Below are 132712 nucleotides of genomic sequence, written 5' to 3'. Positions count from 1 at the left end.
CATCTCCCTGATTTTAGTGACACTGTATCTGCACCCTCCTGTCCCCTTCACACACACACACACACACACACACACACACACACCCCACCCCACCCCATCTCTTTGGCCTATGCAGAAGCTCCTAGGTCTTTATTCCTGAAACACTGTCATTTCATTTATCTAGTAACCTCCCCTTCCACTTAATGGTACTGAGCCACCCTGGGTGTAGAGGTAAGCTAAAAGTATTTCTCCTAGGACTGCAGCCTCTTCTAGGAAGCCTGGAGAAGCAGGTCAGAAGGCCACCTCATGTACCACATGTCTAAATATTTAAGAGTTACAAATCACACCAGAAAATTATGTTCTATCCTCCTAGACTGACAAATATAATAACAGATTTGGTGGGGGGAAAGCAAGTCATACCAAATAATTGTGAATAGCATAAATGCACAATTAACTTCATTTTCCACCCCAGGCCATGATTTGGCAGTTGGTGCTGCTGGGCTGGAGCAGAGCAGGCAAAGGGGAAAGATTTCTCCCTGATTTGCTAGCCTGCCAGCCCTGGCTCCCTGCAGTCATTAGAGAGATCCACAGATTCCACATCCACTTCTTCTTCTTGGAGGGAGTGTAGGGGGTGGCTCTTTCACACCCACTTGATCTCTCTCCACCCCCCTGCACCTCCTCCATCTGAGCACAAGCTTCTCTTTACCCCACACAGTCTGAGTCAGGTGATCTTTGCCCACATACATGTCCAGCCTCCTACCCTACCAACATCACCCTATCAAGCATCTCAAAGGAAACTCAGGCTCAGATCTAGAAATCTTGGCCTCCTCAGGGTTCCCAGCCCATGGCCAGCCCTCTTTCCCCACCCTAGGCCCCCTCCCACACCTTGACAAGCTCTATGTCATCTCCACCTCCCCCAGGCAGCTGCTCCATCATCACACCTTGGACCCAAGTGTGAACACACACCCTGGCAGCACAGTCCAAAAGGGACCCAAGAGAGAACCCCATGGAGGCCCTGGAAGTGGGCTCACATGGGAATTCCATGATCTCTGGTAGCTGGGGGCATGCTCTAGAAAGGGGACCCACCAGTCTTATGGGGAGCATTGGAATGGGGTGCTCTTGCCTGGATCTAAGGGCTGTACTGACAGACTACCAGGCCCTATGTCCTTAGTTTCCTTCACACCTGTCTAGACCTTGCAACTAGGCATTCCACGCACCTCCTCTCCTCTGCCCATCTCTTTCATCCTTTCCACACTTTCCCAGGGCTGGGAGTAAATAAGATTTCTCCCCTTCGTTTGTGGCAGGGACTTTCTTCATTTTCTGAGTTCTCTCTACCATTGCCTTGACATGTTAACTGGAGGGGTTTTTTCTGTTTTTGTTTTTAATTTATTTATTTTTGGCTGCATTGGGTCTTCGTTGCTGTGCGTGGGCTTCTCATTGTGGTGGCTTCTCTTGTTGCGGAGCACAGGCTCTAGGCGCATGGGCTTCAGTAGCTGTGGCACACAGGCTCAGTAGTTGTGGCTCGTGGCCTCTAGAGTGCAGGCTTAGTAGTTGTGGCACACGGGCTTAGTTGCTCATCAGCATGTGGAATCCTCCCAGAGCAGGGCTGGAACCTGTGTCCCCTGCATTGGCAGGCAGATTCTTAACCACTGCCCCACCAGGGAAGTCCTTAAACTGCAGTTTAATTTATAAAATCCTTTCTCAAATGACAAAGGCTAGCTTTATGATTCTTACTTTGCTACAAACTCTAAAGCTGCTTATTCCCTCCCTTCCTCATTGCTGTAATATGCTAAACCTCTCAAGGTAAATGAGTGCCTCTGGTGGAACAAGAAATGCAAAGGCAAAAAAAATCAACAGTTTTTCAAAGTTACTATCCCTGCCTATTAAAGTATCATTTTAATAGAAGTAGGGCAGCTAAAATGAAGGAGGTGATGACACCACTGTGTACTGTTGGTTTCAAGGTACCACATATTAAAAAGGTCAGAAGTGGGAAGATCAGGCTTTCTAGGGGGGCAAGGAGAAATGGGCCATATTTATCATATTCAAATAGCTGAAGAGCCGTTCTGTGGAGTAAGGTTTAGATTCAGTGCCAACTCTAGAATTTCTGTTTAGTGGGGGCTTAGGGGGTGGCCATCTTAAGAAGGTGAGGCCTAGGGGACTTGCCTTGGAGTTGATTTGCATATCACCGAACTCTGTTTATTGTGTGATCATTTGAGCTGGCTTTAGAGCATGTGAGGATTAGGGGTTAATCTTAGCATATACCCCTCCTTAGTCACATTCTGGCTCCACCAGTAACTGGACTGCTCAAAACTTTAAACATGCACAACAAATAATATTTTTCGAATAGTGGAATTGATAAATGAATCCGTATGTGAGAAAGATAAAGGACTGCAACGTCAGAGCTGTGTGAAGCTGGAATGGAACCAGTAAGCTCCCTGCCCTGGAGAAGGTAAGCTCAGCTGGGAGCCAGGGAGGAAGCAGAGGACTGCAGGCTGGCAGTGCATAGCTAGACTCACTTTCAGTTGACAGTTTGGACAGGGAAGTGTCAAACAGGAAAACAGACACCATTATTTTAGAGCATTACCTCATTTCTCTAAAAGTCAGCATTCCTATTGCCTGTTCTTGAACAACCTGCATTTTCAGAGTAAACAAATCATCCTAGTTGATGAGGGAAAGTTCCAGTTTTCAGAAAAATTCTCAGTTTAAATGTAAAAGGAATGATGGCAGAAAAGAATTATTTTGAAAATGCTCATAGATTCTAGGCTAAAACCATCAGTGGATACTGAAACCATTAGGAGAAAAGGTGATGGAGAATGTTAAAATGGAAGGCTCGGGCTTCCCTGGTGGCACAGTGGTTGAGAGTCTGCCTGCCGATGCAGGGGACACGGGTTCGTGCCCCGGGCCGGGAAGATCCCACATGCCGCGGAGCGGTTGGGCCCGTGAGCCATGGCTGCTGAGCCTGCACGTCGGGAGCCTATGCTCCGCAACGGGAGAGGCCACAACAGTGAGAGGCTCGCGTACCGCAAAAAAAAAAAAAAAAAAAAGGAAGGCTCATGATGCCAGCACCTGAATCCACTAATCAACGCTGCTGTCTCTAAAAGGAGAACCATCAGTAAGAGCCTCCTGATTAATGCAGAGTGAGGTACACAGTACTAGCTACAAAGTATCCTTGCCAAAACCAGCAGAGACTGAAGCTAATCAATCTGCTAGAGCTAATGTCTAGATGTCACCAGTGAAATGGGAAAAGTAAAATGGCACCACGAGGAAGCATCCAACTGTGTCAGAGGTAGCACATCCTAAAGATAAATCTGGTTTCTTCAACAAGCCAATGGCATAAGGAAGTGGAAGGAGAGGGATAAGGTAGACTGTTCTAGATTAAAAGAAATGTAAGAGACATAGGAACACATGGACCTGACTTGGGCTTGGGTCCTAATTTAAGCAAACTAACTTTCAAAAGACATTTTTGAGAGGACTAGGGAAATTTGATATGAACTAAATATTTAGTGATATTAAATAATTATTTTAAATTTTGTTAGTTGTGATAATGGTTTGTGTTATACAAAATTTTTTTCTCATATTATAGAGATACATTCAGAATTTGGATTGACAAATTCAGAACTGCACTTTAAAAAGGTGAGACTCACCTCCAAAGCTTTTCATTCAGAAGGTTATGGTAGAGACAGGAATCTTTTTAAGTTCCACAGGTAATTCTGATGAGAAGCCAGGTTTAAGAATCACTATTAAATAACTCAAAAGGTCCATTCTAACATGGAGAGTAGATGAGCTTAAGGTGACTTCAGGTTGACAAATATATGTCTTTTAAATGGTAGTTGGGAGTAGGGTCTTTAGGAGGCAAAGTATATGTATGTACCTCCCCACGCGGCCCCGCCCCACGCGGCCCCGCCCCACGCGGCCCCGCCCCACCCTGCCCAACACCAGAAGTTCCTCAGTACTAAGAAGCCTGAAGATTTGGAAGAGAACAAAAGAGGTAAGGATCCCAGCAGCTCTTGGATTTTTCTCTGTCAGACCTAGCTCGATGCGGTTATGTCCAACACTGGAGAAGGAAGATGTTTTTATTGAAAACATTGAGGAAGTGGGGACTGGCTCAATGTTAATTACTACGTTGAAATATTTAGATTTTATCTCTAAATCCCTCCTAGATGAAACCTAAAAATGCAGGGAGAATTTCTAAGTGGAAGGCCTATTAATATGTAAGTAGACAAATGAGTTTCAGGAAGCACTACTTCTAAGTTTTTTTCAAACATTGTACTACCTTCTATGAGGAGAGGAAATACAGATTACAGAACATAGAGCTCCAAACCAAATTATTTCAGCTTTCATTTCTACAACAGGCATGTACCAGTATTACCTTAGTGTCTAAATGACTTCAGAGAGCTCACTCCAGTTCACTAAAATGAGATTTTAAGTCAGAGCAGGTTGCAAACTGGGTTATAACTTGTATGTTTAATACTCATAGTGTTTATGGAAGACACGATGCTTCTTCTCTGCTTATAAATATATAATACCATAATGAAAGTTATCCATTAAATGTTAATAGTCAGTATGGCATCTATCTGGAATATGCTTTTCCCCAGAGATCTGTCATAGTGTGTTTGGGGAAGAGAAGGTGGTAGGAAGGGCATCAATGAAGATGTTTCCCTGTGTTAAAAAGATATGTCTTTCCTTCCAGTTCATTTTTATTTTGTAATCTTACATCTCATTTCTATTATGTTTCACCGTTTTCTGAAGAGAGGGCAGAAACTGTCAACTGAGGACACAATTGAAAAAACTTCTGACTTTCGGGGAATTTATTTCAAAGGTTTAGTTCCTTAATAAATTACTCAGGCTCTGGGTAATTTAGCTTCAGGAGACCTGATGACTTTCATCTTTTCCCCTTAAACACACAGAACAAAAAGAGCTTCAAGACGAGGTGGCCCAGGAGGAAAGTGTTACTGCCCAAACCAGCAGACTAAAGGGTGCTGCAAGTGTCATCATGCTTTTCAACCACTGAGACATCTGTCTTCTCTTTTTTTTTAAAAGGTAAGCAGTTATATCAGAAAAACTTTAAACAGGACAAAAAGGGTACTGTTGATGAGGAACTCTCCTCCCACACCAACCCCCATTCTGCAGCCCTCTGCAGAGGCAACATGTGTGACCAGCTTCTATAAAAGGACCTGCACATGCAACCACATATGTGTGAATGTGTTTATATTCACATGCTTACATATGATGGTGACCTCAAGACCAATCAACTCAGCAGAAATTCAAGTTTTCATTTATTTTACGCAGCCTGGCATTTTCCTTTTCCAGATTTCTGTTACCGGTTATTAGGAAAAATGGCCAATTTAATCATCTCTGTTATAATTTGAGAAAGGACTAAGGAATGACTTAAAATAACTTATAAAAAATAAACGATTATATCTGGAAAGTCATAGAACAAGATTCTCATTTCTCATTTCCACCACTCCTTTGTTGCCCCTGCGTAGTGGAAACGTTGAGCTTGGTAGACCTGGGCTGCCACAGACACCACCACAGCCTGGATGAACTGAGTCCCCTGCAGAGGTGAACTAGAACCAAGATTTCAATCTCCTAATGCTTAATGCTTGAGGAGGGAAGGCTCTGGGCCACGCCTACAACCAATATCAGCTGCTTTGGGTAACGGGCTATTTGTTGCAGCACTGTGTTTTCTCCGTAGAAAACCAGATTGTGGTTCTTACAGTGCAGAGCTGCTTGTTTGGACTGGCTTGCCTTCTCCACCCTCCTCACATCATAGAACACAGAAAAGATGGTAGGGCACCCACAGTAAGCCCAGGAGGCAGCTTATGGGCACAATCCTAGAGGCTCTGTTGGCCCAGGTCCCACCCCAAACCCTTCCTCTCAAAGGATTAAAGGTGGCATATCTTAGCACACAGGTGATCCATTTCAGCTATTGGAATTGGCGAATATCTGCTACCTCAGTGAGGCCTGAAAACCACTTCATTGCAGCAGCAGCATCACCTGGCACTTGTTAGAAAAGGTAACGCTCGGACCCATAGAATCAGCATCTATTTTAATGAGCTCCCCAGTGAGTCTTGTGAACGTTAAAGTTAGAAGTGCTGTCCACGGGGTAACATGTATCTCCTTAGCATAATGCCGTGTCAGGCCCTGGAGACCTAAGCCCTACCTCCCTTTCCAGCCTCACCTTTGGTCATTCCCCTCTGCCCAACCCGTGATACCTGAAGGCACTCTGCTCTCTCTGTTCTTGACTTTGCTCAGACCGCCTCTCAGCCTAGAACGTCCTCTACCTGCCCTTCTGAACTCTTATCCTTCAACTGTCAACTTAAAAGTCCAATTTCACCTGCCCAGCTGAATTAGACAAAGCAAGACACTGGCCCATTATAGTCTTTCTCCCACCCTGTTGCTCCCTGGTTCTGCTTATGTGCTTCTGATAGAGAACTTTGCACGCTGGGCAGTAATTACCTGTTTACTGTCCCTTGTCTCAGGCAGACCGTGAGCGCTTGCTGTCAGCAGCTTTGGTTTATTCTTTTTTTTTTTTTTGAATTTCTAAGTTGTGACACAGCACATGGTAGGTGTGAAAGTCATGCTTATTGGAAAAATCAATCAGCGAATCTTGGCCATTTTTACTGGAAAGTAATTTTCCTAAAACAGTAGTGCATATTGTATGTATAAATCATTTCAAAATATTTCTGTTTTTATTCCTCTGATTTGTGGCCAGTTTCATGAAATGCAGGATAGCATGTAAACCCATTTCTTATCCCTCAGGCCAGATGTAAAATTATGTTCTATCTTTGCACAATTTAATATACTTTAAATGCAACGAAGTTATTGAAAAGAGAAATTAAATCATATCAAATAAGTTATAGATAAAAAACATCTTCTGATATGACTACTGTCTACTAAATCACTGTTCATTGCTTATTTTCCAAAAATGTAACACTAAAGACTGATCACTTTTTCCTTAAAAACACTAAAAAAAAAATCCTGACTCCTAGTTAGTCTGCATCCACTTTAAAAATCACATTCTTGTATTGTATCCTTTTTCTTCCCCAAGTATGGTGAACTTATGTCCACACACATCCTCAGCCAGCCTTTTCTACACACCATCTTAAATTTATTTATTTATTTATTTATTTATTTTTTGCGGTACGCGAGCCTCTCACTGTTGTGGCCTCTCCCGTTGTGGAGCACAGGCTCCGGATGCGCAGGCTCAGCGGCCATGGCTCACAGGCCCAGCCGCTCCGCGGCACGTACACACCATTTTTAAAATCCTCTTCTGGGTGTTAAGGTCATTTCACGGTGTTAGGAAGACTCATTAAAGGAAGATGTTATAAAAGACGAATTTCCCCCTGATGGCTGAAGAATCATTGGGGTAATTTACCAAGGAATTGCAGCCTGTGAGACCACACCAGCCGCTGAACAAAGCCAAGCATATAGAGTTTCTTTTCTCTTCTCTTCTGAGTTTAGGAAAATGAGTGTGAGGGGAAGGATGTTAACTCTCTCAGGATATGATGTGGGCATCGTCTTTGAGAGCAGGAACTTCTAGGACACCAGAGAGGACCTGGTGGTGACAGAGAAGACTCCAAGCAATGACAGAAGAGGACCCAACAGCTGGCTGCTCGCCATCTTCAGAAAACATGGAAAGGGAGCAAATAATTTCAAAAATATACAGAATAAAACTAGCAGAAACAACTGATTTGGAACCTCCAGTTTAGGAAATTGCTTCTTTAATTCAGACACTCACTATTAAAAAGAAAGAAAAAAATCTCTTGCATTTGCCAAATGGGCTTTGTACAGTGCCTCAGATCATGGCCTAGGGGACTGACGAGTTACCATGGCTCCTCACATCTCCCACAGGGAGGAAGTCGGCCCAGGAAGTGGTTCACAACCTACAGAAGAAATGCCTATGCCCCACTATCAAAGGGTATAAGAAAATAGCATTAATTTACGTTGTCCCGACTAGCTAATCAGTCACTAAAAGCACAAACAGAAAATTCAGGCTGTCACACTCTCTTAGGAATGCCAACATACCTCACAGTCCAGAAAATCCTGCACGGATCTCCCTTCATTTATACCTCACAGACACAGGAGGAAGCTGAGTAAATTGGACTGTAACTTTTTTTGCCTTTTTTCTTCTTTTTGCTATTTTGCTATTCATGTATAATCAAAGCCCTTTCATGTTCTCACAAGATCTGGGCCACTGAATGTAAGATTTATGCCCTGCCAGAAAATGGGCTTCAGTGTTGCAGTCCCACTCCTGCCACCAAGTGAACTTTCAGAAGAGCCTTTGGGACTGTAAGAAATCGGATGCAGCAGGGGCCCTAAGGAACCAAGAAACACATTTTCCCTAATCAGGGCTCACCTGCACTTCAGGCTGAGATTTTTCCTAGGGCTAAATAGCCACCTCATGTCTGGGGGAGACTTTCCTCCCAGCTCCCTCAACACTCTCCACATGTCTGCTTGGCACTTAGCTTCTTGTATTGCAAATAACTCTTGATGTATTTGTCTCTCCCCACTGCACCACAACATGGCCCTTGAGCAGGGAGCTGAATTTCATTCAGTTTAAAATTCCCAGTGCTAACAATACTAGTACGTGTTAGCTAACGTCGGTTGAATTGAATGGAATTGAATTCATCTAAGCCGGTTTCCCTGCCCAGCCTGCAGTGATACCAGGAAAGGTAAACAGGGCTCCACGCCCAGCTCTGCCCCCATCCTGGTGACCTTGAGCAAGCCATTGCATGTGCCGGATCTCATTACTCTATAACACGGGGATCATAAAATGTGCCATGTAGATTGGTACAAAAACAAAAACTAAGGTGTCTCTCTCTATAAACTGCCCAAAGCTCTTCAGAGGAGAGGAGGGGTGTTGGGTTCAGGGTTTCCATAAATGTGAGGACAGTATGTCAGCCAGCCCAGTAGAATTTTACATATACAATAGGACTTGACAACACTGCCCATGTTTGTTTTTTTAATAAACTTTATTTTAGAAGTTTTAGATTTACAGAAAAATTGCAAAGATAAATACAGAGAGTTCCCAAACACTCTGCACCCAGTTCCCCATATTATTAACATCTTACATTAGCAGGGTATATTTGCTACAATTAATTAACCAATATTAATGCATTCTTATCATTATTAACTCTATTCAGATTTCCTTAGGTTTTGCCTGGTGTCGTTTTTCTGTTCCAGGATCCTATCCAGGATACCACATTACATTTAGTTATCATGTCACCTCTTGGCTGTGACAGTTTTTCAGACTTTTCTTCATAACATTGACAGTTTTGAGGAGTACTGGTCAGGTATTTTGTAGAATGTTCTTCCTTTGGGATTTGTTTGATGTTTTTCTCATTATTAGACTGGGGTTATGGGTTTTGGGAGGAATATCACAGAAGTAAAGTACATTTTTATACTTTTCTGATTTTTAAAAATTCTGTGTCACTTCCTCCTTATCGCCCCCTGACTCTGCCCAAACACTGTTATTACATTGATAGTGCCAATTAGGATCAAGGAAATAGGCTCTGTTCTTGCGTGTGTTACAGGAAATACTTTTCCCCAACTGGGCATCACTAGCAGGAATGGACTCTTCAGAAAAAAATCTCCCTGGAGAAGTTGACTTGGAGCTGCAGACCAGAGGTTCTCATGGGCTTTTCATAGTGAGCTCAGATGAAGGGTCAACCAAAGGCAGTAAGCGCCCCCAGCACAGAAAACAGTACAATCCTGGTATTTGATCTGGTAGAAGCACTGCCTGAGAGAGTTTACCATCCTTTGTGAGTAAAGAGAGAGTGGAATACGGAATGACAAGTGATAAAAATATGGCCACAATCAAAGGCACTTGGTCAAAGAATCACACCTCTGCCCTCCTTCCGCAGGGACTGAAGCTTGGAGTGTAAAGACAGAAAGTGGAGAGTTTATGACTCCAAGACAGATACAAGGTGCTGGCTAAGAGCATGGGCTCTCTCCTGGCTCTGCCACTGCCTCTCCCGGTGATGCTGGGCAAGTCACTCCACTGTTTGTGGCTTAGGATGACCTTCTCTGAAGGGCGGATATAATACTACCTACCTTGTAGAGTTTCATGAGAATCAAATGGGATGGTAGGAGTAAGCGCTTACAATAGTGCTGACTCAGAGTGAGTGCCTTAGTACATATCAGCTGTTATCATTATTATATTAAGATTAGAGTGGAGCTAATCTGAGAGGCATTCTCAAGTTAAAACCCTAAGGCTCGGGCTTCCCTGGTGGTGCAGTGGTTAAGAATCCGCCTGCCAATGCAGGGGACATGGGTTCGAGCCCTGGTCTGGGAAGATCCCACATGCCACAGAGCAACTAAGCCCGTGCACCACAACTACTGAGCCAGCACTCTACAGCCCACGAGCCACAACTACTGAGCCCGCATGCCACAACTACTGAAGCCCGCGTGCCCAGAGCCTGTGCTCTGCAACAAGAGAATCCACCGCGATGAGAAGCCCGTGCACTGCAACGAAGAGTAGCTCCCGCTCGCCGCCACTAGAGAAAGCCCGCGCGTAGCAATGAAGACCCAACACAGCCAAAAATAATAAATAAATAAATTCTTTAAAAAAAAAAAAACCCTAAGGCTCAGAAGCTTTCTAAATAAACTAGCTGAAAAAAACGTCAGATTTCTGAAAAAGATTCAGGAAATCTCTCTTTTAAAAAAAAGCCTCACTTACAACCCACATGTACCTGCTGGCTGGTGGAGAAGGCAGACACTTAGTTTCAGTTTCTCCAGCATGGCTGAGTTATACTCCCTCATGTCTTCTCCCACACGATTTAAACTTGGAATCATGTTCAGAGAGCAGTTAACCACGGCTAAGTATGCTGCACAATCGAGGGCTATGAAATGGAATCCAGCCAACTGGCCCTCACTGGAACAGTGAACTTGGACTCTGGCCACTGAGACAGTCAGCTAATGACCTGCCAACACAAACAAGCTTCAACGTTCACCCTCATCTCAGAGCTCTGGTAAGGCTTAGGGGAACTCAGTTATGTGAAGGTGCTTGGTAATCTGTAAAGTGATTTTAATTGAGAAGCGTGCATTATCGTATTATCAGGGTTCTGTTCTGCTCTTTGCTCAGGTCTCCGTCCCTGAAGAATGGGGCAAGAAACAAATGCAGTGATTTCGTTTCTTCACACACCCTCTCCCTTCACATTTAAACTCCAGGTATGATATTATAGATGGTGCAAGTGAATAATAGTAACAGATGGGATTCATTGAGTGGTCAGTCTGCTCTGGTTACAATTCTAATCACTTTACATGTATTAATTCATTTAATCCTTATAACAACGCTCTATTATTGTGCCCATTTTTATAGATGAATAAATTGAAATACAGAGAAGTTAAATGAATAGCTAAAGGTCAAATAGCTATAATGTGGCTTTATCAGTTGGGACTAGATTTGGTTGCATGTAACAGAACTCAAATAACATGGTTTAAACAAGTTAGAGTTTTATTTTCTCTTGAGTGAAAGAAGGTGGGTGGTAGGTAGTCCAAGGCTAGAATGGAAGCCCCATGATTCCTAGAGACTTGGGCTCATCTCTTTCTCTTCTCTAGCCATCCTAGTGCATGACTTCTATCCTCAGGTTCTCCTCAGGAGTCCACGATGGGGATTGGAATGCCAGGCCTCAGAACTGTGTTTCAGTTAGAAGAGAAGGAAGGAGGGGGCAGAGGGCTTTCCCAGGAGCCCCACCTAACAACTTCCAGTGACATCTCATTGGCTACCCCTAGCTACAAAGAAGGCTGTGTTTTTGCTTGTTTTTTGTTTGTTCATTTGTTTGTTAAGTTGAGCACATTAATCAAGGTTTTGTAACAAAGAAGGGGGAGAAAATAAATTTTGGACTGAAGTGCCGTCAAATAGTTTTTCAGACTAGAACTGTGGTGCTGGTAGCAGGTGAAGACAAGGCTGTATTTCTGGTTTTATTTCCCACTTGCAGTAGTCATTTAGAAAAGACAAGGTGGTATATGCAATTTTTAAAAAGTTAGAACTTGATGAAGATTTCCAGCTTTTTCTTATCCACAATTTCGAGTTATAATTGATGAGACTCTGTAACTTCATAGTATTTAAATGGTCTTTTCAATATTTTACAATTAAAAGAAAGACAAAAGTGGTGTTTAGATGAAATAATTTTCTTCCTTATTTTTATTCTGAAATTTTAATCTGAAGGTTTTTTATCTACAAAACATTACTCTCTGGGCTTCCCTGGTGGCGCAGTGGTTGAGAGTCCGCCTGCTGATGCAGGGGACGCGGGTTCGTGCCCCGGTCCGGGAAGATCCCACATGCCGCGAAGCGGCTAGGCCCGTGAGCCATGGCCGCTGAGCCTGTGCATCCGGAGCCTGTGCTCCGCAAAGGGAGAGGCCACAACAGTGAGAGGCCCGCGTACCACAAAAAAAAAAAAAAAAACATTACTCTCAGATTTCCCTTTCAAAGAGTAAATGTCCATTATTAGAACTTTCACTTGTCTTTTAAGAAAAGAAGGGAAAAGAATATTTGAATCAGATTTTCAGGGGATTTCTTGAGTTATACATGATTATGGCTAAAACCTTTCTTTTGACTTCAGTTTCTCCATTTGTAAGGTAGATATGTTCATTCATTCATTGAATATATATTTGTGGGCTTAGTAGGTGTTGGATACTTTATATATGATAGTCATTTTTGTCTCATTGTTAACAAAATAATGGGGTAACGTAACAAATTATTTAGAGTTTGTTACTCAGTGAGTACTTTTACAGTTAAATAGAAAGTACTTCGTTTCGTACAGGTAAACCAAATTTGTAATATTGAAAAAAGAAATTTAAAACTCCTTCTGGAATCACCAGATAGAAAGATTTCAGCTAGGTACACATTACACGTAGTAAAACGCGTACTGTGAATCTTTACATGAAAGGATACTAGAAGATAAATATTAACAATTTTCCTTTTTAAGAGTAAACAATATACTATGAAATGCCAATGTGAAATACAGCGCTCCCCCCTAGCAAGCTGACGGAACTCTAAAATAGATATATTTGCAGCAAATATTCTTCTCATTTATATTAATGTAGCTATATTGCTACTTCTCTAGGGAAATACTTATAGTGTCACTGTGTTCCAGAAGTGATGTTAGAAAGAAAATCATAGTAGAATCCTCTATAATGGGAAGTGTCATAATAATGTTTCCCCTGATAGAATTCAAAATTGTGCATGTCTCAGTAAATGAAGAGATAGGAGTTCAGAGTCAGAGCGTGAGGCTGTGCCTGCGGTATTGTGGTTTAATTCTCAGTTTGTTACTGATTGTAATTACCTTCTGACACTGGCCACACCAGTCAAACTATGGAATTCCCCGTTTTCTTTTGCCAGAGTACATGGGCAGCAGTGTCTGTGGGGGAACCTTGGAGCTCCTGGGAGCTTCGGGACGTAGTTGAAGATACGTGGGCATTAGGAAAGGGCCCGCAAAAGTGGTTTGAGCCCTTAAAAGAGAGTATATCTGTTTCACATCACAAAAGACTCAGATCCCTCCATTTCAATTATGGATTCAAATAAGAAGCAGATTGAAGTAAAGCCGAGTCGTTGAGGAGAACTGAGCAAGAAGAGCCAGACTCTGAAGGAGATGTTCTGTGGGAAGGGAGTACATATCGTAGTTACAGAAAAGCAGCAGACAGGTTAATAAATACAATTCTCAGTGTGTTTTCCCGTTGTGCCATTAATCTTATTCAGAAAAAGGTGCTGTTTTAAAACTTTTAAGCATACACCATAGCTTCCCTCTGCCTTGGCTGGCCAGTTTGTAGGTGAAAATGTGGCTGCTTCTTGGCCAAAAGCTTGTCCTTCCTACTGCTCAAAGTCGACACTATTTTTATAGTACGATGCTTATAGAATCCCTTTCTTAGCATTTTCTTCTACTTTGCAAATTCCTTCCCAGATATTTCTCCCCTCTGTAATAGAACAGCAGTGCTCGAAGCCCTAGCAAATACTTAGATTAAGCAATAAGTCAGTGGCCAATATTGATGTTGTTAACATTTTTAACTTCAAATTAATGGAGATATGAGCTGTGTTCTTTGTTGAGGACCAGTGACACAAGAAGGAGATTTTAAAAATATGTCTTTGTGGCAAAATAAAACAAAGACACACTTTATCACTTTTGCCAGAGCCAATAAACTCTGCTATATGATAATCTTACACTAATTTCTTCCTCAGAATACACCCCCATCTCCTCACTCACTGCCGCCAAAACCAATACCAGATCTGAATATGAGGTCCTGAAAATGATCCCTTCTCCTTCCTCCTATATCGTTACTCCCCTAACTCTCACAAAACAAACAACCCTCTAAAATAAACAAGGAATTAGAGGAAGATGGTCGTGAGAACCAGCCCATTTATCTTATTCCCAACACTAATAAGTAACTTCCTTTATCCCTGGCTTATAACATCTCAAAGCAACAATGCACTCAGGATCCTTCAAGATGGTTAAAAAAACATCGATGCTGAGCTATGAGGCAGGAGGAATAATACAAAGTGGACCTTTGCCCCAGGAGGATGACTGAGGTCCTGCAAGGAGATTCTTTAGCCTCGCAAAGAGCAAACTTCTGTGGCAGTAACACAACCAGGCATCATGATAGAAGCAGATCAAAGAAACTAAAAACGGAGTATGTGGTTAAATTATTTATGATGATGATGCAGCTGTATTGATCAGAGGCAGTTTTCTCTCTTAACCCTCCCTTCCCCGTACCTATAGAAGGTGTCATCCGCCAAAGAATTATGCCCCAATGTGAGCAGGTTGGGGGATAGGGGTGGGGTTAGTGGTTAGGACCTTAGTTAAGAGAAACCTGGTTATCCAATATAGTTCTAGCATATCTAATGACAAACAAACCAATGATCTCTTTGCATATCTCATTTCCTAGGAAAGAAATGGTATATCATTTCACAGTGTACCTTGCAGGAAAAAAAGGTTCTGCCCTCCCTACCAAGATCATATTACCTCAGCATCAAAAAATCTAATACAAAATTGAAGCTTTCAAAACACAGCATGGTATTAAAAGGACATTTATATTTTAAGAATCTTGTTTATCTTGTTCACTGCTGAATCTGCACTGCCAGAACACTGCCAGGCACACAGTAGGCGGTCAGTCATATTTAATGAATGAATGAATGTTGTTGGTATACATATCAAGACTCAGGGAATGGACGTGGGATGCAGGCAGTGCAGTCTCTGCTCAGCAGCATGTCTTGTACGACCGCAGTCTCCTAAGATAGCCTGAGTTGGCCATCCTAGGCTTCCTCCTGGGCCAAGTCTTGCTTGCTAGAGAAATAATAGTGTCCTCCGAGGACGAATTTAGGATATGTGCACGCAGTTCCAACTTTGCAATTTGGGAAACTCTGAGACAAGAATTGATCCTCTGTCCTTAAACAAACCACCCCAAAGCAGTTTGCCCCCCTGTTTGGGCCGAAGATTGTCTGTGATAAACTTCTGAAGAAAAGAAACTGCTAGAAAGTACAATATCCTTTTCACCTCAAGGGAAAGGGGACTTAAAAAGAAAACTTTTCTTAATGTTGCTGAGGTAACCAGCATTTCATTTGGAGAAAAAAAAAATCCTTATTCTGATGCAGAGGAGAAAACAAATGTTGGTAGCTGACCAAGTTGGTTCATTCTAAGAAGAAATTTAAAGAATTTATCCCCAAAAATAAAAAAAATAAAATCTCAGGTAGCTGTGACTTAAAGAAAAAAAAAATGGAGATCTATTGCCCCACATTCTCAGGGTTAATACAGATCTATACTGAAAATAAACCATAGCATTTGTATGGTAAAAAAAAAAAAATTATCCCAAATGGGTGTTGAAAAGTCATGTAGGAAAGGTATATTGTGACATATCTCCATAACAGACAACTCTGGCTAATGTATTACTGCCTTTCTTCCTAACAGTTAACATTTTATGGAATTAAACCAAAAAGCATATTATGGAAAGGGAAGAAAATGTTAGGTAGATGTGCTTAGTTTTCTGGTGATATTTAAACTGATTGGAAAGTACCAGAAATAATCAAGTTCCAGCAAGAATCTAAAAATGGCATCAGGGCTTCCCTGGTGGCGCAGTGGTTGAGAGTCCGCCTGCCGATGCAGGGGACATGGGTTCGTGCCCTGGTCTGGGAAGATCCCACATGTCGCGGAGCGGCTGGGCCCGTGAGCCATGGCCACTGAGCCTGCACATCCGGAGCCGGTGCTCTGCAACGGGAGAGGCCACAACAATGAGAGGCCCGCGTACCGCAAAAAAATAATAATAATAAAAAATAAAAATGGCATCAATTTTGAATTTTGAACAAGATAGAAGATAGAGCCATGCAAAGGCTTCTGTCCCTCCCATTCCAAATTCGTGGAAATGACAGATCTTTTTTGTTTTTTTAAAAAATTCATAATAGTACTAGAAAACAGAAATGAATACGCTGGGCGGGCCAGAAATTATCATAAGGAATCCTGAAATATGCAAAGCAGATGGAATAATGTTAACAGAGAAAAGCTACTACCTAAAAATGGAAATGACTTCAAATGTGCTACTGACTCAGGGCAGATAAAGGGAACAGGAAGAATCCTAGGCCACCAGAAAGTGACCAGTTGGGACAAATGTGGACATTAAAGCAAAAATGCTGAAGAACATGTTGGTACATCAGATTGAGTAATGTATTAATAGATTTATGTATCATAACCAAGCAGGATTTATCCCAGAAGAGGTTCAACACTGGAAAAAAATTAATATAATTCACTCTATTACTAGATTAAAAATGAAAATCATACAGTCATATAAATAGATAAAAGAATTTGATAAATTTCAACATGTATATCTAATAAAAAATTCTTTTTAGCATAGTAGGAATAGAAAAAACCTTCTTAACCCAATAAAGGGTGTTATTAACTCCAAATCCTCAACCCCCAAGATCCTCAGCTACAAAGGTGAATTATTTGAATGGTTTCCATTAAAGTCAGAAATAAATCTAGAATGATTGTTTTCATTTCTGCTATCCAACATTATAATGAAAGTTATAACAAAATAAGAAAAAAAATCTCTAAATATTGGCAACAAATAAGAAAAATGACCTATGTGTATTCAGATAATTTTTTTTTAATTCCAGGAGAATCAACTAACAAACTATTAGAAATAGTAACAGAGCCCAACAATGTGACCAGAAACAAGATCAATAGACAAAATCTTCAGCCTTAGACTGAATGTATGTGTCCCCTCAAAACTTCTTATATTGAAATCCTAAACCCCAGTGTGATGGTATTAGAAGATAGGACCTTTGGTATTAGAAGATAGGACCTCAAGAATGAGATTAGTGGCATCTATGAAAGAGATATTTTTCTTTCACGAAAAATGTCATGGGTATTTTGATAGGGATTACATTAAGTCTGTAGATTGGTTTGGGTAGAATGGACATTTTAACAACATTAATCTTCCAATCCAAGAACATGGGATATCTTTCCATTTCTCTGTGTCATCTTCAATTTCCTTCATCAGTGTTTTATAGTTTTCAGAGTTTAGGTCTTTCATCTCCTTGGTTAAGTTTATTCCTAGGTATTTTATTCTTTTTGATGCTATTTTAAATGGGATTTTTTTCTTGCTTTCTCTTTCTGATAGTTCATTTTTAGTGTATAGAATAGCAATAGATTTCTGTATATCAGTTCTGTATCCTGCAGCTTTACTGAATTCCTTGATGAGCTCTAGTAGTTTTCTGGTGGGATCATGGTGTTTGATCCTTTTTATATATTGCTGAATTTGGTTTGCTAATATTTTGTTGAGAATTATTGCATCTCTATTCATCGGAGATATTGGCTTGTAAATTTTTTTTTGGTAGCATTTTTGTCTGGTTTTGCTATTGAGTAATGGTGGCCTTGTAGAATGAATTTAGGAGTGTTCCATCCTCTTTAATTTTTTGGAATAGTTTGAGAAGGATGGGCATTAGCTCTTCTTTATATGTTTGATAGAATTCCCCTATGAACTTGTCGGGTCCTGGCTTTTGTTTGCTGGGATTTTTTTTCTTAATTACAAATTCATTTTCACTACTAATGATCTGTCTGTTCAGATTGTCTATTTCTTTTTCTTTCTAATTCAGTCTCGGAACTGAATGTTTCTAGAAATGTGTTCATTTCATGTGTTTCTTCTAGGTTTTCCAGTTTTTGGACATACAGCTGTTTGTAGTATTCTCTCATAGTTCTTTGTATCTCTGTGATATCTGTTGTTATTTCTCCTCTTTCATTTCTTATTTTGTTTATTTGGATCCTCTCTTTTTCTTAATGAGCCTGGCTAAAGGTTTATTAATTTTGTTTATCCTTTCACAAAACCAGTTCTTGATTTCATTGGTCTTTTCAATTGTTTTTTTTGTTGTTGTTGTTCTCTATTTTATTTATTTCCTCTCTTATCTTTATTATTTCCTCCCTTCTGCTGACTTTGGACTTTGTTCTTCTTTTTGTAATTAGGTTAGGCTGTTTATTTGAGATTTTTGGTATTTCTTGAGGTAGGCCCGTGTCACTATAAACTTCCCTCTTAGAAGTGCTTTTACTGTATCCCATAGATTTTAGAAAATTGTGTTTCCATTTTCATTTGTCTTGGGGCATTTTCGGATTTCCTCTTTGATTTCTTCATTGTTCCATTGGTTTTTTTAGTAGCATGTTGTTTGGTCTCCAGGTGTTTGTGCTTTCTCCATTTTTCTCCCTGTAATTGATTTCTAGTTTAAGACTGTTGTGGTCTGAAAAAATGCTTGATATAATTTCTCTCACCTTAAATTTGTTGAGACTTGTTTTGTGACCTAGCATGTGATCCATCCTGGAGAATGTTCCATATGCACTTTGAAAGAATGTGTATTCTGCCGTTTGGGGATGGAATGTCTGATAGATATCTCTTAAGCCCAACTGTTCTATTGTATCAAGACCACTGTTTCCGTCTGGATGATCTGACCATTGATATAAGTGGGGTGTTAATAGTCCACTGTTATTGGATTATTGTCACTTTCTCCCTTTATGTCTGTTAATATTTGCTTTACATATTTAGGTGCTCCTGTACTAGGTGCATATATGTTAACAAGTGTAATATCCTCTTTTTGTATTGATCCCTAATGCCCTTCCTTTTCTTTTGTTATAAACTTTGTTTTAAAGTCTGGTATGAGTATTGCTACCCCTGCTTTCTTGTCATTTCCATTTGCATGAAATATCTTTTTCCATCCCCTCACTTTCAGTCTGTGTATGTATTTAGCTCTGAAGTAAGTCTCTTGCAAGCAGCATATAAATGGGTCTTGTTTTTTTATCCAATCAGCCACCTAATATCTTTTGATTGGAGCATTTAGTCCATTGATATTTAAAGTAATTATCGATAGCTACATACTTATTGCTGTTTTGTTACTTGCTTTCTGGTTGTTTCTGTATTTCTTCTCTTTTTCTTCTTTTAGTTTCTTCTTTTGTGTTTCAATGATTTTCTTCAGTGGTGTGCTGGTGTTCCTTTCTCTCTGTTTTTATGTATCTGTTGTAGGTTTTTGATTTGTGGTTACCATGAGGTTCATATATGTTGACCTATAACTATGTCTACTTGTTTCAAACAAGTAGTCCTTCATGTTCAAACATTCTAAAAGATCTACATTTTTTTACTCCCCTCCCCAACATTTTGTGTTTTTGATGTCATATTTAACAATTTCATGTTTATATTTTTAATAATTATTATAGTTATAGTTGATTTTATAATTTTTTTGGCTTTTAATTTTCATACTAGCTTATTTAAGTGGTTGATCTTCAGCCTTTACTATGTATTTGCCTTTCCTATAGAAGACCCTTTAAGACTTCTCTTAGAGTAGGTTTAGCATTGATGAACTCTTAGTTTTTGCTTGTCTGAGAAGTTCTTTATCTCTCCTTCAATTCTAATTAATAATCTTGCTGGGTAAGGTATCCTAGGTTGCAGATTTTTCCCTTTCAGTTCTTTGAATACATCATGCCACTCCCTTCTGGTCTGCAACGTTTCTGCCGAAAAATCAGCTGATAGCCTTTTGGAGTTTCCCTTGTATGTGATTCTTTCTTTTTCTCTTGCTGCCTTTAGAATTCTCTCTTTTCTTTTACTTTTGCCATTTTAATTATGATATGTCTTGGTGTGGGTCTGTTGAGTTCATCTAGTTTGGGACACTGTTTCCTATACCTGGATATTTTTTTCCTTCTTCAGGTTTGGGAAGTTTTCAGCCATAGTTTCGTCAAATACATTTTCAATTCCCTCCCTTTCTCTTCTCCTTCTGGGACCCCTATAATGCAATTGTTGGTACACTTGATGTTGTCCCAGGGACCTCTTAAACTGTTCTCATTTTTTTTATTTGTTTTTCCTTTTGGTGGTTGATTGGGTGATTTCCATTATTCTGTCTTCCAGATCACTTATGAGTTCTTCTGTATCACCTAGTCTGCTGTTAATTCCTTTTAGTATGTTTTTCATTTCAGTTACTGTATTCTTCAGCTCTGACCGATACTTCTTCATGTTTTCTAGTTCCTAGTTAAAATTCTCATTGTGTTCATCTATCCTTTTCCATACTTCAGTTAGCATTTTTATTCCTAATTCTTTGAATTCTTTGTCTGGTAAATTGTTTATTTCTGTTTCATTTTTTGTTTTTTCCCAGGGGTTTTCTCTTGCTCTTTCAATTGGGACAAACTCCTTTGTCTTCTCATTTTGTTTGACTTTGTCACTCTGAAATTGGGTGAGACAGTTACCTATTGTGGTCTTGAAGGAGTGTCCTTATGTGGGAGCATCCTCACTCAGTCTGTGTGTGCCCAGTGGCTTTGGTGGGGGGAGCTGAATCTCATGTGATCATGAGTCACATCTTTCCCCAGGGTGTGCTGGTAGCTATCACCATGGTAGGAGGTGAGGCTTGAGATGGAGCGGCTAGGGCTGGAGCCAGGTGTGAGCTAGGTCTTCCCGTCTTTTCTGTGACCATCATCACCCTATCAGGGGCGGGGTTGGTCCCAAGTTACTGGAACAGAAATCTTGAGAGTTGGGTCTGAGCTGGTTCTGTTCCCTTTAAGTGTGTGCTCTCGCCCCTCCCAGCACCAGTACCCTCACCCCAGAGGGAAGCAGTGCTGGAGCAAGAGGGGCTAGTGTGGGCACTTGGCATGAGTCAGGGTATGGCCTGTGGCAGTCTGGCTGGGGTCAGAGACCCAGACTGCTTCTGATATTCTGCCTATGTAAGCACCAGTAATGGCTGCCCCCACCCTGCTCAGACGTCACATCAGCCACATTTTTGTCTCACTGCAGAGCTCTCTCCTTGGGCCTTGGCAGACTTTGCCCTAGTCTAGAGCTGTGTCATGATGCAAGTGGCTGGAGCTATCACTCATCTCAGGCTGGGGTACATGCAGGGGCAGTGGTATGCCATCTCAATCCACTGTCTCTGCCCTGCTTCAAGAGCAAGTGTTCGTGCACTCTTCACAAGTGGAGTCCAGGCTTCCCACAGCCCTCCTGTTAGTGCCACCAGCCCTCCAACCAGGCAACGGGGCTTGTCTTTCCTGTGTTGGACCGCAGGGCCAAGGCGCCCAATATGTGGCTTGAAGCACTCACTCCCAGGGCAAGTCTCCACCTGTGTAATCTCCTTTTTCCTCTGAGACCTCTCCCAGGAGTGCAGGTCCCAACCTGATTCTTTCTCTTCCCTTTCTACCTGATTCTGTGTGTAGCTTTCTTACAGGCTTGGTTGTACAGCAGTCCTTCTGCCAGTCTCCAGTTAGTTTTCAGTGAGAATTGTTCCACATGTAGTTGTATTTTTGATGTGTTCGTGGGGGAAGGTGAGTTCCACATCCTCCTACTCTGCCATCTCGACCTCCTCCCTTTCATCACTGATTTGAAATATCACCTTTATTACTTAGTAAATCAACAGAAATCATGTAAAATCTAATCATAAGTTTTAATCTGGATTTTCTATTCTGTGTTATTGATCTACTCGTCTATTCTTATACCAGTTGTTCTAATTATTATGGCTTCATTTTTGTATTTGCTACAGCATTGTACTTTTATAAATTGTCTTGGCCAATCTTGTGCATTTCTCTCTTTTTTAAAAAAAATTATTTATTTACTTATTTTGGCTGCACCGGGTCTTAGTTGTGGCATGTGGGATCTTTGTTGTGGCATGTTTAGTTGTGGCATGTGGACTTCTTTGTTGTGGCATGCAAACTCTTAGTTGCAGCATGCATGTGGGATCTAGTTCCCTGACCACAGATCAAACCCAGGCCCCCTGCATTGGGAGTACAGAGTCGTACCCACTGGTCTTTTGAATTAATTTTAGAAGTAACTTGACATGTTTCTAGAAAATCCTGAAAGTAATTTTATTGTGATTATTTTGGATTTACAGATTAATTAAAAGACTGAAGAAACATTGCTAACACATTGTCTTACAAATATACTAAAGGAGGTCTTCAGAATGAAAGGAAATGACTACAGATAGCAGGAAATGATAGGTACCAGAAATGATAAACTGTGAATAAATAAATTGTGTACATATATTTTTTCCTCCTCTCAATTTCTTTAAAAACACAGCAATCTTGTCTTAGATTGTGTAAAGCAGTAATTATAAGAATGTATTCTTGGGTTTATAACATACATAGGTGTTATACATACATAATATGTATGGCAGTGGAGGGAGGAGAATTAGAACTACATTGTTAAGTTGCTGTATTTTACTGGTATTAAGTCAGTATTAACCCAAAGTAGATTGTGCTCAGTTAATATTTATATCATAATTCCTAGAGTAACTATTAAGAAGTAGTAATTTTGTTAAAATCAACAGAAGAATGAAATAGGTTCACTAAAAAAAGTTTAACACAAAAGAATATAGTAGAGGAGGAACAGAAGAAGAACAAAGACCTAAGACATGGAAAACCAACTTTACCTAGCTGATTCCTGGAACGCTGCACCCAACAGAAGAATACACATGCCTTTTAAGCATACATGGAATATTACCCAAAACAGATAATATTTTAGGAAACAATCAGTAAACTACAACTCAAGAGCCAGACACTTAATTTTTTAAAACCATCTTTAAGTGTGCAGTTCAGTGGCATTATTTACATTTGTAATGTTGTGCAACCATCACCATTAACTATACCCCAAATTTTTCATCATCCACAACATAATCTCTGTACCCATTAAACAGTAGCTCCCCATTCCCCTCTCCCTCCGGTCTGTCTAATCTACTTTCTGTCCCTATGAATTTGCCTATCCTAGACATTTTATATAAGTAAAATTATATAGTATTTGTCCTTCTGTGTCTAGCTTATTTCACTTAGCCTAATGTTTTCAAGGTCTATCCATATTGTACCATATATCAGAAGTTCATTCCATATTGTAGAAAAAAAATATTCCATTATATGTATATACTACATTTTGTTTATCCAATCATGTGTTGATCAACACTTGGGTTGTTTATATCTTTTGTTTATTATGAAAAATGCAGCAGTGAACACTTGTGTACAAACAAGTATCTCTTTGAGTCCCTGCTTCCAGTTCTTTTGAGTATCTACCTAGAAGTGGAATTGCTGGTAGTCTTATGTTTAACTTCTTCAGGTACCACTAAACTGTTTCGCACTGCATCATTTTATATTCCCATCAGCTATGTACAAGCCTTCCAATTTCTCCACATCATCACGAAGACTTATTTTCCATTTCTTTTAAATTATAAGCATCCCAGTAGGTATGAAGTGGTATTGAGTTGCATTTCCCTAATGACTAATGATGGTTGAGCACCTTTTCATGTGCTTATTCAGTTGCCTAGTTTTGGAAATAAATGTTTATTGGAACATAGCCTCACCCGCTTGTTTATCTATTGTTGACTGTGCTTTCATCAAAAAGACTGTATTGCTGCAAGTGTTAAATGTTTAACTAACATCTCACCCAGTAAGAGAAGGTTTGCTAACTCCCATGTTAGCCCATAAAAAAGCCTTGATATATTTTCAAAACATTGAAATAATTTTTAAAAATGGTATTTGTTTAAAACTGAATTAGATTAGAAATCAACAGGAAGAAATATGGGAAAACTAAATTATTTAGAAATTTGGAATAATTTGGAAATTATTTCTAGATAGCCTGTCACAAGGAAAAATTAGAAAATATTTCTAAATGAATAAAAACAAACCCACAATGTGTCAAAATTTATGGAATGTAGTTAAACCAATATTTAATGGTTAAAGATGGACTGTTTCTCTGCTACTATTGGAATGAGGCAAGGATGTCAACTCCTGTCACTTTTATTCAGTATTATAATGGAGGTTCTAACTAGAGTTATAAGGCAAGAAAAATAAAGGCATACAGACTGGAAAGGAAAAAGTAAAACTTTCTTTAATTAGGGATTAATGAATTTTACAACATTGCAAGATACAGTTTATTATGCAATTATTAGTTGCATTTCTCTGTACAAGCAATAAACAACCCAAAAATGAAATTAAGAAATCAAGTTCATTCACAATAATGATACTTAGCAATGCATTTAACAAAAGCAGTGCAATATATCTGAACACTATAGAGCACAACTAAAAGAAATTAGAGAAAATCTCAATAAATGGAGAGATATTCCAATGTTTTAGAACTGGATTATGAGATGATTGCATAACTCCATAATTTAATAAAAATTACTAAACTGTACACTTACAATTGGTGAATTTTATGGTAAGTAAATCATACCTCAATAAAGCTGTTAAAAATTTTGGTTTTTTAAATGACCTTTCTAGGTATAGGTGCTAGGATGCGTTTGTGTCAGAAAGCTACATTGTATGTTTCCACTTCTGAAATAAAGACTGTTGAAGTAAATATGAGGGTTTATTAAAATCAGGATATTTTTATATTACTAATTCTAGTCTCTAACTCTTAAACTGCTAAACATTCATCATCATAGATTTCAACTTCTAAATTTGTACAATTATTTATTTGTGTCCACAGCTAAGAAAAACTTGGAATGTGTATTTTTTGTGTTATTTGTTAAAACTGTTGTGTTATGTTGTTTACTATAAGGAGGAGAAAATAGGGTGTCATGGATGAAAATGAAGCCAAAAGCTGTGGCTCTCTATAGGTTAGTCATTTCAGGAATCCGCATGGCAATTAAGCAGTTATATTGAAAAGTTTTCTCCATTAGATGGAAACTGACAATTAGATTTCCCACAGCGAGGGACTCTTTAATATTGCTAGACTTCTCAGTGTGAAAAATTCACACATCACGTAATCCCTCTATTAAATATCTTTCTTTTAGGTGGGGAAGTTCCCTGTGAAGCAGCATCTGTCATGCTACTTTTATTATTTTTGAGAAATGTGAATTAACTTTTTTCTTAATTTTGGTTTCTATGGGGAATGAAGTTAGATATTAATCTGTATGATATTAATCTTATTTTGTTCTTTGAAGTAAGAGAAATAATAAAGCAAATTTTGTTTGGCACCTACTGACTGATCCTGTGTCTTTGAAGTCTGTACAGAGAATTTCAAGGGAAATGTAAATGCAGTCTTCATTTTGTATGCCTGTCATCTTTGAAAGGTTCTTAATGTTCCATAGTGCTATTCACTCAGTGACTAAATAAAGAGTGGTAAATACCACCAGGCATCTGAGTAAATGTTCAGTGTCCAACTTGTGGGCACCAATCTGGACTCTTATGGGCAGTTCCACTTCTTGCCACTACAGCAGCTGATTCTAAGACCCTTGCCCCCAGCCCCATCTTGGCCTTGGGTGGGAATCCAGGCAACTGTTAAGCATATTTTGCCTGGAGTATTTCCTAATAGCAAGTGATCGGGTGGACAGACCTTTTATAATAGCAACTTATTCAGGGAAAAGAGGAGCAGCTAGTGCTGCCAGATGGTAAAGGGATCCTTAGATTGGAGACATCAGCATTAAGAGGAGGAAGAGGTTAGAGACCATTTAGTTCAAAACCAGTCATTTTACAGAAGAGAAAATTGAAACTCAGCAAACTGGGACTTCCCTGGCGGGTTCAGTCCCTGGTCGGGGAACTGAGATCCCACATGCCGCGTGGTGCTGGCAAAAAAGTGAAAATAAAGAAGAAAGAAACTCAGGAAACTGAATGGACTTACCCCAGGGGTAGCAGAAACCAACAGTTTCCTACTCAATATCTCTTTCCTCTTCTTCCTCACTAATAAATCCTTGATTTTGTTTAGAGTGGCAATGTTCCCAGAGTAAAATAATCACCTTCCCAGCCTTCCTTGTAATTATGGGTGGACATATGTCCTTGTTCTCATACAGGAGATGTAAGTGGAGGTCATTGGATGGGGTTTTGGGGGTAAGCTTTTTAAGGGGGAACATTTGGCTTTTTTTGTTCCTTTGTCTCTCCCTTCCTCCTTCCTGCTTGTCATGCCTGACTTAAGACTAGTTTGGCTCTAACATCGTGATTTTTATTATGTGCCCAAATACTTTCTGGGTGTGAAAAACTCTCTTTTAAAGCAATACCTCTTTCTGGCAATCTGTCAAGTATTGCTAATATTGGGGAGGAATGCATTCATGGATGCTACAGACCTTGCTTGAATTCTGTTTAGTTTTCCTTATGGAAGCAAAGGGCATACACAGGGTTCTGGAGAACTTGAGAAGGACAAGAAGCTTCTAAACAAGAAGCATTATGATTTTGTCTTATCTCCTACTGAGCCCAACTGTGAACATCCAACACATTAACTTTTGCTGCTTGCTCTAAGAGGCGATCGGCACCAACTTAGAGAGAAAAGTAACACACTGAAGAAGGAGCAAAGTTCTAGTGGAAGAAGAGTCAAGGAGCAACATTATTGGAGCTTTATGTGCAGGAAAAAGAAGAAAGAAATCATTATATACTTTTGGATTTCTGGACCAGAGAAGAGAAATCAGAAAATGACCCAAAGAAAAGGCAAACAAGAAAAACCCCTAAGGGAAATGGTTTCATTCTTGCAGTAAATCGTATAGTTGGGTCTAATCTAATCATAGCTGGCATTTCTTTTCTTTTCTTCTTTCTCTCTCTTTTTTTTATTTAAAGAAAAGGTCATGACCTTATCACTTTCCTCCTTTTCAATAAAGATAAGAGACTGCCTATAGTGGAGGAATAGAGTAGTCCTGACTTTGTTCCGCCAAGTTTTCTTCTCAAGAGAAGCAAAGATAGTCAGGTATGAGCGAAGCAGGGAGAAGACTAAGAGGCCGTTTCAGCTGCAGCCTCCTAGGGGAGCTGCTATTTTTAAAAGAAGTATAAAATGTGAGAAACATGCACTGAATGTTTAACTCAATCAATGAAATAAATAATTGGAAAGTGAGTTAGTCGTAACTAGGAGTGAGAATGTCCAGGAATCTTGCTGGCAGGAATCTTTTTTTTTTTTAAATTAAAGGAAAGTTGAGTATCAAGAGGATATAGAGATACAATCGACCTTACACACTTAGAGTGTTTAAAATACAATCCTGGTATTTGTTCTCATCTCAGAAGCGCTGGCTTGGTCTTTGTTACCTATTGGATTTCAGGAAGGCTGACTTGAGATGCGGCGTTGCCGTTTCCTGGGCCCTCACTTATTTTTTTTCCGGCGCTGTCAGCCAGATCCTTTGTTGTGCCTGCTTTGCATTCATTCTCTCTGCCCTCGCACCTCCAGACAGTGGGGTGAGGATTTTTCCTGGTCCTTGCGTTGAGAACTCCAGACAGCCACCGTCTCAGCCATCGCATAAAGGACGGCTTTAACTATCCCGTGGGTGTCCGGGCTGGGGCGGCGCCACGCCGGGAGCAGACAAGCTTTTGTGTAGGTGTTTGTCTCCGCAGCCTTCCGACCCCTGGCAGGAGGCGCGGGCCGCGATCCCCGAGGAGGCGGGGCCTCCGCGCCCTGCTCCGCCCGGTGAGGATTTCACGGTCGCCACCGCCGCCGACGCCCTCGTTTGTTGCGTTACGTCGCCCTGCCCGGAGCTAAGAACGCCAGACGTGGCTGCCCAGTAGCCCTCTATGGCCTTCATCCCACCCAACCCCGCTTTTTGCTTTTTCCCCCCGCTTTCTCATTTTTCCTCGTTAACAGCACACAGGCGGGGCGCTTGGCAAAACTCAGACTAAAAACAGAGCAAGAGAGAGAAAAAGAACATATTCGATGCACCTGCCTGGTTCCTCCCGAGTTTGCGAAGGGTCGTAACCATGTCTGAGTCGGGGGACATAAGTGAATTTGGCTACATCATGGAATTGCTAGCCAGAGGCAAGGTAAGTGCCGGGGCGCGCGGAGCCGCGGACTGGGCCCCCACTCCAGGCACTACTCAGCCTGTGGCCCCCACTCCAGGCACTGCTCGGCTTGTGGCTGTAGTCGTCCCGGGCCCTTGAAGCCGCCGGGGAGGGCGGGGCTGGAGTCCCAGGTCAGCGCTCTCAGCCAGGGCGCCCCAGCAGCTGCAGAATGCAAAGTAGACGCTTTCTTTTCTTTTTTTTTTAATTGCGCGGCATTTCTGAAATGAGCCAAAAGGCACTTGGCCAGCTGGGCGACCGCGGGGGCTCTCGGGACGGCGAGGGTCAAGATCTCAGCCTGCGAAGATGGGGAGGAGGGTCGGGCATTGGCCAGGGGGCTCTCCTTGACGCACCCAGGGCTCCTAAGCGTGGTGACATCGAGTGGTTGACGTCGCCCGTCCAGGCGCGGAGCGCAGAGGGAGGGTCGGACCAGACGGTGGATAGGCGAGGAGGGTGGGATCGGGTTCAGCAAGCAGTCCGACCTTATGGCGGATAAATAGGAAAAGAACCCCCGTTCGCCAAGCCTTGGCGTTATCAGCACTCCTTCCAGGTCCTTGGCCGTTGTCCCAGGTCGGGAACATTTCAAACATCCTTCCTTTGGTGGGGAGGAAGAGATGTTAAGGCACCGGATTTCAGCCAGGCACCTGTCCCGGAGCCCTTTAGAAACCCAGGCTTGCGCTGTCGGTGACGCGTGGTGACCGCGCCCTCGGCCGGGCCGGGTGGCGCCGCGCCTAAGCTGAAAGCCTTGCGGGGAGGCGGGCCTCCGCGCTGCCTCAGAGAAAGTGCCTGGAGAGGCACCTAATTGGTTTACAGGCGGGAAGTGTCGGGAAATGCGAAGGCTGCGCGGTGCGCGGCCTGCCGGGATTCGCCTGTGGCTAGAAGGCGAGAAACGGCGTCTGCGTTTGTCTTCTGCACCTGGAGTTTCGAGAAAAGGTTGTGGCCCTGCGCACGGTCATCAGAAAGGATAAGGATGATCTGCAGCTCTGGTGCGAGCACCTGAAACATCAGTCTCATACCTCACTAACCCCAACTTTGTGGATGCTTCAGGCCAGACAGTCCCGCGGCTCCCGGGGCTGGGGAGCCGCTTAACGCCCTCCCAGACGAAAGCGTCCCGGGCGAACTGTGAGCCTCCCTGAATTCTCTCTCCTGTTCTGCAAACACGGAACACTCTTCCGAAACAGAATACTTATTAACATTTCGAAGGTAGAGGCTGTGCTTCGGGCCACCCCTATCATTTACACCCCGGACCAGAAGTACAAATGGAGGACCCTGGTTCTACTTTTCTTCGAATCCTGGGGCTCCATCCTACAACTCGAGGAGCCTCCTGCACATGCATAGGGACATCCTGACCAGCATCTCCAAGCTCCTTGTCGCCCCAAACAGCTTCCCCTTGGCCACCAGCACCCTGCCCCTCCCCGCCCCGTCTGGGATGCGTACTACAGCCCTCTCTACCCTCTGGAGGACCGACCCTGGGGAAAGAAGTCCAGGAGGAGGTGCTGGCCCTGAGCGAGAAGGCTTGCCGCAAGAGGGGCAGAAACTGGCCCTCTAAAGCACACAGCAGGACCCTGGTTGCCTAGGAACTCGGGGGGCGGGGGGCGGGGAGAAGGAAAGAGGACGCCTTCTGTTAATTGTAAAATAAATATACCACTCTTGATGGGATCGGAATAGGATGATGGAGAGGTGAGTTTAGGCCCGTGGTGCTCAGACATTCTTCAGAGTAAGCCAGAATTGTATTGGTTGGTTAATAATACTTTCCTTCAATAGCAGGCAACACTTGATATACGGAGAGAATAGTTTTGAGGTGGGACCAGGGATCTGCAAGTTGACATCCTAGGTGATTATGAAGCAGGCAGGTGAACTTCTCATGAATACTAAATGCGCGAGTAGGGCAGAACCATTAGTGAACCCTTAAAACTTCTTATAATTAAGTCAGGTGAACAAAAACAAACCTCTCAGAATTAGCATTGTGTTTCACAATATGCTCACTGTAATGAAAAAACAGAACCCAAATAACCTTCTGGCTTCATCCACTGAATTTCTCTGCCTCGCTCTCCAGTAGGCGGACCCTCTTCACTAGGTTTCAGTAATGGGCCTGTAGCAAAAGCAGGAGCCGGAGGTCAGCTGACTTCCAAAGTTAGAGAGGCAGGTATCCCTGTGAAATCTCTGGAGTTGGGAAGTAGCCTCTCACAGTGAGATCTTAGGACAGTTCCTCCCTCTGCCTTTTATTTGGCGGGGTGGGGCGTGAGGGGTCAGGAGTAGCCTCCTAACCATGACAATTCAAGCTTATTCTCTGCCCACTTTCCTCACAGCTCCGCCCCCTAACTCTATTTAAAACCCTGCTTATATATGTGATTATACAGGATTTGAACACCGAATACCTCGCTGAGTATTAGCCAAGGACTAGCAGACCTTTGACTTGCTTTATTTTCCTCTGAGAAGTTAGGTTCCACTTTGTAGCTCAAGTTGGTAAGGTGAAAAATAATGTGAAACTGATCTAATTATGCCAAGTTCATGGAGTTAAAAAAAAAAAAAAAGAGCAGAGGCTCTTGTCTTCCTAACCCCCTGCCCTTTCCTTCCCTTCCTTCAAAGTTGAGACCAGTGGGTTGACCATCATCCTAATTTCTTTCACTTGTCTCTGATGGCTTTAAAATTTTACAACGTTTAATACATGCTCATTGCAAAATATTCAAACTTTACAGAAAATTTTACGAGTAAAATGTGGAACTTCACTCCCACCTCCAATCCACTGCATCTCCCAGGGGCAGCAGTTTGCTGTGTGTCTATTTCAAATTAAATTAGCTTACTGTTGTGTTCTTGAATGTGGGAGGTGAGCCTTTCATCTTAGAGTAACATAAAACCCACATGACAAAGTTGATCATCTAGTTTTACTCTATTGTGATGATGACTTTAATATTTAAAGTACACAGTGATCTCTACCATTGTAGTCTTTCTGTTCATCAAACAATACCCTATGAGTATGGTTAATACCTATGATAATTCTCAAGAGGTTTAAAAATCAATGTAAATGGACTTGCTTATATTTCACTATCACAGAAATACAGAAATTTGTACCATTTCTGGAAGCTGCTTTCTGAGGTTTTGTGTTTTTGCTTTGTTTTGGTTTTTCTTTTGTAACTCATCTCTTTGGGCTAAAAGAGAGCTTTCCAACTCTGTGGTCAATATCTAGGATTACACAAAGCAGTATTTTCAAACTGTTTAGGTCTCTAGAAAGATTTACCTTATTAATTTTTTATCATCTTCATACACTTCTTTTCTTCACACTGTCACACACTTTTCTAGAATCATATAATGAAGATTTGATGACAAGGAACATAGAAGAATTTAAATTCAGTATGCTTCTTTATTTAGCATTTAAACATACTTATATTTATGTATTCACAGCCAGAAAGCACTTCTTGTGTCCCACAGTTCAATAATTACTGTTCAGGTACATCCAAGGAGTACAATAGTTTGAGCAAAATAAAGAGGCTTTGGAAAGCTTACATTTAATTTTAATCGAGAAACAGGTGATGATTCCATTACTTGGTGAATTATTACTTTTAACTTTGAATATCTTTGAGGCATAAAAGATTCAAGAACTTTTATAAACACAAAATTTGCTTTCAAGAAGATGCTTATACTCTGAAAGAATTACGTTTAGAAAATCCTCACATCTCGACTAATGTAAAGTCTTAAACATCTCCTGAGACCAAAACAAACATACCACCAAATGATCTGTTTCAGAAGGCTCAATAGATAGTTGCTCACACAACTGAATCTAAACTGGGTGATAATACTAAGGTTGTGCACACTGCAAAGTATCCTTTAAAATATTTTTTTATATCTTGGGGTTGGGTAAAGTGTGTGTGTTGTGGGGAGGAGGAAAGCTGAAGAGATTTAGATGATAGCAGGATAACTTGAACATAGCTAATTTTATAAATATCAGAATTTTCCTCTGATGTTTTTACTACATTACTCGAAAGATAATTTGGGGGGGAAAAACTGTCTCTGAAACTGCTTTGTCAAAGAATGTTTAAATCATATTTTCTATTAAATTGAAATTGCATGTTAGACACTCCTGTGGGCCTGAGTAGGGATGCTAGAGTGACACCCAGGTTTGAATCTTGGCTCTTGGTATCTAGCCATGTGACCTTGAGGGTATTACTTAATCTCCGAATAGAGGTGGAGAGGACTTGTGACTGTTACATGTCCCCTCTGAAGGGAATTATACCTATTTCACAGGGTTATTGCAAGGATTAAATGAATATTCTGTGCAAAGTTCCTAATACTGTTATTGGCACATAGTAGGCCTTCAGTAAGTAAAGCTATTACATCTAGCTACTTCGACAACAGGGTTGGGTCTTGAGACCCCTTATATGCAAACTATGATCATTAACAATGGGAGGTAGAGATGCCAGATAAAATACAGAATGTAGAGTTAAATTTGAATTTCAGTTAAACAACAGATTTTTTAATGTAAGTATATCCCATTCAATATTTGGGACATATACTAAACAAGTTCATTATGTATCTGAAATTCAAATTTAACAGGATGTCCTGTGTTTTTATTTGCTAAACCTAGCAACCCTAAGTGTAGGAATAATAAGATGTGGTCAAAGGGGACCTGCTAACAACCTCTGAATATTATCGAGATTGTTCACACCCCAAGTTGGCTAAGGGACCCCTTTGCCCACCAGTTATGCAGCCAATACACTCCTGCCTTTAATGGGGAAGTGTCTGCCAGAGCAGCACTGTACCTCTCATCAACTCTCAAATCGCTGGTCTGGTGCTACCAGTTAGCAGATAAATGCCTCCTGGATTTTCTCTTAAACAAACAAAAGCTTGAAATGGATGGGAAGATAAGGCTTACAAAACATCAAACATGAGTGTACGAAATGAGAGCATCCTAATCGTGTTAAACTGAGCGGTAAGACTCTAAGTGCTAGAGGAGCTCAGAGTAAAGGGAGCTGATCAATGAGAACTAGACTAATGAGGATGCAGGCTCTAGATTTGCACCTTGAAAGATGAGCTCGAGTTGGCTCGGCAAGGGAAATCCGAACTTCCTGGCTTGCTGGACTCCTCTCCCCTGAGGTTGTTCCCACAGAAACACTTTATGACAGGTAAGCTTGGCTTGTCAGATGCTTGGGTCAATAATTGGTAAATGTCATTTGTCATGCCTTCACCTGTAACCTCCCGATACCCAGCAGCTTAGACAGTGCATGTGGCAGTCCACTGTGAAACCCTGTGATTGACTTCATTAATTGACTTCATTGCCACCTTCTTTACTTCCCCTAAGTCCAGGGGCTCTCTTAATTGAAAACCCAGGTTGTTTCCACCAGGAGGCAAGGTTTAGAAGTATGCTGGCCATGGGACCTTGTTGCTTGTTCTTGTTCAGGATATACTAACAGAACGGTACCCTGGCTGTTTGACCTCTGACCAAACAGATTAAGAGCCTCACAGCACTGACTCAAATATGCACCAGGGTCATTAGGACCTGACTTGGCCAGGAATTTAAGCTCTTGTTGGGTATTAGGAGTCAGTGTGGAAAGAGAGCAAGTCAGTTTAGTGAATAGTGTAGAAACTAAAGGGTATCAGGTTTATATTTTAAGTGTGAGGTAATGAACATTTATTGAACGTCTGTTTTACCAGACCTGAATAGTGTATGTGTGTGTGTGTGTTTTGGGAGTGGTGGTTGATGGCAGGTGAAGGAGGAGAAATTGACCTTTGGACTTCATGAAGCAGATAGATTTGAGACAGCTCACACCCTCGTGATAGAAGAGCAATTACACAACGCCACCAAGCACAAGATATCATAATATAGGCAGGAGTATTGAAGGTCTGTAGACTGGAGGTGGTGATAGATGTGGAATAGGCTTCCTTGTGTTGAATTTTGACCCATGTTTTAAAAGAAACTACTGGAAAAGAAAGTGCTAGGATACTCCAAACTGGGGAGGGGCAGGCACCAAGGGATGGTGTATGCAGTACAAACTGGGAGAATAATGATTTAAAGAACAAAACAAAACACATCTTTCATGTCATTCCTACATAAACACCTTCAAATGTCTACAGAGAAGAAGCATGGTAATTCTAGGCCCTCCATACTATACTAGATTCATTTTGAGTTGTTGTAAGAGGATTTGAAGGCTGTCAGAGAGAGGTACGGGGAAAGGAAAGAGAAGAATTTAAAAAAAAAAAAAAAAACCCCAAACCACACAGGATTTTAAGTTGAGGAACTGGGAAGGCTCTTGGTATCTTTGATAACTGGGAGGCTGAGATGGATGGATGTTGAGAGAAAGTGATGAGATGCCCCAAAGCATGGCAGCCAAGGGGGGAGAAATGACTAGGCAAATGGGAGAGTGGTCATTTAGACTGCTGGTTTTCATATTTGCTATCTTCTTACCAATATTCCCTCTCCCCCGTTTTGCTTTTAAAAGTATATGGGTTAAATAGTTTAAATAAATATGGATTTAAAAGTTTATGGATTAAGTTACATTAAAAAGTTTCTAGAAGTAAAACATACACATATTATAAAGTGCAAATAATACAATACAATGTGGATGGAAAGTGTCTTCCGCACCTGACTCCATCCCCTTACTTCTCCACAACACTGTTACCAATTTTTGTGCTCCATTTCGGACTTACTTTTATTTACTTATTTGCCTATGTAAGCAATATGCCTGCCTGTCTCACCTTTTTTTTTTTTTTTTCCAAAGTGGCAACATACAGAATCCATATGGTTTTATATTTGTTTTACACTATTTTAGAAATCCTTTTCATGGCATGGATGTACATTATGGATAGTTGATATTTAATTTCTATGAAGTCCCCCTGAGATCTTTGTACATGTTTTTGTGCACAATGCAAGTCTTTCAGTGGGAAAGTTATTAGAAGTGGAATTGCTTAAAAGGAGAAACACTGAAATTTTTTGATAGGTTTTACAAAATTTCCCTTCAAATAAGCTGGACCAATCTACACTGTTACAAAAAAGTTTGAAAGTGTCTAGTTTCCCACATTCTTACCAAGTGTATTAACATATTTTTTGAACTTTGAGAATCAGGTGGAAAATAACTCATTGTCATTTGATTTGCATAATGGAAGGGCTTTCAAATTTATTTTCAGCCAAGTATTGTCTATACAGTTTTTTCTTTAGTTCATGTTAATGAAACCTTCTAATCTCTTTTACTCTGTACTTTCCTTAGTTTTGGACCAAAGCACTATTCAAGTGTGCTGATGTGAGATTACAGCCAAAGGGGTATTGTTGAACCCAAAGACCAGAATTAAAGACAGAAACCGACTTATAATGCTTTTTAATGGTCGAGCCTTTTAAAATCTATATGGGAACATGGTGTAGGACATCATATAGGTAACTAAATTACACACGCATTTTGTTATCTTCCTCAGTTCCCTTCTGATTAGGACGCTTCAGAACCTGTGGGGAGGAAGCAGCCTCAACTCCAGCATGTTCGGCCACGCAGCGGGCATTAATCTGGATCAGAATAGTCCAGTCATTACTTGGCAAGGTGTTCATCCTCTCTGCACCTCATCTGTAAATTGAGGGTATTCCATTAAAGACAATTGCTACGGTCCCTTGCTGTTCTTAATTCTGCACTGCCACAGCGTTATTTAATTGTCGGCTGGAGAAGAGGCTATTACTGCTGACAGTGCTGTGGGAAGACGGCGGAACTTGCCACAGACAGAGACTTGTCCCAAATGGGAAATAAAAGGGGGAAGCGTGTCAAAACCTAAACGGGATGCCGCGCTACAGCTCTGTGGTCCCTTCGCCCAGCTGCTTAGAGCTCCTGTTTTCTCAGTCTATACATGAGATGGAATTATTTAGCCAGCTGGGAGGGCGGTGGCGTCATCTAACAATACGGTTTCCAACAACCCCACGTTAATGTGTTTTCGGTTTGCCTTGAAAACTGGAAGAAACGCGCTTGAACCGCAGCAGGTGAACTTTATGCGGCTAGTCTCCGACCTGGAAAAACGGTGCCTGAACACAGGGCGGGCGCCCACCGCCTGGGTGCGTGGGTGCCGGAGCCGTTAAAGACCAACCAGCTGTCCCGATTTCCCCACACCCTCCGTGCCCGGGGGTGGGAACCGCGCGGCGGCGGCGGCGGCGGTACGCACACACTAGGCGGGGCAGGGAGCTGCCGCCTCTAATTCCCGGCCAGTACCCGGGAGAGGGACCCCTATGCTGCGGCTTGTCCCCGCGCCACTTGGCAAGAACGTGCCGTGCGTGGCAGCGCGGCGCCCTGGTGTGTAAAAGCAGAAGCAGAAAACGAGTGGTTGGTGACCAGTCAGGGAATGTGAAGTTCACGCTACGAATCGGGCCGGAAGAGAAGGAGGAGAGCGGGGCGGGGACAGGGACCCTCTAGGGGAAACCCCCGACCCTGGTTGGGGCGGGGTGAGCTGGGTCTCGCCCTGGTCGCCTCCCCCGCGCGCGACTCTGTGTGCCGGGTGCGACGGCACGGGAAGGCGGCCTGGGCCAGCCCTCTCCCTGCCGCCCCGGCTAGAGTCAGGAAATGGAGCTTGCCTCTGAATGCTTAGTCCGCGCTTTAACAAAGCGCACGGAAAGAAAAATGAAGAGCAGAGGGTCGGCGCGGAGCAATGGCCAGGGCAGTAGTCTGGGGCAGCACCGCCGGACCGCTCCACCGCGGCCCCGCCCCGGCTCGGCCCTCGGCCTCCACCGCCCCTTCCCCGCCCTCACTTCCGACCCTCCGAGACTTCCTACCCGGCAGGGGGCGAAGGTGGCGGCCCGGGCGGCAGTGAGGAGGGGCGGGGAAGGGGCAGCTGCGGTGGCTGAACGAGCTGGAACCCCGCCGACTGCCACACCCCCGCCCACTGCTCCGCCGCTGGGCCTTCCACCCGCCCGCCCGCGGCCCCTCCTCCTTTGTGCGGTGGGCGCTGTTGCCCGGGCGACGGCGCCGCCCCGCCCCGGCCCCGCCCTCCACGGACCCCTGGCCCGGTCTCCGCGTGGCTGCCCGCCCAGCCGCAGGCCGCAGGAGCCGACGCTGCAGCCGGCTGCGGGGCGGGATTCACGGAGCCACCGTAGGGAGCAAAGCTCGTCTCTCCGCGTCTTTGCTTTCGCCCGCCCTGACCTCCTCCTCGCCGCGTCGGTCCGCTGGTGGGGTCCGGCTGACCAGCTCGCCCTCCGGCTCCGAACCGAGGCTCCAAGGCCGCCACAGGGACCCGCTTACCAGACCCAGCCAGGGGCCGCCCGTCTGCCTGTTTGGATCCTGCCTTTGATGACACCTGGCAAAAGGCTACCATGGAGGGGGATGGTTCAGACTCGCTGGTGAGTGGGGGAGAGGGACGGCCGCCTAACGCCTCGGTGGCGGCGCGCCGGGTCCCCTGGGTCTCTCTTTCCCCTCTGCCCTGAGCCGTGAGGGACCCTCTCCCCCCGGAGGAGCGAGGGCGGGCGTGTGGTGGCCCCGCTTCCTCTTCGCCTTTCCCGCCCCGGGCAGGGTTTCGCAACCCGGGGCGCCCCCTTTCTGCCCCTCAGTGGGACGGTCGGACTCGGGGTCACCGGGGCCCGGAAGAGTGTGCCACTCCTGTGCGGTGATGGCTCACCTGAAAACCTCGGGGAGTTTGGGCGGGGCTCTTTAATGGTATTCAGATTGTAGAATTAATTCGCTTTAGGGAGTCGGGTGCCCGTCGCGGCCCGGGGCGCGTGTCCCGCGCGTGTCCCGCCTTCCTTTGTCTGGGAGCGCGGTGGCGGCGGCTCTCGAGTCCCCCTCGGACCCTCGCGGGCCGGGCCCGCAGTCACCGCGAGCAGTGGCTCCTCCCCGCCTTTGCCTGCTCGCGGGAGGCGGGCTTACTGCAGCAGCTGTCGGGGTACAAGTGTTTTTGTTTCAAGGGGTCGGATATGCAATTCTTTCCAACTTGCTAGTTTCCCGTCGAACCTCATTTATTTTGAAATAGCTTAATTGGGGGAGCCAGCACATCACATTTCTCTTAATCAGGTTGTTTCCTCTCAATGAGTGTAAAATGAGCACTAAATTTTTCTTTTGCGTAAGAATTGCTTTATATCCATCGTGATTAGCAAGCTTATGCACTGCTCTGTGTACAAGAAAAGTGGAAATGATTTTAGATCTTTCAGTGGGAAGTACACCTCTCATAAAATGGGGCGTGAGAGCCTGTTCTGAACATTCAGGACAATAATTTCCTTTTGAATCAGATGTCAAATTCTTTACGAAATGAGAGAGGATGTGAATATTCTGTATTGTTTGATGTGAATTGTGAGGTGTGGATATCCTCCAAATTTACTAAAACTGTGATGTGATGTGGGCTTTTTTTAAACATTGTGAGATGCATCAAGAAACGCTGCATCACAAGACCCATTGACAGTGATAAAGCCAGTTGGCTGAAGTGCTATTGTCAGGGATTATTAAAGCACTTGGTGTCATTTTAAGGGGAATACTCACATGCATTTTTATGTAACTAAAACAAGTGAATTAATTCAGTTTTAATTTTCTCTGTGTTTCCAGTAGTTGAAATGACTGTACAGGTTTATGAGTACTTTAAAATTCTACCATCATTAAAATTGCAGGTATGCTAAATATAGATTCATAGCACCTGAAGTTTGGGATCCGTGGGGAAAAACTACACAGGCAAAGAATGGGAAAACTGGTATGAGGTCATTAGACCTTTTTAGTTGTGATGAGTCTAAATGTTTCTCACTGAAAATATTGCAAGCCTGTAGTATCGAGAGAGCATTTATAATGGTTCCTTCTAATCCCCTATACCCTTTTAGTATTCATAAAGTGCTTTTAAGATAACTGCTTTGATATGCAGCCTGAGAAACTCTTACCTACATTACAGTTGCAGCATGTGGAAAATGGTCACATTTAATGTAGAAAGTTGCAGATAATTCAGCTTGTAAATAGATTTCAAGTAGAGTTCCATGAACATAATGGCTAACCCAGTTTTTACCAGCTCTTGTTACTTGCCAGTTACAGAGCTAATGTGCTAAATAGGAATAATCCTATTCTTAGTGCTATATACTTAATTTTTATTGAAGTAATCTACTTTCAGGATTTCATTGAAGTCCTAAATCAGTTAATTAATAATGATTTAATAACTTAATAATTGTTGATGAAATATTATGGTCCCCTAATACTTTATGCTAATTTTTCTCATACTTCAGGTTTTCTCTTTTTTTTTTCTTTAACCATTTCATGCCCCTTCACCTCTAGGCAATGGATAATGAGGGGGACATAATTAATGGTATAGACTTTCATAACCAAAATGAAACTTCAGACTTTAAAAAAATCTGTTTAATTCTTTTTTGAAAGGTTAACACATGTACTTATACAAGAGGTATAAGCATGTTAATTTACACTAAATGTATTTACACTAAATGTATTTACACTAAAAGCCTTTGATTCTGATTTCTTTTTCTCAACTTAAGGTTACCATTAAGAATATTGAAAGAGAGCTCATTTGCCCGGCATGCAAGGAGCTGTTTACCCACCCGTTGATTCTCCCTTGTCAACATAGTATCTGTCATAAATGTGTAAAAGAACTCTTACTGATGCTTGATGATTCATTCAATGACGTGGGATCAGACAACTCCAATCAGAGCAGTCCTCGACTTCGGCTTCCCTCCCCTAGCATGGACAAAATTGACAGAATTAGCAGACCAGGTATGTGGTAGAACCTGGGGTGGTGGAGTTTGGTTATATGTTCAGTGATAATTGTGGAAGGGAAATTATTTTCGTTGTTTTGGGGTTAATCATTCCAGGTGAATAAATTAAAACTATAGTTAGAAAAGAATCCCTCTCTCTTTTAAAATGAACTTTTAAAACGTCAAAATGAACTTTTATTGTCTTTTGGTATGCATTTAAAATGGATATGGGATATTGAACGCGAATTTTGTATTGAGCCCATTATTAACTGTGTCTGTATTTTAGGGGGTGTTCTGACCCTGTGAAGTCCTTTATATGAGGAATGAAATAATGGACCACTGAAGTACTTACTAGGGAACCATCTATGTGTGGTAATAGGTAAATAAATATGCAGAATTAAGGGATGAGACTACATAATGCCCAGTTCTAGAAGACTTTTTAGAGGAATGTTATTTGGTATCATTTTATTCCATTTTATTCTTCAGCCATTTTTTAATCCAAATTTTAAAGTAAGGATTTTGAACATCAGCTAAACAGTAGTGGAATTCTGTAGTAGTGTGTAGAAGTAGATCTAATTAGATGTATAGCACATGTACTATACCATTATTTATTTATTTTTAAAAATAAATTTATTTATTTTTAAAAATTATTTATTTTTAAAAATAAAGTTATTTATTTTTAAAAATAAAGTTATTTATTTTTGGCTGCGTTAGGTCTTCATTGCTGTGTGTGGGCTTTCTCTAGTTGCGGTGAGCGGGGGCTACTCTTCATTACAGTGCATGAGCTTCTCATTGCGGTGGCTTCTCATTGTGGAGCTTGGGCTCTAGGCGCACGGACTTCAGTAGTTATGGTGCGCAAGCTCAGTAGTTGTGGCGCATGGGCTTAGTTGCTTCTGTGGCATGTGAGATCTTCCCAGACCAGGGCTTGAACCTGTGTCCCCTGCATTGGCAGGCGGATTCTTAACTACTGCGGCGCCAGGGAAGTCCTATACCATTATTATATAGCCGGTGTTTAAATTTTTTCCTATAGGGGTGGTGTTTCTTTCTTCTGAACATCTATTGCAGGATTAATGTAGATCAAAATTAATTTAAAATCATTGGGAACAGGGCCACTGGGAAGTTAAGGGCCAAAATCGGCAGTAAGGGTCAAGGGGAGGTAGAGGTTTGGGTAGAAATACCACAGCATCATGTTCAGCACTTCCTTCCTATGGAGGAGAGTCCTCGAGCGGCCATGAGCACCAGACTTCAGGGCTTCAGCTCTGCCCAGTTTGGGCTTTGAGGTTTTCAGTTTAATCCTTTTGTCCACTCTGTCCATTTCTCCCTCTTTAGTATAGGAGTAACTTTTTAATATTGTAAAAAAAAACCCTTTTTTTAAAATCAGAAAAGAATCTTTTTCTCCTCATTTGCATGTTAGAGAATGCCATCTTTTTTGGTCCATGCTGTGATATGGAGTCTCCTTGGGCAATATTTGTGTCTATGTGCTCCATCAGAGAGTGTATAAGAGGAGATTTGTTCTAAGAGTGGTATTATGATATTTTAAAAACATGAATTTTTTTAAAATGGTAATCACCAATTCCTTGGAGGATATTTTACACACATAAAAATTATACGTATATACAAAAAAGGGAGCATTAGGTAACGATGGGAGTGCAGGATGTATGAGGTTGGAGAGGGTTATGCTCTTTGTGAAGTCATCACTTTTATGTTTTCGTCCCTGTTAGGAAACTGGCATACTGAGGAGGGGAGGAAAGACAGTGATAGCTTAAAATTATTCTATCAGATAAAAATTCATATTCTGTTGCTAGATCCTCATTGGATAATTAAGGACCCTGGCTTGATTGACCAAGAAGATTCACTTTTTGTATATTAATATTCAGCACAGACCGTGAAATAAAATTGTAGTTAAATACTAGTATTTCTACTGATCATTAGATTGAGCTCACATGTGTATTTCATGAAATTCTGTGTTTTATATAGGCTTTGAATCTTAAGATTTGGTTTTTATGTGATCGATATAAAGTATGAATGAAATATAGATGAAAAATAGTTAACTGTTTCTGTTTTCAGGAACTTAACTAGCACAGTAGTTGGTAGATGTTTAATAAATATGTGTTGAGTGGATGTTGAATGACAAACGTTTGCTATAAGATTTGTACAGAGCATGCCATGATGGCTTATATTTATCGATGATGGCATTTTTCCAGAACAAGAGATCAAAACTAGATTTACCGAGATGTTCCTCCCTCTTCTTTAGGAAGAGCCCTGTTAAGCTGTATTATGTCCTCATGGGGGGCAAGTTAGAAAGCTTCTCTGTGGAGATCAATTATAGGAAATAAGAATATTTGATGAAGGGATGACTGCAGAATATGATGGCTGCCTTGTGGAAGAGTAGTAGTACTCTGGGTATATTCACAGCAAAAATTCCAGATCTGTCCAGTACACTAGCCACAGGTGGCTGTTGAGTGCTTGAGACACATTAGTCTGAATTGAGATATGCACTTGTACCTCTTAGAGTGAAAAAATGAATATAACATACCTCTAATAATTTTATATTACATTTTGAAATGAGAGTTTTTGGATATATTGGGTTAAATATGTATTACTAAAATTAATTTCACTTGTTTATTTTTACTTTTTTGTGGCTACTGGAAAATGTAAAATGACATATGTGGCTTACACTTTCACACATATTCCTTTCAAATAGCATTGCATGGGTCATTTGACAGATTTTAAAATAAAAGCATGCCTTGAAAGGAGAGTAAGATTTGTGTGTATAACACTAGCATGTTAAATTGTGTAAAAATAAAAGAGCTATATAAGTGTTCATTTTTGGTCATATATATGCAAGCTTTTCTCCCATTCTGTATTACCTGTTGTCATTAAGATACAATCATTGGTAGTAATGTTTATTTACTGTGTTGATTTAGATCACTTAAAAAAACCAGAAAAGAGATGCTTGATTTTTACTTTATATATTCAACAGTTTTCAGAAGTGTGATTGTTTAAAAATACAAATCTGTAGGATAAAGTATAGGTATCTTAAATGATGCACCAACAGTGATTAATTCTGAACCGTGATAGGATAAGCTTGATGACTGTTTTACATTGGTGGCTTTATATAAATACCATGCGTACCAGGAAAAACATTTTTTTTTTACTGTTAATTCAGTAATTGTATTATGTGTAGGACACAGTTACTGCTTTATCTTTTGTTAACATGTTGTGAATCTTCTCTTTGAAATTAAATTCTAAATCCAGCTTTCTGTTCATTGTTCACAGCATCACAACGGAGATCTTTGGGGTGGAGAGGTAGAAAATGCTTTATTGCTTGTGTGGCCGCAGGCAGTATAGTGTTAGATTTAAATTAAATAACTTTATATAGATAAAGTTTTTTTTAAAATAAATATCAGTGGTCAAGTCTTCAAAATCATGTAGGAAGTGAACAAATTTGGCTGACATGACTTAAAGGTCAACAGGACTAAAATTCCAAACAATTTCTGATGTTTTTAAATGGAGCTCTGATTATTAGTGCTTGCATTTTGCCATGTATACACACACACACACACACACACACACACACACACACACATATCCATTATGGGATATTTTTAAAGAAAATGACATCCCCTTGTTTTTTTTTTAATGTTACCTTAAAAATGCTTTACATTTACTTAGTGGAACAAAGCTTACGTTGACAGCCATATTACCCTTCGGGAGGTTAAATAAGCCAGTACTTTCTTCTGTATTTAAAAATTTGCTTAAAGGTATTGATAATTTTTGTAGTTAATACCATAATCTTTGCTTGTTTGTGCGTATGGTGTATTTTTTGTTTTTATTTTAAGGTATTTGGGTTCAGAGTTTTAACACTCAGGTCTCACTTGTGGGTAAATAACGTACATTGCTTTTGTGTGAAAGGTGGGCCAACCCATTTTATTAAAATAATTTTTTTTTTTTTACTCCAGTTGACCTTTAAAGTAAAATTGGCTACTTTTTTTCAGGAATGCTGGTGATACCTTAAATTTTAGTGGAGAAAATAAACACTTGAAATGTATCCCTTTTCTGGTTTCCTCACCTGCTTCTACATGCCTCGATTTTAAAATCTTACAGCCACTTCTAGAAGCCACGTGTAATCCATTCTCTTACAGGCTTTAGTGAGTCCCTGAGAATTTTAAGTGTTGAAAGTTAATAATTAGGAGGAAAGATAGGAACAGTTTGCTTAAAAAATTACCTTGTTACCTACTTTTGCTTCAGAGGGTAGTCGAGAAAAAGTTTTTGCAGTTTGAAAATGCTAATACTCAAAGGGTAAATGTAACTCATAGGCATCAGATGGTCAGAATGTGGAAGCATTAAGGTGGAAGCATAAGGCATCAGTCCAATGCACAACACCAGGAAGCCCAACGTGAGTGTCCAGCATGAGGAGAAATAGTCTACTTAACGTGTCCAGGTGTTAACAGTGGGGAAGTTGTTTGCAGCCAGGATATGGGAGAAGATGCAGCTGGCACAGGTTTGGAACCTGTTATGAATTGACTCTCTTTGTTTTGAAATACTTTATTATTCTCTTTGATCATTTAAACGGTAAAACATATGATGGAAAGCTGACTTTTGGGGGGGGATTTGCTATAAACGAGTTTGAAATTTTTATTGCGTCTTCATTTTATAATTGTGTCGTGGTTTATGCTTAACTAGTTTAATCTGTCGTTGAAGTTAAAGGTATGGGGTAAAGAATTGATTCTGTGAGGTGGCAGTGTTCAGATAATTAGCAAATATTATTGACCCCGCAAATGGAGTTTGACATAGAAAATTGCATTGCTTGGCCTATATTGCTTCTTTACCTTTCCAAGACATCATTACTTTTTTTCCCCATTATATCATGCTACTGGGTAGTACTGTCCCATAGACCTTTCTATAATTATAGAAATGTTTGACCATGCACCATACAAGATGGTAGCCACTAGCCATATGTGGCTCTTGAGAATTTTAAATGTGGGTACTACAACTAAGGAAATGAATTTTAAATTAAATTTTAATTAAATTTAAATAGCCACATTTGGCTAATGTTTACTATATTAGCAGAGTTATAGAGAAATGTTGATTCTGTTATGTTTTTTTCTTAGTTCTACCATCTTGATTTTTTTCCATCAGGTTCACTTCCCAGAATATCCTTAGATCTGTCCTGTTTTCTTTATTGCCCTGAATATATATTCTATTGATTGTTTTTATGAAAACAATGGTAGAAGTTAAGACAGATGAAATAAAAGTTCTTTAGCAGATATATTGATTTAGTATTTTGTCTGATATAAGAAGTTCAGTGTGATGCTTTATACCTTGTTTTTTTAATTATAAAAACAAAAGAGGTTTACAGAAAAGGGATAAAACTTTTTTTCTAAAATTTCTGAACATGAGGCCAAAATCTGGGTGTCACCAGTGTATGTGTTAAAGCGTGATTTTACTGGCATAATTTACTTTTGTTTTTCCCCATTACATAATTGATCACAATCTTCTATTCATAAAACCAATAATTCATTTTTTTAAAAACATTGACTGTTGAGATTAGGTATCCATTTTAATTTATATCACCTAGTTCATGTGTGGAAGCATGCAATTAAATATGAATTTCCATTTGTTTAAACTTGACCACTGTACTATATCACTTCCAGAATTATTTGGCTTGTTTTTTCACTAAACAAAATTTTCATTGGCATGTGTTTTAAAAGTAGCTCTGATGCTTATTTTATTATGTGCCTGCTGTGGTGTGAAATATCTTGTACTGTATTGCATGTTTTTAGAATTATTACAAGAGTATATTTTATGTCGGATTTTCAAATTTTTATGGGGCAGATTTTTTTGTATGCTTTTTTGGGTATGTTTTAAAATGTGAAGGTTAAAAATATCTTTAAATATTTTGAAAATATTTAAAATTTAAAATAGTGTAGCTGCATGTTTGTTGCATAAGTAGCTTTGTGGGCCTAATGCCATTTTGCATGGTGTAAAGTCACTTCAAATGAATAATATCGTGGGCTGATCACTAAATTTTACCTGTAGTGATTTATGTAGTGATATGCCAGATATCTTTTAAGACAGTCTTCAGTGATGATAGTAATGTTGCCAAGGCAATATTAATATAGCTGCTTAAAGACCTTTTCTAAATGTCATATACTAAGTTTAACCATTCACTTTTGGTACTGGATACATAGTAGTATGAAAGAAGGCTGTAGGTTAAAAACTTTGTGTTTATATTTAGGAAGTTATTTTGCAGGCAACCAAGGCTACATACTCAAATTTATACAGAAGAGGAGGGAACATGATAGGCATACACCTGTGTTAAACAGACTACCCCAGATTCTTGTGAACCTGTGGGTAAGGGCCGTCATGCCTTGGTTTCTTGATTTGTTAAAATCAGGATAATACTGAAGAAGAGTGTGATGTTTAAGGTCATTCATTGTATTATTTATATATTGTAAAGTTATCTGTAATTTTTTTGGTGTATCTTCTGGCTTACTGAATTAAATAATCTTAATGATTCTTTTTTTCAGGTCATAAGAAGATATTAAATGGTTGGTTCCTCTTAAAGTCACTAGATTCTAGATCTGTGAATGAGCTTTTTACTCTTTTATAGATTGCACTCAATTAACTAATGATTTTGCCTACTGAATTTTCTAGATAAAACAATACTACAGTGGGATACCCTCTCTTGCGGTGGTTCTTAACAGTTTTGTGGTCACATATTCTTTTGAGACTCTGATAAAAGCTATGGGTTATTTAACCAGAAAATATGTATGGATACATACATGCGAAATTTTGCATATAATTTCAAATAGTTTACCAAACTATTTGACTCTTCATGGAGTCAATCCATGGACCCTGGCTGGGTTAAGGACTCTTGCTCTTTTATGTATAAACTCAGTTCCTATCAATGAGCCAAGGCTGTGTTCATTTAAATGCAAGCCAAATTCCTTTGGGAATGATATATGAAATTAACTATAAACATTAATTGTATAATTTCAAAAGATCTTGACCCTGTGTAGTATTGTATTATATGTTTTGTCCACATATCTGTTTGATTTAATATGGTTTTTATATGGGATTTATTACAGAATAATTTCATTCCTTTTTGATTTGATCACTGTTTAATAACTTGGGCTTATCTTTTGTATGCCAAGGAAAAACCATTTTAAAAAAAGCATTTTCAGTACATAAATTGATTTATATGGAGCCACTTTGAGTATTATGTTTTTGCAATATGTTTGTAGTTATGTATCTTTCCAAAACATGACTCCTTAGTTTTCATTCTATCCATTTTCCTACTGATGTAACTAAACAAGGACTTAACTAATTACACAGGCTGGAAGCGCAATTCATTGACCCCTAGGACAACTACTTTTCCGTGTCCTGGCTGTGAGCATGATGTGGATCTTGGAGAACGGGGAATCAACGGTCTGTTTCGAAATTTCACTTTGGAAACTATTGTTGAAAGATATCGTCAGGCAGCCAGGGCAGCCACAGCCATTATGTGTGACCTTTGTAAACCACCACCTCAAGAATCCACAAAAAGTTGCATGGACTGTAGTGCAAGCTACTGCAATGAATGCTTCAAAATTTATCATCCTTGGGGTACTGTAAAAGCGCAGCATGAGTATGTGGGCCCAACTACGAATTTTAGACCCAAGGTAAGTGAAGTTTCTATTAAGTTAGAGTATTAAACTTAATATGATAAGATAAATTGTAACAAGTCTAGAACCTGACAGTAAGAAGGGAAATAACTTTAAAAGCTGGAACAAGAAATTAAGGCCTAGTAGTTGGAGTCATTTAGTATGTTGCTAAACGTCCCCAGAGCTTAGAAGGCAATATTATGGTTCACTCTATTACAATACAGTGTGATACAATACAATATATGAATGTTTGTAATGATAACTGAGTAAGAGAGGAAAGGTGATGTCAGATATACTGTCTAAGATTGAAATGGTTAAAGTTAAAAAGCTTTTGTGCTTTAATATGATAAATCCATAATTGTCTAAAAGATGTGATTGGGAAACATTCTGACATTTTTAGTTACCTAAAATTGTATTATGAATAAATAAGAGTAACTAACTACAGCCTAATAGTTTGAAGCTTATGATATAATGGTTCTATAGTATTTAAAGTGGAATTTGCATTTCTTAAATATTCTGTGTAATTTCTATAGTAACGTACAGAAAAACTTTATGAATGAAGTTATAGATGAAACAAAATAGTGAATAGTGTAATTCACTATAGTCAAGTTCTAAAAAGGTGTCTCATCCTATAGAATATTTGCCTTATAACTTTGAGTTCTTGCATTCCTTGCAGAAAGCCTGACTTTATATTCTATTTTAAATGTAATGGTTTTGAGAATGTAGGAACTTGGGCATGCTTAGAAATTTGAAATCTTTTCCAGTTTTTCTCCTGGAGCTACACATTGGTATTAGGACTTTTTATAATGGAATTAAAAAAAATTTTCTCTAAGTTATCAGACCAGTTGTAGTTGCTTAAAATCTAATCTTTTGGAATAATGGGCAGCTTTTTGATTTCCATTAACACACTAGTTTAAAAGAATCCTCTTTCTTTTCCAAATGAAAACAGCTACATTATGTAAAAATTCAGTGTAACTATGATGATAGTTTACAGAGTAAACAAAAAGGTAGAAACTTAAATCAGGAGAACACAGTTCTAAATTTGGTCAGTGTGTGTGCAATCAATATGTAAAAGCAAACATCTGGAAGCTTATAAAGTGTTCCAAGACTCTCTTAGTAACAGATTTCTTGTGAGGATAATGAGGCTATGGGTCCTCATAAGTTATTTGTTATGATACCTTAAAAAATATTGATCATGATCATTAAGAATTTACCTAGTCATTATGATCAGAGGACCTTTCTAGCTTGTTTAAGCATTTCACTTAAGTCTTATCAGCAGGTTTAGAGGAAATAACACTTACATAATTAATTGACCGTTTGAACCCTCAAATTGAAAAACAGTAATTCTAATGTAGAGAATTCTCATATAATGTACCAAATGCTTTTATTTCTTTTTACACTTTCATTACTTTAAATGGCTTTATTTAGTGATTTCATAAAGCAAATCTTTGTGTTTTGGGACTTTACCCAATTACTTGAAATCTTTTGAGTGCCATGTAAGCTATGAAGACCCTTAATCCCACTTTTATTCTTTATTCAATAGATTTTAATGTGCCCAGAACATGAAACGGAGAGAATAAACATGTACTGTGAATTATGTAAGAGGCCAGTTTGTCATCTCTGTAAGTTGGGTGGTAATCATTCCAACCACCGTGTAACCACTATGAGCAGTGCCTACAAAACCTTAAAGGTAGAACTTATTTTTGGAACTAAATTTTGATCCTTTATAACTTTAGACCTTTAACTTTTTCTGTATAAAATCATACTGTGCATATTGTGTGGTCTGTTTTACTGAAATGAGTTAATAATCTAAAGTGTTACTTAATGATCTATTAATATTAGGTTGTTAGTATTTCTGACCAGGCAGCTCTTTGTCCTACTGATATCTAGTTCTGAGGAAAGAGAGGGATGAAGGACACTTCATTATGACCCATCCCTACATGAGCCCAATGCCACGACATTGAGTGTGGTTACGGGAGTGACACACTTTGAAGGGTAGTAGCTGTTTTAAGACACTTGATTCTTATTGCTGCCAATAGAATTAGTATAAGCATTTTTGTTTATTCTGGTGGGTTCCAGCTAAAACTGAGTTATTTACTGTCTGTTAACCTTATACACGGCCTTTTTTTTTTTTTCGGTACGCGGGCCTCTCACTGTTGTGGCCTTTTCTGTTGCGGAGCACAGGCCCCGGATGCGCAGGCTCAGCGGCCATGGCTCACGGGCCCAGCCGCTCCGCGGCATGTGGGATCTTCCCGGACCGGGGCACGAACCCGTGTCCCCTGAATCAGCAGGCAGACTCTCAACCACTGCGCCACCAGGGAAGCCCACATGGCCCTTTTAAAACTTTTAAATTTGATAATCTACAGCCAAGTAGGCAGTGGTATAGTGCTATTTTTTTGTTTCATTCTTTTTTCCTTTTTAAAAAGGGAATCAATTCATTTATAAATCTACTACCCATTTAAATTTTTGATTCCTTTAACAATATGTGTATGCATTTTTTGACCTGTATCTATTTTGCATCTATACATACAGTTTCATATTTTGTATTTTGTATGTCTGACATGCTCAGTCCTCCCTCTACATTCAACGCATGGGTTACAGTATTGTTGTTTTATTGTCTGTCCTCATTTACTAATTCTGTTATCTGTGTCATTACTAGGTCAATTTTGACTGATTTTTCTTATCATTATGAGTTGTATTCCCCTCCTCCTTTGCAAGCCTGGCAACTTTTGATTGGCTGCCAGGTATTGTAAAGCTCACCTTGTTGGGCACTGGATATTTTTATATTCCTAAAGATATTCTTGAGTTTTCTTCTGTTGTGTGATGAAGTTACTTGGGAACAATTTGTTCCTTTTTGGTCTTGCTGTTAAGCTTTGTTAGGACAGAGCAGCATTTTGTTCTAGGACTAATTTTATGTGATTATTGAAGTAAAGCTATTTGTTTACTCTTCCCAATGCCCTATGAATTTTGAGGTTTTTTTTTTTTTTTTAGTCTGGCTTGTGGGGAACAGGCACTATTTCCGGCATGTGTGAGCTCTGAAATTCTTCCTTCTAATTCTTTTGGGTGATACTTGCCCTGGCCTGTGGCAATTTCCTCACACATAAAAATTGATCAAAGCTCATATGAATAAGCAAGGGGGCTGCTTGGTAAATCTCTGGAGTTCTTTCTCTTTATGGCCACCTGTTCTTAGGTGTTATGTTTTATAAACTCTGGCCTCCGCAGACTCCCAGCTTCATCACCTCATCTCACGGGAGATCCTGGGCCCCATTTGAGTTCTCTGCACCAGGCCTGGGAAGCCTTCTCCTGACAATAAGCTGAGAGCAATCATAGGCTCATCTTGTTTCCCATCCCTCAGGGACACTGTTTTTTGTTTCTTGATGTCCAGTGTCTTGAGAGCTGTTTCATTTATTGTTAGGATTTTTTAGTTGTTTCAAGTGGGTGAGTAAATCCAGTCTTTGTTTCCCTGTTGTGCCTCACAGTGGCAATAACACTGTTTGCTAATTTTAACTTTGACACCTTTTTCGTTTGTTTCTTATTGGTTGGATATTATATAAGTTGTCCAAAACTTTTTTTTCTGTTACTTGGAATCAATATTTGACAATAGCATACACTTAAGTTATCCTTTGCCTTGTTGTTAATTTCTCCCATTTATGTTTCACACTTTTAAAACTGAGACTCCATAATGGATTTTGCAATTTATTCACTTTTTAGTAAGAGTAAAATTATTCAGTTTTGCTGAAAGTAGTAAACAGATCTCCCTAGATCTTCCTTTTTACTTGTTTTAGATTTTAAGCTGGAGGCCTTCATGATGTAGGTGACATAGGTAGGTTTATAATATCATTTTCATTTTTACTCACTTGAGTGTTGCAGGAAGAGAGCTCAAACTCTGCTGGGTGTTAGAATCACCTGGAACACTTGGTAAAACTATGGAAGCCAGGCCTGTACTTCTTTAATGACCTTGGGCCTCTGTGTTCTTTATGGACTCTCAGGAGACTGATGCACACCAGCATTTGAGAACCACCGCTCTAGAGGAAGCTTTGAGCAACTTTGGGGTCCTTGAGAATTTAGCCTCTGATCAGTTCCTAGAGAACTGGGGTCCTAATAACACTAAAGGATTTAAACCTGCTTCTCACGTTAGATGAACTAGTATCAGTGTCTGGTGCATATACTTTTTTGAGGATTATGAATAAATGGACCACTGATTCTTGGTTAAGACAGATCTAGTCTTAACACAGACTGCCTAAGTTTAAGGGGACTGAGAAGACTGGAGCCATCTCAGACAAAGGCTGTGGTTGGCCAGAGACTTGGTCTAAGCATCACAGCTCACTGGAACCACTTAGACCTTGGATGGTGTTTCTGAATTCTGTCCTCTATTCTTCTCTAGCCTATTTAGCACTGTTAACTTAAGCTGTTTCAGAACTAAGCCCTACTTCAGTTTAAATGGCCAAATTCCTTTCTTTGCTACTATAGCTAAAAAGAGTGCCAGCACTCATACCCCGTAGGTCTGGTCCTAACATGGGCCTGACAGCGGTGGTATTGGAAGAACTATCATCTTCCTTGCAGCTTGGTGCTGAGGAAGCACCTCTCAGCCTGTGACATCATGGTTAATGCGTGGTGAGGAGTTTTCTAGTTCAGCTATTGACTATGTGATATTTGTACTCGGTGAGCTTTGGTTTCCTTATCTGTAAAATGCTGGATTAAAATGCAGGATTTTAATGTCTCTTCCTATCCTTAACATCCTATGATTTCCTTCTTGGTCCCATCCTGCCTTGAGTTCTCAGAAATCTTGTTCCTCTGCCTGACAGGTCTTTCCTCTGTCCCTCCAGTGAGCCATCAAGGAAACTCACTGGGTCTGATTCCTGGGTGTCCCAAAGAGTTAAAGATGGGCCATGCTGGAGACCTGTCACTTTCATTTCTGCATACATTCTCTTACCCTGTAACATGGTCTAAGTAAAAAAAGAGGACGATGATATAAGAAGGAGACTCACTTCTTCAATTCCTAGGAGCTTTGCCCCTCTTCTTCCAAACTCTTTTCAACCCTTAGTCCAGTTGTGAGCAAGAAATGTTCAGATCCTCCTGTCAGGGCTACAGCATGGGAGGTGTTTTCTGGATGTTCTTATTCTCACTTAGTCTCAGGATACATTGTCTCTTACTGCTTTGTACCCCGTGGTGCGTCAGGGTATTATTGTTTGTTTTTAAATGTATTTCAGGTATATTAATGTTTTCTGGGCCACACTAGTGATCTCACCAAAATCTATGACATTATGGTAAACTATCCCAGTTTCAAAATGACTACTTTACAAACAAACTATTCAATAAGCTCTTGAAGTTACCTATTTTTATAAATCTGTGTTTTCATTATTGTGTATTGTGTAATTGTTTAGTGAACATCTAGGCTGGGATGGACTCTGAAGATTATTTTGGAAGGGTCTTTGTTGTTTTTCCTGTTGTGTGTGGGGTGTGTGTGTGTGAGAGTGAATTATAAAATCTGGTGGAAGACAACACTATTTGGATTGCTGCCCTTCCATCTACTTAGAAGCCTTGGGAGGAAGCATTCTGGGAGTGATGATGAGACAACAAAAATATGCTATTTGTGTATTCAGGAGTTTTTACTAATCTGAGCATCACTACCTTGTTCTTTTTTCTAACTGCTTCTAATCCCTCATGTATCTTTAGGCCTGTGTGCTCAACGCCAGTGACTGTTTACGCTGGGTTAATAACGATAATAACCATTGTTGATTTTACTGTCTGTTCATCATAGGCTAGAGAAGAGGATACTGTGTTAAAAGAAATTCTGGAAGGCCTTTGTTACACTTCTATTTCTGTTTCTAATATATTCCAATAGGAAAAGCTTTCAAAAGATATTGATTACCTTATTGGCAAGGAGAGCCAGGTGAAGAGTCAGATTTCTGAACTGAACTTGTTAATGAAAGAAACGGAGGTAAGTGATAAGCTGGTTTGCATATTTTTCACTTATTCATTTAGATATTCATTTATTCGTTCATAAAATCCAGAGGGTATTATTTGAGCTGGGAGTACAAAGTTGTGTTAGATCTCACTTCTGCTTTTCTGGGACTAAGAAAACAAATGTAAAATATAATGCTATGTGATCGGTGCTGATAGAGGTTGTGATTAAATGATATTGGAACACAGAGGAAAGAATGACTAATTCTTTATGTGGCAGTTAACGAGTTCTCCAAAGTAGCAATATAAGGAAAATGATAGCTTTTATGATTATCTGTATCTTATAAAACTAACAGATTGCATTTGAAAAATATACTATATGTCAATAAGACCAGGTTTATTTAAGTTTCCAGATACTCCGAAATATATTCCTGTCACATATGTTCACCAAAAGACATGTATTAAGATGTTCTTAGCTGCATTATTTGTGATAGCCACAAAACGGAAAGTACTCAAATGTTCATTAACAGTGGAATATAAATAGCAGTGAAGGATGAATATCTACAACTATGTGCAACAATGTAGATAAGTCTGGCACTAATATTGAAAGGAAGATGCCAAATACAAAGGAGTACATGCTGGGTGATTCCAAGACAGGTGAAACAAGACTGTGTTGTTCAGGATAGGAGTTACTGAAGAGAGAGAGGATTAGTGCCTGGAAAAGTTATAAGGGTGGCTTCTGGGATACTGGTAATATTGTTCAATCTGGATGCTGGTTACATGGGTGTGGTTGCAAAGCCTCACTGATCCTTATACTTATATGTACATTTTCCTCTTTGCATATTATACTTCAATAAAAAATTTTAAAAACTGATAGCACTTTAAAAATATAGTAAGAGAGGATAGGACTGGGTTATTTTAAAATTCCTAATAGTCTTCACTGATTTTGATCCCTATTTCTTTTCTCTATTTGAAATAAACTGAAGAGCCATTACCCTTGATCACTTTATGTTTTGTAATTAAATATAAAAATACTTTGGCTAGTATGAGACTGTCATTTCTTACAAATTTTTTTCAAAAATGGGTAAAAATCATTGAAAAATTATGTGAATTAGCACCATATTACCAGTAAATTTTTTTTTGAATTTTATTTTATTTATTTTTTTATAGAGCAGGTTCTTATTAGTCATCCATTTTATACACATCAGTGTATACATGTCAATCGCAATCTCCCAATTCATCACACCACCACCCCCACCCACAGCTGCTTTCCCCTCTTGGTGTCCATACGTTTGTTCTCTACATCTGTGTCTCAATTTCTGCCCTGCAAACTGGTTCATCTGTACCATTTTTCTAGGTTCCACATATATGTGTTAATATGTGATATTTGTTGTTCTGACTTACTTCACTCTGTATGACAGTCTCTAGATTCATCCACGTCTCTACAAATGACCCAATTTTGTTCCTTTTCATGGCTGAGTAATATTCCACTGTATATATGTACCACATCTTCTTTATCCATTCGTCTGTCGATGGGCATTTAGGTTGCTTCCATGACCTGGCTATTGTAAACGGTGCTGCACTGAACATTGGGGTGCATGTGTCTTTTTTTTCTTTTTTTTTTGCAGTACGTGGGCCTCTCACTGTTGTGGCCTCTCCTGTTGCGGAGCACAGGCTCCGGACGCGCAGGCTCAGCGGCCATGGCTCACGGGCCCAGCCGCTCCGCGGCATGTGGGATCTTCCTGAACGGGGCACAAACCCCTGTCCCCTGCATCGGCAGGCAGATGCTCAACCACTGTGCCACCAGGGAAGCCCACATGTGTCTTTTTGAATTACAGTTTTCTCTGGGTATATGCCCAGTAGTGGGATTGCTGGGTCATATGGTAATTCTATTTTTAGTTTTTTAAGGAACCTCCATAATGTTCTCCATAGTGTCTGTATCAATTTACATTCCCACCAAAAGTGCAAGAGAGTTCCCTTTTCTCCACACCCTCTCTAGCATTTGTTGTTTGTAGATTTTCTGATGATACCCATTCTAACTGGTGTGAGGTGATACCTCATTGTAGTTTTGATTTGCATTTCTCTAATAATTAGTGATGTTGAGCAGCTTTTCATGTGTCTCTTGGCCATCTTTCCATCTTCTATGGAGAAATATCTGTTGAGGTCTTCCGCCCAGTTTTTGATTGGGTTGTTTGTTTTTTTAATATTGAGCTGCATGAGCTGTTTATATATCTTGGAGATTAATTCTTTATCCATAGCTTCATTTGCGAATATTTTCTCCCTTTCTGAGGTCTGCCTTTTTGTCTTGTTTGTAGTTTCCTTTCTTTTGCAAAAGCTTTTAAGTTTCATTAGGTCCCATTTGTTTATTTTTGTTTTTATTTCCATTACTCTAGGAGGTGAATCAGAAAAGATCTTGCTGTGATTTATGTCAAAGAGTGTTCTTCTTATGTTTTCCTCTAAGAGTTTTTTTTTATTGGAGCGTAATTGCTTTACAATGGTGTGTTACTTTCTGCTTTATAACAAAGTGAATCAGTTATACATATACATATGTTCCCATATCTCTTCCCTCTTGCGTCTCCCTCCCTCCCACCCTCCCTATCCCATCCCTCCAGGTGGTCACAAAGCACCGAGCTGATCTCCCTGTGCTATGTGGCTGCTTCCCACTAGCTATCTACCTTACGTTTGGTAGTGTATATATGTCCATGCCTTTCTCACGCTTTGTCACAGCTTACCATTCCCCCTTCCCATATCCTCAAGTCCATTCTCTAGTAGGTCTGTGTCTTTATTCCTGTCTTACCCCAAGGTTCTTCATGACATCTTTTTTCCTTAAATTCCATATATATGTGTTAGTATACGGTATTTGTCTTTCTCTTTCTGACTTACTTCACTCTGTATGACAGACTCTAGGTCTATCCACCTCATTACAAATAGCTCAATTTCGTTTCTTTTTATTGCTGAGTAATATTCCATTGTATATATGTGCCATATCTTCTTTATCCATTTATCCGATGGTGGACACTTAGGTTGTTTCCATCTCTGGGCTATTGTAAATAGAGCTGCAATGAACATTTTGGTACACGACTCTTTTTGAATTATGGTTTTCTCAGGGTATATTCCCAGTAGTGGGATTGCTGGGTCATATGGTAGTTCTATTTGTAGTTTTTAAAGGAACCTCCATACTGTTCTCCATAGTGGCTGTACCAATTCACATTCCCACCAACAGTGCAAAAGGGTTCCCTTTTCTCCACACTCTCTCCAGCATTTATTGTTTCTAGATTTTTTCATGATGGCCATTCTGACTGGTGTGAGATGATATCTCATGTAGTTTTGATTTGCATTTCTCTAATGATTAATGATGTTGAGCATTCTTTCATGTGTTTGTTGGCAGTCTGTATATCTTCTTTGGAGAAATGTCTATTTAGGTCTTCTGCCCGTTTTTGGATTGGGTTGTTTGTTTTTTTGTTATTGAGCTGCAAGAGCTGCTTATAAATTTTGGAGATTAATCCTTTGTCAGTTGCTTCATTTGCAAATATTTTCTCCCATTCTGAGGGTTGTCTTTTGGTCTTGTTTATGGTTTCCTTTGCTGTGCAAAAGCTTTGAAGTTTCATTAGGTTCCATTTGTTTATTTTTGTTTTTATTTCCCTTTCTCTACGAGGTGGGTCAAAAAGGATCTTGCTGTGATTTATGTCATAGAGTGTTCTGCCTATGTTTTCCTCTAAGAGTTTGATAGTTTCTGGCCTTACATTTAGGACTTTCCATTTTGAGCTTATTTTTGTGTATGGTGTTAGGGAGAGATCTAATCTCATACTTTTCCATGTACCTGTCCAGTTTTCCCAGCACCACTTACTGAAGAGGCTTTCCTTTCTCCACTGTACATTCCTGCCTCCTTTATCAAAGATTAGGTGACCATATGTGCGTGGGTTTATCTCTGGGCTTTCTATCCTGTTCCATTGATCTATCTGTTTTTGTGCCAGTACTATACTGTCTTGATTACTGTAGCTTTGTAGTATAGTCTGAAGTCTGGGAGCCTGATTCCTCCAGCTCCGTTTTTCTTTCTCAAGATTGCTTTGGCTATTCGGGGTCTTTTGTGTTTCCATACAAATTGTGAAATTTTTTGTTCTAGTTCTGTAAAAAATGTCAGTGGTAGTTTGATAGGGATTGCATTGAATCTGTAGATTGCTTTGGGTAGTAGAGTCATTTTCACAATGTTGATTCTTCCAATCCAAGATCATGGTATATCTCTCCATCTATTTGTATCAACTTTAATTTCTTTCATCAGTGTCTTATAATTTTCTGCATACAGGTCTTTTGTCTCCTTAGGTAGGTTTATTCGTAGATACTTCATTCTTTTTATTGCAGTGGTAAATGGGAGTGTTTTCTTGATTTCACTTTCAGATTTTTCATCATTAGTGTATAGGAATGCCAGAGATTTCTGTGCATTAATTTTGTATCCTGCTACTTTACCAAATTCATTGATTAGCTCTAGTAGTTTTCTGGTAGCATCTTTAGGATTCTTTATGTATAGTATCACGTTATCTGCAAACAGTGACAGCTTTACTTCTTCTTTTCCGATTTGGATTCCTTTTATTTCCTTTTCTTCTCTGATTGCTGTGGCTAAAACTTCCAAAACTATGTTGAATAAGAGTGGTGAGAGTGAGCAACCTTGTCTTGTTCCTGATCTTAATGGAAATGCTTTCAGTTTTTCACCATTGAGGACGATGTTGGCTGTGGGTTTGTCATATATGGTCTTTATTATGTTGAGGAAAGTTCCCTCTATACCTACTTTCTGCAGGGTTTTTATCATAAATGGGTGTTGAATTTTCTTGAAAGCTTTCTCTGCATCTATGGAGATGATCATATGGTTTTTCTCCATCAATTTGTTAATATGGTGTATCATATTGATTGATTTGCGTATATTGAAGAATTGTTGCATTCCTGGAATAAACCCCACTTGATCATGGTGTATGATCCATTTAATGTGCTGTTGGATTCTGTTTGCTAGTATTTTGTTGAGGATTTTTGCATCTATGTTCATCAGTGATATTGGCCTGTAGTTTTCTTTGTTTGTGACATGTATGTCTGGTTTTGGTATCAGGGTAATGGTGGCCTTGTAGAATGAGTTTGGGAGTGTTCCTCCTTCTGCTATATTTTGGAAGAGTTTGAGAAGGATAGGTGTTAGCTCTTCTCTAAATGTTTGATAGAATTCGCCTGTGAAGCCATCTGGTCCTGGGCTTTTGTTTGTTGGAAGATTTTGAATCACAGTTTCAATTTCAGTGCTTGTGATTGGTCTGTTCATATTTTCTATTTCTTCCTGATTCAGTCTTGGCAGGTTGTGCATTTCAAAGAATTTGTCCATTTATCCAGGTAGTCCATTTTATTGCCATAGAGTTGCTTGTAGTAATCTCTCATGATCTTTTGTGTTTCTGCAGTGTCAGTTGTTATTTCTCCTTTTTCTTTTCTAATTCTATTGATTTGAGTCTTCTCCCTTTTTTGCTTGATGAGTCTGGCTAATGGTTTATCAATTTTGTTTATCTTCTCAAAGAACCAGCTTTTAGTTTTATTGATCTTTGCTATCGTTGCCTTCATTTCTTTTTTTTTTTTTTGCATTCTGCGGGCCTCTCACTGCTGTGGCCTCTCCCGCTGCGGAGCACAGGCTCCGGACGCGCAGGCTCAGTGGCCATGGCTCACGGGCCCAGCCACTCCGCAGCATGTGGGATCCTCCCGGACCGGGGCACGAACCCGTGTCCCCTGCATCGGCAGGCAGACTCTCAACCACTGCGCCACCAGGGAAGCCCTTTCATTTATTTCTGATCTGATTTTTATGATTTCTTTCTTTCTGCTAACTTTGGGGGGGGTTTTGTTCTTCTTTCTCTAATTGCTTTAGGTGCAAGGTTAGGTTGTTTATTCGAGGTGTTTCCTGTTTCTTAAGGTAGGATTGTATTGCTATAAACTTCCCTCTTAGAACTGCTTTTGCTGCATCCCATAGATTTTGGGTCGTCGTGTCTCCACTGTCATTTGTTTCTAGGTATTTTTTGATTTCCTCTTTGATTTCTTCACTGATCACTTCGTTATTAAGTAGTGTATTGTTTAGCCTCCATGTGTTTGTATTTTTTACAGATCTTTTCCTGTAATTGTTATCTAGTCTCATAGCATTGTGGTTGGAAAAGATACTTGATACAATTTCAGTTTTCTTAAATTTACCAAGACTTGACTTGTGACCCAAGATATGATCTATCCTGGAGAATGTTCCATGAGCACTTGAGAAAAATGTGTATTCTGTTGTTTTTGGATGGAATGTCCTATAAATATCAAATAAGTCCATCTTGTTTAATGTATCATTTAAAGCTTGTGTTTCCTTATTTATTTTCATTTTGGATGATCTGTCCATTGGTGAAAATGGGGTGTTAAAGTCCCCTACTATGAATGTGTTACTGTCAATTTCCCCTTTTACTGCTGTTAGTATTTGCCTTATGTATTGAGTTGCTCCTATGTTGGGTGCATTAATATTTACAATTGTTATATCTTCTTCTTGGATTGATCCCTCGATCATTTTGTAGTGTCCTTGCTTGTCTCTTGTAACATTCTTTATTTTAAAGTCTATTTTGTCTGATATGAGAATTGCTACTCCAGCTTTCTTTTGGTTTCCATTTGCATGAAATCTTTTTCCATCCCCTTACTTTCAGTCTGTATGTGTCTGTACGTCTGAAGTGGGTCTCTTGTAGACAGCAAATATATGGGTCTTGTTTTTGTATCGATTCAGCCAATCTGTGTCTTTTGGCGGGAGCATTTAGTCAATTTACATTTAAGGTAATTATCGATATGTATGTTCCTATTCCCATTTTCTTAATTGTTTTGGGTTCGTTATTGGAGGTCTTTTCCGTCTCTTGTGTTTCTTGCCTAGAGAAGTTCCTTTAGCAGTTGTTGTAAAGCTGGTTTGGTGGTGCTGAACTCTCTCAGCTTTTGCTTGTCTGTAAAGGTTTTAATTGCTCCATCAAATCTGAATGAGATCCTTGCTGGCTACAGTAATCTTGGTTGCAGGTTTTTCTCCTTCATCACTTTAAATATGTCCTGCCAGTCCCTTCTGGCTTGCAGGGTTTCTGCTGAAAGATCAGCTGTTAACCTTATGGGGATTCCCTCATGTGTTATTTGTTGTTTTTCCCTTGCTGCTTTTAATATGTTTTCTTTGTATTTAATTTTTGACAGTTTGATTAGTACGTGTCTTGGCGTATTTCTCCTTGCATTTATCCTGTATGGGACTCTCTGTGCTTCCTGGACTTGATTAACTATTTCCTTTCCCATATTAGGGAAGTTTTCATCTATAATCTCTTCAAATATATTCTCAGTCCCTTTCTTTTTCTCTTCTTCTGGAACCCCTATAATTCGAATGTTGGTGTGTTTAATGTTGTCCCAGAGGTCTCTGAGAGTGTCCTCAGTTCTTTTCATTCTTTTTTCTTTATTCTGCTCTGCAGTAGTTACTTCCACTATTTTATCTTGCAGGTCATTTATCCGTTCTTCTGCCTCAGTTATTCTGCTATTGATCCCATCTAAAGTATCTTTCATTTCATTTATTGTGTTGTTCTTCATTTTTTGTTTCATCTTTAGTTCTTCTGGGTCCTTGTTAAATGTTTCTTGCATTTTGTCTATTCTATTTCCAAGATTTTGGATCATCTTTACTATCATTATTCTGAATTCTTTTTCAGGTAGACTGCCTATTTCCTCTTCATTTGTTATGTCTGGTGGGTTTTTATCTTGCTTCTTCATCTGCTGTGTGTTTTTCTGTCTTCTCATTTTGTTTATCTTACTGTGTTTTGGGTCCCCTGTTTTTAGGCTGCAGTTTCGTAGTTCCCATTGTTTTTGGTGTCTGTCCCCAGAGGCTAAGGTTGGTTCAGTGGGTTGTGTAGTCTTCCTGGTGAATGGGACTAGTGCCTGTGTTCTGGTGGATGAGGCTGGATCTTGTCTTTCTGGTGGGTAGGTCCACGTCTGGTGGTGTGTTTTGGGGTTTCTGTGGATTTGTTGTGATTTTAGGCAGCCTCTCTGCTAATGGGTGGGGTTGTGTTCCTGTCTTGCTAGTTGTTTGGCACAGAATGTCCAGCACTGTAGCTTGCTGGTCGTTGAGTGAAGCTGGGTGCTGGTGTTGAGATGGAGATCTCTGGGAGATTTTCGCCGTTTGATATTATGTGGAGCTGGGAGGTCTCTTGTGGACCAGTGTCCTGAAGTTGGCTCTCCCACCTCAGAGGCACAGCACTGACTCCTGGCTGCAGCACCAAGAGCCTTTCATCCGCATGGCTCAGAATAAAAGGGAGAAAAAGTAGAAAGAAAGAATTACTAGAAGGAAGGAAGGAAGGAAGAAAGGAAAGAAGGAAGGAAGGAAAGAAAGAAAGAAGGGAGGGAGGGAAGGAGGGAGGAAGGAAGGAAGGAAGGAGGGAAGTAAGGAAAAGAAGAGAAAGAAGGTAAAGTAAAATAAAAGAAAGTAAGATAAAATATAATAAAGTTATTAAAATAAAAAAATAATTAAGAGAAAATAAAAGAAATAATAATTAAAAAAGGACGGATAGAACCCTAGGACAAATGGTGGAAGCAAAGCTATACAAACAAAAATCTCACACAGAAGCATACACATACACACTCACAAAAAGAGGAGAAGGGGAAAAAATCATAAATCTTGCTCTCAAAGTCCACCACCTTAAGTTGGGATGATTCGTTGTCTATTCATGTATTCCACAGATGCAGTGTACATCAAGTTGATTGTGGAGTTTTAATCTGCTGGTTCTCAGGCTGCTGGGAGAGATTTCCCTTTCTCTTCTTTGTTCTCACAGCTCCCGGGGCTCAGCTTTGGATTTGGCCCCGCCTCTGCATGTAGGTCGCCGGAGGGCAGCTGTTCTTCGCTCAGACAGGAGAGGGTTAAAGGAGCCGCTGATTCGGGGGCTCTGGCTCACTCAGGCTGGGGAGAGGAAGGGGCACGGAGTGTGGGGCGAGCCTGCGGTGGCAGAGGCCGGCGTGATGTTGCACCAGCCTTAGGCGCGCCATGCGTTCTACCGGGGGAGTTGTCCCCGGATCCCGGGACCCTGGCAGTGGCGGGCTGCACAGCCTCCCCAGAAGGGGGGTGTGGAGAGTGACCTGTGCTCGCACACAGGCTTCTTCGTGGCGGCAGCAGCAGCCTTAGCGTCTCATGCCTGTCTCTGGCGTCCGTGCTTTTAGCCGCGGCTCGCGCCCGTCTCTGGAGCTCCTTTAAGCAGTGCTCTTAATCCCCTGTCCTCGCACACCAGGAAAAAAAAGAGGGAAGAAAAAGTCTCTTGCCTCTTCGGCAGCTCCAGACCTTTTCCCGGACTCGCTCCTGGCTAGCCGTGGCGCACTAACTCCCTGCAGGCTGTGTTCACGCCGCCAACCCCAGTCCTCTCCCGGCGCTCCGACTGAAGCCCGAGCCTCAGCTCCCAGCCCTGCCCGCCCTGGCGGGTGAGCAGATAAGCCTCTTGGGCTGGTGAGTGCCGGTTGGCAGCAGTCCTCTGTGCGGGAATCTCTCCGCTTTGCCCTCCGTACCCCTGTTGCTGTGCTGTCCTCTGCGGCTCAGAAGCTCCCCCCCTCCGCCACCCGCAGTTTCCGCCCGCGAAGGGGCTTCCTAGTGTGTGGAAACCTTTCCTCCTTCACGGCTCCCTCCCACTGTTGCAGGTCCCCTTCCTATCATTTTGTCTCTGTTTATTCTTTTTTCTTTTGCCCTACCCAGGTACGTGGGGGGTTTCTTGCCTTTTGGGAGGTCTGAGGTCTTCTGCCAGCGCTCAGTAGGTGTTCTGTAGGAGTTGTTCCATGTGTAGATGTATTTCTGGTGTATCTGTGGGGAGGAAGGTGATCTCTACATTTTACTCTTCCGCCATCTTCCCGGAAGCCTACTCCTCTAAGAGTTTTATAGTGTCCAGTCTTACATTTAGGTCTCTAATCCATTTGGAGTTTATTTTTGTGTATAGTGTTAGGGAGTGTTCTAATTTCATTCTTTTACATGTAGCTGTCCAGTTTTCCCAGCACCACTTACTGAAGAGACTGTCTTTTCTCCATTGTATATCCTTGCCTCCTTTGTCATAGATTAGTTGACCATAGGTGCGTGGGTTTATTTCTGGACTTTCTATCCTGTTCCATTGAGCTATATTTCTGTTTTTGTGCCAGTACCATACTGTCTTGATTACTGTAGCTTTGTAGTATAGTCTGAAGTCAGGGAGTCTGATTCCTCCAGCTCCGTTTTTTCCCCTCAAGACTGCTTTTGCTATTTGGGGTCTTTTGTGTCTCCATACAAATTTTAAGATTTTTTTGTTCTAGCTCTGTAAAAAATGCCATTGGTAATTTGATAGGGAGCGCATTGAATCTGTAGATTGCTTTGGGTAGTATACTCATTTTCACAATATTGATTCTTCCAATCCAAGAAAATAGTATATCTCTCCATCTGTTGGTATCTTTAATTTCTTTCAACAGTGTCTTATAGTTTTCTGCATACAGGTCTTTTGTCTCCCTAGGTAGGTTTATTCCTAGGTATTTTATTCTTTTTGTTGCAATGGTAAATGGGAGTGTTTCCTTAATTTCTCTTTCAGATTTTTCACCATTAGTGAATAGGAATGTAAGAGATTTCTGTGCATTAATTTTGTATCCTGCAATTTTACCAAATTCATTGATTAGCTCTAGTAGTTTTCTGGTGGCATCTTTAGGATTCTCTATGTATAGTATCATATCATCTGCAAACAGTGACAGTTTTACTTCTTTTTTCCAATTTGGTTCCTTTTATTTCTTTTTCTTCTCTGATTGCCATGACTAGGACTTCCAAAACTATGTTGAATAATAGTGGCGAAAAATAAAAAATAGTGGCGAGAGTGGACATCCTTGTCTTGTTCCTGATCTTAGAGGAAATGCTTTCAGTTTTTTACCATTGAGAATGATGTTTGCTGTGGGTTGGTCATATATGGCCTTTATTATGTTGAGGTAGCTTCCATCTATGCCCACTTTCTGGAGAGTTTTTATCATAAATGGGTGTTGAATTTTGTCAAAAGCTTTTTCTGCATCTATTGAGATGATCATATGGTTTTTCTTCTTCAATTTGTTAATATGGTGTATCACATTGATTGATTTGCATATATTGAAGGATCTTTGCATCCCTGGGATAAATCCCACTTGATCATGGTGTATGATCCTTTTAATGTGTTGTTGGATTCTGTTTGCTAGTATCTTGTTGAGGATTTTTGCATCTGTAGTCATCAGTGATATTGGTCTGTAATTTTCTTCTTTTGTAGTATCTTTGTCTGGTTTTTGTATCAGGGTGATGGTGGCCTCATAAAATGAGTTTGGGAGTGTTCCCTTCTCTGCAGTTTTTTGGAAGAGTTTGAGAAGGATGGGTGTTGGCTCTTCTCTAAATGGTTGATATAATTCACCTGTGAAGCCATCTGGTCCTGGACTTTTGTTTGTCGGAAGATTTTTTTTAATTAATTAATTTTATTTTATTATTTATTTTTGGATGCGTTGGGTGTTCGTTACTGCATGTGGTCTTTCTCTAGTTGCAGCGAGTGGGGGCTACTCTTTGTTGCGGTGTGCGGGTTTCTCATTGCGGTGGCTTCTCTTTTTGCAGATCATGGGCTCTAGGTGCGTGGGCTTCAGTCGCTGTGGTACATGGACTCAGTAGTTGTGGCTCTCGGGCTCTGGAGCATAGGCTCAATAGTTTTGGCGCATGGGCTTAGTTGCTCCGCGGCATGTGGGATCTTCCCAGACCAGGGGTCGAACCTGTGTCCCCTGCATTGGCAGGCGGTTTCTTAACCACTGCACCACCAGGGAAGCCCTGTTGGAAGATATTTAATCACAGTTTCAATTTCATTACTTATGATTGGTCTGTTCATATTTCTTCCTGGGTCAGTCTTAGAAGGTTATACCTCTCTAAGAATTTCTCCGTTTCTTCCAGGTTGTCCATTTTATTGGTGTAGAGTAGCTTGTAGTGGTCTTAGTATCGTTTGTATTTCTGCGGTGTCTGTTGTAACTTCTCCTTTTTCATTTGTAGTTTTATTGATTTGAGTCCTCTCCCTCTTTTTCTTGATGAGTCTGGCTAATGGTTTATCAATTTTGTTTATCTTCTCAAAGAACCAGCTTTTAGTTTTATTGATCTTTGCTGTTGTTTTCTATTTCATTTATTTCTGCTCTGATCTTTATGATTTCTTTCCTTCTGCTAACCCTGGGTTTTGTTTGTTCTTCTTTCTCTAGTTCCTTTAGGTGTAAGTTTAGGTTGTTTGTTTGGGATTTTTCTTGTTTCTTGAGGTAGCCTTGTATAGCTATAAACTTCCTTCTTAGAACTGCTTTTGCTGCATCCCATTGGTTTTGGATTGTAGTCTTTTCATTATCATTTTTCTCTAGGTATTTTTTGACTTCCTCTTTGATTTCTTCAGTGATCTCTTGGTTATTTAGTAACGTATTGTTTAGCCTCTATGTGTTTGTGTTTTTTACGGGTTTTTTCCCTGTAATTGATTTCTAATCTCATAGCGTTGTGGTTAGAAGAGATGCTTGATATGATTTCAATTTTCTTAAATTTACTGAGGCTTGATTTGTGACCCACAATGTGACCTATCCTGGAGAATGTTCCATGCGCACTTGAGAAGAACGTGTAATCTGCTGTTTTTGGATGGAATGTCCTATAAATATCAATTAAATCTATTTGGTCTGTTGTGTCATTTTAAGCTTGTGTGTCCTTATTAATTTTCTGTCTGGATGATCTGTCCATTGGTATAAGTGAGGGGTTAAAGTCCCCCACTATTATTGTGTTACTGTCGATTTCTTCTTTTATAGCTGTTAGCAGTTGCCTTATGTATTGAGGTGCTCCTGTGATGGGTGCATATATATTTATAATGTTATATCTTCTTGGATTGATCCCTTGATCATTATGTAGCGTCCTTCTTTGTCTCTTGTAATAGTCTTTATTTTAAAGTCTGTTTTATCTGATATGAGTATTGTGACTCCACCTTTCTTTTGATTTCTGTTTACATGGAATATCTTTTTCCATCCCCTCACTTTCAGTCTGAATGTGTCGCTAGGTCTGAAGTGGGTCTCTTGTAACAGCATATGTATGGGTCTTGTTTTGTATCCATTCAGCAAGCCTGTGTCTTTTGGTTGGAGCATTTAATCCATTCACGTTTAAGGTAATTATCACTATGTATGTTCCTATTACCATTTTCTTAATTGTTTTGGGTTTGTTTCTTAGGTCCTTTTCTTCTCTTGTGTTTCCCACTTAGAGAAGTTCCTTTAGCATTTGTTGTAGAGCTGGTTTGGTGGTACTGAATTCTCTTAGCTTTTGGTTGTCTGTAAAGCTTTTGATTTCTCCATCAAATCTTAATGAGATCCTTGGTGGGTAGAATGATCTTGGTTGTAGGTTCTTCCCTTTCATCACCTTAAGTATGTCATGCCACTCCCTTCTGGCTTGTAGAGTTTCTGCTGAGAAATCAGCTGTTCACCTTATGGGAGTTCCCTTGTATGTTATTTGTCGTTTTTCCCTTGCTGCTTTCAATAATTTTTCTTTGTCTTTAATTTTTGGCAATTTGATTACTGTGTGTCTCGGCGTGTTTCTCCTTGGGTTTATCTTGTATGGGACTCTCTGCACTTCCTGGAGTTGGGTGGCTATTTCCTTTCCCATGTTAGGGAAGTTTTAGTCTATAATCTCTTCAAATATTTTCTCAGGTCCTTTCTGTCTCTCTTCTCCTTCTGGGACCCCTATAATGTGAACACTGTTTTGTTTAATATTGTCCCAGAGGTCTCTTAGGCTGTCTTCATTTCTTTTCATTCTTTTTTCTTTATTCTTTTCTGCAGCAGTGAATTCCACCATTCTGTCTTCCAGGTCACCTATCTGTTCTTCTGCCTCTGTTATTCTGCTATTGATTCCTTCTAGTGTATTTTTCATTTCAGTTATTGTATTGTTCATCTCTGTTTGTTTGTTCTTTAATTCTTCTAGGTTGTTGTTAAACATTTCATGCATCTTCTCGATCGTTGCCTCCATTCTTTTTCCGAGGTCCTGGATCATCTTCACTATCATTATTCTGAATTCTTTTTCTGGAAGGTTGCCTATCTCCACTTCATTTAGTTGTCTTTCTCTGGTTTTATCTTGTTCCTTCATCTGGTACATAGGCCTCTGCCTTTTCATTTTGTCTATATTTCTGTGAATGTGGCTTCTGTTCCACAGGCTGCAGGATTGTAGTTCTTCTTGCTTCTGCTGTCTGCCCTCTGGTGGATGAGGCTATCTAAGGGGCTTGTGCAAGTTTCCTAATGGGAGGGACTGGTGGTGGGTAGAGCTTGTTGTTGCTTTAGTGGGTAGAGCTCAGTAAATCTTTAATCTGCTTGTCTGCTGATGGGTGGGGCTGGGTTCCCTCCCTGTTGGTTAGTTGGCCTGAGGTGACCAAACACTGGAGCCTACCCAGGCTCCTTGGTGGGGCTAATGGCGGACTCTGGGGGGGCTCATGCCAAGGAGTACTTCCCAGAACTTCTGCTGCCAGTGTCCTTGTCCTCATGGTGAGACATAGCCACCGTCCACCTCTGCAGGAGACCTTCCAACACTAGCAGGTAGGTCTGGTTCAGTCTCCTATGAGGTCACTGCTCTTTCCCACTGGCTCCTGATGTGCACACTACTTTGTGTGTGCCCTCCAAGAGTGGAGTCTCTTTTTCCTCCAGTCCTGTCAAAGTCCTGCAATCAAATCCTGCTAGTCTTCAAAGTCTGATTCTCTAAGAATTCCTCCTCCCCTTGCCAGACCCCCAGGTTGGGAAGCCTGACGTGGGGCTCAGAACCTTCACTCCAGTGGGTGGACTTCTGTGGTATAAGTGTTCTCCAGTTTGTGAGTCACCCACCCAGCAGTTAGGGGATTTAATTTTATTGTGATTGCGCCCCTCCTACTATCTCATTGTGGCTTTTCCTTTGTCTTTTGATGTGGGGTATCTTTTTCGTGAATTCCAGTGTCTTCCTGTCGATGATTGTTCAGCAGTTAGTTGTGACTCTGTTGTTCTTGCAAGAGGGAATGAGAGCACATCCTTCTACTCTGCCGTCTTGAACCAATCTCCATATTACCAGTATTGCTTTAATATTTTAAATATTATTTTTCTGTTAGTCACAGATTGCATTTTCATGTAATTTAAAAGTAGGATTCTGTTTCTCACATTTGTATCTGATTGACAGACTCTCTCAGTTTACTGTAATCCCCGAACACATAGCACATTATCATCTAGATAGTAGGTTGCTTCAGGGATTGTGTCTGTGGTAATTTTAGATTTGTCTTTATTGGTTTTCTCAGTCAGCCTGCCTTTACTTCTGAGAGAAGGAAACCCAGTGCTTGTTTTTGAGTTTGTCATTCAGTAGGTTGAAAACTGAGGAACTCAGGCATCAAGTATTCATGTAGGCATTGATGCTTTGGGATCCTGGAGAAATTATTTAACCTCTTCTTTTGCCTTTGACCTAAGCTGCATTTGTAGGCTTATCAGTAAGAATCTACTGCACTAGAGAATTTGTCTCCATTCTTGAATTTTACTCAGTGAAGACTGTGACACTGTCTTTTTACCTATAATTATACTTAGCTGGAAAAAGTCTTCTCTTGATCTATGTGTAATGATATTTCTGAACTTAATGTGATATGTCACTGAAATACTACCAGAATGTCACTACCCTCTGTTCTCTCCTCCTATCCTCCTTTAAAAAAATTGGCTGTTGAGGTTAGGAATCAGAGAAGGAAATCTGGAAAAAATTTCCTTTCATTTTAAATGTTGGCCAGAAGCCATTGGAAAATGAGCAATGCACTTCTACCATATATTGTCAGCTTTTAAGAATGTTCTTGAAGACTCTTCTGTTGGCTGCTGCTATGAGTCTATTATGATAAATGCTTGTAAGTGCTTTGCTGGTCTTATTTTCAAAATCAGGTCGAGCTCTGATTTTGTGGACATTCAAAATGTTTAATAAGCACTACAGAGAGGATCATTTTATGGCAAAGTAGAGGAATAGCTATGTGTGCAGTGAAAATAATGTTTATTGCGAGTATGTGACATTGTGGTGGGCATTTTATGTGAATAATCTTTTTCAATCTTCAGAAAAACCTAAATGGTCTCTCTTACCCCTAGTTTTCAGAAGAGGAAAAACTTAAGCATAAAGAAGTTAATTTGCATAACTTATAATTAAATCAATATTAATTAAATTACAGCTTAATTACAATTATATATAACTAAATATTAATTTGAAGAGAAGAGAGTTACATTTTTATTACTTAGTATAGGATGTAATTTTTTTGAGTTTCATAGCTGTGGCTTAACTTTTTAAAAAATTGGCATATGGTAGAAAGGATAAAATTTCCTGAATTAGAAATGAATGAAAATAAATAAGTGCAAGATTGTATTTTCCTGTGTCTTTGGTTAAATCAGTTCATTTCTGCCTCAAGTTCCTTTGTATACAAATTGAACGTTGCTTTCTTATTTCATTGAATAAATTGTTTATTGCTGGACTTTGGAGATTGAAAGCTTAAGGAAATATAGTATTATAAAATTACAAAGTATGTCTCAGAGTTGCTGATCATTCCTTAGTAAGCATATTTGATGCCAAATTATTGTTCTGAAAACAAGGAGTCAGACAAAATCTTTTTCTTTCCAGTATTTGGGTTTGTTTTGTTGAATTGTGACTCTTTCTTGAAAAGACATTTGGATTCAGCAGATGAGGTAAAGCTTTGCTTATTTTATAATAGTGTAATGGAGAGCGGGCTAAAGAAGACGCAATTACACATTTTGAAAAGCTCTTTGAAATCCTAGAAGAAAGGAAATCATCTGTTTTGAAGGCAATTGATGCTTCTAAGAAACTAAGATTAGACAAATTTCAGACTCAAATGGAAGAGTATCAGGGGCTGCTAGAGAACAACGGACTCGTGGGATACGCTCAAGAAGTGCTGAAGGAGACAGATCAGTCTTGCTTTGTTCAGACCGCAAAACAGCTCCACCTCAGGTATTTAACTTTGAACTGACAGTCTCTCTAGCAGTGTCATTAAATGCTGCTTTATGTTTCAGCTGTAGCTCTGAGTGGTTCAGAATGCTGTGTTATGTGCGGTATCTCTTGCTTCACTCTTAACTTGAATGTTGAGTGAAGTTTTCTTTTGTTAATCTCATTGAAAATACTTAGTCTGATTTGCCTTTTTAAAGAATCATTTTTGTGTAAAATATTTTATGTCTGTCTGTAGAATACAGAAAGCTACAGAATCTTTGAAGAGCTTTAGACCTGCGGCTCAGACTTCTTTTGAAGACTATGTTGTTAATACATCTAAACAAACAGAACTTCTTGGAGAATTGTCCTTTTTCTCTAGTGGTGAGTTTTAGTAACAGCATACCTTCACTTTTTTAGTTTGAATTCACATTGTGTAGGAGAAACACAAATTCTCTTTAGTTTGACATTATAATGCAGCATCTCAGTTGCCCAGACCATCATATGCTAAAATCATATGCCATTTATGTTTTTATAACCAAGTTTTTATGCACAGAAGCTAGATTCTTTTGGTTTGTATGTTTTTAAACATTGTGTGAATGGCACCACATTGTATGTATCTTTTTTTGTAATTTGTTTTTTTGAGAAATTAAGTTTAAGATAAATATTTGTTAATACATGAAATTCTGGTTTATAGCTATATGTTAACTTTACAGTATTCCATTATGTTAGTAAGTTTCCCACTGAGAGACAGTCTGTTCCTGTTTTCTTTTCTGTTGTAAGCAACGCTCTGTTGAACATCTTTGTCAGTGTTTCTTTGTGCGTGTGTATGAGTTTCCCTAGGGCAGAAACCTAGAAATGATATCTCCAGGCTAAAAATGACTCTAAGATGTTTAAATGTTTACATTGTTGTATGAGTTTGCTAGGGCTGCCAAAACTAAATACCACAGACTGGGTGACATAACAGAAATTTAATTTCACAGGATTCTGGCAGTAAAAGGTTTTATTTATTTATTTATCTGTCTATCTATCTATCACACCTTGGGGCTTGCGGGATCTTAGTTCCCCATCTATCTATCTATCTAATCTATCTATCTATCAATCACACCTTGGGGCTTTTGGTGATATTAGTTTCCCGACCAGGGATCAAACCCAGGTCCTTGGCAGTAAAAGCCCACATCTTAACCACTGGACCGCCAGGGAATTCCCTTAGGATTCTGGAGGCTAGAAGTCTGAGATGAAGGTGTCGCCAGGGTTGGTGTCTTCTGAGGTCTCTCTCCTAGGTGTGCACATAGCCGTCTTCTCGTGTCTTCACGTGGTCTTCCCTCTATATATGTCTGAGTCCAAATTTCGTCTTATAAGGACTCCAGTCCTATTAGTCATAGTAGACTAGGGTCCACCTTAACGACCTGATTTTAACTGTGTTACTTATTTAAAGACCCTCTCTCCAAATAAAGGCACATTCTGAGGTACTAGGGCCTACAACTTCAACATATGAGTTTTAGGGCGGGCAACTCAGCCCCTCACATTTGGTTGTGTTTGTGTTCTGCTGCTCCCCAGCAGGGAGGTCTGTCTACCTTTCCTTTTTTCTTCTCACGTTGTTCATCTCCCTCAGATTTCTCTTCTAATAATGGTGAACAATTACAGTCCTTGGAAAAGTACACTTATAGTTTAATTACTGTACAGGTATGGATATATAGATTTGTATTCAGTCAGAGGAAATTTGTCTTGTTTAAAAGTTAAACACGCTGAAGGATTATTACTATGACCACCTTTCTCTTCCAATCAATACCTGTATCTCTGTCAGGTATATACTTTTCTTGTCTATTATGATGATCTTGTTTTTCCAAATATGTGGTGATATTTGAAATGCTGATTCTATTTCATATACTGTACTTTCTTCTTTTTCCAAAATGTATACTTGAATTGTTTTTTATATACATGCTAGTTTACTTAGGAGTACAAGGTCCTCCCTTCCCTGGGGGTCCCCAAACAGTCTTTGGAAAAAGGAAGTTGAGTGTGGGTAATCTCGGGTTATACCAGTGCATAACGAAGGACCAGTAAAACGGGTGGGTCAGAATGGAAAGCTGCTGGTCACCCAGCTTCCTGCTGATGGATGCTCTTCTCATTTTTTCCTGCATGCACGTAGAGCATTCCAGTCATGTTATTCTTTAACTAGCTTTTCTTTTTTAACTTTAAAATGTAGTTTGGATGACTTTTCAGATCCCATGGCTGCATAACATTCAGTTGCACAAATGCACACGTAGACATACTTATGCTGTACATTGCTTGTACATAGCTGGAGGATAAGGAGAAGAGGGAGACTTCTGCTTTTCATTTCATGTATTTCTCTGTGATTTGATATAAATATGTGTTTATTTATGTGTGTGTGTGCATGTGTAACTCCTATAGCTTATTTTTACCATATGACCAAAGCAGTTAAGCTGTTTGGAATTTATTCTATGGAAAAGATTATGAATATGCACAAAGATTTAGCTGTGATATTTTAAACATTGTATTTTTAGTGAAAAATTGGAAACATGTTTCTGAAAATAGTTAAATGTTGCTACAGTGGAATGCCACTGGAAGAAAAACACTGGCAGGAGCTACACAAAATTATTGTAGTGATAATCTTTGAGTTACTTAATTTGTGTGTGTTTTATGTAGTTTCTGATTTTCTTAAAAAAATACGTATCTTGTTTATACCAAGAAAAAGTCATTTAAATTGCTTTGCCAGACTTCCCTGGTGGTCCAGTGGTTAAGACTCCATGCTCCCAATGCAGGGGGCCCGGGTTCGATCCCTGGTCAGGGAACTGAATCCCACATGACACAACTAGGAGTCCGCATGCTGCAACTAAAGATCCTGCACGCTGTAACGAAGATCCCGCACGGGGCAACGAAGATCCCGCATGCCCAACTAAGACCCGGTGCAGCCAAATAAATAAATAAATAAATTTTAAAATAAATAAATAAGTTGCTTTGCAACTCTGTGGAAGATAATATGAAAGAAAACTATATAATGTTTTATTGAAGTTTGTTTATTATTATACTGACCAAACTTAGATTTAAAAATATTTATTAAAATAATTTTTAGGAGGACACATAAATTTCAAGTCTAGGGTTGTTATTCAGTAGATGGAAATTGAAGAGTATGTGGTTAAAAATTTTAATTTATGGTGTTTCAGAATTAATATGTAAAGCTAAAATTGAGTTTTACTTATTTTGTCTGTCTTATTTTTCAGTCTTCTTTCCCCTTTCAGTTATAAACATAAATATACCTTTTAAAATCTCAATTTACTTTCCTTTTTAAATTTTATTATGATAAAACTTACCGTGAGATCTAGCCTCTATATCTGGTATACAATACAGTATTGTTGTCTACAGACACAAGTTGTACAGCACATCTCTAGAGCTTATTCATCTTGCTTAACTGAAACTTTATGCCTGTTGATTAATAAGCGCCCATTTCTCCCTGCTCCTCAGCCCCTGGTAACCACCATTCCAGTCTTTGATTTTATGAATTTGGCTACTTTAGATACCTCACGAAAGTGGAATCACGCAGTCAGCATTTGTTTTTCTATGTCTCACTTATTTCACTTAGCATGTCCTCAAAGTCCAACATCCTGTTGTATTTGCAGGATTTATTCTTTTTCTTATACACAGTATAATAAATGTAGAAAGTTCTTGAACAGCAGAGAAATCCTTTATTGTCAATAAATCATTTTTACTGAGGAAAAATAAAGGTTCTGAAATAATATTTTAACATTGTTTTCTATTTCATAATTCTTTCAGGCATAGATGTGCCAGAGATCAATGAGGAACAGAGCAAAGTTTATAACAATGCTTTGATAAATTGGCACCATCCAGAAAAGGATAAAGCTGATAGCTATGTCCTCGAATACCGGAAGATTAATAGAGATGAAGAAATGTTGTCTTGGAATGAGATAGAAGTGTGTGGCACAAGTAAAGTCATTTCCGATCTTGAAAGTAATTGTAACTATGCTTTCAGAGTAAGAGCCTACAAGGGTTCAATCTGCAGTCCTTGCAGCAGGGAATTGATTCTTCATACTCCTCCAGCTCCAGGTATTGTGAATAGTGGGAATAAGAAAAGCATAGAGTTGGAAAAGACTGTGATAAAAAATAAACCAGTTAATGTGTCCATGCAGACCTACATTAAAACCACCTCTCATCTGTAAAATACTCTAGAAAAGTAGATTCCATACCCAGCTAGGATTTAGAAATAGACTGAATACTTGAATTTCACCATCTAGGCTGAGAACAGGATTAGATTTCTGACTGACATCAGATACAGAAAAAACATGACATTTGAGTGAGCAGGGCTATTAATTTGGGATTAAAATAGCATAAATGCTAGCTTACAAGTATTAAATAGTATAATTCTGTATTTTTGATCAGTTTATAGAAATCTCTATTAACATAGACTCTAGGCAGATATTTAAAAAATTTATTGGTACAACAATGGGAAGAATAATTTTAATTTACCTAATTCTGACTTGTCTGGCTTTTCTAACTCAGTGATTACGAGCACATGGGGATGGAAGGCAGTTATTAGAACCACATGGATAGCTTTTTCCTACACTAAAAGCTCCTCCTGCCCAGCAATCTTCCCTCCCCTTTCCAAGTTAATAACCACTGATACTACTTAAACAACACCTGTAAATTTTTATAGAATGAGAATGACTTACAGGTTAAGTTGATGTTCACTACAGTGTCTCCGTGGGTAAGGGACATTTAGAACCAAAGTTGTGCTCATCCTGGTGAGCAGGAAATCATTGTGCCCAGTTGGTCACGGCCTCAGAGATTCCTTTATTTGGCTTTTAGACCTCATTGCTCCTGCCCATTGTTAGTGGCTTATGTACCTATATTTTGTGCACTCTGCCCATCCTTCCCTTTTTGTCCAGAGTGTACTATTCACTCTGTTTTTCATGTACATTGTGGCTAATTAAAAAGAAATACAAATAAATAGGGTTGCCTCAAATTATTTTTCTTGAATTTTAATAAAATCCAAAAGAGAGTTTTAGGATCCATTTGCAAGTATTAAGTAAATATTTTACTGTTTATGCAGTTTCCGCTTTCTTTTCTAGTCTCTGACTGAAATTGGAAGAAAAAGGAAACCTAAAAGTAGCTACTGTTTTCAGTGACAAAGTGAAGGGGGATGGAGGAAAGGAAACGTTAAAAACTGTGTTTCTTTTCTCCAAGAGAAACCACATGAATAGGGTGACCGTTTGAATTTATTTTGCAAACTGGGAGACTTTTGAGATTGAGAGACAGTGTGAATTGCCATGCCAGGGCAATAGGCATTACCAGGAAGACTGGTCAAATCACATATGGAGAATAGTTTTAGCTTGTTAGCAGACAGTTTTTTACAATTGTGGTATTGTATAGTTAAAATTTGCCATTTTAACCATTTTTACAGATCAGTGGCATTAAGTACATTCAACAGTGTTGTGCAGCCATCACCAGTCACAATCTCTGGAACTTTTTCATTTTTCCAAACTGACACTCTATGCCCATTAAACAGTAACTCCCCATCCACCCTTCCCCCAGAGCTTGGTAACCTTTATTCTACCTCTGCCTCTATGAATTTGCCTATTCTAAGTACCTCATGTGAATGGATTCACATAATCCTTTTGTGACTGGCTTATTTCAAGGTTCATGCATGTTGTAGCATGTATCAGAATTTCCTTGCTTTTTTAGGCTGAATAGTATTCCATTGTACGTATATACCACATTTTCTTTATCTATTCATCTATTGATGGGCGTTTGGAATGTTTCCACTTTGGGGGCTAGCAGCCACCAAATGTTAGGCTTAATGGGTTTAAGTTGATAGAAGAGTAGTGTTATTGAAACAGGAGGGAAGGGGCAGGGCACAACCTTTAAAAGAAAGATGTAGCCATAGTACATGAAGAAAACTAGTGAGAACCAACTAGGTCCAAGATGGCGGAAGATTCGACTTCCAGTAGACCTTGAGCCTCATACACTCATTGTAATACATTAGCATGTTAATGACACATCTGCTAGCACCATGACAGTTTTGAGGCCAACCATAAAAGGTCAAGAAGTGGGTGGTAACACACCACTGTAAAGCAATTATACTCCAATAAAGATGCTAAAAAAAAAAAAAAAAGTGAGTGGTAGCCCAATTCCTGGCTATCCCCGCCCCTTCCCCAAAATAATTGGAATAATCCTCCTACTCATTAGCTTATGAAATTATCCAGCCCATAAAAACTAACCACGCCGTATTTCGAGGCCTCTTGCTTCTTGTCTTCCAAGGTGGCCCACGCTCTGTCTGTGGAATGTGTTTCTCCCACGGCTTCTTGCCCTCCAAGATGGACCACACTCTGTGGAGTGTGTTTCTCCCAAGGCTTCTTGCCTTCCAAGATGGACCACACTCTGTCTGTGGAGTGTGTTTCTCTCTAAATAAATCCACTTCTTGAATTTGGAATTCTCCAAATTCTTTCGTGAGGAAGAAAGAACGTTAAATTCACCGGCAACATTATCTCCATTCTGTAGTTGAGGAAATCAAAGTTTAGGTTAAACTCTAGTTAAATGCTTGAGCCAGGCATCAAACCCAGGTCTCTCTGAACCCAAAGCCTGTGCTTTTTTTTTTTAACACTGTACACTGTTTCTCATGTCTGCCATCTTGATTGATAAGGAAAAGACCTTATTAAAATTGCTAATAGTTTCCATATTTATAAAATTTGGAATAAAATTTTAATAAAATACACAGATATTTTTGAAAATGTATAGCCGCTTATTTTAGGGATAAAAGGACAGATTCAAGAGTGTAAAATACTTAGGATAGATTTGCTATATCTATTCCAAGGAACTGCATTCATAAATTTCTCATGCATTTAAAATGTTTCTTCTGCTTTGAAATTTCTGAAGATTTTCAGGTACAGAGAATTTACTGGAAATTATTTCTAAGTTGGGGTTTTGTTTTGTCATAGTTTGGGTAGGGTAGAATGAGATATTCCTCTTCCTATATCTTTTTAGTAATTTCTATTTGAAAAACCTGTTAAATTTAACCATAGATTGTAGAAATGCTAACAATTTGCAGACTAATTTTCTGCTCTGTTTACAGTTTTCAGTTTCCTTTTTGATGAAAAATGCGGCTACAATAATGAACACCTCTTGCTGAACTTGAAGAGAGACCATGTAGAGAGCAGAGCTGGATTTAATCTTCTGCTTGCTGCAGAGCGGATCCAAGTGGGTTACTACACAAGCTTAGACTACATCATTGGAGATGTTGGAATCACAAAAGGGAAGCACTTTTGGGCCTTCCGTGTAGAACCATATTCATACCTGGTAAAAGTGGGAGTTGCTTCCAGTGATAAACTGCAAGAATGGCTCCGGACTCCCCGGGATACAGTTAGTCCAAGGTAGATTCTTCTACTGATAATTCTTTAGTTCTTTAGGAAGTAAACATCCTGGTTTAGCAAGGTGAGACTGAAAATAGACTTGGATTTACTTGTTGCATTTCGAGTATTTAGTATTTAGAGTACACATTTCTTAGACTCAGGTGTTTTGGCTGTGCTTATGTAGCTAGCTGGCTAAGAAAAGGAGTCAGGCTGTGTTGTATTCACACAGTGAATAATGAGATTCAGCAGTTAATTTCTCATGCTGTGAGGAAGTAAGTCTGTTTTGGGTACACCTCTTGATTATGATATAGCTTCGCAATTTAGAATTTTCAAAGTCTTTCAATCAGGTACCTTAATGATGTGATAAAATTGCATAAATAGTGAAATGCCTCTAAATGCCATATTTCACAATTGATATTAAGTTGTTCTTTGTTAAAGGATACAATTCTTTAAACTGTCCCGTAAGTACTTACAAAATTGGGTCATGGTAAACGTGTTTCCATGGCAGAGAATTCCAGTTTCTTGAGTTTGACTACTTAATGGAGACTGTACAGTTTATTTTTGTTAGATGGTATAGTGTGCACTAGTCCAGTCAAGTAATTTTTGACCATTTATGTCTACAGAAATCCCAGATTAACAATCTGAGTAATAGGAAAAACTTTTTGCACCAAGATGAGAAATTGAAATAACAGCGAAAATTGAAATAGGGAAATAGTCCCTTAAACATAGTGGCATGTCTACTTGGTAGATTATTATTAATAATGCTAAAAAAGTTTACAACATGAGAAATATTAGAAGTGAAAAGACCCGATTAAAGTTGTTGATGTAGTATTATCACAAATATATAAGAAGCAATCATGCATAGGGAAAAAATGGAAGGAACTTTGTATCAAAATTTTCTTCAAGGTGTTACTGTTTTATAATCAAGGGGGGAAGAAAAACCTTCATAATACTTGCTTGCATCATAGATCCATGTAGAGCTCCCAACCAGTAGATATAGTTCTTAGCAGGAGAATGAAACATGTTTTTTTCTCCTGCATTATTTTGCAGTGCCCATTTATTTTACTTAGTCTGATAATTCCTTGGATTAGGGGGCCTGTCTTGGTTTTTAATTGTTTTATATACGATTTTTGTGCTAGGAATATTTAATCTTTGTCAAGTCCCTTCAGTTCCCTTCCCCCTGTTTTATTTTTGTTAGGCCAAACTTAGTATTTTTAGGTTCTCAGATAATATAGGTAAAAATGGATGCTACTTAATGGCAGAATTTGGGGCTGAGTTTGTGGTGTAATTCTAAGTGGCAATGTGTAGTCCTTCTGTTTTTAATTGATTGTGGTTTTTACCAGAAAGGTTTTGATGTACAACTGATTTCAATTTTAACTCAATATATACTATCTTGTGAAAATGTCTTGAAGCTACTTGAAAGCCTGTGCTGATACAGATAAGATTCTGCTTTGTCTGTCTGTGTTGCATTTTAGATACGAGCAAGACAGTGGGCATGACAGCGGAAGTGAGGATACCTGTTTTGATTCTTCACAACCCTTTACGTTAGTTACTATAGGCATGAAGAAATTTTTTATTCCCAAGTCACCTACTTCTTCTAATGAACCTGAAAACCGAGTTCTCCCCATGCCAACAAGTATAGGGGTTTTCCTCGACTATGATAAAGGCAAAGTGGGTTTCTATGATATGGATCACATGAAATGCCTTTATGAGCGCCAAGTGGACTGTTCGCATACTATGTACCCAGCATTTGCATTAATGGGCAGTGGAGGAATTCAGCTTGAAGAACCCATCACAGCAAAATATCTAGAATACCAAGAGACCATGTAGTTTAAGCATCTGATGTGACTTAGGATAAAAAATGTGAGCAAAATAATGCCTTGGTGTTAACCTTTGTAACTCATTACATATCATCTAAGTATCCTGTCGCCACACTTGTTTTTTGTGTATGTTTCTTCTTAAAACCGAAAGCCTAAACAGCCTTCCTGCCTTTCACAAACACCGGGAAAAAGGTACTTTTTCATAGTTAACACTGAAATGGTTAGCTGGATTATCTTTTTATGCACGGAAAATCTAATTTATTTATGTCAGCTTGTGTTGCTGTTACTTACATTCCTGTTTCGGGGTTGGGGGAAGGGATACAAAAGTATTTATTGTGCTTCTTTTGTGTTTGGTTTTTCATTTTTATATCATGTTTATGTCCTAAGAGAAGATATTTTTTAAATGCCTTCTGGATAGAAATTAGTACTAAGCATTGTGTTGTGCATTCATTTTTAATGGGAAAACAAAGGTATAGATAGGTAAAAAAAGGCCATAGAAACGGTAGTATATTTAAGTGAAAAATTATGTATTTAATATTCAGAATATATTGCCTGGAAAATGAATACTACTGTTTTGTTTTTTGAAGACCACAAACTGTATTCTTAAGGACATTTTTAAGAGTTCTCTTAGCTGTAATGCCCATACTTGCATGTGTAGGAACCATGGTTTCTTGCAGGAAACACAAAATTCTTGGCTAATATACGAAGCTTTTCACTTCATATGATTTTTTGGGAAATTTTTTTTCTTCAATTTTTTTTTTAGTTCCTCTATGAAAATATTTGAGCTTATATCAAATAATTATTTTTCATAAATATTAGTGAAGATACACTGATAATTGTCATATACTTTTGCTTTCTTTTTGTGTCTTGTAATTTTCATTCTTTGGCACAAATATTATATATCAGATTGTTCTGGTTTATGTTCGCATGTTTGAAAAGTTCTTGATACATTTTTAGTGTCATTAAACATATTATAAAATGTGAAGTAACTATCTGGTCAGTTGTATGGCATTTTCTATGACTCATTGGTAGTAAGCATTTGTCATATAAGCAAGTAAAAATACAAATTTAATTGTTTAGGAATAACAATTAAAATCATAACGATTGTGTGTACCCTTTGTTAAAGTTAGAAGTTCTTTGAATTTGAAGAATCTCATTTTATCTAAATTTTATCTTCATTTTTGGAAGATTCTTTCTTGGGTGTTTTTATTTAAACTGGTTAGTTTTTTTTTAAGTTAGAGTATTCAGAAACTAGACTGTTAGGCATTTAACATTAATCATCTTGGAATTCTTTTGACATATTTTAATTGACTAAACAAAACTCTTAGATCTGTTTTTTTTTTTTCTTTCTGGTTATATATATATATATATAAATGGAAATCTGCTATTCAGGTTGGTAGCACTAAATTAGCTTTCTTTTCCCTGACTGAGGTAGGAAATATCATGGAGAATTTCAGTGTTTAGTAAGCTTTGTTCCTTTCCCACCTACGAATAGCACTTTATGACATAGGGTGAACTAAACAAATATGCAGTGTTAACGTAGATCATTGTGCAATAAAGCTGCTAAAGTCACATGTGTGGTAAACTTCGATAGTGCCAAGCCTGTGAAGCACATATTATGTAGACATTTTAAATATAAAGCTTTAACAGGAATAGGAAAGCCACTTAAACATTGTATAGTTGCATATAAATTGTTCTCTTGGACTTCTTTCATTTTTAATAAAAGCTGAAAGTAAGTTAAGTATAATTATAGAAATCTACATTCCAGGAATTCTCTGTGTTTATATGGAAAATAAGAACAGTTTATGAAAAGATGTTTGACTGAATATATTAACTTAGAGCTAAAGTTCTATATAAAATTATTTTGGGCATTTACTAGCTTTAATTCTTGTGGAGATGATCATTAGAAAAGCGTAACATGAAACTAATTTACAGTTGACCCTTGCATAATGCAGGGGTTAAGGGTGTCCACCCTGCCTGCGGTTGAAAGTCCAAGTATAACTTTATGGTTGGCCCTCTGCATCCTCGGTTCTACATCTGAGGATCCAACCAACCGGGGGTTGTGTAGTACTGTAGAACATGTTTACTGAAAATAAATCCATGTATAAGTGGACCTATGCAGTTTAAACCTGTGTTGTAGAAGGATCAACTGTCTAAACTGATCCGTTTGTCTAATATTTCTTTTCTGATCCATAATAGGACAGATTTTGGTTTAGATGAGTGGCCCTTTAGTTCACATTCATACTCTTGGGTTATGGGGCTCTGGTAGTTAAGTTTGAATTGCAGTGAATTGTTACAAATGCTTGATGGGTCTTAATTTTAAAATAAATAAGAGTTGACTCATGCATATCCCTGTGATACTGTATAATAACTTAATTCTCATATTCACAATTGCTTTCTTGAAAGTAGTAGGACTTAGAGCTACCTTTGGGGGATTGAACACCATCTGAGCCTGTTAAATCTTTGGACTAGTCCCCGTTATCTGATAGACCCTGACAGTGTATCCCATGTGGGAATATAATCAATTATTGGATTGCTACAGAAAACAATCGAGAACTAGTGTTATAGGCGGGAATATTCTTAAGAAATTATGTTCTACCAAACATTTACATTCATTTTAAATGAGTTTTACCTGCTTATGGGAATAACATCCCATAAGAGTTGGAGATTGTCTTGGGACTCTTTTGCTTTAAAAATTAAACTTGAAGGAATTTTTTTTTTAAGTTTGATTTGAAACCACGTCATTTCACACGAAGTCTTTAACTCCTGCTGTTATTAGACTCCATGCTGTACACTGGGTAAAAGGTGAACAAGACAGCCTAGTTAGGCTCCTACTTTTAGGAGCTTAATTTCTAGGAAAGAGAGATGATAAAAATGGAAGGGAATAAGAGAGTGCTTGAGGTGGGAGCTAATACTAGATTTGGTGGTCAGGGAAGCCCCTCTGAGGAGGGTGATAGGAGTTTGACACCTGATCTCTAAGGAGCCAGTATACAAAAGGGCTAAGTGAAGAACACGTTAGGTATAGTGAACATGAAGTGCAAAAAGGCTTTGAGATCATGAATTGGTCAGAGTTCTGGCTGGTAATAGAATTACCCTAGCTGGTTCAATTGAAAAGAAGTTAAGAGTTGCTTAGAGATATGGGCAGCCTGAAAGGAAGAAACAAGCAGTGGTGAGAGGCTGGATAGACTAGCCACAGCCTAAAGCCATTACCGCCTCTAGAGCAAGGGGGTCAAGGGGAAATAGTGTTACTAGATCTCAGGGAGAGTGAGAACAGGAAGGAAGGGTTGCCATGGGATGCAGCGGTTGCTAAAGATGTGGTGCCCAAGACAGGGAGGGAGTCAGAAAGAAAGATCCTCCACCTGATCTGCTGGGGCTGCCTGTTGACCAAACCCAACTGGCAGCCAGCCAGCAAGCGCTCTCTAGAGATGCACACAGCAGGGATCATCTTCCTGGGGGCAGAGTTGGGAAGGCAGGGATCTGGTGGTGGTTGTGCGGGTGGCGTAAGGGAGAATAACTGGCACAACTGGGGAGGAGTTTGGTGTATTTGAGGGAAAAGAAGGGAGGCTATGGGCCATTGTGCTGGCTGGCTGCTTAAATGAGGGTATTTATAATGTTCTGAAATGCTAAAACACATAAAAATGAAAGGAATCATTTTGACTCCTAAAGGGGTTAGAAAGCTAATGCACTGTTTCCTTTTAGCTTTTTTTTTTTTTTTTTTTTTAGTATTTCTCTTCCCCATTGGGCATTCTATGCTGAGATCATTCATCTTTGAGACTAATGGAGTTGCTTCTTTTCTGAGTTTGCCATCTCTTGTCGGAAATATCTTTGGATAGAGAAGAATAAGTGTTATGGTTAAGAAAAAAGTGCCCTTAAAGTTTTGGCTAGACTGATGCCTGCATGTAGAAGTAAGTTTGTAACATACTGTCAAAATAAAATTGAAATGTGCCATAAGTGAATTATATAGTCTGACTGCCTGTGGATAATAAAAAATACTTTTCTTTCCTAGGTTCCTTTGTTTATCTTATCTGAACGCAGTGGTTTGTTAGTTTTTCAAATGCCATACCGCATGCTTTTAGAAGACCTAAAAAAATTCCTTGGTTTTGTTTATGTTGGAATGTGGTTCAGATGAGTTTGAATCTATGCTCACTGGCCAGATTATATGACTGCTTCTGAAGATCTGGTTTCTTTTTTTCTAAGTCTTGGTCTCCTTAAAAGACCTTAAGTCTTTTAAGCACAGAGCTAACGTCCTTTGGAATAGTACACCTGTCATGTGTTATTAAGACTATTGGAGCAACATGGATTTTCTAACTTTCTTTCCTTGGTAGAGTGGTGAGTACTGTTAGCTGCTGTAAAAGTATTTTATCTCTTCTAAGTAATATCTATATAGTATATCTATATATCTCCAAAATAATAAATGCAGGGTTTATAAAGTCAAATAACGGTAAAAGATGCATACCAAAAAAACAGAGGCCTACCAATCCCCCACCTCTACCCCTTCCAGTACCCTAGAGTCAGTGACATTAACTCTTACTTGTTTTTTCTGCATTTATAGTAATGTTCATTTTCTCCTAATAATTTTAGACATTACTTACCAACATCTTATAATGGATTTTAACTCTCTAGGTAAATATTGCTCAATATTTAGCTAAGTAGATCTGTTATGTCTACCTTTCTTGTACAACTTTTTTTTTCCCTTGGAGTTAATAAGTGCCTATTTTGTTTACAGAATTTTCTTTGGCTCTCTAGCTAAGTTGTCCTACATCTTCCAAAAGCTCTATAAAATGCCTCTAATGTGGCATTTTCACAGATCAAACATATTTCTATGTTTTTATTTTTCCTGGGGAACCTCTCCTAGAGCTCTTTGTCATCCTGTTCCAATATGGACTAGTTGGTTCCTCAGCTTGTTACTAGCTGGTTCCTCAGCTTCCCTTTGCCCTTATGCCAGGAATAACCCATCCTTCTCTTCTGAGTTGAACCTCATTTCCTGGATCCTATGTTTTACTTTGACTTGGTTTATGCCCTAGTTTTAGTGAGCATATTCTGCAGTAAGTATCTTGAGAAAAGGTTTGGAGAAGGTAGAATTTTTGGAAATCTTGCATTCTAAAATTTCTTTATTCTAACCTCCCACTTAACCGTTTGAAATCATTTTCCTATTTTTCAAGGCATTGTTCTGTTGTGTCCTAGCACCCAGTCTTGCTATTAAAGTCTGATGCCATTTTGATTATTGATTTTTTTGTTTCTGACCTGTTTTTCCTCTTTGGAAGCTTTTAGCTTCTGTTTTTCTCTCTGTTGTTTTGAAAATTTGTAATGTTTCTTAGTGTGTGTTATTTTCCCCTGTTCCATGTTTTGGAAATTTGGTTATTTCCTTCAGTTCTGGGAAGCATTCTTGTATTATTTCTTTGGTGATTTCTTTCCCTTAATTTCATATCACTACCTTTTTGCAACTGTCTTACTAGTGACTATTAGACTACTTCATATTCTTATTCTTTTTGATAGCATCCTGTTCATGTTTCACTGATGTGGTATCTTTTTTTTACTACTCTTAGACTTTAAATTATTTTTCTGAAAATTTTTTTCCTCCCTTTGTTACTTTATTCCTTTGAGTTTTCCACTCTTTTTTCCTGACTTCCCTGTTAGAGCATTTTCTCAATTGTTTGCATGTTTTGGGCTATTTCTATTAAAGATTGAAGCACTAAAGGCTGATTATTGACTATTGGACTTCACTACCACTTAATCAAGTGATGAGGTGGCTTTTGTTAGATTCCAGCCCCCAGATCCCCCAAATCACTCTGCAGGTCTTTCTTCTGGGGATATTCATTTTTCTCCAAAGAAGAGTTCTTCAATCTTCTGTCGGAATAGTGGTCCTTAGGAACTGAGGACTTACTGTCCCTGAATAAGGAACTCTTGCAGTTTTCTTCAAAGACTTTCTCTTCTGTCTTCTTTTGAAGTGATTGGTGGTGGTAGTGGTAGAGGCTCAGGTGGAGAGGAGAAAGGTGGAAGGGAGGGTCATCATCTGATAATATAGGGTGGAGCTGGGAAACTGAAAGGGTGGGGTTTAACTGTTTCTTATATATACTAATTTTCCAACAGTCCCTGTTGGCTTGACTTTCAGAATACTCAGAATCCAGCTTCTCCCACCTCCACCATTACCAACATTCTAACCTGATCATTATAATATTTTCCTAACAGGTCTTCTTTCTTTAGCCATGAATTAGTTGGATAGCTAAGTTCTACTACTAGTAAACCCTGAAACCTCTGGATTTAACCAAAATTTATTTCTTGTTCTCACAAAATCTATTGTAGATCAGTAAAGCTCTCCTCCACTGATGATACAGGGATCAGGATCCCTATATTCTGTGACACCACCTTCCGAGCTCACGGTTTCTAAAGTTACTACAGCAGGAAAAGAGCATGGAGGAGTCCCAGCAGATAATAATGCCTCAGCACATGCTTTCCATTCATGTTTTATTGGCTAGAACTAATTGCATGGTGCTAACTAATAGGCATGGGTGTGTTATCTTCTGAGTGCTCAGGAAGAAGACAACCAGATATGAGTGAGGGCTAACAATGTTATACCTCAAGCCCTCACACCGTTACTTTTTCTCCATTAAAAAATCAGAATAAGCCTTTTGAAAAAAAGTGAAACATTTCATACTACTCCTGCTGTTCCAGGTATCTACACGTTCTTCCCTACCTTTGTCTTTTTTTAGATGTCACTTTCTCAGTGAGAACCACGTACCATCCTATTTAAATTGTGCCCACCCCCCCAATACTTTTCATTCCCTGCTTTGTTTTCCAAAGCACTTTTAAATTTAACTTTTGCCTGCATCCTCTAATGCAGCTTCACGAGGGCAGGATTTTTACCCAGTTTTTATCACTGCTGGATCCCAGCACCTTGAGTCTCCCTTGGTTTTCAGCCCAGTGACTCATCTCTGCCTTTGTGGTACATGGTCCCTGCAATTCCTGAGCCCATCTGGGGTCTGTGTGAGTTAATCAGCCTGCTTCTCATGGGCTTCTCCCTCTGCAAACATTTAGATTTGACCTTCCTTTGCTAAGGCATTTGCCATTCCTCCATCTGTTCTCTTTTCATTATAGTTTGCAGTTATAATGTCTCCTAGGTGCACTGTAGTTGAGTTTGCTTTTCAGTTTCTTGTTCATTTTGGGGGTGATTTTCAAGAGGAGGAGGTGGATAGGACTTTGCCATCTTGAAACTAGATAAAGTATTATTTTGGGAATGGTGAATCCATATAATTAGAATCTTTTTCAGATCTTCATTTTATAATGCTCTAGAAAATAACTCCTTGACTCATTTTTTTTAAGTTTTTAAAAAAAATTTTATTTATTTTTGGCTGCGTTTGTTCTTCATTGCTGCGTGTGGGCTTTCTCTAGTTGCAGCGAGCGGGGGCTACTCTTTGTTGCAGTGCGCGGACTTCTTGCAGTGGCTTCTCTTGTTACAGAGCATGGGCTCTAGGGCACGTGGGCTTCAGTAGTTGTGGCTTGCGGGCTCTAGAGCGCTGGCTCAGTAGTTGTAGCACAGGGGCTTTGTTGCTCTGCAACACGTGGGATCTTCCCGGACCAGAGCTCGAACCCGTGTCCCCTGCATTGGCAGGTGGATTCTTAACCACTGTGCCACGAGAGAAGTCCCTCCTTGACTCTTAAGGTTTTGTTTGTTTATTTTAAATGATGGCGCTATAGCACAGTGTATAGATGTACTTTGTTTGGTAGAAGATATTTTTTGGAAAATCAATGGTAAATTGAACTTGTATTTGGTGAGTAGATTCAGTATTTTACAAAATCTGAGTGTTTTAAGGTGCTGTATGACACCTTAATTTGTTTTCCCATTTGGATTCTTTGTACCCTAGATGGTCCCTCCATTTTTTAAACAAAGCATATCTGACTAAGTGGAAATATTTGTATTCCAGAAGTTATTTTCCTGGTAAAATTTCTTGGGTTACCAGTTCTGCCCATATCTTTGACATGTAAGCATTTGAATTCCTTCTTGGAGCGTCCCTAATATGCCTTAAAAATGTTGAGTGACAGGGAGTTCTAAAAACATTTAAAAAATGTTGTAAAGTTTAGTACATTGTGGTACATGTCTAAAGGGTGATCTAACAGTAGTTTATAGGCTTGGGGGAAAGGAGGGGACTCCATGAGCAAATAAGTTTTGGTGATACTCCATTAAGCAAAATTAGATATTTGATGTGTTTTTGACTGCAGGAATTCTCACAGCATTTACTGCCTATATGGCTCAGTCTCAGAATTTTGTGGATCACATGGACCGAGCAGTAGTGTTTAGTATGAAGTTTTGGTTTGGATTTATATCTGAGGTTTGTCATTTAACAATTGTGTGATCTTAGACAAGTTCATAATCTGTGAGCTTCATCTTATCTGTAAAATAGTTCTAGCACTGTGTACTTAGGTAAATAAGATAATGTATACAAAATAGTTAGCACAGTGTCTTGTATATAGTAAGTACTCACTATATGGTGACTTCACATATACATTCTGCTTTTAAATAGCATTTCTGAAAATAGTGTTTAACCTCATAAGATCTTTTACAAATGATGGGAATATATTTGAATACAAAATTGTACTAGGGGACTCAGAGTTTTCAACTGATGTTATTTGCTTTTAATGTCCAAAACCAAACTGCAGAGGTACAGTAGTCCCCTTTTGTCCCCCTTTATCCACATGGGATATGTTCCAAGACCCTCTGGGGATACCTGAAGCTGCAAACAGTACTGAGCCCTATATATACTATGTTTTTTTCCTATACATACATACCTATGATAAAGTTTAATTTATAAATTAGGCACGGTAAGAGATTAACAACAACAATAATAAAATAAAACATTTGTAACACTATCCTGTAATAAAAGTTACCTGAATGTGGTCTCCCAAGATATCTTATATTTACCTGTACTCATCCTTCTTGTGATGTTGTGAGATGTTAAAGTGCCTACATGATGAGATGAAGTGACGTGAGTGACGCAGGTGCTGTGAATATCATTAGGCTACTATTGATCTTCTGACCATATGACAGAAGGAGGATCATCTGCTTTGGGTGATCCTGGATCATCAAGCCATGATCATATCGTGGTTGATTTTGGGTGTCAGGAGTGGACAATGTCAATGGTTGAGGGTCCTGGGCAGGATGCAGCAGGACAGCGTGAGATATCATGTTACTCAGAACGGTGCGCAATTTAAAACTCATGAATTGTTTATCTCTGGAATTTTCCATTTAATATTTTTTGGACTCTGGTTGACTGTGGGTAACTGAAACCAGAAACTGTAACTGTGGATAAGGGGGAAACTATTGTATATGAATAATTAACTTGAGGTATAATTCAGCCAGTCAGATAATTCAGTTTTCTCTGAGGTCACGATAATATGGTCCAGGTGTGTTTCTTTGCTGTTACATAAAAATGAGCAAGAGAACATAAAACACAAAGGAAAAGGACATGTAGTCTGTGTCACTGCTTCAGGGTCTCATAAACTCAGTTCACTGTGTATCTCTCAGTGGCTCCTGGAACCTGCTGATGATCTTGTTAATTAAAAGCAGCAGGTACTGTGGGGCAGTGCTTCTCCAGTGTTAATGTGCATATGGATCACCTGGGGATCTAGTTAAAATGCAGATTTTTATTCAGGAGGGCTGAGAAGGAGCTTAAGACTCTACATTGCTAATTAGCTCCAGGTGAAGCTAACAGTGCTCACCCATAGATCACAGTGTGAGTAGCCGGGCTGTAGAGAGCAGGACGGTTCCTCTGTGCGTGTATGGCTGGGGAGCCAGGAGAGGAGGTATGACAGCATAAAGTTTGCAGTGAAAACTTAGCAGTCTCAGCTCAACTGGAATGGGAACTGTCATCTGAGGTTGGCCTCATGAGATTGACAGGTAAGGCCAAAATTATCTTTTAAAAAAGCTTTGAATCAGCTCGGGCAGTTGGGTAAACACTCAATTGAAATGTCCAAGATACTGGGTCATACAGTATAATAGAGTGAGTTTGGACGTCCCAAATTAAGTGTAGGGGTTATAGAACACATCTATTTAAAACAAACCAGCCAATCTCAACATATATCTGCCAGAATGTGTCTTATATAGAATTTGCTTGATCCTAACCCTTGGTCCTTGGTAATACTAGAATGAGGTAATTGCAAAATATAGCCACGATTAGCCAAAAGATTCGTTAGAATTTATTTATTATCATTTGTTGACTGCTGTATTATAGGAACTTATGCATATTGCTTTATGTAGATCTTATTTTAATTCTCGTAACATTCACAAGAGTGTATCATTTAGCCTATTTTATAGGTGAGGAAACTTAGAGATTAAATAACCTCCCTAGCATCTCAAAGCTAATTGGTGGCAGAGGGGGATTTGAATGCAAAACTTATCCCCAAATCTAACTATTGAATCAGTATCCAACTTTCCTATTAAACCCATTTAAATACTGAGGAATGTTTGCAAGTAAAATGATGACAATAATTGAAAAAATAGGTTCTATCATTAACTCTTAGAAAACAAGTTTTAAATGACTGCGTAGAATTTAATTGTTGGATCATTAGATTTTCTAGTCTCTTGTACATAATGCTTCGAAGAATATCCTTGGTACGTGGGTTTGAAAGTGGCCACTCCAGGAGGAATGTACCTGTGTATATTTTGTTTCCTCAACTGTAAATGGGAAAAATACCTATCTTGTAAACAAAACAAATCTGGAATTTGAACGCCTTTCTGCTTTGGGGCAGGGCATGTACCCTTCCATTTCAGGATCACTTCTCACCTTTGTGACTTGCCCTGCCTCTGAAAGCCTTTGAGTTTTTCAGTGCTCACATAGAGTTTTGAAGAGATGTATTGTCAGTTGGGAAGATGAGAAGTTCTCTATCTTTTCAGTATCTTTAGTAGACTCAGCTTTTATGTATTTTCGAGAGAAACCATACCCGTGAAGTTTGTAATGCAGATGGTTTAGCAAGGAATCTGGTGGTAAGAAATCTTTTTCACAGGCAATTTTCAGATTTATATAATCAATTCTAAAGTGGATGGAGTTATTAGATTACAGTTAAGGAAAATCTCGTCATCTACAAAGTTTAGATTTATTCTCTGTAGCACCTTGCTTTGCCATTATTAGATATGTGTGTACCTTAGTGACAGTGCCCAAATCTGTCTTTATTATTTGCTTAGTCTACAGTACCCTTTGCCTTTTCCCTTTACCCTAAAATGTAAGTTGCTTCAGAAAAGATTTTAATTTAATCTGTGAATAGTCTCAGTTGAGTTCTTTGAGATCATTTCCCTAACTCCTCCAAAGACTTTTTTGTTTCATCAGTTTTAATTCAACCAACGGCACAACCACTTCTCTCCAGTTTTCCAACCTGTCCACAGTTCATTTGTATGTAGTTAGTAAAATTACTTTATACTTTAAAAGGTTATTTGTGAAACTAGAAATGTTTCCAGTCTATATTAACTTCCTTCTCTTTATATGTTGGCATTCCACTGATGTATAGTTTAATTTAGGGGCAACTGAAGTTAAAAAAAAGTATTGATTTAAACAAAATAATCACATCGAAGATAGTCCAAAATATTTTGATGAGGGAGGTAAATGAAATAAAGGGCTATTATTTGAATCATTTGCATCAGTTCCTAATTTATCTAGGAATGTAATTGACTCACCTGGACTTAAATTATGGCTTTTAATATTCTTGGATTATGTTGGCCCATGAGTTTGACATTTTTTTTGCCCAGATGATCATTTTTCTAACGATATTTCCAAGTCTTTCCAACCTAGATTCCCCGTGAATAGGGACATGAAACAGCCTTTGGCAGTTAGATGACTTTAGGTTTGGATCTAGACATCTGAGGAATCTACGCTTGTATTAATAGAAGAGATGGGTGCAGTATGACAAAGAAACGCAGACTGAAGGATTAGGTTCTTACTGTAAAAAGACAACTGAAGTTAGGCTACTTATCCTGGTCTCCTGTACTAAGAGACTAGATTGCAAATGAGTTAAATTTGAAGAGATCAGATCTCTTAGAAACAGTTAAGTCTTTAGAGGAAAAATAGAGACTCCAGATCATTGCATTTTTCTCCTACTGACATTCTGGGAGAGGATCTTGAGTCATTTTGGACCATCTGAATTTGCTTTTGGTGTTTTAGGATTTTCCAATTCCAGCCTATTAATTGATTAACACTAGGAACATAGTGGAGCCCTGGGGATTATCCTAATCCCTTAGGTGCTCGCATCTTTGCACGTGACTTCAGTCATGGTTCCACAGTTTATTTTCTCCAGCCTGTACCTGTCCTCTGTGTCCCAAATCCATTTATATAACCGCCTACTTGCCATGGACACTGGATGTCTCAAGAGTTTCTCAAAACTAAGCTGCAGTTTCCCAGGGCTCTTGACCCTTGCTCTCCCCAACTAGGCAATTCATTTTAAAAGGAGAGCTATTAATTTTTTTAAAAAAAGATAGAATAGTGGGTTAGAGAGATAATTTAGATAGAGGGTCCTTTTGGTATCCTCAACTGCTCATCAAAGTGCACCAGAAAATCATGTCAGCAATTCGCCATCCCACTTCTGAAAGCCTAATAAATCATAAAGAATAATGGCTTCTGTGGTAAATTCTCCCCACCTCCCTGCCTCCTGTCAGTGTTGCTGACTCAGTTGGTCTCCTGGACTTTGGCAACAATGTCCTCATTTGGCATGCTTTCTGGACCCACTGCCTAGGGATTGTGGTGAGATGTAAAGAACTCTGGAATGAGGCAGACAAGTTCAATTCGCAGATCCACTACTTTTTAGGGAGTAACCTCCGCAAAGTGTCATAACCCCTCAAACTACCGTTTCCTCACCTGTAAGATGAAAAAATACCTATTTTGTAGAGTTTGTGAAGATTAGATGAAGTAATGTATGCCTGGTGTATAAACAATATTAATTCCCTCCTACTTTCACGAACAGGGAGCAAATGTCACAAAGTCCCAGTTTCTCTAGAAGCCCCTGGGTTTCTCTATAATTCTCTCACACAGTGGAATATACTCGTTGGCTCCCTTCAATAACATGAGATTCTCGTTTGATCTTGGTAGATTGAGGAAGTAAGATTTTTTTCTTCTGTTTTCCATTTTGTTGTTGTTGTTCTCCTTTAGTCAAATGTCCTATCAATAGAGTATGTTCAAAGAAAAATGAATTTTTTTCATTGTAATTTAACAATTTTATTTTTCTAGCTAGACCAATATCTTGAATTAGATGATAAAAAGTTGTCTTTACATTGTTGTTTTGCTTCTATTTACAATTATCTTGGAATTACCTTTTGAGGTGAGTTTCCGCTGTAGCTTCCTTGGCATAGTGTCTGGCATATAATAGGTGCTCAGCAAATTCTAGACCCCATCAGCCTGTGGTACAACTGTCATCATGTCAACAATAATATCTAGGGACTTCCCTGGTGGTCCAGTGGTTAAGACTCCTCACTTCCACTGCAGGGGATACGGGCTTGATCCCTGGTTGGGGAACCAAGAACCTGTGTGCCATGTGGCATGGCCAAAAAAAAAAAAAATACCATCCAAATTATAATGACAACCTGTAGACTGACAGTATCAGACATATACTCAAGATCAGGTTTGCTTCTGTATTTCACTGTCAGTGAGCAAAAGACTAGAATAGACACTTCACAAAAGAGGAAATCCAACAATGCATGTTTGGAGATATGCAAAACAAGATCACACTGAGATATCACTAACACATCAGATTAGCAAACATTTTAAAGTCTGACAATAACAAGTACTTGCAAAATTGTGTATTACTAGGAACTCATACATGGCTGGTGAGATGGTAGATAGGTACAACCATTTTTGGACAGTAGTTTTATTATGTCATAAATTTGAAGATTTGCATATCTAATGCTCTAGCAATTCTACTCATAGGTCTATGTACTAGAGATTTCATTCTCATGTCCATCTGGATACATGTACGAGAAAGCTCATAGTCCCAAACTGGAAACGACCCAGATGTCCATCAACAACAGAATGAAGAAATAAATTATGAAACATTTGTATATGGGTTACTATAGAGAGCAATGAAAGATAACTACAACTAACATATAACAAAGTGAGTGAATATCACAATGTTGTGCAGAAGAAATACAGTGCTATATGTCTGCATGATATTTGTATCAAGTTCAAAAACAGACACAAATTTGCTAGAACAGAAGCTCCATGAGGGGAAGGATCTTATTTCAAATGCCTAGAACAGAGACTCTGGCCCAAGTGACCTTAACCATATTGGTCAGGTATGTATATGTGGATATCAAAAAAGATAAACCCTTAACATAAAAGTCAGGGGAAGGTTACCTCTAGGGATGCGGGCAGAAGTTATGACTGGGAAGGAACTAATAGGAAGGTGTCTCCGGAAGTGCTGGTGATTTCTAGACTTAGGTGGTGATTATAGGAGTGTTCACTTTCTTATTTAAACTATACATTTGTTTGTTCTTTTTTTTTTACTGAAGTATAGTTGATTTACAATGCTATGCCAATCTCTTCTCTACAGCAAAGTGACTCAGTTATACACATATGTGCGTTCTTTTTTTATATTCTTTTCCATTATGGTTTATCATAGGATATTGAATATAGTTCCCTGTGCTATACAGTAGGACCTTGTTGTTTACCCATCTTAAGTGTAATAGTTTGCATCTACTAACCCCAGCCTCCCAGTCCAACCCTCTCCCTCCCCCCACCCCCCTTGGCAACCACAGGTCTGTTCTCTATGTCTGTGAGTCTGCTTCTGTTTTGTAGATATGCTCATTTGTGTCATATTTTAGATTCCACATATAAGTGATATCATATGGGATTTGTCTTTCTCTTTCTGACTTCCTTCACTTAGTATGATCATCTCTAGTGGCACATACATTTGTTTTATGTGCTTTCTTATATGTGATGTTTCACAATGAAATAGCTAATGCAACAGCCTTCCAATTTACTTGGTTTCATTTTTACATGCTTATTTTGGAGCATAGTTGAGAGGAAGGGGCATACGGGGACTTGGGGAAGATCCCACGGCGACTATTCTCCCTGGGACTGTATGTTAATGTTGTGAGGTCAGATTGACACTGGTAACCATACAGCTTTTCATCGTCTGCACCAGAACATCTTTGTAGATGCTTAGGCACTGCAGACCTGGGTTCGATTCCTGCTTTACCACCTACTGGCTGTGTAATGTGGGAAACCCATAGCGAGGCAGGTTCCTCAGCTGTGAAGTGTGCGTGATAGGAGCCACCTCATAAGGTTGCAGTAACTAACTGAGGATTAAGATAAACCGTGTAAGCCATTTTCACTGTGGGGGCCACTGCTAGTCCATGGGGTGCTTTTGTGTGAATTAGAAGAGGCACCCTCCTCCTCACAGACACTGCCTTGGGGGGTACACAGCTTGGTGAGCAGATGACACCATTGTGTCAGTTATAAAAAGAGGCAGTGCTGAGCGTGGGCCCCTGAGCTGAGTACTGCTGTGCAGTAAATAAACTGCAGAACTCTCTGCATCCGCTTTGGCGTTTTGCAAAGGGTAAATGTTTAGTGTAACTGCCGTGATATAGATGCAAATTGCTATCCACTCCACACATGAGCTGTGTACAAGCAATCAGCTGAATTACCATGGTGGAAACAGAGCCTCAATTCTTCCTGTTGGAGAAGTTTTTTACACCACCTGAAGGAATTGTTTTCTGTCACTTCTATTATGATGTTTTAAAATACAACTTCACTGGAAAGAACAATGTTTGGGGATTCTCCAGACCATTGGCTCTGGTCTCAGAGCTGGATCTGGAAGCTCTGAAGAGTAACTGATTTTCAGTTTCCTCAATGACACAATGGGAGTTGAACTGAAACTGTGGTCCATGTACCTGCTAGGTGGAAGCCAGAGGTGCTTTGGGGTTAGCAGAACAAGTTATGGTGAGGGCGGGAGCAGTGCTGAATGGGTAAGACCAGGAGTCATTCACACAGAAAATCACACGTTCTAACTGTTCAGGTAAAAATCAGAATTCAGTGACCACTCTTGGGAGTTTTTTTTTTGTGGTACGCGGGCCTCTCACTGTTGTGGCCTCTCCCGTTGTGGAGCACAGGCTCCGGATGCGCAGGCTCAGCGGCCATGGCTCACGGGCCCAGCTGTTCCGCGGCACGTGGGATCTTCCTGGACCGGGGCACGAACCCATGTCCCCTGCATCGGCAGGCGGACTCTCAACCACTGCGCCACCAGGGAAGCCCAGTGTCTGTGTTTTAATCTCTGATAGATATTGGGTGTGCCCATAAGATTTTGATGGAACAGGCTCTTTTACTTAAACAAAAATCAAATGCCATTTAACAATGGCTAAAAACCCACTGAAATTGTGTCCCTGAGGTGATTTAGAATGCAGCTTCTGCCAAACCTCCCTTTCTCTCTGGTGCCCACACAAGGTCAGAGTGTAAGGCTGGAACCAGGAGAAATTCTGGAGATACAGGCTCTTTGGTGATGCTCAGTTGTGTGTGGTCTATCTTCCAAGCTCCCAGCTCCCTTGTTATCCATCACTGAAAACTCCAGAAGATGTGACAGCCAAGGATCTCCAATTGATGTGAGACATCTGTGGTGTCATTTCCCAGGCACTCCTCCCATGATTTAACTTTCCTTTTGTAACCCCTCCTCCACGCTCCACGCTCCCCACCCCCCGGCCTTACTCCTGTGCCACTGAAGAGCTTTCATAGTGGCTGTCTGTACTTCTTTTCTTCCCACCATTTCTTGAACATATCCCATTCTGGTTTCCGTCCCCTCCATTCAGGGATGGATGCAGGTTTTGTGGACCTGAAGCTTATACAATTTTCTGGGTGGGGAAGCCTCTGTAAGAGTATCAAATTATCAAATTATGAATACAAAACTAGGCATGAAAATAAATATGTGGAATGAGAAAATAAGTCACAACGAATTAAGAATTTTAAAAAGCTGGTAGAGATCACAAACATTACAAAATCCAGAAAAAAATTTTTTTATTACTTAAGTGTCTGACACAGTTTTATATAACTTGTCCCTTACCTTTCTTGGTTCTGCATGTTCTCTGTTTCCTCACATGACAAAATTCTGTAATATAATTTTCTACCGAGAGAATATAAAGACAGTTTAATCTTTCGTCTAGAATAATTGACCAACATTTGCTTCTATTATTGGTACTTGGGATACATAAAACATACAACTTGACATAAAGTTACCTTCATCGCTTGTATTATTGCTGCAGGTTTGTACCCAACAAACATAGGGACTCTGATAAACTCTATCTTACATGATTCACATAAAAAAGCAAATAAATAGCCTATGTTAATAACTGTCTTCACAGCAATATCAAGTATATTCTTGACAGGAGAGAATTTCCGTTTTGACAATGTGTTGATGAAAATGAACACCCTGCTTATAAATGGGAACTTTGCACAGACTCATTTCTCTCTCCATATATTTTGAGCCTTGTCTCTCCCACCACCCAAATACTCCATGTGCGGGTTGCTAAGCCCAGTGGCCACTCATCATTCCTCTTCTGTCACCAGGACTGGGTCACTCCCTTCCCAGGGAAACACTTTTTCTCTTAGCTGCCACAACTTCATATTCTCCTGGGTTTTTCCTTTTCATTGGCGGTTCCTTCTCCATCTCCTTTGTGTGCTGCGGGGCTCAGTACTGGCTGTTGCTGGTTTATACTCTCTGATGATCACATCCAGCCATATCATTGCACATACTGGTTAGAAAATGGTGCCTCCCAAATTTATACCTCTGGTCTGGACCTCTCCCAGAGCTTGAGACATGTAAGTTATTTACCTACTTGCTATCCTGCTTGCATTCAAATGAGCATCTCAGAAAATCAGTATGTTCAAAATGAACCCCAATCCCAAAGCTGTCTTCCCCAATTTTGCAAATGCCTCCACCGTTACTCAGCAGGTTGCTCTAAAACGAAGGAGTCATTTGATTTCTCTCTCTGCTTCTCATACACATCAGTCCACTGGCAAGTGCTGTCAGTCCTACCTTCAAAATATATTCTGAATCTGACCATTTCCCCTCCCCCTCCAGCCACCCTAGTTCAAGACCTTCACTATCACTGCCTGAGCTGGTGTCGTTGCTCCCCAGCTGGTTCCCTACTTCCACCCTTGCCCCTCACAGACCGTTTTCCTTCATCCCCTGCTTGGAGTCCTCCAGTGCCTTCCTGACACATTGAGAACATAATCCAAAGCCTTATCATGATCTGCAAGGCTCCACATCAGTGGCTCTCAGAGTGTGGTCCCCAGGCCAGCAGCATGAGCACCACCTGGGAACTTGGTAGAAATGCACATTCTCAGGCCCCACCTATTGAAGCAGTAACTCTGAGGGTGGCCAACAACCTGTGTTTCCAGCCATCCTCTGGGTGGCTCCATGGGTCTGCATGGGCCGGCCTGTGGCCTGTGCTCTGCCCTCAGCTCCTAGCCCTGCCCCTCACTCCTCCCTCTCCTATTACTGGAACATGACAAGTGAAATCCTCCCAGCTTTGGCACTTGTGGTCCCCCAGCCCACCCCCTCCTCCCCAGCCCCGTGGGTGGCTCCCTCCTCACTGTAGGCAGGGCTGTGCTCAAGGGTCATCTCCTCAAAGGGCTTTCCCTGGCCACCCTTCCAACATCACTTGTCCTGTCCCCTTGGCCCACTGCTGCATATTTTTCTTCATTGCCCTTGTCGCCACCTGTCATGACTTCTTTGTGTTTATCATCTCTCTCCCTGACTAAAATATAAGCTCTATGAAGCTAGGGATTTTGTCTGTCCCCATCCAGGCTATCCCCAGCACCTAGAACATCCTCTAGCACTTACAACACTCAGTAAATACTTGTTGAATGAATGAATGTACCGATGTTATTGAATCAGTGCAGGGGCCACTTCTCACCTCTCCCTCTTTTCTTCCCCAGTGAGGATCTTAGGAGTCTACCCAGTTCCTCTATTAAGTTGACTTGTGTGGACCTTAACCCAGTCTAGGTGCATTTTTTTTCATAGCCACAAACCTAAGATTACAGTGATGAAGTGGAAAAGGCCTCAGGTTTTGTGTCAATCAGATTGGTTTTTTCGTTGCCTTCTGACTCCACCCCAGTTGCTGACTTTGGGCAGGGGTTTGAGCCCTAGGAGCACCGGTTCCTCCCTTGGTGAAATAGGGGCAATAACACCTACACTCAAAATGGAGATAAATTGAGGATTAAATGCACGCAAGTCACCTTTTACAGTGCCTGATATGGGTAGGTGCTAAAGGATGTTCGTTTTCTTTCGAATTTAATGTTCTTGGTTTCTGAACAAGGGAGATATCCCCAGAAGGCAATGGGAACGGCCTGAATATCCCTGGGTTGGTGGGAGGTGGTTTAGAAAGAGGAAGATTCTCAGCTGTTTGGAATGCTCAGTTCAAAGCAATTCTTCTGAGGTGGTGGTCAGCATCTGGAGGCTTTGCAGACTTTCTTTTTCTCAGAAAAGCTTTCTTGCCTTGCCTCAGGGGCTAACTGATCTGTGACCAATTGTCCTCACTGTTAAAACCCAGCAAGGTGTGCAAATACAGAGAAGGGCCTGCAGCGGCTGTGGTGAAATTGGAAACCCACTGCTGGGGCAGTTCATTCATCTTGTGAAACGGGTGGGTTTGTGAAACTCTGGAGAGGCCCCAAAGACTGAGGTTGAGTGGGAGGAGTTAAGACCTTCTAGGCTTGTCCATTATGTGTTTTAGGTGGGCCTTATCTAAGCCAGTAAATCACACTTTAGCAATCACCTTACTCTGGAGTCCAGAGTAAGGTGATGTCCAGAGGCATTTTCCTCTGAGCCATACGCCTTCCAGATGTGCCTGTGAGTATGCATACCCAGCGGAAGCCTGGCTGGCGCAACTGGAATGGCTCAAAATGTGTATTTTCCCCCTCCCAGGTCTTCCCGTTTTAGGGTTCTCACCTCAATCTCCATCTCAACTCTCCTTCCCTTGGGGTCTGACTCTAAGTTGAAAAACACCCTCCCCAAAAGGTGATAGTTGCAAAAGATTTTCGATTGATAGCCTTGTTGCTATTTGCATAAGAAACCAAAGGCCTTTGAGATCTCGGTGAATTGAATTTCAAAGGTTGAATTTCAGTGGAGGAAATTAGGGACACACGCTCCACTGGAAGCTTCTAGGGTCCCTCAAATTACAGTATGGGTATCTGCTTCTGTGTGGTTTTCAGTCCCTGAGGAATACAAGGTGCTGCTTTCCTTTGTGCTGTATGAAATCTTGAGCTTTGTTGTTGCTTTTATTTTTATCCAAATAATTATCTCACATTTTATTCTGTGATTATTTCCAAGCTTGCCAAAACAAACCAACCTATAGAACTGTCAAATCATAGCTTATTAAAAACAGAGCTATTATTGAATGATTTCCTTATTATTTATTTTCCCCATAGCTTGCCAGGACTTTGTTAACTTTTGGAAAGCCCTAGGTCACAAGGCTTTATGTTTAAATATACGACTTCAGCCCCAGCATAACACTTTCCTTTCCTTATTTTGCTCAGTGTAAAACCATGGAAATGAGCCAATGCTTTTCCTGGATTCCTTCACAAAATCTAGCAGTTCCACTGCCATTGATAAATGCTGACTTCTTAAAGCATTTAAAGTTTTCTCTTAGGTCAGCATAGAATTCCAAATATTTGCTGAGCGCTGACAATCTCAAATATGTTGGTGAAGCTTATGAATAAAGATTATTCACCATCTGTCTCCTGTTTTAGTTTATTAAAGATATTAACCCTTTGTCATAGTATATATTACAAGCGTTTCTTCCAGTTGATTGTTTAGCTTTTGACTTTCTTTTTATGGTGTGTTTTATCCCCCCCAGTTGTCTTACGTTTTTATGTGGTAAATTTTAAAATCCTTTTCATTCACGGTCTGGTCTGTGACATACGCTAATCGGTTTTCTCTCAGTAAAAAGGAAGATTTCCATTGACAGAAGCCATTTTTTTGTGCCTTAGCTACCTTCTGCCCTGTTGGACTCAGAAGGTGGGTCAGAATTGCTCGGAGTCTGTGGGGTAGTGAGTTTTGTTACTGAGTATCCCAACACAGAGGTCAAGCTTTTCTTCCAAACTGCGGTTGGTTTACAAAGGTTGTACATGGTTAGTCTAGCTTCTCCCATCTAGGCTTTCTAAAGCCACAGCAGAATCAGCTGAGCTTCCCCAGCCTTCTCTCTGGGAGCAAATGACCAGCTTTGGGGAAAAGGACTGGCAGGACCCAGGATGTGATGATCTTGTGGTTTGTGACTGCTGAGAACTTTGAGAGCAACGCTCTCATTAGAACCCTCAGCACCTTGACGCTATTTGTCTCCCTCCTTGAGAGACTTTCTTCCTTCAACTCCAACAAAGCAGTGGTCAATCTCTCTATTCTCTTTCTAAGCATATGTTTTCACATGCTTTCGGTTGTAAACAGAATAAACAGTTGTCTTTCAGTCAACATTATAATGCATATGTCTTTTCATATTCCTATATATTTAGCATTTTCATTGACCACATATTATTCTATTAATTGGATATATCAACATTTCCTTCACTTTCTGGTCCTAGGCTGGATTTCCCCTAAAGTAGACCTTTAGTCAAGGATTTGGGAGTTAAGAAGTTGATTTGGGAGGTGATCCCAGGAAGAACTCAGAAGGAATGGGGAAGTGAGACAGGAAAAGGAAGACAACAATTTGGGTGGCATTAATCAAGGGTGACATCTGGGGGTAACTGGGGCTCAGTCTCTTTGGGATCCCTCTAAGAAACAGTGTGAAACACAGCTCAGAATTGTGCCACCGAAAGGTGAGAAAGCTGGGGTCATTATCAACGCCTCTCATTGGTTGAGTCACTCCGGGGTTGTTAACTCCCTGGTACTACCAGCTTACCCCACATGGGAGAGCCAAGCACACTTCCCAGGTGGAGAAAGCCCTCAGACTCAGAGAGATGCAGGAAGCCAATGGAACATGCGGGAATTATCATTTTCACATGACCTCCAGGGTGTGTCAGGTGATAAGAGCAGGGCATGGATACATCTTCCCTGGTGCCTCCCTTGTACTGCTCATCATCATGCCCCACATTAAGTCACTCTGGCACTGATTCTTCTTCAACATGGTTTTTAGTCATATCTCTAATATAAGGACTTAACAGCAGGAGAGTTGGTAGGGCACTGCTGTGGTGTTCCCTAGGCTAAGATGATATTCATCCTCTCCCTCACAGATGCTTATACTGGATTCTCCTTGCCTTTGGTTAACATTTTCACTGTAGATTGCTAGCTTGATGGGATGACCCAGACCTTCTGCCCTGCTGAGACTCCCTGGTTATTTTGCCCTTGTAAGGCTGTGGAAGCATTAAGAGACACCCCAGTGAATCACCCATGTTCTCAGGCATATTCCTTCCTGCCCCCATTATGTGGTACCCACCTTATTATAATCACAGCCTACCCCTAGTAGCATATGAACTCCTATAGAGGAGCCCCAAATGGCCAAGTGGCAGCGGTAACTAGGTTCAGTGGAATTCTATACTGTGTCCCCTCGCATGTGTATTCCACCCCCATGGACTCTAACTTCTATATCCCCCAAAACCTGAAGTTGCAAGGACAATAAGCCACAAATCCACAAGTGGCTCACTGGAAGTGATGGAGAGAGGGTCATTCTACTGTTACCCGTTAGTTCCCAGATCAGTGTATTCTAACTATCGGGACGCTGACCTCATAAGAGTTGTGATTCAATGTTTATACCTCATATTGAAGGCCACACCCCACCTTCATCAGGTGTCATTCTCAAGTTAGTACATGAGCTGTGCCTTAAAGAGATCATTTCAGTGTTCTGTCAGGCAGGCAGCCTTCTAGGTGGAGTGGTAAATGATAGGGCCAGTAGATCCTCTGATCACGTGTCCATTGTTGCATTGCTGTAAAGTGGGTTCCTTGGTCCAAGAAGAAGTTATATGGGATCCCACACTTGTAAATCAGATACTCCGTGAACTCTCTGATAGTGGTATTGGTATAGGCAGCATAAGCAATGAAGGCAAACCTCATACTTGGAATACACATCAATCCTAGTAAGGATGAATCACTATCCTCTCTAGGGTAGAAGGAGGTCAATGAGATCAACTTGCCGCCAGATGACCTGGCCTCCTTTGGAATGTATCATATCAAGGGCTCAACATTAGTTTCTGCTGCTAACATTTATCAGAGGGAATAACTAGTTATCTTTAATAAGAAGGCACCCATGCTACTGGGCCTATGCATAGCTTCCATCCCTGCCACTCTGACTACTCCGTTATGAACCTGTTGTGTAAACGCTCGAGGTGCTCAAGGACAGAGGCTCGCTGTCATGCATGGGATGAGCCTTTCTGTACATCATCTCATGGTGGATGATCTGGTGCTGGACATGGATCTGATTCACAGTGACCTACATTTTGTGCCCATTCCCCTAGATCCAACTATGTGCTGCTTCTCCAGACCTCCTCGCGTCTATTTCTGAATATTGTTCTCTTGCTCCTTCTAGGCCCCTGACCAACATACTGAGTCAGTTGCCACTGCCCGGGAGTTCTTGAATATCCTGACTTCTGATTGCTTCTCCCTCCACACAAAGTTAATGACCATGTGTGCTGCTTGGAGGATTTCCCGGGGTGCCCTGTACTGTGGTAGCAGTACATTTTTATGACCTACCCATGAACCAGGCCTCTTATTCTTTTTTTCCTTTCTTTATCGGCTGGTGTTTGGGAGTCTCTCACAGGATCATAGATAAGAACTAAGGGAGGGACAAGAGTTTGGCAGCTTAGGGTCTGGGTCATCTTTTTGTGTCAGTTTGTTGTGTCTTCCATTCTGTTTGGGCTCAGTCCTAAAAGTAGCACTTCTCTTGTACCAGCCACTCATGTTGTGCCTGCCTGACCTTAGGACTTCATGGATCTGACCACACCCAGCTCCTGAATGGCAGCTCTGGTCACGCAGTCTCTTGATTTTCTGTGGTCAGCCATTCAGCCTCTAGCAACATGTTAGAGCTGCTTTCCAAATGGTGAACTGCTATTTGCTTTGCTGTGATCCTTCCATTGGGCTTTTCCAAAGACTCCATATAGGAAGTTTATATGAGAGGTGATTACAGAAATTACTATGAGGGATTGTGGGAACAAGACAAGGAAAGCCACTAATGAGCCATGGACAACCAGATCTTCATTGTGCTGGGGACCACGTGAGAAATTTGTTTGGAGCATAGCTCTGAGTTGTCCCACTGAGGGTCAGGAAACCAGGACATTTATCCACTAACCTTCCTCCTTCATTGGGGCATTCAATCCTCACACTTCATCTTATACAAGTAGGTTGACACGCTCCCATGGCCTGATGGCATCCTCTGGGCATAGAGATGCCTGAAGACTGCAGTGGGAATAAGAACCACCTACAAGTGCCCTCCAGGGTGAGCTGAGGTCATTAACACAGGGTACCATAGCATCGGCTTTATGCGTCTCTGTTTCTATCAACTCTTACTCCTTTCACAATGAATACAACACAGTGCCTCCTCAGAGGGGCTCACGGTTCCATGGGGAGCTAAAGAGGACACAAGTAACATTACAGTAGAAATGTAATAGAATCAAAGTGCTCTTGGGATCCTCCACCATAGAGAAACTAAACCAAATTCTCCAAATTCCCAGGAATACCTGAAATGATGAGATTTCTTCAGATCAGAACTGGAGAAAGGCAGTTGGTGGGGTTAATTAGATGATTTGGAGGTAAGTGCTTCCGTAAGCATGTAAAATTCCATAGGAAGGAGCTCTATCAGACAGTTTGTTTGGTCTTAATGGTAACGTGGTAGATCTAGTATTTTGCTAGAAAGCATGTTCTTGGTGTGTAGGACGTGGAGGCCCATCAAAATAAAAATCAAAAGCTTGCCTCTCTGTAGGGAAATCACGAGTTAAAGATGAACTCTGAGACTAGCAGAAGAAGGAGGGTGATGCCATGCATATACCCATATACCTCTCCTCTAAGCTACTGAGTCCCCACCCCTTTTTTTAACATCTTTATTGTAGTATAATTGCTTTACAATGTTGTGTTCTGAGTCTCCTTATGAATTGTCTTGTTTGCTTCTGTTGGGTGGCTTGAAAAACTGGGCAATTTTCTCAGGCGAAGTTTTTGGTTTGTTTAACCTAGGGAAAGGTGGGTGAAGTTGAAGGGTAATTGCTTCTCTATGGTAAGACCAAGAGAATTAGCAAATACTAAGCCACTGATCAACATTTTTCCTTTCCATCTCCCCACACCCTGCTCCGTCCAAGCCCTTGTCTCCCTGCTCTGCCTCAGACCGTCAGCCTCTCTGTTCAGGGTAACAGATTGTCAGAGAAAGCATTGTTTTGCCCTGTAAAATCATTCGTTGTTGACTTTATTTCAAAGCCTTTATGGGTAAAGCTGTAGTAGCTTTAAATGGCAGCCTCACCAGTTCCAGTATTTGTGGTGTAGTTGGATAACCTGGACCTCTGGGAGAGGCCACTGGCTTCTGCTTGGAATGGTCTTTAAACCTCTGTTCAAAAGGCATCTCCTCTGGAAAGTCTCCCCTGGTCCTTTGGGTAGAATTACGTTTCTACAAAACTTTGTTACCACCAACAGTAGAGCAGTTACCTGTTTCCAGTTTCTGTTCAGCACTGACAAGCAGTCATGGAGTGGTTGCTATGAGACACCGTCTAGGTCTTTTCACAGACTACATCTTAGATTCTTACATCTAGCAATACATTGTTGATCGCTCTTCTCTGTATGTTCAACTCTAAACTCTTTGAGGTCAAAATTTGTCTCCCATTGTTCTCATCATTTTCAGTCATGTGCTTATTGTATCATTTGATAACTTTTCAGTGAAATTAATGAATGCCCTGTACCAACTAGCTTGAGCCTGTAAGTTTACGTATATAAGAAAAGCCACTTAGCCTTGCCGCATATTGTAGATGGCAACGAATGGTCAACCATCACCAGTGGGTCAACGGTTCAATCATTCCTGACTGAATTACCAAATGCTATTTTTTTAAACATCTTTATTGGAGTATAATTGCTTTACAGTGGTGTGTTAGTTTCTGCTTTATAACAAAGTGAATCATCTACGCATATACATATATCCCCATGTCTCTTCCCTCTTGCGTCTCACTCCCTCCCACCCCCCTAGGTGGTGACAAAGCACCGAGCTGATCTCCCTATGCTATGTGGCTGCTTCCCACTAGCTATCGGTTTTACATTTGATAGTGTATATATGTCCATGCCACTCTCTCACTTTGCCTCAGTTTACCCTTCCCCCTCCCTGTGTCCTCAAGTCCATTCTCTAGTAGGTCTACATCTTTATTCCCGTCCTGCCCCTAGGTTCTTCATGACCATTTCTTTTTTTTTTTTAGATTCCATATATATGTGTTAGCATACGGTATTTGTTTTTCTCTTTCTGACTTACTTCACTCTGTATGACAGACTCTAGGTCCATCCACCTCACTACAAATAACTCAATTTCGTTTCTTTTTATGGCTGAGTAATATTCCATTGTATATATGTGCCACATCTTCTTTATCCATCCAAATGCTGTTTTAATTAACATTTTTTATTGTAGTAAAAATAGATAAGATAAAATTTACCTTTTAAATGATTTTTAAGTGGCATTAAGTACACTACCATTGCTGTACAACCATTGCCACCATTCATCTCCGGAATTTTTTTATCTCGGCAAAATGAAGCTCCTTAGCTGTTTTCATTAAAAATATTTTAATCAAAGTAACACATGCACATAATTTAAAAATAATATAGTCCAACAAGTCTTACAGAGAAGATCAGTACCCCCCTTTTCTCTATCTCCTTGACTCATCTGAGAGGCAATTACTTTCTACTCTTTTAATGGTTTCTTCTGATGTTTACCTGCATATCTACAAACATTAAGTTTTTACCACTATTTTCAAATATATCAATTTCACTTTATCTCTAGACTTCTGTGATAGGATTTTAGGCTCCTGCTGTCTTCTCTTCTCTCTGCCACCTTCCCTCCCTCAATCCTCCCTATAGATATTCCACAATTTTTGGTTAAATCAGTAATGATTGTGACATAGTTTTGAAGAACTGAATAATAGTGTTTACACCGTTTGAATCCATAGTGATGTGTAAACCTGGTTGCTGGTATTCAGGGTGCAGGGCTGAGTTCACTCTGAAGTCTTCTTTTTTGCCTGATGCTATATCGGAATTTTTTGCTCTGCTTGGCACCCCAAAATTTTGAGCCTCTCTTAGGCTTGATTTCTCCAGAGAATAAACCCCAGTCTCCAGTGTGGGTGGGGCAGGGAGCCCGGTGGTGGGTGAGAAAGGTAGTCATCTTGTTCTGTGGGGATGGGGTTGTCTGGGGAGAAATGGCTTCTAACAGCTCTGTCTCTAGACTTTGAACCAAGTCCTTTTCCTGTACCTCTTGCTTTACCTGCCTTGGATTGCAGGTGCCTGCAGACACTCGGCTCTCCTCTGCGACTCTGCAGACTGAATTCCTGTGCTTCTCTGCAGCACTGTTCCCTGTGGGCACTTAGGTGGAAATACCACTGCTCTGTAACGTCCACCAGTGCTCAGTGTTTCACACGTGTGCCAGGATCCCTTGTCTGCCGTTGCCTCCTCTCTCATTCTCTTTGCCCTTGTGGGTAATATCTTTAAAATTTTGTCATTGTCATTTTAGTCAAGTGTTGGGAGGGAAAGGAAATGAATACGTGTGATCAATCTGTCACGATTAACCTGAAATTCACATGCACTTTAAACAGAGAAAAACCCCAACACTTAAAATTTATTTAAAGCCCATTAGGCCAGTTTCTGACAAGTGAGAGCACAGGGCAATGAGGTAGGCTGGCCGATCTTTCTTCCTTATTCTCATCTTTTCTCAGGATGTGGAGAAGATTAGGGAACAAAATCAAATCTTGAAAAAGAAAGTCACGTTTGGAAGGACTTGCTGTTACTGAGAAGCTCCGGGCGTTGCAAGGGTGTGGGCCTTGAAATCAGATTTGCGCGATATGTTTTTAATACGTTTAATACAGAAATTTCTAATTTTATATGAGCTTGGCAAGGATATTATTATTTTTCAGAGAATATTTCCATTGAAGGTCAGTAAAAGAGTTAACATTAGGCTTTAGTTTGGGCCCTAGAACGTTATTGGCATTCCTTCAAATTTGGGCTCACAAGTTCAAGTTCCTGGGAAGAGCAATGAACTGCTTGCTCACCACTTTGTCCGCTGGCCCGCCATGGGCTTGTGCGTTCTCCAGGCCATCTGCCAGCACACTGGGAAACATCAAAGTCCTCCTGGGCTGTCTTCTGGAGCTTTCTCTAGGATGTTCATATTTGCCTCTTCTGTCTGATGCGTTTTCTTAAATGCAGTTTCTTTCTTTTCTTTATTTTTTTTGCGGTACGCGGGCCTCTCACTGTCGTGGCCTCTCCCGTTGCAGAGCACAGGCTCCGGACGCACAGGCTCAGCGGCCATGGTTCACGGGCCCAGCCACTCCACGGCATGTGGGATCTTCCCGGACCGGGGCACGAACCCGTGTCCCCTGCATCGGCAGGCGGACTCTCAACCACTGCGCCACCAGGGAAGCCCTGTAGTTTCGTAAATGGAAGAAAATTTTTGGCCAATGAAGTACACAAGGACCACTCACTTGTTCATAGTGTTTCTTTAGGGAGACACAGATATTGCCAGCAGCTTGGGAGTGAGAACTTGCCTTGCTCCCAGCCTTTCCATGGTTGCCCAGCAGATCTGGGCCTTGGAAGATCTAAGGACATGAATATTTGGTAGAGGGCAGCTGTCAGGTTCCGCTCCCGTCTTTCTTTTCCCGTGTCCCTGCCCCTGGATTCTTGCTGCTGCTTCTGGCCAGTAGATGGCAAGCTAGGCCTGGGAAAAACAGCAAAAACGTGAGGCTTGTGTGAAGTAGGTTTGATCTTGCAGGGCCGTTTTCCCCAGACGTGTGGGGCTGTGAAGAATTCTCTGAAGGAAGCAAAAGGATTCCTGGGAGGTCTATCCTCAGGCTAGTTAGAGGGTCATCTTAGTATTAGCTGTTTTTTTTTTAAAATAAATAATGTGGTTGTATCTATGTCTAGTACACACACACTAATTCTTTAATAGGAAGACTTTCTTAGCTCACATGTGCTGATTGTTTCTGGCATCGAGTTCATGAGATGGGGCTCTAGACCAACTGGAAAAACTACTTGGGAAGGATTGACTAGGCTCAGATTAGAGATGAGGATTTGGGATAAACCAGACCCCAAACTAGAAACTAATGTCAGAAGCAAAGAGATTGGAGTCGGTTCACCAAGTCAAAGTCAGGACTCGGGTGGGTCAAGGCAGGCTAGCCACTTGGGGAAGGGGAGACAGAGGGGAATACGGCTGTGTGGACTCACCAGCTGGCGTGACTGGCCAGGAAAGACGTGTCTGGGGGTGTCCCTGGCACCAGCCACTGTAATCCTGCTAACTCCGGGTCTGCCAGTCTGCCTCTTGGCAGGTGTATCTAGTGAGGTGGTAAGAACTTAGGTTTTGTAGACAAAGAGATGCGGGTTTGAAATCCAGCTCTGGCGGCTCCTAGGACTGTGAAGTGTGGCGTGTTACACGCCTTCTCTGAGCCTTTGACTTAACATCATCCAGATGTGGTGATAATACTTAGCTCAAGGCTCGTTGTCGAAGTTAAACGAAAGGGCTTATTACCGATCCTGGAATGGAATAGGCGCTTTATAAATGGTATCTTTCAGTATGGTTATTCGTGGATTATAGCATAATGAAATGGGAAAAATAAAAAAGAGAGGCATCTCATAAACATAATCTTTGGTCACAAGGGGGAATAAATACGAGAAAACAGCACTAAGCAGCTGCCCTTCCCTGAAAGGGTGTTTCCCCTCTTCCCCTCTTCCTCCAGAGAGCAGTATATCTTTCTTTGTGATGGGTGGGAAACCTCTGAGTACGATACAGCAGTGTACCTTGAAGGTGGCAGAAAAAACCACTGTTGAGCTTGTCAGGAGGTACGTCCCTAATTTCTGTCTTTTTATTTAGATAGTAACAATGCAGTATTTTCTAGTCCAGACATATTTAGCTTCATTTAGGAAGAAAATACAGAAGTGTGTTCAGAGCATTCCAAGATATACTTTTAAATAAAATAAGGAAGCCACATAAAGGAGTGCAGACACAAAACAGAAGGACGTTACTTCTGTCCTCTTTCTTGGCTTCCCACACAGTTCTTCACGTCTGGGGTAGACAGCATCACCCCTCAGACCCACAAACCAGCCTAGGCTGTGGAGAGGTTTGGCTATCTCAGGGGATGGAATTTCTTCTTCTTTTTTTTTTTTTTGGCCGCACTGGGCAGCCTGCAGGATCCTAGTTCCCTGACCAGGGATCAGACCCCTGCCTCCTGTGCTGGGAGTGTGGATTCTCAACCACTGGACCACCAGGGAAGTCCCCGGAATTTCTTTTGTGTGCAGGTGTGTTGAGTGTCACAGCCAGCTCTTATTGACTTGGGTTACAGTCCTTCTGGTTTTTAACTCTCCCACCTCTAATTTCATTGTGCTCCAGCTTGGTGGTGGTCTGCAGTTAAGAGCTGATAATGATGGTCTACCTATAAGTTTATGTATTTAGGGGGAACCTATTGTCTTCTTTTCCAAGTGCTGTGTTGAGGCTCTGCTGGTTACAACCGGTAGTCACAAATGGGATGGAGATGGAGCCTTCTATCCCATCGCTAGCCAGTTCTGCCCCATAGAGGTTAACTTACTCCACAGCCACAGAATCCTCCTGAATCCAGACAACAAAGGTACGTGGTTTGAGGGAGGCATAAGGATAAAAGCCCAGGAGGAGAGCCCAGGCCTCACTGAAAAGTAACTGTTAGAACCACCATCCCATTCAAGACATAGAAGTTGTGTTATCTATTAAAACAGAGGCCAGCACCCTCACTTAAAATACATGTTTTACATTTTGTAGTCACTGTTACAGTGTGATTTTATTGAACCAATTCTGCAAAAATATCACTTCACATCTAGTTATGGTTTAAAAAGAAGGCAATCACTGATTTGCTACTTTAAGAGGAGCTTGGGGAGGATTGATGACAGTGGCATTTCTTTGGTTCTTTGTATCAAAAACTCAACAGCAAGTAACTGAGAGACTAAAGTATTTCTAGGTAACTGCCTACCTAGCTTTGTTGTCCATTTCCCTGGAGCCATGGAAGAACTTCATCTGAAGTGGTGGTTCCTAAGTTTTCTATCACTAAACACCCTTTTTATTACTATGTTTTTGGCAAGCTGGATTTATGAAAGCATTCCTCATTTCCTTTTCCATTAAAGCATTCAGTATACTTGTCTAATATGCTGGTTATATTTTAGCATCTTTGTGACTGTGTAGTTGTTAAGATGTCTATTATGACTTTAGGAACACAAAAACATTGCTCTCATTAATCTCTAAGGGGTTCAGGAACCCCAGTTTGGAAACTACCATATTCAGTAGATCTTGTATTCTCTTAATTTCTCCTTTTTTCCTTCCTTCATTCGTTGAAAATAACCTGCAATATCTATCAGTGAGTACCCTAGTTACTAAGACAATACTTTGGATGTATGACCATAGGATGAGATATTTGAAACTGAAGTTGTCCTGGAAATTCTGAGATACCTGATCTTTTTTAAAAATTAATTTTATTGAAATATAGTTGATTTGCAAATGTTGTGTTAATTTCTGCTGTACAGCAAAGAGACTCAGTTATATATATATGTATAAATACATATATGTATGTGTATATATATATACTTTTTCATGTTCTTTTCCATTACGGTTTATCACAGGATATTGAATATAGTTCCCTGTTCTATACGTAGGACCTTGTTGTTTATCCATCCTATATATACTAGTTTACGTCTGCTAATTCCAAACTCCCAATACATCCCCCTTGGCAACCACAAGTCTGTTGTCTATGTCTGTGAGTCTGTTTCATAGATATGTTCATTTGTGTCATATTTTAGGTTTCACATATACATGATATCATATGGTATTTGTCTTTCTCTTTCTGACTTACTTCACTTAGTATAATCTCTAGGTCCATCCGTGTTGCTGCAAATAGCATTATTTCATTGTTTTTAATGGCTGAGTAGCATTTCATTGTATATATGTACCACATCTTCTTTATCCGTTCATCTGTCGATGGACATTTAGGTTGTTTCCATGTCTTGGCTGTTGTAAATAGTGCTGCTATGAATATAGGGGTGCAAGATACATAATCTTTTTAACGAACCTCTTGATTGTCATAACAATATCAAGATTTACAGAATCTTAACTACAAGTATTGTAATCAAAATATAATAACTATTGCTAGCATTATAGAGAATTCACTGTGTACTGTGGGCTAGGTCCTTTATATGTATTAATCTTACATTTTATAATAATACAATGAAGTAGATAACAGTTTAATTTGCCTAACAGGGAAATGGAGACTTCAATCCTACTACTAGGAAGAGGAAGAAGTGGGACACAGTTATCTCAGACTATGGAGGTCATGCTCCTGTTCTCTCCGTAGTACTGCTCCTCCGTAAATGGAACCTGAGAAATCTCAGCTTATCACGGGGAAGTCGGTTTGCTTTTGAGCTCCTTTCTTTCTAGAGAGACAAAGGAGGGAAAGTACCCGTTGTGATTTAGGTGGTCTTTGTTTTGGATCCGCTTTCTCCTCAAACACTACAGCATGATCTGCCAAAACAGTTCAGTGAGGACAGGAAAGCTTGTTCATGGTAAAGTGGCTTCTTGTAACCGACTGTGATCTTCCTTGTGTGGTCATTGGGTTTTCCATCTGATAGTTTTTGAGAAGAAAAATATTGTTCCATGAAAACCTCTGGGAAGTAGCTCAGCATTATTTGGTTTGGCTTCGGGTGTTCTCTACCTGATGATATTTGAGAAGAAAAATATTTCCCCCTGAAAACCTCTAGGAAGCAGCTTAGTGTTGTTTAGGTTTGGCGTCATATGTTCCTGCATTTGTGTACAAACCTGCAGTACTGTTTTTCAATTCTGTACTGATGTCCTAGGAATGATGATCAGTTGATCTCCCTATCTATGTGTCTACCTATCAATCAATCAATCGTCAACCTGCCTATCTCTATCTAGCTCTGTCTGTCTAGATCTATCTATCCATATCTACCTATCTGTATTTTTTGTATCTAACTATATATTTATATATAATAGAAATTTATAAAATATTTTAATTATATATTTATATATAATATATAAACATATACTTTATAGATAATATAAAAACATTATGTTTATATTACATATAAACATAATTTACAGATAAATATATATTTATATTTTATAAAATATTTATAAATATTAAAAATTTATACAGAAATATATTTTGTATCTATATATTTATATATCTATGTCTATATGGATATATTTAACATTAGCACTTCCTCACTGGAAAAGTATAACTGTCTGTTTTCTCCCAGAGAGGACTGATAAGATCTCACTTCCTCTGACAGAATTTATCTGCTACTCAGAAAGAAGGGTTGAAAAGCAATACTGAACCCCGGATGATGCTGAATAGTCATGAATTTCTCTTATTTGGATTAAAATGTCTTCTTATTTTAGCTATGTTCTTCTTATGCCACCCATCTAGGTTTGTAAGGTAAGGAATGAAATTAGGTAAAGAACTGCCTGAAGAATTGAGTTGTGGCTGTCTACTTTCACATGGCCCCATTTACTCCTCTTTCTTCAGGAACATTCACTCTGTTCGAAGGGACTCTGGGTCCATTCAGGACAATGGCAAACAGAAGTTTCAGGGAGGAAATTATGGGAGGAAAAAAGAAGGGAGAGAGGAGGATGTTACTGAAGAGCAGTAGGGAAATGAATATTGTTTCTTGTAACCTAGCATGTCTTCACTCCCTAAGCCAACTGGGCTTATTGTTTAAATGGGGAATGAAAGAATTTCACACGACTTTGACCTTTTGAGAGCTGCATGCTTCCTTTTACCAAATGAATGAACTAATTTTTGGTCTGGGGGCTGTGTGGGTTCTGTTAGAATGAATTTGCCAAATGGTACCTAAAACGCCAGTCTACCCAGCTTTGTTCCCAACTAGAGAGAACGGGTGAAAAGATCAGACTCCAGCTGTAGGGCAATTGTTTTTTATTTATTTTTTTTCCCTACTGTTTTTGCTTGCAGAGCCCAGTTACTAAATTTAGGGACATTGTATCTAGTTCATGGCTTTATAATCACATTACAAATTTCACTACCAGGCAAGACAAGAGTACATGAATTGGGATAGAACAGTAAAAATAGTTTTTCTATTCCCAGCATCAAGTGCTCATTTAGGTTTTAGAAAAATGACCAAGAATTCTTTTTGTATTTTCTGCGAGGTTATTTCTATGAGAGGAGTAGTAGGTCTTTTGGTCCGATCCACCCCCATGACAAGACTTTAAACCAAGAGAAGCAAAAAGAGGCTATGAAGCAATAAGATGGCTCCAGCTGCAGGAACTGGAGTCTGTAGCTTAATTTGTTTGAATAGAAAGAGAAATGTAATCTCATGTTCCTTGAGCATGAAATAGCCAGTGAGTTGAGGAACTATAAACTTCCTGTGATTTTCTTGCATTTGCTGTACCCAAGCTAATGGCCAGACTTTCTCATCATTGCCTTTTGGGGCAGCTTAGGGTGGGAATCAAATGCATCACTTGTTGTCTGAGAACATCCCAGTAATATTTTATGAAAGTGAAGTGTGCTGTACTCGGAGTCCAAAGATGCCTTTCACCCACCATGAGCACAACCTGTACTTTGCGTCTCTAGCCATGGTGATGACTTTGTTGAAATTCACCCACACCCTGTTCTCTCTGCCTCAGGACCAGCAGTTCCCAAGGACAGGGCTGTGAGCAGGGCAATGGGTACAGTGTGCTCTCAGAGTGCAGCGTGAAGACAAGTGGCTCCAGAGAGACTCACCTTGGTCTCCAATGAGGCTGTGCAATTCAGACAACTTCTATAATAATTTATTCATCCAACTTAGAACGTCACTGGAAGATATCTGTGAGTGAAGACGAAAATATGGATGAACTTCTACATTTTAGAGGTCTAGGAAAGTTGATGAAAGGAGTCAACTATCAGACTCAAATACAATTTATGATGCCAAATCTAAGTAACAAATATGGCTTAATGAAACTCCTATCACCCAAGACTTATGCTTTAAAAATTTTTATTTTACTTTTTATGAATTGCCTTTGAAGGCAGAAAATATAAACAGAGTAAAAACCTGTGTCTCCATGATGCCAAATCATCTGGATGAAAAGTGCAACAAATCAGACAGGCAGGGAATTTTCAGTCTACTTCAGGACAGATACTGGTCTTTTTACTTTTGTAATTTTCTTATCTTTGGTCACTGGCCAACTACTGAGTTCATTGTTCTTCAGGGAATGCTGAAAGTGGTGCTGATTGGAGTCAACTTGGTCTTCATATGTTTTTATTTGTCTTTTCCTGGGGGGAAGGAGAGGATAAAGGGTGAGATGGGAAGTGGATAAGATTAGCAGCAGAATGTTTTTGAGTTTTTTAATAAAATGAAACAGAATATGCGACTTCACTGGGAAAATGCAGAAACCATTCTCTGAGGATGTACAGGTCTCTTTGTCCCTTGGCTTTCCTCTGTGTTGGGATGCCCAGAGAGAAGCATTTTTAGTGGAAATTCTGAGGCTGAGGATGAAGTAACTAAGCTTTAGAAGTACAAGGATCTGAGTTGCATCAAGTCTTAAGGCTTGAGGGGATCTCAGAGACATGGTGACTTACCTTAAGGTCATATACCTTGCTAGTAAGCCCAAGCAAGCTGGTTGAGCAGACTGTCTTCTCTGCCATGAGGGAAACTGCCCCACATGGATAAGGGTCTGGATCATGGTCAATGAGAAAGCTTTTCCTGGAAGTCTGCTGTATGGAAAGCATTTGCTGGGCACTAGGGATGTAGGGAGGAATTCAGCATAGTCTCTGATGGTGAGGGAGTTACAATTTAGTGTGGAGAGGGAATAATATAATAATAATTATTATTATTAATCACAAGAGAGTGCCAGATGAAAGATACAGACAAAAGCAATGTTGCAGTTAGTAGGTGTTTGGTAAATCTTTGTTGAGGAATGAATGAATGAATGCTGAATGTAGGTCATCAGTGAAGTGTGACCCCATCACAGGTTAGGTTCATTGGGAAGAAAGACCTCACATAGGAGGTTTTAAGGGAAAAGTAAGACTTGGCTAAATGGTGAATGAGGGAATCCCATCACAGGAAATGTACTTATAAGATCTGACTCTTAAGCATAGTTAAATATGGAAAAATTCAGTCCATTCCCTTTTATGAGTACCTTTTTTATCATGGGGCAACTCAGAGCAACCTGAGAGAGAGATTTTAAAAAGTTGTGATGCTGATGTGGATGATGCTACTAGCTCTGGGTAAAAATTCAGATGTCGGGTATACAAGCAAATTTGGAAGCCAGGAATAGAAAATATTTTAGCAGTGGGTGACCACACGAGGCCAGTGTTAATTAAAAAGCTGAGTAACACTGAGACTTCACAATAAAAATAGTAATGAAACTGGTTAATACTTATGGAGCTTTGACTAAGTGCAGATTCTGTGTTAACTTCCTTCATTTCATCCTTCTAATGACCCTGAGAATGAGCTTTCATTATTACCCTAATTTATAGATGATGAAGTCAAGACCCACAGAGTTTCAATTACTTTTTGCCCAAGGACACATGGTATGGAGACAGGAGTTGAAACCCTCCAGGTCTGCCTGTTTCCTCAGAGACTCCCTCACCCAGCCTCCCGCAGGCCAGCCAGTAGATGGAAAGAGGAGAGTCTCAAATCTACCATGTAGTAGGGCCTAGATGATGGAGCCTTCTGTGAGGTAGGCTGGGATCAAGACCTTTTTCAGTTACTTAGAGGATTCACTGACTTTTCCTAATTTCGGGTCTAAAGTTCCTAAGAAAGCACAGTCTCTAAAAATACAGGCAAGTCTCAAGGGAGCTTATTCTTTGACTTTTATTTGAATTCCAAATAAATCTTTATTAGTATATTTATTAGCACAATGGATGCCTTCAGCTTCTTCTGTGCTGGCGGTTTTCTTCAAAATCATCTGACTTTTGAAAATAATTGCTAAGTGGTCCATTTTCCTTTAATTCTTACTCTTCTCTCAAAAATGACTTTCCCATTGTATTGTATTGTAATGTTTTTAAACCTGAAACCACTAAACATTCATTTGAGTTAGGAAATAGCTTTCAAAATTGTTACAGTGGTGAGGCTCTCATGTCACAAAGACCATTGCAAGAAGGTCCTGGACTATTGCTGTGTTTCTCAGACACGTCTGCTCTTACGAGGACCTGCAGTCCTTATGAAAAAGACTCATGCCCTGGTCCCTGGAGACTCGGATTCAGTAAATGTCGAGTCAGGCCCAGGAATTCATATTTTTAAAACAAGCGCCCCAGTTACCCTATGCTTAGGTAAGTGTGGAAACCCTGTGGGGACGGGAGGCTATGGAGGGGGCACCTGGAAGTTGGGCTTCTTACCTTGTTTCCCTCACTGACCTGTGTGAGCTCAGGTGAGGCATCTCTGTTTTTTAATCTCTCAATTATCTAAAAATGCTGCCATTTTCCACACCCCATCCCCATCTAGAACCCTGGTCCCAAATTCCTGCTTTAGGCCAGAAGAATTCCAGCAATCCATCTCATGTGGGGTTTCAAGGCAACACATCCAGGTCCAAGGTCTTGTTTGCAACTTGTTTCATTTTTTTGTTACAGAACTGATTTTTAAAAATTGAGGTATAATTGATGTACAATATTATATGTTTCAGGTGTATGACATAGTGACTCACAATTTTTAAAGGTTATATTCCATTTATAGTTATTGTAAAATATTGGCTGTGTTTCCTGTGCTGCACAATGTATCCTTGTAGCTTATTTATTTTACACATAGTCGTTTGCACCTCTGAATTCCTCACCTTGTTCATTTCTTCATCAGGCATCTGTGGAGCATGTCCTAGGCCAGGGCCTCTGTTGCCAGTACTGCATCTCCTTGGCCTTTCAGGCCCCCTTCTGTGCTCCCCAAGGCTGCATCTCCCCAGAGCTCTGGCAGTGAGATATGGCAGCTGGAGTTGTGGCCTCCTGCAACCTGTCACTTGTCAGCTCAGCTGGCTTTATGTGCTTCCTTAACACCCACCCTGCAGTGGAGGGTAAGACTCCTCATAGAGGGATTCTCATTTCTCCCTTCACAGCGTCACAACTTCTGCCCTGGCCTTCAGGAGCAGGATGTGACACGTGTCTGTGGATGTGACAGCTGGAAGCTGGCTCCACCCTGGGGGTCTGTCCTTCTGGCCCACCGAAGGGTCTGGTAGCCACTTGGCCTAGGTCTCCTCACTCTTGGAACAGAGGGGGCCCTGTGTTACTCCCCGCCCCCCCCATTTATTGTCCCGACCAGCAGGTGGGTGTTGTAAACTCACCTGGGGCTCTTGTGATGTAAGCTGGAAGCAGCTGGGGTCGTGTCATTTCAGCTCCATGTGGTTTGCTGACATCCTGCTGTGGTGGCCATGCTGCAGAGATGAACAAGATGCTGCCTTGTTGGGGGTGGGCAGTCCCGGCTCTGAAGGTCTGTGCTTTCTAGTTGTGTGACCTGGAGCAATTGATTTGACCTTTCTGAGCCTCGTTCTCCTCAGTTGTGATATGGGTGTAGTGAAAGTACCAACCTTGTGGGGTTATAGTGAGAAATAATTGACAGCATGCAGATACAGCATTTTAAACACTGCTTGGCATACCAGTGGTGCTCAATAAATGCGGATGATAGTATCCATAGGGTGCTCTAGAGGCTGACCCTCGATGACCCTGTGTGAACTCAGATCAAGTTGACACTCAGAGCCTTGCTCAGGCTCAGCTGGCTACTTTTCCTTTTTTTTTCAAGTTTTATTTAAACAAATGACCCCACCCACAGTTTGCACTGACATCCTTCGGCGGCTGCTGCTCTCTTACCTCTGTTTGTCATCTTCCTCTCTTAGTTTCCCCGTTGTCAGGTCAAGAAAGCATACGATTGCTCCTAAATTTATTGCCTCTGGGAGCCTAGAGCCCCAGTCAAGCTCAGAAAAAGGGGGGAAGCATACACATTTTTTTTGGACCCACTGCTGGATTTGTCTTAAAGCCCTGACAGGCAGTACCATGTTTACTTGGACGTTGCCCCCTCTGAATCCCACCATCTCATGATTCTGGATTGTTGGATGCGTGGGAGGGAAAGCATCAGTGTGGACGAGTGTACTAGCTTTCCCAGCAGAGCCCTCCGGAATGGAGCTGGGCGGTTCTCCTGGACTACCTCTGCCGGCCGTTTGGTAGGCCATTGTTATGGAGGGTGAGAAAGGGCTCAGCTAAATGGCTGAGCGCCAGGGCTGCCGGGGGACCTGGAAACCACCGCCCGCAGCTGGATAATCCCTTCATTGAAGACAGAGGGTGAGCTGTGGTATGTGTGTCTCATCGTGGGCAAGCCTCATGAAACACGCTCTGAATTAGGAATATTTGAAGCTTATCTTTCTTTATGAGCTACTTTTTAAACTGATAGTAAAAAAGGATCAACTTTGGTTCAAAATAAACTCGTAGTTAAATACTACGGGCCTCAGGTTAATCTCTACTGCTTTTCTTCAGAGATTGAAAAAGCCTCTGCCCTTCTTTTGGCTTATGATTTTTCTAACTTCTAATGAATTTGACAAAGTGGGATCTTCATACAGTTTTCGTGTAGTCTACTTTTCCTCTGTCTCTCGAGCAGCACAGTTACTTGTAAAATAGAAGTCTTCAGTAATCCTGACCTTCCTCTCTGGTGGTCTGGGTCCAGCTGGGTGTGCTGGGGGTGGGTCCAAGCAGAAGGATGCCCGAGGTCAGCTGGATGAGGTCCTAGCTGGGGATAGGGTGAAAATGCGACCTGGACAAAGGGCCGCCTCGGTTCCATCTGGGGTCTTTGTGACTTGCTTCACTGGATTCATTAGTGTCCCTGTCCCTGAAACATAGCGTGAGGATTTTAAACTGACTGAGTGAAAGATAATGCTGCCTTTCAAGAGCGCTGAATCTCAAGGTCCGCTCCTCTCCTGGATTCGCTTTCATCTCTGCAGAACTGCAGCTGAGGCTTTTTTCCCTTGAGCTTTCTTCATCATCGCAGATGTTATTCACTGTAAAGAGTCCTTCACATTTACGTGGGTTATTGTTGGCAAAGTTGCATTTTTTTTAGCATTAATGCTGAATGCCACGCATGGCATTGAAAAACAACATCCGGTGCTCGGAGTCCTCTTGGTAAGTGGTGTTCTGATCTTGTTTACCAGCAAACCAGAGGAAGAGTCTTGCAGGAGCATTATGTACTCTAGGGAAGGAGGGGGCACAATTCACAGCTCCTCAACGTGGACCCCTAATCGCTATCACTGGAGAACACTTGTTGATGGTTTGACTACTAACTGTTGTGCTGAAAGCCTCTGCCCTCCCTGTTATGAGCTCACCTCTGTCATCAGAGCACCACACTCTTGGTATAAATTCACAATAAAATACAGTCTTAGGTAATGTTAGAAACTGGATGTGGTTGAAACCAGGAAGGACCCAGGTGGAAAGCACTAGATTTCAGAGACCAGGCAGGCCTGCTAGGGAGGGCGGCGTCATGCATCCCAGAGGTGGGGCGGTCCAGTGAGGCAGGGGGCATTGGCGGAGAAGGTGCTTGGTGGTCTTTTGTCCTGTGCCACCGGGCTTCATGTCACCTCTCCAGTGCTGTTTCCCACCACGTTCATTTGACTGTGTGCTCCAGCCCCTTCGGCTTTCTTTCACTTCCTCTAATGTGCAATCCTCTTGCTGCCTCAGGATCTTTGCACATGCTTCCTTCAGTGCTCGTTTACCTCCTTTCCTCCCCTCCCTCTTAGCTTCCTCAGGGATACCTTCCTTCACTCCACTCCCTAGGTCATATCCCCGATAATAAGCCCTCCCAGCACCCTGGGCTTTTTCCTTTTTTGGCATTTAGAGTAGTTAGCAATTATGTGTTTTTTGCTTAGTTATTAATTTTTGTCTTTAATTCCACAATGGCAAAAACTGTCAGTTTCACTGACCACCACAGATAGCAGAGCATTGGTGCAAAGAGAGTGTTCAGTAAGAATTTGTTGAATTTGTACAGACCAATGGGAAGAAAGAATGGTCTCCTTGGTAGTCACAGTGTCTGTGATGGTGTAGACCTTGGTGGTCTCAGTCCCTGTGATGGTAGAGACCCTGTATGTAGAGACTCTGTGTGCTTTCCATGGCATGACTCCCTCCTCCGTGCTCTAGGTAACCATGTGCTGGCTGGGGTTTGTTGCAGCCTCTTTTATGACAGTGGGCTAAATGGGAGAAGGTGATGTTGTAGAAAGAAAATACAGTAACTTGAAAATGTTTTGTTAAGATACAAGTACAGCCATCCCCGTAAACTCCCTGTGAAACTTGTTAGTATAAAATTTCATAGATGGAGACGCTAAGGCTCAGCAAAAGCAGTCAAAAGGGTAAGAACATCCATTTCTCAAATTTTCAACTTCAAACGTGATGATTTCAAAAGAGAGTATTTTAACCCATGTCCTTTTTACTCACTAGTTGTGTTGGTGAAGGACCAATATCCTGAACCTGGAGGGGCTAAATGCCTGGACCCCATCTCCTCAAGCCCTGCATCCTACCTCTTCTGCAGGGTTTAGAGCTGGACCTTTGAAATGGTTGTCGGTCTTCTTTGTAGTACCGGGAGGATGAGATCTTTCCGGGGCTGCACTCCCTAGAAGAATGGACCCTGAGACAGGGGTCCATGTGCAGGAGATTTATTGAGGAAATGATCCCAGGAGAAACTGGTGAGGGGGGGCGGTAGAGGCAGGATGGGGAGGGGGAAAGAGGCAAGCAAGGATGACATTTCAGACAAAGATTCATCCTCAACTTGATCCCACCAGGGAACTCAGAGTTTGTCCTCGTGCAAAGCAAGAGAGCTGGGCTTTCATACTTCTGTGCCTGTCATTCTTCACGCTCCAGTAGCCTGAGGTGTCACCCAAGAGAGGCCCAGGTGCAGATTGTCAGAGGCCAGAGAACACAGAGACCAGGGGAGGGGCAGTCAGGAAAGTTAAAGGAGGTGGAAAGGATGTGGGAGGGGCACTGACAATGTCCAAAACAGGTAAGAAATTATGTTACAATACTGTAGACAGACCCCCATGTGAAAGCATGTTTTCTCATTAATTCTAATAACAGATACTATTTATTTAAGCCTACTCTATGCTAGGTATTGTGTAAGTGCTTTACACTTATTATCTCATTTGATTATTATGATCTCCCTATAATGTTATTATAACTGCTCTTCTTACTGTAGGGATTCGGAAAGTGACTTTAAAGAATTTAAATGGGGCTTCCCTGGTGGCGCAGTGGTTGAGAGTCCGCCTGCCGATCAGGGGACACGGGTTCGTGCCCCGGTGCAGGAAGATCCCACATGCCGCAGAGCGGCTGGGCCCGTGAGCCATGGCTGCTGAGCCTGCGCGTCCAGAGCCTGTGCTCCGCAACGGAGAGGCCACAACAGTGAGAGGCCCACGTACCGCAAAAAAAAAAAAAAAGAAAGAAAGAATTTAAATGGCTTGCCCAAATTCTCACAGATAGAAGTAATATTCAGACCTAGGCTGACATGACTCTAAACTCCATGCTTTCAAGCAGTGCCTTAAAGCAGTCTTTACTCTCCCAGGCAAATTCAGAGGGACATGGATGGTTGTAAGTGTACGTCCGGAGGCTCAGCTTCAATACACCAATAGTATCTTCCTCCCCTGATGGCTTTAACCCCCATCCCTACTACCTTCCTCCTCCTTCCATGGCCATCATAGTGACTTCTTGTGGTGGTCCACCAGCTGGGCTGAGAGCCACTCTTCAGCTTCCAAGTGGAAAGGAGACTTGGCTTTTTATAACACTCATGCTTTAAGCAATAATCCAGATTAGCCCCAAGAATTCCAGAAACATTAGACAAGTTTTCCTCGGGAAGCCATGGCATGTGTGGAAGAGCAGAGGCTCTGGAGCCAGGTGGTCTTTGCAAATCCATGAGCGTCTCAGGTTCCTTCTCACTAGGGACAATGGTCCTCGTCAGAGTTAAAGGAGATAATGTAACAAAGGGCCAAGGGCAGGCCCTGGCACAAGGCATGTGCTCAAGAACCGATAGCTGTTATTTTTGGAGGTGATTTAGGAATTTTGTTTAGGGAGGATATTTGCTAGGGCCACTGTAATAAATTATCATAGACTGGGTGGCTTAAACAACAGTAATTTATTATTACAACAGTAATGTCAGGAGGGTTGGTTTCTTCTGAGGCTCTCTCCTTGGCTTGTATTTGACCATCTTCTCTCTATGTCTTCACATGGTCTTTCTTCTGTGTGTGACTGTGTGCTAATCTCCTCTTACTGATTTTACTTACCAGTCAGGTTGGATTAGGGCCCACCCATATGACTTCACTTTACCTTAATTACTTTAAAGCCCTACCTCCAAATATAATGACATTCTGAGATACTGGGGGTTACGACTTTAACACATGCAGTTTTTGTAGGTTAGGGTTAGGGGGAGCACAATTCAGCCCATAAGAGAGGAGTATTTCCAGGAGGCAGAGTGAGTGGGAGCTTGATTTCAGACTAGGCTGGAGAGGGAGGCAGGGACCTGGCCATGTCCTGCCTCTTAGGTCATGTTAAATAAGCAGGCAGTGGTGGCAGGAGGGTATTTGCTCTTCAGAAGGTTACTCTGGGGACTTTCCTGGTGGCGCAGTGGTTAAGAACCTGCCTGCCAATGCAGGGGACACGGGTTCGAGCTCTGGTCTGGGAAGAGCCCACATGCTGCGGAGCAGCTAAGCCTGCATGCCACAACTACTGAGCCTGCGCTCTAGAGCCCGCGAGCCACAACTACTGAAGCCCGCACGCCTAGAGCCCGTGCTCCGCAACAAGAGAAGCCACCACAATGAGAAGCCCGCACACCGCAACAAAGAGTAGCCCCCGCTCTCCGCAACTAGAGAAAGCCAGAGCGCAGCAATGAAGACCCAATACAGCCAAAAAAAAAAAAAAAAAGGTTACTCTGGTTGTATTGTGGACAATTGATCTGTGTGTGTGTGTATCTGCATCTGTGGGGCATTTAGACTAAATGCCCAGAATTTCAAGAGAATGGAGAGGAGACAGAGTAAATGCAGGTAGAACAGTTGGGAGGATCCTGCATTGGTCCAGATGAGAAGTGGTTGGGACTAGAGTAGGTGTGGGCGTGTTGATGGTAGTGGAGGAGGTGGACAGGAGTGGATGAATTTTAGAGCCATCTATCCTGATTTCAGGAAGTAAAATCAGCAGGGATTGATTATAGATTTAATATAGGGGTTGAAGAAGAAATAGGTGTCAAGGAGAATTCTTAGATTTTTGGCCTGAGCTATTGAATGGGTGGTGGTACCATTTGCAGGAATTGGAAATATTAGAAAAGGACTGGATTGTGGGGAAAAATTATGATGTAGGTTTTGGACGTGTTGAGTTTGAGGTACCTTTGAGACATCCAAGAGAAGACATGGGATAGATATTTGTAGGTAGGGTCATAGCTGAGGAAATGGATGACTAAGTTGCTCAATGTCTTAACTAAATTATATCATTATCAATTGAAAATCCAATTCTAGAGTTCAGATCTCTTAGTTATTACTCCAGTGCTCATTCCCAAGGCAGTGCTTCCTTCTCTTAAATAATTTCTAAGGATAAAGGACAGCGCATACATTTCCCTGGGATTCTGGGCATCCAGTCCAAATCAATCTGCTAAAACACCACATTTATTTGAAGTTGTCTGTTTTTTTGAAAATTCATCTGATTCCTTGTCCTACTGTATAACATATTTGTTATTTCTATATAGTAATGCTATTAAAAGCTACTTATCTTGGAGAGGAACTTCTGCTCCAGGAGGATGCTTTGAATATATTCTGGGATATGGAATCATGTGCCAGAGAAGATGCAGTGCCAGGGCTACACAGGCTGTGGCACTGCTTGCCTGGGAACATCGCATTTGAGCAGCATGGCAGTGTGCTCGTGACAGATACGAAAAGTAGGATGTGGAGTGGATTGGCAGTGGGGATAGAGATGACGATGAGTTCAGTTTGGATGTGTTACTGTGATGTGTCACCTGCACCTACTTACCACAAAGGAAGTGAAGCAATGCACCCCTGACCGTGGGATCCACTGTGTCCACCACATACTGCACCTCCAGCCCTAATATACCATGCCACCTAGAAGGTGCGGCCAAAGAGAGCAACAGAATGGCCTTTCAAAGGCACGGCTGTGGCACCAACTTTGAGGTACTACCTTGCCAGGATGGGGTCATCCTCCAGGATGCAATATGCATTCTAAATCAGCAACCAGTATGTGGCGCTGTGTTCTAAGAAGGTAGAATACATGAGTCTGGAAACCAAGGGGGTAGAAGTAGAAGGTGGCCCCTCTTGCCATTGCTTCATTGACCCACTTGGGGAATTTGTGTTTCTTGCCTCTGCAACTCTGGGCTTCACGGGTTTAGAAGTCCTGGTTCTCAGAAGGACATGTTTCCATCAGGAAACACAAGAAGAGTCTCTATTAAACTTCCAGCTACGACTTCACTTGGTTACTTCAGGCTCCTCGTGCCAATATAGCATAAGGCAAAGGAAGAAGTCACGGTCTTAGCAGGAGCACCTGCTTCTGACCATCAGGAGGAGCTAAAGCTGCTAGATATTCATTTCCTGGGAAGTTGGCTGCCTGGGAAGTTGGCTGCCATGGCTCGTAGCTGAATCCCTCCCTGGAGATCGCCATGAAGGACACTGCTTTGCTGAAGATTATGCCCCCTTCTCTGGGGGTGGCCTACAGTCAAGGGCTGGTAGATCTTGGGATAAGAAGTCTGAGCCTCCTTGCCCCAGTCTGGAAAAGATTTGAAGGATCATCTGGTCCCTGTGGGATTGAGGGAGCCTCTGTTGGGGCTGCATAACTGTTCAACCTCTTCTTGCTGACAGGGCTCCCTCACAGGTGGTGTTCCTAAGAGCAGCTCCAATAAACCATCACGTGGAAATCTCTATCTCAGATTCTGCTTTCCAGGGAAGCCAAGCTAAGCAAGATGGCTCAGGGACATGTCAGGTAAATAGCTGAAAATAGAGGCTGGCATTTAGAAGAAAGGTCTGTGCTTCAGATACAGACTTGGACCTCATCCCTCTAAGGACAATAGTGAAACCATGCTTGGATGAGTTTGCTCTGGGAGAGGGATAGATTCTGACAAAGAGAAGGAGGACACCTGTGGTAGGAGAATGGAAGCAATAGTAGTATGTGGTTCTATACATGTTACTGTTTGGCATTTGGTGAAAGGCCTTGTAAAGAAGTAATCTTGTAGACCTTAGTACTTGGGGTTTTTAAAGTTAAAGTTGAAATACTCAGTTCACTAACATAATGAAGAGGAGGCTGAATAGCATCTGAATTCTTGTAACCCTAACGGTGACATAAACAAGGAACACACTCAAAGTGCGGCCAGATAGGACAGAGGTCTTAAGAGTGAGTAGCTGGTTATTGGAATGAGAGGTCTCTTCCTTGAAAATGATATTATAAAGAGACAAGTCAAATGTAAATAAAACTCAAACAATAATTATAAACGGACAGTATTTGATCAATCTGGCTCCACCTTGGAGAAAGATCTGGAAAGGAATTTGGAAGGGTCGTGAGATGTGATTAGGGTGAGATCATAGGGGTGGTAGTCTCGGAGTTGTAAACAAAGGACAGAATTGAGTTTTCATACTTGGAACTTCCTCTGTATTATAACCTGTCCTGTCTCTTGCTGGCTTGGTGTCATGAAAATAAGATGAATATTTTTATGTATCTGTGTTGCCATTTCTTTCTCCCTGGTGATCACTTTTGCTTAGAATGAAACCCCAAGACTGGGAGGATGTAGAATTCATTCTCCTGACGTGGTAGCTTTTGTGAATCGATTTGGGTCAATGACAATTGTCATCACCCTGTCCTTTCTGCCACTCAGAAAGGTTAAGCCTTCCCAGTGGAGTGAGGGTAGGGAGGTAAGAGTCAACAGAGAGTGTGTAGGGAGAAAAGAGAGGGTGGCTGAGGATGGATCTCAGAGGTTCCCTGAGGGATCATTAACATCAGCTAATGTTTTAAAGGCTTTTATCCAGGATGGGACCAGCTCTTGCCCTAAACCTAGTTTCCCAGGAAAACAATCTTGTATTTTCACTTTGCAGTAAATTTTGTCGCTAAACTTTTCATTTCTCTGTTTGTCCTCCCTTCTTTGACCATGTTCAACTTCTACTTCCAAATTTGAAAGTCTGTAACTTTGCTGAGACATTCCCTGGAGGAGAGGAAATGCATCACATGCTACTCCCACATCTTGGGAGTCAGGAAAAAAGAAAAAGAAAGAAAGAAAAAGGAAGGGAGGGAGGAAGGAAGGAAGGAAGGAAAGAAAGGAGGAAAGAAAGAAAGAAAGAAAAGCAGACACTTGCCTGGCATTTTCAATCTTACTCTGGCTCCTATGAAATTTCATCAGCTTAGTGATGCTGGGATACCCAATCTCCAGTTCCAGTGGAAAACATTCCAGGGACATTTAAGAAGATTTCTGCATCAGTCAGGGGTAGGTATGGTGTTTGGGACCTTCCTACTCACAAATTCTGTGGTCCTACCAGGTATAAGACAGAAACAAAAGCCTGAGATGGTAATATTTCATAGGACATCAGGCTCAGGGAACACTTCTGCCCAGCTGATTCCATGTGGCCGTTCGCAGTCGTTTGTCCTTTCCTCCCTTTTCCTGGTAGCTTGAGGGATGCTGGTAATGCATTTCTCTGTTTACACACCTTCCCTTGCTTCACTCTTTTCTCCAACTCATTCTTTTTTCTCTATTCTTGTGGTTTTCTCTCTGCTTAACTCTTTTCTTTTTTTCATTTCACGTGTTGGCCTGCTTTGGTTAGTCTTTGTCTATGTGGATGAAGTCTGTGTACTTGAACGTTTGTAATGGATTATTGGAGTTAAAGTATATTCTGGTAACATGGGTGTTGAGATTCCAAGGGGCAATCCAAAGAGGCCTCATAGGGCCACATACAAGCACAGAGGGGAGTCTCTACTGTTGAAAATTACAACTGTTGCCTGACAGTGCAATCTAAAAATTGCTACCTCAGTGCTCTAAGTAACTAGCTTTTTCTAAAAGGGATACGAAATGGGATTTTGTCAAAACCTGGTATTGTCTCTGCTCAGTTTGCTTTGTCAACGAGCTTTTTACAATAGATTATAGTCACCTTCTCTCCAAGGGAAACAATCCAGACACAAATCCAGTCACTCTACCCAGCTCTGAGTCCAGGATCTCCGGGTGATTTGCAACAGTTTCTATTAGTTCAATGGACTCCTCCTTCCTCCTATAAACTAAAGAGATAAGATTTTTGCCCTCTCTCCTCATGTATAAATTGTGGAGCCATTTTAAAACTCCCATTTGGAAGGGGGAAGAATGGCAGGCCTACAGCAGTCACTGGTTTACAGCATGCTGAAATCCCACTGGGCAGACATTGTGAAGACCCCCTTACTCTGGAGGTGTGGATTGTACCTTAATTAGACCTGGCTATTCTTGGATAATGTGTGTTTCTGGAGGCTTAGCTGTCCTTACTTGATGGAAATTTTTGAGCAGACGAGTAATGTCATTGAAGCTGAACTTTAGGAAGTACATTTGGGTCAGAGACACAAGTCAGGAAGTTATTGCATCAATTCAAGGGATAGATAATTATTCTCAGAACCAGAGGATCAATCAGAAAGGAAGGAAATGATAAATGTGAGAAGCATTTTGGAGGCCACATTCAAATGGCTTGCTGGCTGGTTGGGAGGGAAAGGAAAGGACCTCTGACTCCAAGGACTTACTCCTGGGTGACAAGGAGAATGGCGGTGAGGTAGGGAAGTCAAGAGTCAGTGCTGACTTCGGGGAAGATGAGTTTGGTTTTGGCCATTCTTTTGCACCTTATCCACTCACACAGAGGAAATGAACCCATGTCCTAACTTCATCAATGCACAGGAGCTTCCTGGTTATAAATTTTAGTGGGGAATCTTTTTCAGGTTTAAGAAACTTTAAATAAATGCATGTTATACATGATGATCAAGCACTCATTGAGCCTTATAAGTTACCAGCATGATGCTTCGTGTCGAAATGAGTTGTACTGTTATTAAAATGCCTTGAGTGTGTTTCTCCTGGAGCAGATTTCCTTGTCACCAGGCTTACTTGAACTCCTTGAGTGAAAAGGACCTCTCAGCCTTTAATGGGAGCCCATATTATTGTTGGGCAGTTCTGGTTGTTGATATCCTCAATTTTATATTGAGCTAATAGTTGTTTTCCTGAAACTTCTGTTCAGAGTACCCAGTTTTTAAGTCTAGAAATACACAGGACAAGTTACTATTTTGAGTCTAGAAGGTAGCAGCTGTGCTGCCTTATCTACTTTCTTTGTGCTCCACAACGCTTGTTTCTCCATTGCTTTTGTGTGAGTTACTTTGTAGGATCCTCCACAGGCTGCTGCTGGAGCCATCTGCAGGGGCTCATGCTTACTGCCTGCTGGCCCTGCAGATCCTCATGGTGGCGGAGGCTGCTTAAGCTTTGACATGAGCTGAAGGTCTCTCTGCTCTATGATAATCCAGTCAGGACTATCTGAAGAAGGAACCCTTAACTTCCACAGACCTTTCGTTGTAAACCTTCCCTTGGAACTGGACTCTGAATTGGATAAGGGATTAATCACTTAGAACATGTTTCTATCACCTTCCCTTGCATAAGGGACGGCTGATGAATGCCTATAGCAGGCACCACTGGTCGCTCACCAGATAGCAGTTCCCTCCTTTCTCCTTCCTAGCAGAGACTGCATTTGTTCAGGCCTCCATCCTTCTTTCACACATCCATCTGTACGCTTCAGGAAAAGCTGTCTCCAATTCCAGCCCTGGTGGTGGATGCTAGTTGGTTCCTGACAATACTGGGAATCCTATTCTCTCTGTGTGGTGCTGCTTTAGGGAAAGGGTTGTAACCCAGGTCTGGTTAATGACATGTGAAGGGAGATCTCTGGGGACAGGGGCTTCTGGAGATGTTTCCTCCTTCCCCAGGGAAGCCAGTGGGCGAAGTGACACTATTCTGCCTGTGGACTTGATTGCATCTGATGTGAAGCTTAGAACTCTCCCACCCATCTGGAAGGTGAAGCTAACACATGGAGAAGAACAAAGCCAAGTGAATCACAGGAATTGGATGACCAGATTTCTGAACTTTTATTTAAAGTTAACTCATTTCAGAGTCATCTGTGGTAGTTTCAGTTGGAGTTCTCAGTTACCAGCAACTGAAGGCATCCTAACTGATACGGCGATTCTTTTAAAAGGCACTGGGAAGAGAGAACACAGTGCCATAACAATGGAGACATCACCTCCGAGGTTTCATCCGCTATACTTGTGGAAATGGGAATGCATTATAAGATTGATTGATTGATTGATTAATTCCAGTGTACATTTACCACACATTGATCTTGTAGACAACTAAGACCTTCAGGTTTTTTTGTCTCCACAAATTCCATTTTATGTGTAAATAAGATTCCTGAAAACCCTTTCTTCCTTAGGCTGTGACACCAGGGAAATGGTTGGGAGTGGCCAACTTTATGACTGATCAGAAAATCTTCTGTGAGAGTGTCTAATGTATGGCATTCTGCATGCAAGTCCACCAATGAAGATGGGAGTCATTGGTGACTTATGGAAATTTCTCCAGCTGAATATGCATCTGAAGATGTGGCCCAGTGGCTGCCTCAAATGCCTCTGGATGTAGTAACTCTGTATTTAGTCGACTGTGAACTTGTCAGAAAACTACAGCGCTTCCTCTTCACCTCACTCCCTATCCCAAACAACCATGCAACACCTAGCCTGGATAGATTCTAGCTATTCTGCCCTTGCCAGGGTCCACCTCTGCTTACATCCCCAAACATACTAGAATGTGAGCATTTTCCTCTTGCCTATAAACACTGTCAATCTGAGCTGATTTCAGAGGCATGTCCTTGCCAGTCTGCTGGTGTCCCCTCTGAAATGAGCTCAGATTCATCTGAGCTTGGAGTATAAATCCATTTCCTGAACTGGTTTCTCCTCTCAAGCTGGTGCTTGGCTAAAAGGCTGCCAAGTGCATTTGCTTGCGTATGAAGTCAATGAAAGGGGTAACAAAAAATGTCAAGCCTCTGACACCTTGCCTTTCTTAATAATAAGCTGTCAGCTTCCAAAGATAGAAACTTCAAGTCCTCCCATCCCCTCCCTTCTCTCAGACCAGGAATTGGGCTTTGGTGGTTTTGCAGGAATTTCAAATAATCACTTATTCAGATGCTTGCTATTATGTAACCTCAGATGGCAGTGAGTGCCCTGAAAGAATCTTCCTGCAGAATCCTTCAGCTAAAGCAGTGGAGAAATCCAAATAGCCCCTGGGCTGGCAGCCAATTCTTATAAACCCTACCAGTCACCGCTTCTGCTTCAGAGCCAGTATCCCCTCTGTGTGAGACAAAAAGGCCCCAGAATGTGATAAGTGCCTGCAGGCATGGTGGCCGCACTCCCATGGCCAGCTTGACCTTGTGTGGCGTCATTGTGCACATGGCACTGGCTGGGAGAGCAGAGAGACTTCTTTTAGAAAGCCACTCAGTGGAGTAACTACGGATGAATGTTTTCAGTGGCTTTCAAGAGCTGTTTTTGACTCTGTCCACAGTGAGCATTGCAGCTGCTTCTGACTTAACCAAGCAGCACAGGGAAAAGTATGTGTCCTTCTGGGAACTATTCTAGATAACACAATGATAAAGCACTTTTGTAGGGGGGAAGAATGCATCTCTGCTTATTCTTATTGTGAAGATTGGAACATGTAGAAGTCACCAGGTCTCCACATTTGACATCGTGAAAATTGTGATTTTCAGTATAGGTCATCAAAAGGATCCCTTGAGTTTATGTATATGGATTTCTTCCCAAAGAGTAAAAGCTCTTTTGCATGAATTATGTCTAATATTACTTTGTATTCCTGCTAAATGTTTGGAACATCAAGTTTACTACTTGCTTGTTGGAAGTGATGAAGGAATTGTAACCGTGCGATGGGATTCAAAAATGTCCGTAATCGATTGCTTCACCTCATTTAGTTTTTGAGAAAAATGAATATAATACACAAGGAGACAATGACCTACAACTCAGAGGCAAAGTACTACCTTATTGTTTGCTAGAGCTTTGGACCAAAGCCCCAACTTCTAGGAAGCTGGGCAGGACCACCTGGAGTTCTTCTTTTCAAAGCTAGTGAGCATTTTCTGTTTTATCTCCTGAAGCTCACACCCAAATCTTCAATCTTGCCACCAGGAGAGGACCATCCAACACTCACATTACCTGTGCTGGAGGCATCCATCTGGCATTGAGTGGAATCAGTGGAGGTTGCTCGATAACCCCAGCTCTTTTCTGGAGGGCCAGGCTGAGATATGCTTAAGTGTGTGCTTAGGACATCTGAAAAGCTGGGGCAAAGAAAAGAAAAGTCAGCTGCTTTGAATATTCCTAGAAAAATCTAGAAAGAAACTTCTATTATAAGCATACAGCTTTTGTTTCATTTTGAAGAAACTTTAAAAATTTTATTTCGTTACTTTTGTCAGAGGGAATTACTATAATATATTTAGTGCTTAGGCCTTTAGAGATCTTGGTCCAGCCAAGATCTTCTCTTTCTCCTGGTGAGAGAAGTGGGAACATCTGAAAGGGGGTGGTGATGGCAGGACTTACTTGGTCAAGAGAACTTGTTGCTCTGGATCCATGGGTATTAGAGACAGAAGGGAGAAAGCCGTGCCTAAGAGCTGAGCTTTTAGTGCAAAGTGACTGCACCCCAAGCAAACATGATCTACCCAGTGTTTCCATGTCTGACTAATCCCTACCAACTCTTCCTTCCAGGAAGTGTAGAGTCCAGGTGAGGAATTATAAGGGAGAACAGAGGTAAACCTTGGACTTCTTTCACTAGAACAAACCTTTAGTATGTATCAGAATCATCTGTTGAACTTGTAAAAACACAGGTTGCTAGGCCCCATCACCAAATTCTGATTCGGTAAATTTGGATTCGGGATTAAGCATTTACATTTCTATCTTGTTCCTGGGTGATGCTGATGTTGCTGGTCCAGGAACCACACTTGGAAAACTTGTATCCAGAGATTCTGGCCATTGGGGGTGGGATGGGGCAGGGAGTTAAAAAGTTCTCCTGGTGATTATAATGTGCAGCTAAGATTGAGTAGTACTGCCCAGTGGAAACCTTTGCTAAGGGAAATCCAACAGGAGTGGAAACCATCTTTTTATCATGATCAAAACTTTT

The 132712-nt window shown here is 40.7% G+C and overlaps 1 protein-coding gene and 1 long non-coding RNA gene across 4 annotated transcripts; one reads left to right on the top strand and one right to left on the bottom strand.

Annotated features, from left to right (window-relative positions):
• Window positions 1–35432: 35432 nt before the first annotated feature.
• Window positions 35433–37870, bottom strand: LOC138842621 (uncharacterized). Its single transcript, XR_011377328.1, has 2 exons — window positions 37713–37870; window positions 35433–35686 (listed from the first exon to the last, which is right to left on the bottom strand). It is a non-coding gene; the product is annotated as an uncharacterized lncRNA (long non-coding RNA).
• TRIM36 (tripartite motif containing 36) lies at window positions 37112–80730 on the top strand. 3 transcript variants are annotated; one of them, XM_060296130.1, is made up of 12 exons: window positions 37112–37437; window positions 39553–39787; window positions 43048–43077; window positions 46302–46322; window positions 47110–47435; window positions 48961–49107; window positions 53263–53358; window positions 70037–70290; window positions 70523–70647; window positions 74056–74346; window positions 77369–77666; window positions 79121–80730. In XM_060296130.1, exons 1-12 carry the CDS (start codon window positions 37411–37413, stop codon window positions 79473–79475), a joined length of 2205 nt encoding a protein of 734 aa, XP_060152113.1. In that variant the 5' UTR covers window positions 37112–37410; the 3' UTR covers window positions 79476–80730. The 3 variants fall into 3 exon arrangements, with proteins under 3 accessions (XP_060152113.1, XP_060152114.1, XP_030725718.1); XM_060296131.1 differs by lacking the exon at window positions 46302–46322; XM_030869858.2 differs by lacking the exons at window positions 43048–43077; window positions 46302–46322 and having other exon boundaries at window positions 37113–37437; window positions 79121–80729.
• Window positions 80731–132712: the final 51982 nt, after the last annotated feature.

This window comes from Globicephala melas, chromosome 3 (genome assembly GCF_963455315.2).
Source record: "Globicephala melas chromosome 3, mGloMel1.2, whole genome shotgun sequence".
Classification (NCBI taxonomy): domain Eukaryota; kingdom Metazoa; phylum Chordata; class Mammalia; order Artiodactyla; family Delphinidae; genus Globicephala; species Globicephala melas.
The sequence above is the reverse complement of the archived record's forward strand: the minus strand, read 5'-3'. Positions and strand labels throughout refer to the sequence as shown.

Excerpts from the sequence above, each read along its gene's own strand:
- TRIM36 (XM_060296130.1), top strand. The coding sequence starts at position 37,411 with ATGGAGGGGGATGGTTCAGACTCGCTG. Across the intron at positions 37,438-39,552 it reads GGGATGGTTCAGACTCGCTG|GTTACCATTAAGAATATTGA; the intron begins GTGAGTGGGGGA and ends TCTCAACTTAAG. Across the intron at positions 53,359-70,036 it reads TGTTAATGAAAGAAACGGAG|TGTAATGGAGAGCGGGCTAA; the intron begins GTAAGTGATAAG and ends ATTTTATAATAG.